The sequence below is a fragment of the Hippocampus bargibanti genome, linkage group LG09 (assembly GCF_051943395.1).
Source record: "Hippocampus bargibanti isolate YZ-2025 linkage group LG09, ASM5194339v1, whole genome shotgun sequence".
Lineage (NCBI taxonomy): Eukaryota > Metazoa > Chordata > Actinopteri > Syngnathiformes > Syngnathidae > Hippocampus > Hippocampus bargibanti.
In genome coordinates this window covers 7,593,581-7,715,476 of record NC_142742.1, presented here as the reverse complement: position 1 = coordinate 7,715,476, position 121,896 = coordinate 7,593,581, and the positions used below count along the sequence as shown (strand labels likewise).

The following is a 121,896-nucleotide window of genomic DNA, read 5'->3' as shown; positions in this document are numbered from 1 at the left end:
GTGGTCTTAAGGAAACTGCCCAATTGTTTCTTGGACTTTAGCTTTCTGACACATATTTCGTGTTTGTTGCAGGCTTTGACACATATCTCGTTTTTGTTATCTGTGATGAAATTCCCTGACCCAATTTTGACACCCATTCAAATTTTATTTACATTTTTAAAAGTGTTTGGTTGAAGCTTGAAATTGACCAAAATTGCAGCTTTTGCCAACACCACATACAGTTCCACATCGAGAATCAAAACGAAAATTTTAAAATGAACACATGACAACATTGTTTGAAAGTGGGCGAGCATGTGTCATAAGTGATTTAGTATTTCGGGCGCCATATGGAGGTCAAGTCTGTGTTTTTTTATATCGTTGCAGTCCTGCCAAATCATCTTGAAGGCACAAAGCAGCTGCAAGTTCCATAAATGCTCAAATGGGTAGCTGACGATTATCCGGTAGCCTTGACCTTTACCTGCTAACAATGCGCTGACTTGGGGTATGTTGACATGGCGATAACTTGAGTCAAAGTTGCAACCTTATTTATTTATTTATTTATTTATTTATTTATTTATTTATTTATTTATTTATTTGTGTTTGTTTCACTTGAATCACAAACACCATACTAAATTGCACGTGCAGTACCTGGGGGGAAATGAACATGCTATAATATAATATACCAGGCTAGCAATCGGTGACACGACATGCAAATGCACCCACAAAATCCAACTTCAACGGACATTTAGGGTGGCGGGAAAAAAAATCATTGGCGCCGCCCTACCCACTCTCGATGACTTGCACACTGCAAGAATCAAGACAAGGGTGCTGAAAAAAAAATCCTACTGGACCCTCCGCACCCTGCTCACCACCTTTTCCATATACTCCGCTCAGGCAGGCGCTACCGATCCATGCGCACCAAATCCAGGAGACATTTAAACAGCTTCTTAAATTTGCCTTTATTAGTGTTCTCCATACTTTTTTGTGATAATACCAGTGCAGCGTGTTCTACTGGAAACAAATTACTTGTGTGTTCGACATACTTGGCCAATAAAGATGATTCTGATTCTGATCCCTTGAACTTTTGTATCCGATTTGAATCAAGGCCTTGTGTGTTAAACCTGTTTCATAAAAATATGTTTTTAGATATGACTGGGCAGACAAGCAGTTGTTGCGTACATTCGTTTTGCATGGCTGTCCGCACTTGTTCTTTTTTTGGACCACAGTAAGGAACAAACATTCTCTTATTTGGGGGCTTTTTCTATGTAGCTATCTATCTATTTGCTGTATATTAGCTAGCTGGCTGGCTATCTAGCTATATATCTATTAGATAGCTAGCTACATAAGTATTTATTAGCTAGCTATTAGATAGCTAGCGAACTATTTGTTAGATAGCTATTAGCTAGCTAGTTAACTATTGATTAGCTAGGTATAAGATAGCTGGCTAACTATTTATTAGATACCTATTATAGATTAGCTAGCTAGCTTTCTATCTATTTTAAGTTATTCCGGGTTGAGTGATCACTGGCGCGTGTGGCTGCCGCTGCTCAACCACAAAAAAAACTTATCTTGTGACTGTAAAGTGACCACGAGAGTTTTGAAAGGTGCTTATAAATGAAATGTATTATTATTATCATGACCCTGACGGATGTTCAAAAATGCCACGGAGTAAAAAAAAGTGGCTCATTTGTTGTGACAGTGTGGCCAGCGCTTTTTGTCAAAAGTGAATGTAATGGAAAGGGTCAGGGTGTATTGTTTAGCCATGTGAATAGAAAGCCGTTTATCGCTTGTGGCCTGTGTACGACGCGTTAAACTGCCAGGAGTCATGTGGGAAACACTGTCTCGCCGTGACTCGTCGTTGGGGGAGAATCAATTTCAAAATAACAATAACGCCAGCGCGGAAATATTTTGAATAAATACATTTACTCAATAGTCTTCTTGCTTGCTGCGTTATCAGCGTTGGATCCATATTTGTTTTCCATAAAAGCAGACCCTGACCATTGGTGCCCATATTTGTCTGTCTTGACCATATCTGACTGAAGATATCCGACAGAGCCATTTTGGGGGCAGACGGCGGATGCAATTTGACACGGTTAGCTCATCCACCCCCGAGAGAAGAGGAATTCTCTGAAGTATTTTTATCTTTTTCTCCCATCAGCCAGTTCTGCATGAGCAAACATCAATACGGGACCCGTAATTGTTGCTTAAAAGAGTCATTAAGTGCCTACTTGCACATCACTTTGCTCTTGAGTTGGCAGCAGCGCTCGCATCCACTCGGTGCTCAGTCACAAGTGCAGCCTGGATTGACTTTCTTCGCTTTTGACGACTTTGAAATAAATCCTTGTGAGGCCGAAAATATAAAAAAATATTTTGCACCTTAGGATAAAGCATTGCTGTTTCTACTTCTGTGTGGAAATTGTCACTTTTTAAGCCTCATTAACTCATTCACTTCCATTCCCGAATTTATTTGGGAGTTGAAAAGCATGACGCGGAGCGCCATTCCCGAATTTGTTTGAGTTTTGTTTTTTTGTTGGGGGGAGGGATGCCAATAAAGTGCTGGTCACACCTCTGGCAATGTTTTTCCCTGCCACTAGGAGCCTTTTGTATAGCCACCCCCAATTTTAAAGCTCAGAAACTCCAGACCCATATAATTTAGGCATTTTGAACTATTTTTTTCTGATGAAAGAAGAGAGTAAGGTTTCTTACGCTGCATTGAATGATTATGTACCATATTTCCCGTTGTATAAGGCTCACCCAAAAGCCTTAATTTTCTTCAAAAGATGACCATGCGCCTTATATGCAGGTGCGCCTTATATATGAAGTAATATTACCCACAAAAGGCCTCACAACTACTGTCAGCAGCCACCAACTCCATTTACCTCATTAGAAGAAGTTGTGCGTGATCCCAGACTCTACTGTAGTGCCTTATAATATTGTTTTCCTTATACAGTAAAGTCTCGTTATATCGATATTCAAGGGAGTCCGAAAAAATATCGATATAACCGGGACTATCGATATATCCGACCCTGTTTGCATGTAATTTTCTCCGTGCGTGCATAGAAATAGTATCGATATAACCGGGACTATCGATATATCCGATATCGATATAACGAGACTTTACTGTATTTGGAAAACTTTTATATATTTCGATATTATTTTTGGATAGCTTTTTTTCCTTCATTGAAGGTATGCCTTATACTCCGCTGCGACTTAATATGGAAAAAGTTGGAGCATACACCATTCATTTGGGGTGCAGCTTATAGTCCAGCGCGCCTTTATACACCTGAAAATATGCGGTAGTCTTAAAACTCAATATTCTGTAAGTACTCGAATTTGAGTGAAAATGACAAACATTTTTGCATGTCTTCTGGCAATGAATGAGTTAAATGGAGAAAAATGTTCAGGTAGGATTTTTTTTTTCCCGGTTCATGGTTCACCGTCCATGTTCATCTGCACATGTTTTCTCATCCACCCTCTTGCTTGAATGGTTTTGTTTCGCTTTCAAGAAAGGCATCCGAGCTACTAGATTACCGTGAAACCTGGCAATTAAACAAACAAAGATGAAATTGGTCCATCGATGCTCTTTTATTTAATAACCATCGGAATTGCCTGACTTGCGTCTGTCTCCTATTAGCGAGAAAATTGCTGACTCCCTTTGCTCTGCCGGGTAATGCATCCATCAGCTGTGGGAACCAAGCACTTTGCATTTAGGCAAATTGGCAGCTAGTTCAGGCACAGGTGGTCAGTTTAGCATAAATATTGGACTGTGTGGTCTATTTTTCTGATGAATATACATTTGCACACGTCGTCTACCTTCGGGAAACAAAAATATGGAATTGTGTTTTGTCAGTTAGTGTTGTTTTTACAGGATGCAAGATTATTTTACAGCCTAATCTATTTCAAACACTATTTTTCATCAGCTTGATTTCTTTTCGTGAGATAACATTAACTCATTCACTGCCAGACGATGTGCAAAAATGTCCACTCCAGTACCAGGGTTTTTGTCACTTTCATTCAAATTGCAGGACCCATAGAATATTTAGTTTTAGGACTACATAAACACTCAATGCAGCATAAGAAACGTTGGACTTTCTTCTGACATCAAAAAAAATATTTAATTCCTAAATTATATGCATCTGGAGTTATATGAGCTTAAAATGAGGGTGGCTCTACAACATACAATACAATACATGCTTATTGATTTATGTAGCGCTTTAACAAGTTCTGAAGCTGTAACAAAGCGGTAACATGGACAAAAGTGGAATGGAAAAAAAAAACATTGCCAGAGTTCTGACCAGCGCTTTATCGGCACCCCCGCAAGAAAAACCAAAACCCGAACAAATTCAGAAATGACGCTCAATGTAATACTTATGAACTCCTGAATAAATTCAGTAATTGCAGCGAATGAGTTCATCACTCTTTGATGAAGCATCATGGGAAAAGGTCTTTTTAAAACCAGGCAATCCGTCTTATTTTTCAGATATCATTTTTTTTTTCCCCTGGTGCCTTTTGTCGACCATACAAAGATTAGCATCGCTTCATCCTGGACAAGAGCATGTTGGGTGAGATCAAAGGTCTGTCGGGGGGGGGGGGGGGGTGTTATTTGAAATTTATGACTCGGCTGAGACAAGTTCAAAGACGACCCCCAAAACATGAGCACCACTTGAGCAAATTAAACACAAAATGTACACAGTATGTACTTCAAACTCAATTGGCCCAAGATGGAACCAAGCCTAAATGCATAGTCCACATTTGTAAAGAAGGCCATTGAGGCAGCACAGTGCTGTGTTGACATCAATACGGCTGCGATCCTTTACTTACTTGCAAAGATAAATCTCGGGTCAATTGCATTTGTATCGAGTCTTACTAATTTTTTTAAAATTCATTTTTATAAAACTCCAGGTGCCACATTTTCAACCAAGAATCATCAGTTTTCATGTGCACTGATTTGCCAGCTCTGTGACATTCCTCTTTGCATTCCTGCACATCTTAATTGGTACTCCTCCCTGGCAATGGGCTCACTTTATCCTCGGCTGGCTTGGCTGTCAGATCGGGACAGTGGCCAGCGAAAGCAAATGGAACAATGCAATCCTAATCCCCGAATAATTTCTGCTCCTCTGATCTTGCTGGCTCAAGAATGTCATGTTTTCAAGGCCTCGGGGCTGACTAGGAATCACAAATGAATACATTCTCATGCACAGTGATCCGTGTTAATGTACTGTAAGAAACCGAAGAGGAACTAGCTGTCAATTTTATCTGCCCGAGAGAATAACTGTCCCAAAACAGCTGATCATGCTATAAATTTTGAAGTTTATACAAGGAGGTGAGAGGGTGGAGGGGGGAAAAAATAACAATGAACACCCAAGTTACAACCTTGCTTGCTCCTTTGAGAACCACACCAAAACTATGCACGACCCATAGCCAAATAAAATACATTTACGGCGGACGTTATTTTTATGCTCACAATCTATTCAAACCTCTGAATATGGAGGACACTGATTCGCTGTGGCGACTCTTAAAGGGAAAAGACGAATCTATCTCTTGTCAAACTTATTGGCTTGGATTGGCCTTTACTAGTCTCGCAGTGGATGAGTTAAAATTTCACAGCAGGATAGTCAAAAAGAAGTCCAAGATGGCGCTCAAATCTGTTGCGGCTTGGAATTGAAGCGGATTGACGTGGGACAGGAAACGTGCGACAATCTTTTTTCGTCAATGGATGCGACAGCTTCGTGTTTGCGTTCAACATTTAGCTTGTTGCAAACGTGCGCATTTCACAAAGATGTCTCTGATCCACTGCTGCAAAGGACGCTTTGATCCTCTCCTATTTCATCTAGAACTGCTTCATACAACAAAGAGGGTGCAGAAAAGTGCTTAAAATTGAATGATTGTCTGTCTTTTGTGTTGTGTCACATTGTTTGTTATTTAGTTTTTTTGTTGTTGTTTCATAGCTATTTCACCCCGATCCAAACAGGATGAGACGGTTCTGTGGCGGTCAATGCTCTCGACAGTCCGCTCTCCCCACACGTCGTACAGACGCTCCCCTATTTACGAAATTTTTGGAGTAACATGTCGTATTCTCTCCAGTTGTACATTATAGATATCTTTATACAGCATATATTTTATTAAATGTATATTTTTCAGTACAAACCAATACAGGTTACTTATACACGCCTTAAACATACATTCCATACAAAATATAGCACTAAAACAACTTACGAACAAATTCACCTTACGACTGACCGTATGGAATGTATCTCATTTGTAAATTGGGGAGTGTCTGCTCTCTCGAATTAGCACAAGCTCATATCACCCGCATACCTCTACCAATGCTACACTATACGTTGCAAAGTTGGTTGGCATGAGTAAAGCCATCGCACAGAGGAGGGGAATGACAAGAATTTCCTTTTTTTTTTTTTTTTTTTTTTTTTACTCAGTCAGGTCCAGTAACCCTTTGGCCTTACTCCATCAATGCCGCCTGATGCCTGATTAAAAGGAAAAAATAGGGAGAAAAATGAGACTTGCTTATCTACAGTATGAAAGGAAAATACCAAGAAGGATCACCATTTCTCTGATTTACAATATATGCTGTAAGTCTAGACATGACGTGTTTTTGTTCTTTTTTTTTTTTACCCTTTGTTTTCTTTTTCAGCTCCAAAGGCCCGAGTGCCATGCCTGAGGGGTCCTATTCTGTTTTCCACCAGGGCCCAATGGGGGAAGGTGAGCCCAAGGCAGCTTTATTTTATTTTTTATTTATTTATTTATTTACTTTCTTTCATGAGCCATACACACTTCATCTGATTATACGGTCTTACAGTATCGCCAAAGCTTTTAATATGTCACTCGTAGTATGTAGGAGAGCACACCAAAAATGGAGAAAGGCCACAAGTGGAACAATTAGACCAAAGTAATGGCTTGGCTAGGCATTGAGCAGTCCTCCTACAGTGTCTTGTTTGGCTCTTTGTGTGTCTGTGGAGCTCCGCCAACCTCCGCCAGACCGCTGTATGCTTCGAACACATCAAAGCAGAATGTGTCAAAGACGAAGACCGCAAAGATAGTTTGCCTGTCCTGCGGTGATGAGATTTTGGGGGGTGGGGGTAGTTGGGTAAAGTTGGGTAAAGCAGGTTAGAGAATGGTCGGAATCAAATGTCATATTTTTGTGTTGATTATCTTTTGTCACTAGCGCCACGACTTTGACACAGTGGCTCTTTGTATCTGTTATTCTGTTCTCCGCCCCCTAGTCCCCCCCCCCGACCCCCTTTCAATCTACCGTATTTTCTTCACTATACATCCAATCCTATATCTATATATATAGATATACAGTATACACACACACACACACACACACACACACACACACACACACACACACACACACACACACACACACACACACACACACACACAGTCGATACATTACAAGTGGCTAAAACAGCAAAACGGCTCCAAAAAGACCCCCCTTTCAAAAACAATTGGCTTGTGAAAGCAAGGTGCTGTCAGCAATGAACTAAGAAGCTCATTTAAACGTACGCATCAACCGACGGACAAGGGGGCTCGTAAAGACGGAGATTTCATTGAGTTTCTGTGGAGAACAGAAAAGAGAGCCTGTGATTAATGCACGCAATCCAGTGGAAGACATCTTTTGTTGGAAAGGGGGGGGGGGGGGGGGGGGATGCCGTAAAATGATTTACAATGAAATAAATGCTTTGGGGGAAGAGTTCAAGAGGCCGAGACAATACAGTGAAGTTGGAGCGGCAACCAAAGGTATGTCAGGTTTTAATCGAAGGTTATTGCGTCGTGGTGTAACGTGAAGAGCAATGAAGCGGTTGAAGAGTTCCTCTCCAGAACTTCTATATTTTTTAATAAATGTTGCTGCCATCATCTATCTACATGTCCACGTCCCAATACCGACTCGGTTGGAAAAGCTACAAAGAATGGCAATGACCCCCCCCCCCCCCCCACCCGTCCCCTGCCCATCCCCAGAAGCCATTTAAAGCGGTACATTCTGCAAACACAGCTACATTCCTGCCACGGGTTAAGTCGATGAGCGTCAGTCCTTATCTTTGAGAGCGCTGCTGCAGGTCCGCCGATCCCTGTCTGAGCATTAACTATCAAACTAACAGCTGAGATGTACATCAACTTTTTAACGCCATATGATATGGTAGGCAGGATATTCCACCGTGGTGTGCAAAGTCGCGCTGAGGTGGAAACTCGAGATAGCTGTCATCCAGCTGCTCTGGAAAAATCATCTATTGAAGCAACAAATTCTAAAATCAAAAAGGAAGGAGAATTCGGCATTTGAAGAATGAAAATACTTGCGCATAGCCTTCTTTTCTCGCTAAAACTCAAACAGATTTGCACGCACGTTGGTAGTGGGAGAAAAAAAAACCTCAATTCATCAACCTTTGACCCTGCAGAGCAACTGCATTTAGATGGCCACTGCAATGTTTACCTTAACCACACACGTCATATTCGGGTTTCGCTCTGTGTATTTATTGTGTCCAAAAATCCACATGAAGTATATCGCACCAATACGAACATCAAGCCACTCTTGCCTTTGTCCTTTTTGAGCCTGCATTTAAATCCCCCGTAACTGAAAGCGTTACGAGTCAAATATTTTATTTCATTTCTTCCTCTATTCTTTCTTCATTTTAATTTTATCTTATAAAAATGGATACACAGTTGTATTATTGAGTACATTACTAGTCCTTACATGTTTTGGATTATTCACCTAGTTTTGGTTTATTTTAAAATGGAACTAATGGATGTAGAAGTATGTATGGACCTGTGAAATCAAAATAAACTTTAAATTGAAAAACAAAATCCACATTTGATCAGAGGGGGAAAAACACCACAAATTGCCCGAATTCCTTGTTTCCTCTTTTATTCTTAAACATCCACTCAGCTATCAATGACAAGGAAGTTAAGTCACCCTAACTCTACTCCCAACTGGGTCAAAATAAATGTGAACAAGCTGCGGGTTCGTGTACAATATGACCACTGCACGGTCGAGACTTTGGAAGAAAAAAAAAAGAAGAAGAGCACGAAGGCTGATGAGATACATTTCTTCCACCCAAACATGATTACTCTCTTATGTATGTTATTTATGTGGCTATCTAGCTAGCTATCTCGCTGGCTATCAAGCTGGCTATCCATTTTCTATCTACTTGCTGTATATTAGCTATCTAGCTGGTTGTCTAGTTAGTTATCTATTATCTAGCTAGCTAGCTAACTATATATTAGCTAGCTAGCTAACCATTTATTAGCTATTATTCAGCTAGCTTTCCGTCTATTTGAGTTGAGTGAATGATGTCGCGTGTGGCTGCCGCTGCTGTGACTGTAGAGTGACCTTGAGAGTTTTGAAATGAGCTTATTAATGAAATGTTTTATTATTATTATTATTATTATTATTATTATTTGGTGAAAAACTGAACCGAGGAAAAAAAGGGAACCATTGACACATTTGCATTCTTCAGCCAGAGAGGAAACCCAGCGCCAAATGTACCGTATGAAGGTGTGCCTTATATTACATAAAATAAATATATACATATAAAATAAAATATAAGGCACACCTTCAACGAATGACATATTTCAAAAGACTTTCCATACATAGGGTGCACCACATGACTTGGTGATATATATATATATATACACACACACACACACACAATACAATGTGAGTGTATGTATATGATCCTACTGATTAAAGGAAGCGAAACAATTTATCACTACCCGACAACTTGACATGATTGTTCTGCTTTAACTGAGGTCAACGTACTGATAAAAGTTACGGGTCACTGACGTTACATTCCTCATTGACGTGCTCGGAGGTGTAATCAGTTTTACGGATGCCCAAGCCGCTGAATAAACCTCATCGCACATTTTACAACCCCACACGTGATTAACGACTTTATATAAAGTCAATGGATTTCTTCCTCCCCACTTAGCACAGCTGTCCCGCCACCAACCAATGCGGACTCTGGAGTGGCACGAACACGACAGCGGCGTGGTTGTAGATCGTCGAACTGGTGTTAACGTTTACAGTGGACTCTCGCCTCCATTAAGCCCAGATGTGGAAAGAAACGTGAGTGTTGACTCGATTGGGGGCCGACTGAGTGTGCGAATGCCTAAAGCGTTTCTTGTTGGGGGGGTGAGATATCAATGAGAAGGGGGATCATCACATGCCGATACACTGAGGTCACTTGGCACGGCCGGATCCTTTCAGAGTTTCGGCTGGCCACACGGGGGGTTTACAGGATTAAATGTGAGCCCCCTCGACAATTTTAATTGTGCTTGTAAGGCTGACTAATCCGCCTTTCCCAAAATTGTTTGCCTTTCGTCAAGACACCTGAATTGTATCGAGCAATGAATTAGCGGAAAAATACTAACTGATGGAATGTCTTTTCTCCATTTTGCCAATCTATGAATCTTTACCTAAAGGTTCTCACAAACGTCCGGCCGGCTATATTAACTAAGCGCAGTAAACGAAGCAAGACGACACAAAGTGAAGATTATTTTACTTGTAAAACACCAAAATTCCCCAAAAGGTTCTCAGTCCAACATTTTGACCTTGAGTGTTGGTGTGGAATGTCGTTTATGTGTGTGTGCTTGTACTCTGCTGTCGACTGCCATTTTTTTACTCCCCTTTGGGCTAATTATTAACATTAAAGTCTACTTGTGGGCCAAACGCTGGGTAGAATTACAACAAAATCTCAAACCTTTGATAGAGCGTAAACCACAAAATGCCACTTCCTATTTCCTCCCTCCGCTCTGCTTTAGTCAATGAATCTTGGGCCTTGTGTATTCCCGACATTTTGGCTCATGCTGTTTGATAATGGCTTGTGAAGAGCTCAGGGTCTTATACCCGGAACGCACGCTGTGCTTGCAGGCTTTGCACTCGTGGGGTAGCCATTCACAGTTGGGTGGGAAGGAGCCTTTTTTTTTCTGATGCGGGATTGAGATCAGGATCATAACATGCAATCTTTTATTGAGTCTGGGAGCATTGAAGAAGGAAATCCATTGGCAAGGAAGCGCTTCATTATATTGTCGAGTGAAAATTCCCTGTTTAACAGTAAACTCAGAAACTTAAACGAAGTGGGGAGCTAAGGAGTCAGCACGTCATCTACTTCTGCATTAGTCGAGCAGCTCCAGGCCTTGAGCACATAGGTCACATTGCTTTAAAGGACAACCGACGCCTCCGGACAAGTTGTGTCCATAATTTGTAAAATCACTTCAAATGACTTCTACTGAGCGTATTTTACAAGGATTCCACCGCATTTAGCTATACTTTACGTTTGAAGACTTGAAAACACATAAGTAACGCGATGGTGAATCGTTGTGTGTTGCACCAAGACTACTATTTGATACTAGCTGACACAAATTCCCAGCAGACAAATCAGCCCATTTCCAACGAAACTTGGGTGCCATATTTTGCATTTTCTTGGACACTACATTGCAGTCCTGACAGCTCAAATTGATACGCAAGTACTTCTTTAATCGATTGCAAACATTTATGCTTTCCTCTTCAGAACTATTTGAATCATATTCATAACTGGATGAGTAACAAGAAAGCATCTTCTCCGAATCTGAAGCCATTGTTTTGATTCTAGAGCAAGGCAAAGACGTCTTGGCGTGACGTCATGAACAAGGAGGCGGGACATTCTGAAACTTTCTGAGGTCATTTTGAAGTAGTTTTGGGACACTTTAAGTTGTATTGGTGTTTTTCATTTGACTAAAAATATCAGCCTGCGTGTTTTGGGTATTTTAGATGCTATAAAACGTTTTTCTGATGTCAGTTAGGAATCAAAAAAATTGTGTTGGTTGTCCTTTAAAGTAAATACCAGCTTGATAGGAAGTGGAAACATCCACATTCTTTTACATGTATTTGTTTATCCCGCAGGTGACAATCTGCTAATTCTAGTGATAATTCTTTACAAGCCCAGAAACAGATGGCTTGACGAAGAAAATTTTTTTTTTTGTGTGTCAGTATTCATAAAGCAGTTTGCAGTGTGATCCTGTCAGAGCAAGTGAACCCCCCAGTGTTTGGAAAAATGCTCAACACAGACGAAAATAACAGACATGCCATTCTCGGCAAAGAAAAAAAACTTGGAAGAAGTCGTTCTGCTCACCCACAGTTTGTCGATGACAGCTTTGTGCATTCCTGTCCCCTCAGGAGAAGTATTCACTTTCAGCATTTTGGAAAAGCCCCAATTTTGGAAGAAAACATTTGTACCAAGCGGGGTAGTCGTGGAAAGAGTTTTTGGTGCATAAAAAGTCAAAGTTGGGAAATAACTTCATTCTCACTTTTCAATTGTGATATTAACCTTTTAATGTGCCCTGAACACGATGAGCTGTCCCTCAAAGGCATAATATGTTAATTGTATTTATGTATTGTGAGTCATGTTTCTGTAATGTTCTTCATTCTTCATTATTTCTCGACTCGCATTATCGACGCTGATGCAGTTCCCCATCAGTCACTGAACAGTCTTTTATCATTGTGTCAATGGCCGGCCGTCGATTGCATCGCGAGGCCTCCAGTAGTGCTCCGTCTGAATCAATCCCGACTGAAAAAGTGTGGTGGGTTTTTACTACTAGTCGACTAGAGGGTACCATTAGCCAGGAAATAACTGACCGACATTTCTTAATGATGTCCATTTTTTCCTGTAAAGTCGGTCTCGACTAAATGGCTTTAACAGTAAATCCCCAACCAAATCAATTTCTTCTCCTCTTTCAGCCATTGTGGGTTGACAAAACTGCTATTAAATCAACACAATATATTTGCTGATGCATCTTGCTACAGATACAGTGTGCAAGCTGTGGCCAGTATGTTCTTGTCACTAGCGGCTTGTGATCTGAGCAGTTTTCGCACAGCTACTGTTGGCTAGTGACGAGCCAATCATAGTAAGCAAAAATTCTGACATTGACTAGCGCCTTCAAGAAGGCATTGGTAACCCTTTTGGGTTGCCACCTCGAAATCTGATTGGTTAGAGCAACAGTTTGATCTATACATTTGATGGTCCAGGGCCCACAGAACTGATTGTGAAGGTATCAGGTCAATATCTGATCCTGGTAACAAATAATGACAGAAATGTGATTGGTTAAATGCTTAAATACCAAAAAACATCTGGAAGCAGTGTAACAGGGGAAAAGTAATGAAAGGAAGCTGAAAGACAATTTGGAATTATTGAATATGAATTCAAGGACAAAATACAATTAACATCAGTCGATGAGTCAGATATTTTTAGGCCAGCAGAGAAGGCTTTGCAAGCCTTGACGGTCCACCACTGCTTTCCGTTATGCTCTAATTGGCAGATGGCAGATTATGATGCCTCCGTCTGAATTTGTATTGCAGTCCACATTTATATTTGTTCGCATGCAAGACCTGTTCAGAAGATGAGTCATATCCTCACGAGATTTAGCAACCTCTTGGGAGCATCCTCATTGCATCATTTTCAAAGGGCGTGTTGCAATCCATACCTGCAAATACTTGAGAGGACATCATGGCTGGAATGAACATTCATGACTCTAGTCGTGAGGTTTCGATTGTAACCATAAAGGTTAGCATTCAAGTTTGTTTGTTTTTTTTTCCCCTCACACATACCGCGTTGTCATTCCCCCTACCACCCACGTAATAAAAGAATGTTCGCCAGTGCTACTGCCTTAAGGAGATGTGAATCATTTCTGTCATTCCAGTGACTACGTCTTTTCAAAAAGTTAATTGCTAGGTTCTTCCCATTTCTGTAGTCTGTTCATCTCCGGAATCGCCGCTATGACATCAGAGCCTGTGAAGCATTTGGATTAGGACTTGTCTGACGGTAGAAACTTGCCTGAAGTTCTCATTACAAACAGTAGACTGATTACTCATCAAGCTGAGTCGTGAATAAATATCCCATCTGCTTTTGGCTTGGGATCAAACTGAAGGATTCACTACCTCATTTTTAAATCATCATCCACAACAAGACAAAACAATGATTTTTGTCGTTGAGTGTAACCATACACTGCTGCCGCAGAGGCCATTTCGATAGGAAGTAGCCTCAGAGGGCTTTTTTGGGGAATTATAGTAGTGCAAATATTTAACTGTCAAAAAATGGGTTTCAATATTGTGTCGCTTTTAGCAAAGATGAATCATACAATAAAGACGGTTTGTCAAATTAGTAACACAAACAGGAAAACAATAGAGCGCCAACAGCCAAAGAGTCCCAACTATGTAAAAGCCTTCAAGTGGTGTTTGCGCACAAATTGAAGTACAGAAATTGGTGGTTGTCAATCTAGCTCAGGTTCAACTTCAATTCAATGCCATACCTGGAATCGTACACATCCATTGTGACGGGAGTGACACGGTAATAGGTCTGGCCTTGTCAAGGTGTCTACACATCTCACCGAGATTAAAAACAATCGTTTACAGATGTTGACGAGAGTCAAGACTGCATCGGACCTCATCCTGACTCGCAAATAATCCTGTTTTTTTTCTGCATCACTTGAACCACTTTGCGTTGGGTTCTGTTGATCCAAACCTCTGTTGATGTGGAAACGTAGTGAGTGGATTCAGTCACAGAAAATTCATCTTGTGGTTGATCAAAGCTGTGCTATGGTGGAATCTCATTCAATTATGAAGAGAAGTGAACAACTCTATCATAGACACCTTTTGAAAATGGTCTTCAGCAGTCCAGTCTGGAATGACTGTTGTTGTTTTTTTGGGTGGGGGTGCTTAACAGTTCTTTTTGTACCATTCCTGCCCTTCGCTATTACTTGGCATACCCCACAGTATACTGCTGTTATTTTGAAAGAATATTTGGGTGAGAGGTGAGAAGGAAATAGTGCATTTTTTTTTTAGACCAGACTAGCCATGGGTTGATTACCAGTTATATGTTTTTACTTTAAAAAGCACCGGTTTTAATTACCTTTTAACTTATTCACTCCCATTCCCGAATTTATTCAGGAATTGAAAAGCATGACATGAGGGCCATTCCCGAATTTGTTCGGATTTTGTTTTTTTCTTGCTGGGGTGCTGATAAAACGCTGGTCAGACTTCTGGCAAAGTTTTTCCCTCCCAGGATGGGGCAACTGCCCTCATTTCAAGCTCAAATAACTCCTGACCCATACAACTTAGGAATTAACTCTTTTTTTCTGATAAAAGAAGAGAGTCTAAGGTTTCTTACGCTGCATTGAATGTTGATGTAGTCCTAAAACTCTGAGGGTTGTACAATTTGACATAAAATGACAAAAAGCCTGGCACTGGAGTGGACACATTTTTGCACATCGTCTGGCAGTGAATGAGTTAATACGGTCTGTCACCGGGTTATGAGCTCTTCCTTAATTTTTTTTAGGGGTGTTCGAAGTGCGGCATGACATCATTGGCTATTTGGAGCATTCAGTAAATGAGCCACCTTCAAATTTATTGAGAGGCCAGATGCCCCCAAGCCCACCCAGACTCCCTCTCTTTCAGCAAGGGAAGGGGTGAGCAGTTAAAGGAAGATGCAGAGAAAAAGATGGAGCGAGGTGATTGAGATAATCAACGCATCACACTGTCTTTTTGCTATATCAAATAGCTAGTTAGCCTAAATGAGACACTATGACTTACTAACAGGAATTTAAACAGCAACATTTATTTCTTCAAATTTAACAAAGCACACTGTTTTGAGTGGAGCAAATATTCTATTTTTTGTTTAAAAATCTGTTCAAGAATGTTTTTATTTTGACCTAAATATCATGAAAAGGAGAATTTTTAGAGCCTCAATTTCAACATATGACCCAAATATATTGAAAAGGTCATATATAGAGCTTTAATGTCAATATCTGACCCAAATGTCTTAAAGGGACATTTTTAGAGCTTCAATTTCAATATATATCTACCCACGGTTATGGTGCTATCAGAAAATCAACATGAGGCCAAACGTGGCACGACTCCTAAGACTGACTTGGCAAACAAAGCAGTTGGCGCATTCAGACTGGTGTGTAATCGCTCCCGGCCACACTCCCTTTTTTGCACCATCAACCCGATAGTTGTCACGAGTATAAACGGCGGTTATCCTCCCCACAAGTTAGCTCCCCTGTTTCTCCCACCTCATTGCTTTGGCTGACTTCTTGTGGATAGTGGAACGAGTAGACGAAGTAACGGGAGCACGCACAAGCCTCTTTTCAGCCCAGGATTGAGTCATGGAAAGTAAAAGAGGGTGCCAGATGTGCACTCATGTGACTAAACCGGAGGGCCATCATTCAGCTGTCAAACATCTTTTGACTTCTCTCATGTGAAATGTAGCTTGCTTCAATCCAAGAAGAACAAACACAAGGTTGTATTTTCAGTCGGGTCAAGTGGATATGCTGGCGAAAAGTAAATCCGACCACCTCTTCCACATTTTCTCTTGGGCTTGATGCTTTTTCAAACGTGGGCTGACTTTCCATGATATATGGCTAATGAATAGCATTTATGCTAGCATGTCAACACTGATGTACATGAGTGGATTTCAAACCGACAACGTGAGCTATCAGCACTAAATTATTCCCTCCACCTCCCCACTTGGCAATAGACTTGACCTGAACCATTTCGTTTTACAATTGTAGATTTATTCACTCCCGATTTATTGGGCCAAAGTCGAAATACATTGAGAAAGACTTCCATTCTCTTATGGAGCATAAAATTAGGTTGACCTCTTTTGGACCCTACAAATACCTCAAGAAATTGAGCTTTAAAGTGGCAACTGAGTACCACGGGATCCCAGACTTGATATATTTGGATGCTCTATGAAGGAAAACTCCTCTCCTGGCCAGCTAGGATCTGAAACAGAATATGTACATGATTACTTCAGGACTTCAATACAGGCTGAAAGTAGGTGTAATCAAGTGCAGTTAGTTATTGGAAATGTGGTCATCTGTTGCTCTCGGGTTTTCTTGACATAGAAACTCTATGTCAAAGGTTTGAATCTGTTACTAGAAGAATGAAAAGAGCCTAAGAAGTCTTAGCAGAGACAATACCTCGATCTTACAAGATGTGTTGTGTATTTGTGTCATCTTTACAGAATATCCTCGGTTACCCTCACCCCTATCCTCCGAAGAACATGAACAAACAAACGCAGCTTTTGAAGCAGCCTGTTACAACCAACTATGTGCAGATCCTTTGAATGGAGAAGGCGAACGTCCAGTGAGTCTCGTGTCCACCTTGTCTTCTGGATCATCCCGTGACAGTCACAGCCTTTTTGGGAGCACCGTGACCCTTCCATCCTCCTGCACACCGCCCATACCAAGCGAGGAGGATATCGACTTGGAACTGAGCCCGGCCGAAAGCACCGTAGAACAGACAAAGGACCCGAGTCCTGGCCTCGGATGGTCCAGCAGACGATGGAAGCCTCACTTCGTCAGCAACCAGTGGAATAACACCAATGCGTCCTCAAACAGACAGTGTACACCGATCCTTCACGTCCCCTCTTCGCCTGTTGTCGCTGCAACAATGGCGCCCAACCCGAAACTGACTCACGTGGATCGAGTTGTTATGGAGATCATTGAAACGGAACGAATGTATGTCAAAGATCTGCGCAGCATTGTGGAGGTGAGTGCGACATACCCTCTTTTTAAAAAGGTGTCTTCTGGAAGAATGTCGAGCTATGACTTCATGTCTACAGCCACTGAAAGCAAATAATGTCTGGGCAAATGAAAACGTTTGTGGATATTCATAGTCTACCTAGAATACATTTTTCAACAAATTTGTGAACAACCAGAATGTAGTTGTGACACGTGTAATTTAGTGACTTACAGATTTGAAGGTTGTGGGGCAATTTATGGCCTGGTCAACATGTCCATAAATCTAAGTGTTTATTTGAATTGGTGAGAGTGTTCTCATATTTGATGTTTAAACTTGGACCACAATGCAGTTCTTTCACGGCCCATACTTTGCTTTTGAAATAAGGACATCACAGAGTTGCGGTGTGGCCATCACAGAGACTTGCTGTATTGAAAAACGATTTAACCGCTCAACAATTCATTCATCCCTTTGCACTTTTTGGAGCGTGGAAACACCTACCCTAAAGGGAAACCTCTTTGGGCCTCCAAATCATGCATGTGGCATAGAAACAGGAGCTCTGAGCAGTCTGCTACTAATGGTAATGTGTTTAACATGCAAAGCATTTCTGAAACGAGCTCTCTTGTCAACCAACAAAAGCACCTTTCCTCACCTTGTCTCCCGCCGCGCCGACGTCTGAGTCTAACTCCTGACAAACAGGATTCAAATCATGACCTCCTAGTATTTCGTTTGACATGCCTGGTCTGGCCACAGCTGTACAGTCAGCCGTATGAAGGCCTTCCAGCCAACACAAACACCAGTCCAGAGATACAAGAGAGCCAGCGGGGCTTTCCACAGGCTACAATGTGAGAACATTATCTTGTTCAGATGTATCCGCTACCCTTTTTTTTTGTAATTACGGCGCACCCTTAACTCCTTCGCTGCCATTCCCGAATTTATTCGGGAATTGAAAAGTGATGTGTAGCGCCATTCCCAAATTTGTCCATGTTTTGGGTTTTCTTGCGGGGGTGCCGATAAAGAGCTGGTCAGACCTCTGGCAATGTTTTTTTTTTCCTTCCGCGAGGGAGCAGCATTTGCTTTTTGTCCCTGTTAGCGCTTTGTGACAGCTTCAGTGGTCGTTAAAGCGCTATATAAATCAATATTTATTGTACGTCTGTGTAAGCTCTAAGTCATACAGGAGTGGTCCATCGATGAAAAGGTCTCTACAGCAGTCATCTGTACTTCTGTGAAGGTTGGGGGGAGCAGAGGACTATTCCCTGAAGCTAAACTGATTACTTATTTTGTCCTGACTGATTATGGTCTATGACTCACACTAATTGCCCCATTCGCCCTGGTATCACCTTTTAAGCATGACTAAGCCTACGTGGTAACGATCTAAGAAATCTGTTGTAAGCACGATCCAAATTGAACCTCTCATCACCATTGTACAGCCACCCCCATTTCAAGCTCAGATAACTCCTGACCCATATAACTTCGGAATTATTTTTTTTTTTCCTAATGAAAAAATCAAGTCTAAGGTTTCTCACGCTGTATTGAATGTTTATGTAGTCTTAAAACTCAATATATTCTATGGGTCCTGCAATTTGAGTGAGAATGACAAAAACCCTGGCACTGGAGAGAACATATTTTTGTACATCGTCTGGGTGTGAATGAGTTAATCTGCGCAAGAATGCCACACATAAAAGGTTACTGTCATCCTAAAGTTATGAATTAAGAAGCAACAGATTTTTATTGTTATTTTTAAAAAGTATGTCCTTTTGAGTGAAGATGTCATTTCCAGTGAATCACATTCCTCCCATATTTTGTTATTGCACCGTCGCTCAAATGAGACAAACAAGTGAGAAACTTTCCCCCTGACATCATCAAAGCACCACTTTGATACGACAGCTAAAACCAGTGACGGCTGTTGAAACTCCGTCCATCCGGTCTTTTTAGATATTGTTCCATCACTCACTCTCTTGCTCGCATAACTCCCATTCTTAACCATCCATTCAGTGAAAGCGCAGAGAACAACTGTTTGACCCAGATGGTCTCACACTACCCCATACATCCCCAATACCTGGCAACCACGCACAAGACATGATACCCAACTTGATAAAAACAGGAATGCGAGTGCCCTACAACGGCGTCGCTCGCAAGCCAAAGTTGTAATCAAAAGTATTCCCGATTTCAACTTTGAGAACTGCAACGACTGAGCCTCCTCATCTCCCACACTTTACTAAAGGTCACATGTGTGGTGCTCTCATTGTGGAGGAATCCACACCCATCAAACTTGTGCAGTTCTTTCGGCTGTGAAATGGGAAGTGGACTCGATGTACCGTGTCTCTTTTTTGGGATGTCTTTGCAGACACACCATCAGTGTTAAGACAAATTGCTAGTATCCTCTTTTAGTTGGCCTTCACATGTGCATTTTGATTCATGTCCACGTTCCTTGCTATATCATTGTTTGATATATCTAAACCGAAATAAACAAATTAAATTGTAATTATAATAATTAACTCATTCACTGCCGTTCACGAATTTATTCGGGAATTAAAAATATGACGTAGTGCATCATTCCCGAATTAGTTCGGGTTTTGTTTTTTCTTGTTTGGGTGCCAATAAAGTGCTGGCCATGGCCTCTGGCAATAATTTTTTTCCCTTCTACAAGGGGGCAGGATTTCAATGTTTTTCATGTTAGCGCTTTGTTCCAGCTTCAGCTGTTGTTAAAGTGCTATAGAAACCAATATTTATATATTGTATTGTATTTTGGACAGATGCCCTTATTTCAAGCTCATATAACTCCATACCCATGTATCTTAGTAATTAACCCTGGCACTGGAGTGAACACATTTTTGCACATCATCTGGCAGTGAATGAGTTAATGATTGGATCAATGAAAATGGACTAATATCTGCTGCCCAGTGATGTCGTCTGCCATCTTGCCTAACTGATAGGCGAGATTAAATTTGCCACAACCGTCAAATACAAGTATAAGGATTATACAGTACTGTACAATCTTGTCAAATTACAACTAAATCAACGTTATTTGTGCCGTGACCCCCCCTCCTGCCCTCCCTACCCCCGTCTCCATTATTGTGTTCCAGGACTATTTGGCTCACATTATCGATACAAGCAACCTTCCCATACGTCCAGAGCAAGTGTGTTCGCTTTTTGGAAATATTGAGGACATTTATGAATTCAACAGGTATGTTCTCCCTTCTGTAATCATACCAACTAGCATTTATGCTAACTCTGATTTTACTCAGAACTCAATCAATGTCACAATTTAGAGAAAAAGATACATGTACTTAAAGGACTACCGACACCTCCGGACAAGTTGTGTCCATAATTTGTAAAATCACTTCCAATGACTTCTACTGAGCGTATTTTACAAAGATTCCACCGCAAATAGCTATATTTTACATTTTAAGACTTGCGCTGAATATTCCGGAAGTCTTGTTTTTGAGTTGGTGACGAGTCCTCACGTCACTGAAGGAACGCCCCTGACAGAGAACGGACACACTGTAGCAGTCGTTTTATCATGTCAATGCATTTTGCGGTACTTTGTTTGGACTGAAAACTTCGTGTTGATCCGTGTTGATGGCGAAATTAGAAGGAAAACGGATAAATAACGCGATGGTGAATCCTTGTGTGTTGTGAAAAAAATGTTGAGCCAATTTCCACACGGAGCTTTGTCACCATCTTCTGCCTGTTTTGGGTGCGCCATCCCCCCCCCTCCCCCATTTGTCTCAAAATGACATGGAATGAATTATTTAATCGATTGCCAAAATGTATGCTTTCCTCTTCAGAACTATTTGAATCATATTCATAACTGGACGAATAAAAATGCCTTGAATTAGATTGCTGATATTTCACCCGGGCACCAAAAACACTCCTGTCAGCAGGTGGCCATTGCTGAGCCTACTTCATGCCAAAACACACATTGGCATTCCTCAAATAGTAACCCGCATCTTTTGTAATTCCTCAGAAGCTTGAACAGTGGAACATTTTAAAAGCCATATAAACTAGCCGAGAATGAATTTTGTTTGGTATGTGCTTCCTGTTTTCCTTTCGAAAAAGAAATTCCACATGTGGGAGGAAACCTGTACAGGTAGCACCTAAAAAAACCCACACAGGCACACATAGAGAACATACAAACTACATAAAGGAAAAACGGAGCCGCAGTCGACCACCTAAGGCCACAATCTATCAAACATGTACGGCTTAACAAATAAAAATTTCTGGTCAAACGGCATTGCTAAAAATGAATCATGTTTCTATAATTGTATAAAAAGACACTGAGCCAAATGTGTATTTTTAACGCTAAAATACAATGAATATTCTTAACCATTAATTTTTAAATGAGTACTTTGCCAAAGAAAATAGAGTTAAACACATTCCTAGCTTGCGATTTAAATGTTCCTTACCACAGTGGAATTGTATTAACTCTTCTTCAGTACACCGCGTGTAAATTTCAGCTGGTATGCTCTGCTCAAAAATCACTTCAGATGTGTGGAGGCTCTATTGACGCAGTCATGATGTGTGGTCGAATGAATTTGCTAAGCTCTGAATAGCTTTTGTAGGCTATGGATTCATATAATGGGAAGAAAGGTGTTGGGATACAGCTTTTATGAACTTTGAAATCTTTTCAACCTGGCTTGAGGCTCCACTGCAATAAGGCAACTGTATTTTACCGTGACGCACTGCCCACTAGTGGCAAGAAAGGGCATAGCAGGATATTTTCTTTTATTCTCTCTTCCAATAATAATAATAATAATACATTTCATTTATAAGCGCCTTTCAAAACACTCAAGGTCACTTTATAGTCACAGGATAAGTTTTTCTGTGGGTGAGCAGCGGCAGCCACATGCGCCAGCTTTCACTCAACCCGGAAGTAACTCAATTGTTGTGTACTTTGGATGTGATAATATAAAAATAATATATATAATAACAACTCCAAATTGTCTTTCAGCTTCCTTTCATTACTTTTCCACTGTTGCACTGCTTCCAGACATGTGTTTTCATATTTAAGCATTTAACCAAACCACATTTCAGTCATCATTTGTTACCAGGGTCAGAAATCTACCTGGACGCCTTCATAATCAGTTCTGTGGGCCCTGTCACGTCAGTATCAATTTGCTATTTATTTGCTATTTACTATCTATTGGCTATCTAGCTGGCCAGCGAGTTATCAAGCTGGCAAGCTAGTTATCTAGCTAGCTAGCTACTAGCGAGTTAGCTAGCTTTCTATCTATAAAGTTGCTGCCGCTGCTCACCCACAGAAAAACGTATATTGTGACTGTAAAGTGACATTGAGTTTTGAAAGTTTCTTAGAAATGAAATGTATTATTATTATTATTATTATTATTATTATTATTGGATTTGATTTGCCTTTATTAGTCTCACAGTGGTTAAATTTACATTTCACAACAGCAAAGTGATGAAAGGAATGAAAGTAGAAAAAGAAAATACATGAGCATTATTATTATTATTATTATTATTATTATTATTATTATTATTATTATTATCAAATAGATATACAGCTTATCAGCTAGCTAATAGATAGCTAATAGCTAGCTAGTCAGACAGCCATATTGCTAAAAGATCGCCAGCCAGCCTGTACTTAAGCAATAGGCACTTGTGTCTAAATTCCTTTTCAAAAATACATTTATTTTCTCGCGCTCGTCATTTTGTGGTCAACTGTGTGTCTTTCAGTGAGCTGTTGCAGGCGTTGGACATGTGTGACAGCGACCCCGTGGCCATTGCCCAATGCTTTGTAGATAAGGTGAGTGGTCTCATCCTCCTCACAAGGTTTTTCAGGAAACACTTTGATCCACGTATCAATGGATTCTTTCTTTTTGATCCCTCAGAGGGAATATTTTGAGATCTACACCCAATATTGTACCAACTATCCAAAGTAAGAGTTGCAAAATAATAACTTGGAGATAGGATCATCTTGGAGTTCTGACAACCTTTTTTTTTAACAATCCTCTAGTTCAGTCGCAGCATTAACTGACTGCATGAGGAGTAAGACCTTGGCTAAGTTCTTCAAGGATCGCCAGGCTGCTCTGAAGCGTTCGCTTCCTTTGGGTTCGTTCCTTCTCAAGCCAGTGCAGAGGATCCTAAAATATCACCTTCTGCTTCAGGTGAAAAACTGTCTTCTGTGGTTGTTCTCCTCCTTTGAAATACTGTGCCGCATTGGCCTTCATCCTTTTTTTTGTCAATCAAAGGAAATTGCTAAGCACTTTGGGCCAGATGAGGCGGGCTACGAGGTGGTCCAGGAGGCGATAGACACCATGACAGGAGTAGCCTGGTACATCAACGACATGAAGAGGAAACACGAACACGCCGTCAGAGTGCAGGTTTGCCTATGATTACAACGCACAAACACAGTAACGTGAGACGACTGTTTTTGCAGTTGAGGTTTTTTTTCTCATACGCAGGAGATCCAATCCCTTTTGATCAACTGGAAGGGTCCTGACTTGACCACTTATGGCGAGCTGGTTCTGGAGGGCACCTTTCACGTCTTGCGGGCAAAGAACAGTCGTACACTCTTCCTGTTTGAAAAGATGCTGCTCATTACCAAAAGAAGAGGAGAGCACTATGTCTACAAGACACATATCTCAGTATGTTTTTTTTTTTTCATTTATATAACTCCCATTAATTTCTAACTAATGTCCTTTCTTCTGGTATAATCATACAGCTGTGATAATTTTTTTTTTATTCTTTTTTTTTAGTGTTCCACCTTGATGCTACTTGACAGTGCGAAGGACCCTCTACTTTTCAGTGTTATCCACTTCAAGCATCCAAAGCAGCCCCATACAGTGCGGGTAAGCATGGACTGTCTCATTTGAGGTCTTGAATGATCAGGGTGCCCAGAAACATCCAATGGGCGAGACAGAGTGCAGCCCCCAAACTAATAAAAATGGACGGTTTTCAGAAACAAAAAAAAAACAAAACAAAAAAAAAACAATTACAATAAAAGTGCCTTTTCAAATAAAGTTTTTTTTTGTATCAGACCACCAAATACTGTATTTTACGGTGTATAAGTTGGACCGGAGTATAAGGCACACCCCCAATGAATGGTATATTTTCAAACTTTTTCCAGACATAAGGCGCACCTTCAATGAATGCCAAACGTTTTCCAAATATAATATATCAATACAGGTAGCATCCGATTTACGACAGAGTTTCGTTCCGACTAAACGGTTGTAAGTCAAAATGGTCGTAAGTCGTAATACATTCAAAATGTGCAATAGAGACTTGTAGGCTAAATGACTGGCAACCCCCCCCCCCTGTGGTGCCATCACACGGCCAATTGCTAAGTGAGATGCTGGCTGGCCAAAATTGTCATACGCGTTGCCGGCCTGCTAGCGCGTTGTGGTACCAGGCGTAGAATTAAAATTGTAAAAAATAGGATCTGGAGGTTGTGGTCGTAAGTACGGGTGGTCGTAAGTCAAGCCGGTCGTAAATCGGATGTTACCTGTATATATAAGTTTTCAAATTACAAGGCACGCCGCATCATAAGGTGCTACTGTAGAGGCTGGGGTTACGCACTACTTCTTCTACAAGGGGAAATTGAGTCGGTGGCTGCGAGACCTGTTGTGGCTCAATATTACTTCACATATAAGGTGCGCCTGCGTATAAGGCGCATGTTCATCTGTTGAAGAAAATCAAGGTTTTTGGGTGCGCCTTATAATCCGGAAAATATAGTAACTATTATGTGTCTCAGTACAAAACCTTCACTTTGCAAAATTGTGCACCTTATATATATGGAAAGATTTTGTACCCCATTCATTGGGTGTGTGCCTTATACTCCGGTGCACCTTATATATGGAAAAAGTTTGAAAATACACAATTCACTGGGGGTGCGCCTTATACTCCAGTGCGCCTTATACACCAGAAAATACGGTACTTTTAAGACTGATCACTGTAATACACCATTTAGGCTAATGGGTTGAATTGTCTTTTGTTATGCCGGGCCTTCACGCGTCATCTGTATCTTTAATAACACGGACAATGGCCTTTTGTTGTAGGCCAAATCTGTAGAAGAGAAGCGTGTCTGGGCCCATCACATCAAGAGGCTGATTCTCGAGAACCACAACGCCATTGTTCCACCAAAGGTTCACAACAATAAGCATTCACTGTATAACTTCATCTCTTTATGACCGCATTGTAACAAAACATTGTCATCCTCTTATATTTTAGGCAAAAGAAGCTATCGTGGATAATTCTAATGGTGAGTATGATCAAAGTAGGTTTTGGATGAACCCTTTTGGGTGCAGCGGATATTACAGTGGACATCTTAACTTGTTATCAGGTTGTTGAATCTATGAAAGGGTGAATTTATATTCTACGTCTATTTGTCTTTTAAACCAATCAAAACAAAGAAGAAATAAAAAAGTGACCATCGTACTCCTATGTAGGTCACGGGAAGTACCACTCTAGTCCAGAAAGTGTGAAGAGAGCTGATTCCTACCAACCGGATGACTTTTATGTTGCAGGATGGAATGGGAGGAGGAGATCAGGTAAGATTTCACACACCTTTTTTGCCCATCACCATGAATGAATAATTGGTTTTCAATTTTGAAGTTAAAAATAAAGACTGTTATTGTGGTTTACATGAGACAATTTGATATTTTGATTTGGACATCAGCTAGCATCATAGCACTTGACATGCTTGATTTGCTTTCGCGGGCCAAATAAAATGATGTGGATCTTAGTTTTACTTCCTGGTGCTTTCTACTATCGTTGTGACTGCTTTATTTTCTGTAAATGATAGTTTCGTATAAACAGTTCAGGTATGCTGTCATGTCTTTTTTTTTCATTCATTGCCCTACCCTTCTCTTTTAGAACCCGCGAAACAAATCATCAAAAGTACGAAAGGTCAGTACATTGATGACATCATATTTGTCAAATGTATTAGTAATTTTGCTACGTAGATGCAAGTTTTGTCTACTGTCTGAGAAAGCCGTTTGATAATTTTGGTTCACCTTTTCAAATGGCTGCTAACGAGAACAAAAGATACACTCACTGGCCTCCTTCTTAACTCATTCACTGCCAGATGATGTGCAAAAATATGTCCACTCCAGTGCCAGGGTTTTTGTCATTTTCACTCAAATTGCAAGACCCACAGAATACTGTGTTTTAGGACTACATAAACATTCGATACAGCGTTAAAAACATTTGACTTTCTTCTTTCATAAGAAAAAAAGAGTTAATTCCGAAGTTATATGGGTCTGGAGTTATCTGAGCTTGAAATGGGGGTGGCTGTACCTTCCTTCCGTCAACCTTCTTGTCCACCTCTGCCAGTGGCGGGCTGTGGATTTCATCGCTAGGCCTTCAGTAGTGCTCCATTTGAATCAATCCAAACTGAAAAAAAGTGTAGTGTGGTTTATTACAAGTCCACTAGAGGGTGCCATTAGCTAGGAAATAACTGACCGACCTTTCTAGTGACTAACCATTCATAGTTCGTGAAAACTCTGACGTTCTCAGCGCCTCAAGCAGACCTTGGGTTGCCAACTCGAAATCTGATTGGTTAGAGCAACAGTTTGTTCAACACATTAGATGCTCCGGGGCCCGCAGAACTGATTGTGAAGGCGTCCAGGTGGATTTCTGACCCTGGTAACAAATGATGGCTGAAATGTGATTGGTTCAATGCTTAAATACGAAAACAATCATCTGGAAGCAGCACAACAGGGGAAAAGTAATTAAAGGAAGCCGAACGACAATTTGGAATTATTTGATAAGAATTCATGGACAAAATATAATTAACATCTGTCCGTGATTCAGATGTTTTTAGGCCAGCAGAGAAGGCTTTGCAGGCTTTGACGGTCCGCCACTGGATAAAAGTCATTTTAAAATAAGAAATTTTATATCCAGGGGTCACAAAGAGCCACAGTAAGTGACAGAGTCTAGTGTTGCAGACCCCTGATCCGATATTAGCGTCAACATCATAAAGCCTTGATGGTTCGCCACTGGTCTCTGAGGGAATTGTTCATCACATAACAACCTTCGGAAATGACAATTATCTAATCGCAGTTGTGAGTCTAACCATTGCCCTGCTCGCTGTAATGATGCCCGGCTTATTTAATTAGCGCATGAAATATTGATCTTCGAAATATCAGGACACCATCATTTGTTAATGACTTTTTTTATGTTTTTTTTTCTCCACTCTCCTTACAGATGTGATAAAGGTAAGTTCTCGGAAATGAGCGTCACCGATAAAAACTTCTTTGCTACTGCTGCTTTGCAACCAAGACATATCTCATCAGTCGCCTAAATAGCTTTATGGTCCCATCGCGTTAAGTCATCACAAACCACATCTGTGCCCTCACACACAGCATGCAGAGAGTGAGAGCGCCCTGCCACAAGTGTACCCAAATATCAGAATCCAGACCTCCAGTCTAAGCGACCCCCTGAATGAGAGTCCCTCTTTGGAGAACGCTGCACAGCAGCTAAGTTCCACTCCGGCAAAAGCGCGCCCCTCGCCATGCGAATGCAGTCCGAAGCTGCCGATGACGGAAGAGGAAAAACGTAAAGATGAGGAAGGAGACGGTTACAAGGAGGATTTCCTGATGGGGGACGACCAGGTAGCGGATTTTGCCAGCTCGGTGTTGGCAGCCATCTCCTGCTGGCACTATCGAGCCCGGGCTTTGCTTTCTTCTCACTTCACAACGGTGAGGGTTTCCAGCCACCCACAGCTTCCCTGTTTCCTGCTATGTTTCGCTTGCTATCACGGTGGCCCTCGTCCCACTCTGTCCGCATCCCACTAACAGCTGCAATGAATGATTCAGTTTGTATTTGGGTTGTGGTGGGTTGAAGCGCTCCCATGCTGGTCGCTGCAAACCTCAGAGGTGATCAACTCGATGTTTGCACGCCTTTGTCTTTTCTGTTTTCCTCCCGTTTCCTGTCGAGCGTCAATGTCAGCATGCTGCGTTACTTAACTCATTCACTGCCATTGAAAATATGATATAATAATAATAATACATTTAATTTATAAGCGCCTTTCAAAACTCTCAAGGCCACTTTACAGTCACAGGAGAATTTTTTTCTGTGGGTGAGCAGCAGCACCCACACGCGCCGGCGTTCACTCAACCCAGAAGTAAATCAAATGGATAGAAAGCTAGCTATTGTATAGTGAATAAATAGCTAACAGATGCCCAGATAGCCGACAGCTAACAGCCAGCCAGATAGCCGACAGCTAATAGATAGCTAATAGCCAGATAGCCAATCATAGGAAAATTGTGCTAGCATACCGAGGACATGTTACCATGTATTGAATGTTTATGTAGTCTTAAAACTCAATATTCTGCGGATCCTGGAATTTTAGTGTAAATGACAAAAACCCTGGCACTGGAGTGGACACAGTTTTGCACATGTCTGGCAGTGAATGAATTAATGACTTGGAAATTAAATTTGTGTCTTCGTGTACACTGCAACCATCGGCTGAACGTGTATTGCTTGACTTCAAAGGAGACCGCGTCCTCCGTGATAAGCAATTGTAATCGCACAAAATTTGGTCACTCTTTAAGAGATATTTTCCCCTCTGAGTGGCCCCTAATTGCCTCCAGATTATTAGTTACCATAATGGATTCTCAAAATGTGTCGTTTCATTTGGAAAGCTTCATATTTTCCGAAGGCTATTGGACTCAGTTTCAAGTCTTGCTGACATCAAATGTTTCATCTCCTGAGGACCGGCTACATTTTAAAAATATTTCGATACGACTCTTTCAGGATGAAGAACTCTGTGATGTCGCTCAGCCGACCGACACGCCCAGAAAGGAGGCTCAAGAAGCCCACAGCCGGGAAGCAAAACCACAAGATCCTAACTCGGTGAAGAATTGCTCGCTCATTCTCCGCTCCGATAGACATTATAGTACATTGAGTTTAGCACAAGCACTACATTTCACTGAGACCTGGTTTTAAATCCTGTATTAGGACCTGCAATCAGCCCTGAGATTAGGTTTTGAGTCAGAAATGAGGCGGGGCTCTTACTCTACTGAGCAAAGTACACATCAGACTTGTCGTATTGCGTTCCGTTTTTATATATCTAAATGTTTTTGGTCATATTTCAGGTCCATTTAGAGGAGCTGTTTCCTTCAGACTCTGTCCCTCAAGCAAACATCATCCATCAACAGCCCACGTCATCAGTCTGCACCTCCCTTACGCAAGAGACCGTCACTGCGGAGTCCGCTGAGACCTCGAGAGAAACCGGTGAAGAAGAGGCAGGAGAGAGCGACTCGTCAGGTCTTCAAGCAGAGGAAACGAGTGTGCCAATGAGTAGTGAGCTCTCTGAGGAAGAAGAGGAAGAAATGGTTTCTGGGAGTCTGAGGATCTTACCGCGTTCCGTGTTAGATCAAGCAAATGTCATCGCCGAACGCTTTACCACCGGCCTGTCCCGACGCAGCAGCCTGGTCTCTGAAGATCTGGGCTCTCTTGCCTGCTCCTCACCATTTACCTCTAATGAAGTCTTCATAACCCCATCCACCTGCACGGACTCTGAAGAAAAGTGCCAAGACTCGCCGAAAGCGTTGCCTTCTGAGCGACAGGTCACCTCTGAGGCTGAGCCATCTGCATGTGAATCCCCCCTCGCTGAAGGGGAACGTCGGTCCACCCTCTCCAAACAAGATCTCCTCCTGATCCATAAGGTAAGGAGATACTATGAGAACGCAGAGCACCAAGACGCCAACTTCAGCATCAAGCGCAGGGAAAGTCTCTCCTACATCCCAGCCGGCCTTGTCAGGAATTTGAGTCGACAACTTAACAATATTCCAGATCAACACGCGGTCCCGGTCCACAGGAAAGTCCTCTCCCATCATAGGCCAACTTCTTGGTCTGTGTTTGACCTTCCGGGCTTGGACAAGAGTCCAAATGCGGACATTTGCCAAAAGGCTGAACCACAGAGATCAGAGGAAGTGAAAACGAGATCCCCTAGTGTCACGGATTCTTCTACCACAGATGAAGACTTTCGTCCGTCATCGGAAATGATCAAAGTCTGGCAAGACATGGAGTCGGAGGGGGACGTCCAGCAGACTGCAGGAGAGAAAAAGACCTTCTTTGAGTGTTTGGACTCCTCAAAACGTAAACTCAGAAAGCAGACATCTCTGATTCTAGAAGAGAGTGAAACAAGCTCCATATCTGAAACAGACTTCGCTCAAGACTCCAAGCGTCTTCATACCAACAGTCAAGGAAAGAGCTTGGTCCAGCTTCCCAAGCTCATTAGCTTCAGAAACAGTGTTGACGAGGACCAGATCTTACAGGACATGGGCAAGATGAAGAATAAGGTCTTCCAACTGGCACGCCAGTACAGCCAGCGTATCAAAAACAACCGGCCGATGGTCTGGCACAGGAACCGGGAGGCCTCTAGTCAACAAGGGTTCAAGAACATGCCTGCTGTCCTGGAGGAGAAGCTCAAGAAAAAGGGTATGTTTGATTTTTTTTTTTTGGGGGGGGGGGGTTCTTTTCTAAAAAATAAAAAAAACTCGTGAGGAAAGCCAGGTGTCAGAGATGTTCGGTCGGTCACTGTGGACAAAGGCTCAAACACAGGAAGATTGTGTTTTATGCCGGCCGGGGACACAGTAATTCATGACAGAAGCCCAAATTCTGCAGCCCTCTGCCAAGCTATTTATTGAGACTATATGCAAATTTAAGTGATACATTAGTAAAAAATAGTTTTCTTGATGAGAATACAACGCCCCTGGACATCCGAAGCACCAACAGCTGTAAGCAATAAAACATAGATATTTTAATTGGTTGTCTTTTCCATGACCTGATCAATTTGTAACCTGGCTAATGAGCTCTTCCTGTGAGGGAGTTTCAAGTCCTAAATTCTGTCCAAGGCCATATTTCCTAGATGAAGATGACAGCTTAACAGGCTGTGTTCAGATTGACCGCAGGCCATCCGCATCTTTACTGTGGGCCTATTGTGTACTCCAGTCACACATGTTCACTAAACACATAACATGAAACTTTTAAATATGATAACTTCTATTCTGTCTAATCTCTACCACCAGGATATTGGAGTTCCTCATGAGATATTAATGGTACCTTCAAGGATGTTAATATTTAGTGCCTTGGGAAGTCTTTTGTATCAGTCTCCTGACTGATTCCGTTGTGAAAGCTCTCCATACACCATGTTCTGAAAGATGCAAGTCCAAAGCTTGCAAGAAAATCAAGTTATCTACTCTGTAGTTTATGGCAGCCGACTCAACTCTTGTGTTCCTCCACCATGTTTGCAGGTAAACCCAACCTTAGACTGCCCTTGACCACTTGTGAACCGACGGTCCTGCATGAGGTGTATCCGCCAAGTCCGCTCCAGACTCCGAGTTCCGCAGCCAGCTCGCTCAGCACCCTGACCGACCCGCAAAGCCCTCAGTTGGAGAATTTCCACTGGCCTGATGTCCAAGAGCTGCGCTCCAAATACAACCCAATTACACCTGACACGGACTCCTCAAAAGACGCTTTGGAATGTTCTCCGGTCAAGTGCAACTGCTGCTCTTGCGCCGACTCTCATCAAGACCCGACGCAGTGTTCAGCGACAAAACCCGAGACCTGGTACAAGGAGAGAGCGGAACAAGACTGGCCTGGGCCCCGGTCCGAGATGATGTGTAGATGGGGCTCTCTGGAGTACATACTGCCACTCCAAGAAATGCAGAGCCTGCAGGAGCCCGTGCGCCCCTTCTGTCCGAGCAGTCCGGCGTCTCTGACCAACGCGCGATGCGGCGTCCTTGCAGAAGGAGACGAGCAAGCAGTGGACAGCTCACCATATCCCGGCAAGTCAACCGCTCCGAGTTCAGCCAAATCGTCGGAAAGTCATCTGGTGAAGAGCTTACGAGACAAGTTCCAAAGCTTAAGCACCAGCTCATCAACATGTTAACTGCTAATATTTATCTGTTCGAACAGTAAATTAGCACGCCCTGTCTGCAGTGCGGTCCACATCGGATTCACCCAGTAATGGTTTGTCAAGGGATGTTCTTAGTGGAGGTCAAGGGCAAGGTCTTAAAAGAAAAAAACAAACTGTGCGGCAATATTTGTACATTCGGGACTTAAATCTTGTAATTGACCTCTCTTTAGGATCATTGATGATAGGCTTCCGTTTAATTCTCACTCACTGTTGGTGGTTTAATACGATTAAATCAAAACAAGTTGGCTGTGGGAAGAAGATATTACCTCAACTAAAATGACCGTGCACCAAAGAGTTTCGTTCGTTGGTCATAAATGTAAAAAAAAGTCCTGTTGTGACAACAAGTCTTTTGACTAATTGCAGCTGTTTTCATGCATCACTGGAGCTTTATTATTTTCCTCAATTTTTTATTTTTTATTCAGTAATATTTATGAAGCTACATTTGGGGGCCGAATGGAGGCATGTAAATAGCTACTGTATAAACTCCTTTTGAAAGCTTGCTAATCCAGAAAGACTACTTGAAGTTTGCCATATTTGAAATGAAAAGAGAGATGCTGCGTGTCCACTGATGTTATGGACTGTAGCGCGTACAGTATTTACATGATGTATGTAGTCCACATCTGTCTGAGGCGTCTTCATTTGAGAAGACAACATTTGACGTGAATAAACATGATGTAATGGTCTCAAATCCACCATGCATTGCTGTATGAATGCATCCTATGCAAAATGGAGGAATACTTTAGCCTGAATGAGATAACTACTTGTCTGACTGTTTCAAATGCTCATTTACTGCTTACATTTCGCAATCACATTTTTATATACAGTAAAGTCTCGTTATATCGGTTATATCGATAGTACCGCTTATTACGATACTATTTCTATGCACGCAAGGAGAAAATTACATGCGCGCAGGGTCGGATATATCGATAGTCCCGGTTATATCGATATTTTTCGGACTCCCGAGAAAATCGATATAACGAGACTTTACTGTATTTCTATATATTATATATTTCTCTCTATATATTTATATATTATATTTCCCTGTAGACCACGCTCGTATTTTATTTTGGAGTCTGTCATGTCAGCTCTCATTGGATGACTATGGGCTGAGAACCGCTTAGAACCGGTTACAACTGTTACAAACCAGTTCCAAATGGTTCAAACCGGTTGGAAAGTGACATACATTAAGCCAATACTAGCGCTGGTGTCAAAGTTTTATAAACGCAATGAAAAGGAACCGATTTGAACTGAATTAAACTGGTTCCAACCGGTTAATTTTTGTGCCGTTATTAAAACTTTATTGTTGACGCTGACGGTAGTATTGGCCTAATGAATGTATGTCACATTCAACCAATTCTAGCGCCAGCGTCAACAATAGTTGGATAGGTCAGAACCGGTTCAAACCGGTTCCAGGTCAAACTGGTTCCAGATCAAACCTGTTTGAACTGGTCGGAACCAGCTAAAACCGGTCGAAACCGGTTGCCATCTATAAACCGGAACCAATTTCAGTCAGTTAAAACTGGTTAGCGATCAGAACCGGTTTGCACGAGTTCAAACTTGTTTGGACCGGTCTGAACCGGCTCCAGACAGTTTGTATTTTTTAGTTTTTGTATTTTTGGGAACTGGGTTTGAACTGGTTCTGACCAATTCAAGCTCGTTTGAACCAGTTCTGACTGGTTTGAACCAGTTCAACCGTTCCAGTTCAAACAAGTTTGAACTTGTCTGAACTGGTTCCAGTTCAAACCGGTTTCACATGGTTCAAACCGATTAAAACCGGCTCAAAGGTCAAATTGGTCATTGGCCCTCTTTAAAAAATTGCATCAAAAGCTTCAGTTGATTGAAAATATGAATTTAATTTCAGCCTGCAGATTTTTTTTATGGCTCGGGCATCTGATTAGGATGCCCCCTGGACGCCTCCCTGGCGAGTTGTTCCGGGCATGCCCTACTGACAGGAGACCCAGGGAGAACCCAGGACACGCCGGAGAGACAATGTCTCCTAGCTGGCCTAGGAACGCCTCGGGATCCACCAGGACGAGCTAGAAGTGGCTGGAGAGAGGGAAGTCTGGATTTCCCGACTGAAGCTGCTGCCCCCACAACCCGACCCCGGATAAGCGGCAGAAGATGGATGGAGGGTTTTTAATTGTTGTACAGAATCATCTACAAGTTTCAGATATACTGAAAGGCGCATTTGTGGAGAGGTTATTCTGAGCGAGCAGGGCCAAGTGCCTGCAGCTGCATTTAAGTTGATGAATAAAGTGCTGTTAAAAAAAAAAGTCACTGCAATGTTTGGATTCATTCAAAGTTTCAAAGGTTGAACTTGCCCACAAAGACTTGGTGAGTCGCTCATTTTTCCTTGGGGGGAGGGTGGGTGACTGCCGGCTGGTCCTGGTCTATGTAGACATGGTGACTGAGTACGTATGGTGCACACTTTCATTGTGTAAGACTGTAAGTGGAGATGTAGCTCACTGGTAGAGCGCATGCTTTACATCTATGAAGTCCTGGGTTCGATCCCCGTCATCTTCACATCATGTTTACCCCGACCATGCATTTTAAACTACTATCAGGCGTTTTTCACCCGAAAAGAAATAGCTCATTCCGACCGGTTTCAACCAGTCCTAGTTTAAACCAAACTGGAACTGGTTTGAACCGGTGTCAGTTCAAACTGGTTTGACTTAACCGGTTTGAACTGGTTAGAAGCCGTTCTGGTTGGAACCAGTTTGAACCGGCTGAAACCGGTTTGAACTGGAAAAAGTTTCAACTGGTTTCAGCCAGTTCCGACCGGTTTCAAAAACTGGTCGGAACTGGCAGAAACTGGTCGTAACTGGTTTAAACCGGTTTGAACTGTCTGGAACCGGATCAAACCAAATTCAAACCAGTTTCAGACAGTTCCGACCGGTTTTAACCGGTTCAAACTGGTTCAAACTGGTTCACACCGGTTTAAACCAGTTCCAACCGATTTCAACCGGTTCAAACTGGTTCAAACCTGTTCTGGTTTGAACCGGTTCAAACCAGTTCCGACTGGTTTCAACCCGTTCAAACTGGCTGGAACCGGTTCAAATGGGTTCAAACCGGTTTTGGCTGGTTCAAACCGGTTTCAGCCAGTTCAAACCGGTTTCAGCCAGTTCCGGCCGGTTTAAACCAGTTCAGACCGGTTTCAACCGGTTCAAACTGGTCGGAACTGCCAGAAACCGGTCGTAACTGGTTTAAACCGGTCAGATCTGTCTGGAACCGGTTCAAACCAGTTCAAACCGCTTTCAAACCAGTTTCAAACCGGTTCAAACCTGTTCTGTTTGAACCGGTTCAAACCAGTTCTGCCCGGTTGGAACCGGTTCCAGTTTCAAAACTGGTTCAAACCGGCTCAAACTGGTTTGAAACCGGTTCCGGTTTGAACCAGTTCAAACTGGTTTACTTGCAACCGGTTTGAACTGGTCAAAAGCGGTTTGAACTTGGAAAAAGTTTCAACCGTTTCAGACAGTTCCGACCGGTTTTAACCGGTTCAAACTGGTTCACACCGGTTTAAACCAGTTCCAACCGGTTTCAACTGGTTCAAACCTGTTCTGGTTTGAACAAGTTTGAACCGGTGTCAACCAGTTCTCAACCGGTTCAAACTGGCTGGAACAAGTTTGAGCCGGTTCAAACCAGTTCCAGCCGGTTGAAACTGGCCTAAACCAGTTCAGCCGGTTCAAATTGGCTGGAACCGGTTCAAACAGGTTCAAACCGGTTTTGGCCGGTTCAAACCGATTTCAGCCAGTTCCGGCCGGTTTAAACCAGTTCAGACCGGTTTCAACCGGTTCAAACCAGTTTGCACCAGTTTGAACCGGTTCACGTTCAACTGGTTTTAACCGGTTGAAACCGGTCAGAACTGGTTGAAACCGGTCTGAACTGGCCTAAACCGGTTTGAACCGGTTGAAACCGGTCTCAACCGGTTCAAACTGGCTGGAACAGGTTTGAGCCGGTTCAAACTGGTGGGAACCGGTTTGAACCGGTTTCAAATGGTTGGAACCGGTTTCAACTGGTTTGAACTGGCCGAAACCGGTTCAAATCAGTTTAAACCGGTTCAAACCTGTTGAAACAGGTTCCGGTTCAGAGCGGTTTGAAAACTGGCTGAAACGGGTATGAACTGAAACCGGTTCAAACCAGTTCCAGTTCGGTTTAAACTAGAACTGGTTGAAACTGGTCGGAATCAGCTATTTCTTCTCAGGCGGAAAACTGATAGTGGTTTAAAATGCACTGTCATTTTTTGGGGGGTAAACATGATGTGGAGATGACGGGGATTGAACCCAAGACTCCATACGTACAAAGCATGCACTCTACCAGTGAGCTACATCTCCACTTACTTAGTCTTACACAATGAAAGTGTGCACCATACATACTGAGTCACCATGTCTACATTGACCAGGACCAGCCGGCAGTCACACACAATGACAATGAGCGACTCACCAAGTCTTTGTGGGCAAGTTCAACCTTTGAAACAGCAGAATGAATCCAAACATTGCAGTGACTTTTTTTTTCAACAGCACTTTATTCTTCAACTTAAATGCAGCTGCAGGCACTTAGCCCTGCTCGCTCAGAATAACCTCTCCACAAATGCGCCTTTCAGTATTTTCAATCGACTGAAGCTTTTGATGCAAAATATGTTTTTTAAAAAGTAAGAGGGCCAATCTTAAATTGGCTCTAACCATTTAACTTATCACATTGCAAAAATAACTACCGGTACTTAAAACTTGTTTCCTGGAATTTTAGCAAAACATTTGCTAAACATTTCTATGCACCATTTCAATTCATCCATTTAAAAACATCCACCCCACCTACTTAAAACAAAATGCAAACAGAGAAAGTGACTTATTTGATGCTCTTAATTTGAACATAAATAATAAGTGTAGACACTTGACCCTCATCTCCCCCTCAAAAAAAATCCAACACTCTTGTCCAAAGTTCGATTTGTGCATGATAATCCTTCCAGATGGCACGAAAACAGTCGTCGCCGACACAAAATAAAAGTGGTCACTGGGTCTGTGGAGCACGACTGTCTGTGGTGGGACCCGCTTCCATCGTATCAGATTAGAACGGGATCAGTTCGTGGGCCTTTGAGCTTGCTGCTCACTGGGTGGCTTTGGTCTTCTTGCTTTTGCTCTTCTTGTCTTTCTTTTTCAGCCCGTCGATATGCGCCCGCAGGAGGTTGGAGTACGCCTGCAAGAGGTTGCGCCCGTTATTGTAACAACAACAATAATAATAACAATAAAAAATAAAAATCCATTTCATTTACAAGCACTGTTCAAAACTCTCAAGGTCACTTTACAGTCACAGGATCCGTATTTCTATGGGTGAGCAGCGGCAGCCATACACGCCAGCGTTCACTCAACCTGGATGCAACTCAGATAGAAAGTTAGCCAGCCAATCAATGCTCAGCAGATACCTAGCTAGATAGCCAGCTAGCTAGATAGTGACTAGATTGCTAGATATCCAGCCAGAGAGCTAATAGATAGCAAATGATGATAATAATAATAATACATTTCATTTATAAGCACCTTTCAAAACTCTCAAAGTCACTTTACAGTCACAGAATCAGTTTTTCTATGGGTGAGCAGTGGCAGCCACATACGGAAGTAACTCAAATAGAAAGGTAGCTAGCAAGCCAATTGATGGTCAACAGATACATAGATACCAGCTAGATAGTGAATAGATCGCTAGCTAGATAGCTAGCCAGCCAGATAGCTAATAGATAGCAAATAGCTAGCAAATGATAATGATGATAATAATAATAATAATAATAGTAATAATAATACATTTCATGTAGAAGCACCTTTCGAAACTCTCAAGGTCACTTTACAGTCACATGTTCAGTTTTTCTGTGGGTGAGCAGCGGCAGCCACCCGCGCTAGCGTTCACTCAACCCGAAAGTAACTCAAATAGATAGAAAGCTAGCTAGATAATTGATAGTCAATAGATACCTAGCTAGATGGTCAATAGATACCTAGCTAGCCCGCCAGCTAGATAGCCAGCTAGCTAGATGGATAGCCAGCCAGATAACTAATAGATAGCAATTAGTGAGCAAATGATAATGATAATAATAAGTTTTTTCCGTACATCACATTGTTCAACATTGAGGACTTCCTTTAATAGTATATAAAATAATAATAAGTATACAAAATAAATATAAACATATATATTCTGCTTCCAGAATGTGGAAACGAAAGCTCCTTTCAAATCGTGGTACAAGTGAAATAGGATTTAGAGATGTTTATGTTTTTAGTTTACACACAATTGCTCTTTTTGTTCATTCTTTACAATCTGTAAATTCCCAGCATCCCTACATCCACTGCTATAATATTACTGCGTTTCGTCATCATTAAAGATGAGATTAATGATAAAAGAAATCAAATTCACAAAACGTACCATCTGAAACTTGATTACTTCTTTGGTGCTCACCTGTACGACAAAAACGGAGATAACATAGTCAAGCGGGAGGACCAAACCCCAATAAGGTACAGTGATACCTCAGCCTACGAACGCTTTAGCTCACGAATTTTTCGCCTTACGAACATTAAATTCGCGAGCTAGTTTTCGGCGGACTAACCAAACCACACGGCGCTAAGTTGGCTGGCGGACTAGTTTTCGGTCGAACAGTGCCACGGTGGCCGCCGGATCGGTTTTTGTCACCCTCTTTCTTTGAGTGCAGACATGGTTTGTTATCGATGATACTTTTGCTATTATGGGACAGAAAAAGACCCCACCACAAGGTAGTTAGTGTTAAGCCGCAGAGGACACAAAAGAAAATTACGGTCGAGCAGAAGAGATCATCAGAAAACACGAACAAGGTGTGCGTTTTTGTGACTTAGCGTACCAGTACGCTAACTCGATCATTGCTACGTGTGGCTAAGGGTGTTTCCGTGTTGTCTAAGCAACGGTCTCAGGCAATAAAAGAGGTTGAAAAACTTCAGTTGATTTGGATTAACGAAAAGCAGCTAGCAGGGGACAGTGTGTGAGGGTATTATCGCCGAGAAAGCGCGGCAACTTCACTCGGATATCATCAAGAGGCAACTACATCAACGACCATCACAAAGGTAAATAAAACGACTTTATTATACAGTACAGTATATTTCTTTAATAACAATACAATGGCACATTTATTATACATGAAAGAAGGTATATTTTGAGTAGTTTTCAGGCTTATTTAATAGAAAAGTATGTTTTATAGGGACCTGGGAACGAATTATTCTCATTTTAATGATTTCTTATGGGAAATAAATGTTTGGAAGATTAACTTTTCTCCTCCCACACACTTTCTGGGAACCAATTAAGTTTGTACGCTGAGGTATCACTGTATTCAAATTCAACAGTAGGCTCACCACTGTGCTTATTTTTTTCTTGCCGTCAGAAGCTCTGAGAAGACATTTATTGTCTGCAGGCTCAAAGGACTCAGAGTGGCCTTTCCTGGGCACCGGCTTGGTTCTCCCGTCATCTGGAGGACAAAATACAGAGAGCCAATGACCACAAAGAGCTTTATGGGGCTTCACATCGAGACTGCCTGTTTGTTCAGATTCAGTAATCTGTTATGCCACTGGAAAAATATAAACACAGAAAACTATAGTCTTCCAAGTAGAAATTAACTGTTGATCCATTTCAACATTTAAAGGACAACCGACGTCTCCGGACAAGTTGTGTCCATAATTTGGAAAATCACTTGAAATGACTTCGACTGAGCGCATTTTACAAAGATTCCACCGCATATAGTTATATTTTGTTTTAAGACTCGCGCTGTTATTTTCGAGTTGATGACGATGCCTGACGTGACGTCACGTCACGTCTGAAACGCCCGTGACAGAGAAAGCGACACACAATGCATTTTGGGTTCTTTGTTTGGTCTGAAAACATCGTGTTGATCCGTGTGGATGACGAAATTAAAGGAAAACATAAATAACACGTTGGTGAATCGTTGTGTTTGCACCAAGACTACTATTTGATACTAGTTGACAAACATCCAGCAGACAAATCAGCCCATTTCCAACGGAGCTTGTGCGCCATCATGTGCATTTTCTGGGCGCTACATTGGAGTCCAGATGACTCGAATTGACACAGAAGAACTTCTTTAATCGATTACAAACATTTATGCTTTCCTCTTCAGAACTATTTGAATCATATTCATAACTGGATGAGTAGAAAAAAAGCATATTCTCCGAATCTGAACTCTCTGAAGCCATTGTTTTGATTCTGGAGCAAGGCAAGACGTCCTGGTGTCACGTCACGAACTGGGGGCGGGATTTTCTGAAAATCCCCAATTCGCAACTCATTTTGTTGCAGTTTTAGCACACTTTAAGTCATTTTTATTGGTGTTTTGCATTTGACTAAAAATAGCAGCCTGCGTGTTTCGGGTATTTTGGATGCTATAAAACGTTTTTCTAATGTCAGTTAGGAAACAAAAAATGGTGTCGGTTGTCCTTTAAAGTATTTCCAGTAGTCATTTCTTTCTTCCAATCACGCTTGGCATGAAACATGCATTAAGTACTGTTAATAGTATGATATTGGACTGCAAGCAGCAGGCAAACTTACACTTTTTCAAAGTGATGACAACGCTACCGGAGGATCTGCACTTCTGGAACAAACGCGTGAGTTCTGTAAGGAACTACAAGAAACAACAAATCAGCTTAAAATGATTAACAATACATACACAAATGTAAACTAAGTTCAAAGACGTTTCCACGTGTCAAAATCACGAGACAGAAACTGACCTAAGTAATTAGCAGTCAATTTCCTATAATCTGGCAATGTCGAGATGGTGCGATTTTCCCATGTTTACACGTGGTGGCTGATAAAAAAACTTAAATATTGAATCTCACTTATTTTGTTGTTTTGTTGATTGTTGTATTCAAAGTCAGCTTTTTTTGTCAAATATGCTAATATGCATGATATATTGGTACTAAAATACCGTGTATGAATGAAGAGATTACACAAACATTTCCTTTTTTCATAGCTTCCCTGGAGCATATTCCGAAGATAGTTTTCCGGCATTGCCGTGACTTTAAAATGATGTTAATCGATTAAAAATGTTTTTTTTTTGCAAAACTTAAATCGCATTTCACTTCATGTCACTGCTCACTTGTCTAGTCTACTGACTGCCGCTTGCCGAATGAGATTTCTCCTAATTGTGTCGAGTGTACGCGGTTGCCGAATGCAAAAAAAGAACAAGTACAAGTAAAAATTAATCGTCGCTGCTTACCGAATCGTTTTCAAGTAGCACCATGTTTGCAACGCTAACGAGACGTCAGGTTAGCGCACTGGTCGATAGCTAAGAGCGAGATAGATGCACACGTACTACTTGAGGTACTTTCTTCCTCTCCTTGCTTGTCTACTTCCGCCATCATAGCATTCGTGTACCACAGCGACAACTCGTGGTGCGGAGTATAATTGCTTGGAAGCAGCGTAACGGGAAAAGTAATGCAAAGAAGCTGAAAGACAATTTGGAATTATTAAGAATTCATGGACAAAATATAATTAACATCAGTCCACGATTCAGATATTTTTAGGCCAGCAGAGAAGGATTTGCAGGCCTTGACGGTCCGCCACTGCTGTATCGTAATATCAACAGTCTCATTAAATTCCTTGAAGAACCATTTGGTATGGTAGTTTAGCATGGTAGTCTCTTTTTGTTTTACCTTTTTCTTGTATGAAGGTACGAATAAACTTTTTTTTTCAGTCAAAGTTTCCAGGCCTGGAATAAACTTTTTCTGAAAATTGGGTTTACCTAATGTAGGGAAAGAGATGACCATTTCATGGTCATCAAATGGTGAGTATAGTTTCTGCTTTTATGAATGTTGCTGTGCCGATGACCATTTTGTGATTGGGAGCCTTTTACTGAGCGAGTTGCTTGTTTTGTATTCACAAAGGGACATAAGTCTCCTTGTGCTGGTCCCAAGCCCGGATAAATACGGAGGGTTGTGCCAGTAAGGGCATCCGACGTAAAAGCTTGGCCAAAACAAACATGCGGATCAAACCTCTGAAGATGGAGGACACTGATTCGCTGTGGCGACCCCTTGAGGGGAAAAGCCGAAAGGATAAGAATATAAAATTAAATTAGCATACGAGTTAAGTCTCACGATTTGGTCGAGAGACTCGCGATTTGGACCACAATACTCACTTTATGCAGCAACTATCGACACAATACAGACAGTTCATTTGTAAGGTGAAACAAAAGAAAATGTAACAACAACAACAAAATTTTCCAGCTACTCCCCTCAGGCAGGCGCACCAAAACCAGAAGACATTTAAACGGCTTCTTCCCCCAAGCCATTAACTCTTTAAACAGAACTGTATAATAATAATACATTTCATTAAAAAGCGCCTTTCAAAACTCAACGACACTTTACACTATTTTATTTTTGTGTGGGTGAACAGTGCCAGCCATTCGCGCTAGCATTCACTCTATCCAGAAGTAACACAGCAGCAAAGTTATGGATGGAAGAGGAAAGGAAAGAAAAGTAGAAAAACAAAGAAAGGCAGCCTCTTTGCAATTTTTTGATGATGATACTTGTGCAGCGTGTTCTACCGGAAACTAATTCCTTGTGTGTTCTACATACTTGGCAAAAAAAGATGATTCTTATGATTCTGATTCTGACATTTTTATACTAATTGAACGTTTAAATAAAAAAATGAAAGCATTTTTGTGTTTTATTGACTTCTAATTTACACTTTTGTAACGCTCGCATTATTTTAAAACGCACCACAGAGTTTCCCAAGTCCTAAATTCTGTGCCAGGCCAGATCTCCTCGATGAAGCTGACAGTTTAACTTGCTGTGTCTGTTGACCTGATTGACCCCAGGTTGTATGTGCTTCAATTGTGTATTGAGTCACAAGTGTTGACTAAGTATATAACAGCATGAAACTTTTAAATATGATCACTTCTTATTCTGTCTACTCTAATCTCTATCACTTTTCAAGAAAAAACGGGCATCATTAAGAAAGGTCGGTCAGTTATTTCCTGGGCAATAGCACCCTCTAGTGGACTTGTTGTAAATCACACCACACTGTTTTCAGTCTAGATTGATTGAGACGTACAGTAGCTCTACTGAAGGCCTAGCGATGAAATCCACGGCCCTCCACTGCGATACAGTAAAATATATCTACATATAAAGAGCGTTTATCCTTTCTTCTTCTCGTGGTGACAGTCCACAGTCTCTGTGGTGGCCGAGGTCAGCGAAGTTCACCGCAAACTCAGAGTGCCAGTCCCTGTTGAACACCGCCTGGAGCTGAGCCTGCACTGCCTTTTTACTCCATAGAGAGTGAGGTGCATGCTGGGAAATGACGAGACCCACACCGGCAGTGGTCAGGAAATAGTCACCATCCCAGTTGGATGTGCCTGCGTAAAATTGATCCTATTAATAATTGATCACATAAGTCTGAATGTCAAAGAGCAGTTCCTCACCAACGTAGGCTGCTTTGTCGGTCACCATGTATTTGTTGTGGTTGACTCGACTAAAGGGAATGTTTGTCTGGTTTCCATCAGGCAGAATGTAGAACTTCTAAACAGCAGAAACAAATAATGAAATTAAGGATCTGAACCCAGCGTTGGTTTACAGTAACAACAACAAAATCTGGATATGATGTTATTTAAATAGACAAGAAAAAATGAATTTATTCCTCACTATTTGAATACTGATGTTTTCCTTGACACTGTCTAAGGAGGCGAGTGACTGAAGGAAGGGGAGCATTCCTGGAAAGGAGTTGGGCCAGCAGCTGATTAGCATTCGGATCTTAACCCGCCTCTCGAATGCCGCTTCCCTGATGGCGTTGTCAATATCGGGCCAGTACCTGGAAGAGCAGCGCAGTGTGGAAATAAACCAATAGGTTAATGTATGGCTGAATCTCAATAAATTCTAGCCTATATTTTAGACATCACATTATTGTAGCATATAACTTCAAATGTGATGTTTGCTATCAACAAATTAGATGAGAGATTCGCTCCATAACACATGCAACAAGAAAATCACAAGGGCAAATTTAAATTACTATCTAGATTAGGTAGCTAGCTAGCTCGCTAGGTAGCTCGCTCGTTCGATAGATAGCTTGTGCGATAGATAGCTCGTTCAATAGATAGCTCAATAGATAGCTCGACAGACAGATAGCTCGATAGATAGCTATAGCTTGATAGTGAATAGCTCGATGGATAGCTCGATAGATAGCATAATAGCAATAGCTTGATAGTGAATAGCTCAATGGATAGCTTGATGGATAGCTCGATAGAGAGATAGCTCGATAGGTAGCTCGATAGATAGCACAATAGCAATAGCTTGATAGCGATAGCTCGATAGCAATAGCTCGATAGCAATAGCTTGATAGATAGCTAGCTCGATAGATAGATAGCTTGATAGATAGATAGCGCAATAGATAGCTCGATAGATAACTAACTTGATAGAGAGCTCGATAGATAGCATGATAGCAATAGCTTGATAGTGAATAGCTCAATGGATAGCTCGATGGATAGCTCGATAGAGAGATAGCTCGATAGACAGATAGCTCGATAGGTAGCATAATAGCAATAGCTTGATAGCGATAGCTCAATAGCAATAGCTCGATAGCTTGATAGATAGCTAGCTCGATAGATAGATAGCTCAATAAATAGATAGCTCGATAGATAGATAGCGCAATAGATAGCTCGATAGATAACTAACTTGATAGAGAGCTCGATAGATAGCATGATAGCAATAGCTTGATAGTGAATAGCTCGATAGAGAGATAGCTCGATAGGTAGCTCGATAGATAGCACAATAGCAATAGCTTGATAGCGATAGCTCGATAGCTTGATAGATGGCTAGCTCGATATATAGATAGCTCAATAAATAGATAGCTCGATAGATAGATAGCGCAATAGATAGCTCGATTGATAACTAACTTGATATAGAGCTCAATAGATAGCACAATAACAATAGCTCGATAGTGATAGCAATAGCTCGATAGAAAGCCATAGCTCGATAGAATCCCCCAACCCCCCACAGCCCACCTAATATTTGTATTTATTTATATTTGATGTTGGTCACCTTTTTGGGTGATGAAAACGTATACTGGGGGAATAATCCATGACAGCGACGTCAATAAAGTGTTGAGCTTCTGAGATGATAGAAACAATAGCCTCGAGGTCCTGAGTCCGCGATTTTGGGCAGAATGATGGTGGAGAACTCTTGATACAAAATAACATAATTCATCAACACATTTTTTTACACAAAGCTACATTGAGATCTTCATGGAAAAACAAAAAAAGTGAGACAGAAACTGACTGCAATGTAGAGTCTGCTGGTAATGTTATCCATTTTCACCAACAGGGGGTGCTCTTTATTGATATCAGCGTCAAAGCTGGTAGGCCAAGACACCGGCACCAAACTGTTGGACTCTCCCATCACCCAGTAAGACAGGAAAATCTTATTGAGGTCTTTTGCAAGACTGGAGCAGTTGTAGATGACCACGCCCAGTTCCTTCACCTGCGCAACCAACACGTGTGGTTAAACAACTTGTACTTCTGCCTTTTTTTCACACGCAAAAACTCGTTTTTCGTGATTAATGGGGACCTGGATCATCCACCATTGATAAAAATTAGCGGAGTTATATAATGATAACCCACGTGATGAGACAGAGTGGGTGCAAGCTACAGCCATGTACAAAACAACGTTTTCTCATCCCCGAAAAAAAAAAATCTGTGATGCACTGAAATCGCGATAAGTGAAGCGCGAAGTAGCAAGTGATCACTGTACCTGCGTCAGAGCCCTCCAGTCCATGTTGGCGCTACCGATAAATACATGCCGTCTGTCCACTATCCAAAACTTGCTGTGCATCACACCACCCGTCAGGCGTCCAAAATTGACCTCGCGGACGTCAACTCCTGGAAAAGAAGGATATAGGGACGACGTTGAGAAACTGATAGAGAATAGACAGAATGGAAGTTATGTTTAAAAGTTTCCTGCAGTTATATGCTTAGTTGGTTGAACATGTGGGACTAGAATACACAATGGAAGCACAGAAAATCTGGGGTCAATCTGAGGTGAACAGACACACCCGGTTAAACTGTCATCTTCATGTCGAGGATCTGGTCTTGGACTAATTTAGGACTTGGTCAACTACTTCACAGGAAGAGCTCATTAGCCAGGATACAAATCTATTGGTTCATGGAAAGGACAACCCATTAAAATGTCCATGTGCTGTTGTTTTATAGTTGTTGGTGCTTGGGACATCCAGGGGTGTGGCATTGAAATCAAGAAGACTATGTTTTACTAATGTATCACTTCAATTTGCATATACTTTCAATAAATAGCTCAGCAGAGGGCTTCAGAAGTTGGGTGTCGGTCATAAATGGTTGCGTCCCAGGCCGGTTAAAGGACAACCGACACCATTTTTTTTTATTTCCTAACTGACATCAGAAAAACATTTTAGATCAGGGGTGTCAAAGTCATTTTTTGCCGCGGGCCACATTGTAGTTATGGTTTCCTCTCGAGGGCCGTTATGAATTTGGGGAACCCATTAGAATGTTTAAATCCCTTCAAATATTACATATAGAGCACACAGCAAATTAATGAATAACTCGTTTTCAAATCTGAAGTCAAGAATAATGACTTTTATTGTGGTTGACATCCAAAAATATGACATTTTGGCTCAAATTTTAGCAATCATCATGGAATTTAACAAGTTTGATTTGCTTTCGCGGGCCGAAAAAAAATGATGTGGCGGGCCGGATTTGGCCCGCGGGCCTTGACTTTGACACCTGTGTTTTAGAGCATCGAAAATACCAAAAACACGCAGGCTGATATTTTTAGTCAAATGCAAAACACCAATAAAAATGACTTAAAGTGTCCCCAAAACTGCCACAAATGAGCTAAAAACTGGGGAATTCATAAAGTCCCGCCCCCTTGTTCATGACGTCACATCGATACTCCTTCACAAACTGCATTGCTCCAGAATCAAAACAATGGCTTCAGAGACTTCAGATTCAGAGAAGACACTTTCTTATTACTCATCCAGTTATGAATATGATTCAAATAGTTCTGAAGAGGAAAGCATACATGTTTGCAATCGATTAAAGAAGTCCTTCCGTATCAATTTGAGCCGTCTGCAAACGATGAAACCGGTGAAGAGCTGGACTCCGATGTAGCGCCCGGAAAATGCACAAGATGGCGCACAAGCTGCGTGTCGTCCAGTATATAAAGCCAGTTATCAGAGCCGTAAAGCCGCCTGTGACTGGTTAAAAGCCGTGGTAGAAGATCAGAGGGGTGGGTTTTACGCACACACACAAAGAAGACCGCCACACAAACATGAGATGTTGAGATGAGAGAGAAAGCTCCGACAGCGCTCCAGAGTAAAAAAAAAATGACACGGTGGAAAGTGGATGTTTGTCCCATCGGTTTGCTCCACTAATATGGTGATTGCTCTCTTTCACCAGGTGACCTCACAGTTAGCATGCAGTGTGACTAAATGAGTAAACATGCATCAAACTTCCGCTATCCAAGCGCCGAATCGCTAACTCTGGTTAGCTTCCTCGTTCGCCTGTGCTTCGTTGGTTATGGGCTGATTTGTCCGCTGGGAATTTGTGTAAACTTACACCTTCTTTATACGTGTTACCGCAATTGGCTGCGACACACGATTTACCATCGCGTTATGTAGTTTTCCTTTTAATTTCGCCATCAACATGGTGTTTTCAGACGAAAAAAAGGACCTAAAATGAGTTGTGTGCCGCTTTCTCGGTCAGGGGTGTTCCGAATGTGACGTCACGTCAGGCATCGTCATCAACTCGAAAACAAGACTTCCTGAATATTCAGTCTTAAAACGTAAAATATAGCTATATGCGGTGGAATCTATGTAAAATGCGCTCAGTAGAAGTGATTTGAAGTGATTTTACAAATTATGGACGCAACTTGTCCAGAGGTGTTGGTTGTCCTTTAAAGACAATATTCCTGTGTTCGAGCCTTTGTTCACAGTGTCCGAACAAACAACTCTGACAGAAACTAGACACGGTGTGTGCTCAAAATCATCGTGCACTACCTTTCTCAGCTAAGATCTTTAAGTTGGTGGAATTTGAGTTGACCGAAGGAAGGCTGGTCACCACTCGGACTGAGATGTTCCTAGAAGGAAGCGATTGAAGTTCCTCAAGGATTTCCCGTCCCTGTTGTTGCCAAAGTCAAGTGTTAGTTTATCAACTAAACAAAAATCTTACCTCATGAGAGATTCGACGTACGGGTTTATCAGAGGAAGAGGTGATGTTGCTGTCGTTCCCAGTTAATGTCCAGTAAAAAGAAACCACTTCGAGCTCTTTCGTTGTGATGGAAAGAAGCTCCTTCCAAACTTTCTCCAAAGGGATCCCAAATGTTCCATTGTCTTTGTATTGAACATGTTGAGGAATACTCTCCACGACAAACATACTGAAAACATTCAGTGCATGCAGGCGCATTGGTTTAAAATGGTTAAATTGCAAAGTGGTGGGAATTTTTTCTCTCAATATTTTTCTCAAATTCATCTCCCCTGCCCATATATTCACATTAACTCATTCACTGCCAGGCGATGTGCTAAAATGTGTCCACCCCAGCACCAGAGTTTTTGTCATTGTCACTTTGAATTCCAGGACACACTAAATATTGAGTTTTAGGACTACATAAACATTCAATACAGTGTCGGAAACCTTAGCCTCTCTTCTTTCATCAGAAAAAAATGAATTCCTATACTACAGTAAAGTCTCGTTATATCGATATCGGATATATCGATAGTCCCGGTTATATCGATACTATTTCTATGCACGCACGGAGAAAATTACATGCAAACAGGGTCGGATATATCGATAGTCCCGGTTATATCGATATTTTTTCGGACTCCCTTGAATATCGATATAACGAGACTTTACTGTATATGGATCTGGAGTTATATATGCTTAAATGAGGGTGTCTGTCCAAAATGCAATGCAAGACATACATATTGGTTTCTATAGCGCTTTAACAACAGCTGACGTTGTAACAAAGCGCTAACATCGAAAAAAAGGGAAATGTGCCCCCTTGTGGAAAAGAAAATTCATTGCCAGAGGCAATTCGGGAATGGCGCTCTGTCATATTTTAAATTCCTGAATACATTCGTGAATGGCAGTGAATGAGTTAATTTGGTATTTCTCTGACGTGCCGTCTATCATGAATTTCCAGTTCATTCACCCCAATTATCCGTTTTTCTCCCCGAAAGACTTTTTAACCCCTCTCGGAGGTACCGTATTTTCCGGTGTATAAGGCGCATCCAAAAGCCTACATTTGCTTGAAAAGATGACCCTGAGTCTTATACGGAGGTGCGCCTTATATGTGAAGTAATATTGAGCCACAACAGGTTTCGCAACAACCTGTAGAAGAAGTAGTGCGTAACTCCAGCCCCTACTGTAGCGCCTTTAATGTGGTGTGCCTTATATTTTATATATTTATACATTTTATTTGGAAAATATTGTATTCCTTCATAGGTGTGCCTTATAATCCAGTGCGCCTGATATATGGAACAAGTTTGAAAATACACCATTGATAGGGGCCTTTTCCTCGGGTGGGCCTTCTACAACGGAAAATATGGTGTCTTCTTTTCTGCTTATACAATTTAAATTTATAACCAGATGGAAAAAGAAAGAATGTCCTTTCACACAAATAGGAATACCATATTTTCCATTGCATAAGGCGCACCCAAAAGCCTTGATTTTCTTCAAAAGATGGCCCTGCGCCTTATACACAGGTGCGCCTTATATGTGAAGTAATATTGAGACACAACAGGTCTCGTAAATACTGTCAGCAGCCACCGACTCCATTTCCCCCTTTAGAAGAAGTAGTGTGTACCTCTACTGTAGTGCCTTATAACGTGGTGTGCCTTATATTTGGAAAACTTGGTATATTTCTAAATAATATTTCAAAAACGTTTTTCATTCATAGAAAGTTTGCCTTATATATGGAAACAGTTTGAAAATACACCATTCATTGGGGGTGCACCTTATACTCCGGTGCGCCTTATAAACCGGAAAATACGGTATATTAAAACTGTTTCAGTGACAACTAGACAACCTTTATTTGGATTGTTACCTGCACTGGTCGATGGAAACATTATGATTTGCGGAGCCCTGTGAACTTTCCAGCACAGTAACAGCAAACAGGACCCCCAAGATGATCATTGTGGCCAAAACCCCAATTGAAGCCACGCAACGGGTTGACTCCTGATGTGATATAAAACGAGTTAAATCGTACAAGTCAATACATGATCGAAGAATTGATCACAACATACCTTTTTGTGTTGTTTGTCATGAAATTTACACATGGTGGAGATTCTCAAGACGTAGAATGTCGATTGCAGGTTTTCTTGTTAAAAATAAAATAAAAATGAAACTCTCATAACAACTAACGTGCCTCACTTGAAATAATTTTGCACTTCCCCCTCTTTAGTTTTACCGTACGCAGATCACTTCCCCTTTTTTTGGTCCCTTTCACTTCACTGTTTAGACCGAGCTTGAAATAAAAACAACTACAAACAGTGTTTGAAATAACATCTGCCCGGAGGCCCGGGACGTACAACTTTTATGTCGGGCGTACAACTTTCAAAACGTTTCGGCCCGGGTGGCCGACAACTTCTTCAAGAAAAAAAAATTTTTTTTCAAACTCAAACGTTTGTTTTATTCAATAAAGCAAAAGCTACGAGATAACCGTTACAAGCCACGTGGACTCCTCTTTCTTAGCGTATTCTGCCTGCAGTAATTGCATTACGATGCAGCACAGTGCACCCTAGTGGTGGAAACAGTTAAAACCACTCAAAAAGTTGTGGAGTAGCCATTTTTAAATATAACAGTGGAGAGGTGTGATCACATCCACATCCATCCTCTTTCTTTTGACTTGTTCAGGCACAATCTGTAAGTACATTTACACCATTATACATTTTACTGTTTGTTGTGCAAGTTATTTATAAGCCTACATCAGTATTTCATCAGTTAAGCATTTCACATGCTTACCATAGAATTGTTGAATGAGCTAGAGAATAGGCCTGTTACATTCGTGTAATTTTATATGTATAATTGGATGATGTACAACATTCGTATTGTTTTTCTGTTTGTATGCAGTTTTAGAAGAAATATTTCGATAACGATACTAGTGCAGCGTGTTCTACCGGAAACAAATTCCTTGTGTGTCCTACATACTTGGCAATAAAGATGATTCTGATTCTGATAAAACTAATAAACGGTGGATTCTCATCTTCTTGTTTTTTTTATTGGAAGATTGTTAAACTCGCTGTCCACACCAACATATGGTTAGGGCAGAAGAAAGCGCCTTTCAAAACTTTCAAGTGCACTTTACAGTCACGGTATAGTCTGAATCACGAAACAGGCTTCTGATTGGCTGCCAAATGAGCCAAATTTGACATGCTTACCATAGAATTGTTGAATGAGCGAGAGAATAGGCCTGTTACATTCAATTGATACTTCGCAATATATATATATATATATATATATATATATATATATATATATATATATATATATATAGAGAGAGAGAGAGAGAGAGAGAGAGAGAGAGAGAGAGAGAGAGAGAGAGAGAGAGAGAGAGAGAGAGAGAGAGAGAGAGAGAGAGAGAGAGAGAGAGAGAGAGAGAGAGAGAGAGAGAGAGAGAGAGAGAGAGAGAGAGAGAGAGAGAGAGAGAGAGAGAGAGAGAGAGAGAGAGAGAGCGAGCGATTAGTGTTGCGTTTCAAGTTGTGAAAAATGGGGAAGGCAACTTCATGGCCGGGCAGGCAACTTTATGGCTGGGTAGACAACTTTTCAGAGTTGTCTGCTCTGGTGTCCGCTAACTTTTTGTCATGAGTTTCAGACACTGCTCCAAATGATCCATGTTATCCAATACAATTTATTAGAAAAAGACCCTCATAATCACATGACACAACGGTCAAAGACAAATAAGACAGCATGTGATTCTTTATCCAAAAAACCGCAATGGAACAGACTGACATACTCGTTTTCATTTCAGTTTTGTAAATTTAAAAAGGACTTTGACGGGATTGCCGTCTTCAATCCCGTCAAAGCAGATTAGCAGCAAAACAACACACATTCACTTGTAAACATCTTGCACTCGGGCTGCGAGAAGCATACTAAACACAGCTTTGTGGCACTTGCAATCGCGCTCAAAATGGATTGGGGGAAGAGAAAGAACATCAACCTGCTCATCTACCACGGTTACTTTCATCCTTGCTGTCTCACAGGCTAAAAACCGGGCCCAAGGGATCACTTTGCGTCATTTGATGCAAAAGTCCCCAAAATATTCAGAGTTAAGTAATGGAGGACTTACAATGCGTACTTTGACAATAATAACATACGCAGAAAAAAAATGGATCTTGTGATACAGTAGAAGTTAGATGTTATCGTTAGCATCTTGGCTAACGGTTCGCTGCTGCTTGCAGACAGCAGCGCATTTAATCGGATACATTTGAAGGTTTTATTTGGTGACCTTCCTTTTTTTGTCAGTTGGGAAGGGATAACTGATCCGATTGCATCGTCCACTTAGCTCCCTGAAATCGTGTTATCTGGGGGACAAAATGTAAATGTCCGACAAAATATAAATATTGTTGCATAAATCCGCTCAATATATCTAAACATGAAAGAATATTTATTTTGAGGAAAAAAAATAGCTATGTTTAAAACTAATCTTATTTTTAACAATGGACACCACAATAATTTTCCCCTGAGATGATTCCTCCAGTTTTGCTTTCATTAAATGCCATTAATTCATTTAGATTCATCTTTAAAAAAACGTCACTTGAAATGGTGAAATTACTGGCAAATAACGCACGCAATCAAGTCGTTTTGAGGGTATTTGATAAGGAAGCCATTTTAGGAAATCCTCAACTTTGGCTATGACTATGTCGGATATTTTGGTGGCATTTCAAGATGTCATGCTCCAAATTCAGTAGTCTTACTTCGACTTTCCATCCCCGTTCAATCCCACCTGCGTTCGTGACGTTTGAGCCGAGGGGCTCCCGACGTTAAACCAAGCGCCCCTCTCGCAGATCATCTGGCGTCACGGCGGCCCTCCGCACGCTCTCGCCGGGCCTCTGACCGCCGCCTCGTTTGGAAACCGAGTGGACCGTACGCCAGTCTCGTGAGGGTGCAGTTCTGGATGCGTGACCCGCGAGTGAGGAGGTGACCTCATGGTCAGAGGAACGAGCGTCCGGCTGCCAATTGGGTCCCATGACAGTATTGATGACTGGAAAGAAAAATGATCATTTATCAAGTGAATTACAAATGTCCCCATTGTGGGACGATTAAAGGCTTTCTGGTTCTGATTCTGAATTACCATGGCGGGTATTCAGATTTGACTTACTCTCAACTTGTCTTTGGACTCTCCTTAATTCTTTCAAAATTGATGTAATATCCTGAAACACATGCACACAAAAATTCAACCTTAGTTTGAAAACAAATTTTAAAAAACAATTAAGTCATTCAGTGCCATTCACAAATGTATTCGGGAATTGAAAATATGACGTAGAGCGCTATATTCCTGAATTTGTTCGGGTTTAGGTTTTTCTTGCTAGGGTTCCGATAAAGCGCTGGCCAGACCTCTGGCAATGTTTTTTCCTTTCCATAAGGGGGCAGCATTTCCATTTTTTCCATGTTAGTACTTTGTTCCAGCTTCAGCTGTTGTTAAAGTGCTGTGTAAACCAATATTGCATTGTATTTTGGACAGCCGCCCTCATTTCAAGCTCATATAACTTCCCCCAAGCCGTTAACTCTTTGAACAGTAGCCCAAATGGAATTGTATAGTGCCTCTGCATTTTTTTTGCTGATGATTCTAGTGCAGCGTGTTCGACCGGAAACAAATTCCTTGTGTGTTCTACATACTTGGCAATAAAGATGATTCTGATTCTGATATAACTGCAGACTCAAATCATGTAGGAATTAACTCATTTTTTCTGATGAAAGATGAGAGGCTAAGGTTTCTAATACTGCATTGAATGTTTATGTAGTCCTAAAACACAATCTAATAATAATAATCATCATCATCATTCATTTATAAGCACCTATCAAAACTCTCAAGGACACTTTACAGTCACAGGATATTTATTTCTGCGGGTGAGCAGCGGCAGCCACACACGCTACCGTTCACTCAACCCGGAAGTAACATAAAGTAAAAAAAAAACAAAACAAAAAAAAAAAATCATCCATGGCGGTATTCGCTGTACCTGGCACCAAGCTTCAATGATCCGTGTGTGTTGTACTCCACAACGTTAAAAACCAGTCATTGAACAAGGTGTGTATTATTACGGTCATATTCTGTGGGTACTGGAATTTGAATGACAATGACAAAAACCGTGGACTGGACTGGACAAATTTTTGCACATGTCTGGCAGTCAATGAGTTAAAAAGGGAAAAAAAAGTTATCTCATACCTTGTTGGATGCTTTGACAACAAGTCCATCAGTGTCCGTATTAATTTCAGCCTCTATTTGTTCCCAAACATCCATCCGATCATAAAACAGCAACCTAGACACGGGAAAGCAACACAATTATCGGACAAATAATTGTAGTTTGTCTGCATCGAAAATGAACATCTTTGTTCGGAAAAAAAAAACCCAGGATGGATTGTAAAACCAGACATGAATGACACTTTGTGTGAGAGTCGGGGTGAACAATTATTGTACTTTTTTTTTAACTCATTCACTGCCATTCACCAATTTATTCGGGAATTCAAAAGATGACGTAGGGCGCCATTCCCGAATTTGTTTGGGTTTTGTTGTTTCATGCTTGGGTGCCTATAAAGCACTGGTCATACTTCTGGCAATGTTTTTCCCTTCCACGAGGGGGCCGCATTCGCCTTTTTGTCAATGTTAGCGCTTTGTTACAGCATCAGCTGTTGTTAAAGCCCTATATAAATCAATATTGCATTGTAATTGGTACAGCCGCCCCCATTTCAAGCTCAGATACACCCTTCTGCAAATTAATTGCACCACCCTGTGATCTAAACTGTCTGCTAGTTTAAATCATTGTAAAGCTTGTGAAAAGTTCAGAACAATGTTTGCCACGATCAGGGTGGAGTCTGTCTGATATACTAGATCAACCACATTCCCGAATTACTTGTTTGCTAGGCCTCTGATTGGATAATTAGTGGATTACCATGTCCTAATCCCCTTTCCGTCGGGTATAAAAAGAAGGGGTTTCTGTCTCATAAATCAGTTCTTCTTCAACGAGATGGATACAACACTGTGGATTTCTTTGCACACAATGATATTATTGTGATGGATTGGCCTGGCAATTCAGCGCACTTGAACCCGATTGAGAATTTATGGTCAATAATCAAGATTTGTCTGCGTGAGAAAGATTGCACAACAAAATAGACCTAATTTCTGCTATAATTAAGTACGACCTGGTACAGGGACGCTTCCATCATCAACAACTGTCAAAATCTGGTCGGTTCCATGCCAAAACGCATCGTTGAGGTGATAAAGAACAAGGGAGGACACACTTCTTACTAAAATGTACATTTGAATCATTTGAGTTGTCAATCAATTTTATGCCAAAATAACAGGGCGGTGCAATTAATTTGCACAAGGGTGTAACTCCGGACCTATATAACTTTAGCATTAACTTTTTTTGTGGTGAAAGACAATGTAATATTTCTTGCGCCGAATTGAATGTTAATGTAGTCCTAAAACCTATATATTCTGTGGATTCTGGAATTCAAGTGACAATGATAAAAACCCTGGCACTGATGTGGACACATTTTTGCACGTCTGGCAGTGAATGAGTTAATCCCATGCATGAAAGCACCAGCACGACACTATCTTCATCATCGAAATATTAACATTTGTGGTGTGATTGCCAAAGATCATAATCCGACAGTCAACACAAGTCCAATCAATTCAGTTCTTCCGACGTTTCGAAATTGTGAGCTGTGGTCTCGTGAGATCTTACTTGATCTTCTCAGAAAGCTGCTCTGTGTTCTGTCTGATGGCCATGATGACCTGCAACACGGGGTTCAGCATGGGGTCCTCCACAGTGACCTACGCAAACAAGAAAGGTACTTCATGACGATTTCCGACGGTTCACCTCAGGATGTTTTTGGTGAGGCCTTGGGGTGGAGGGAGCAGGGGGGTTTGTATCAGACCTCCTCTCTGCTGTGAGGTTGCAAAGTGGAGTTCAGATCCCGGTCACTTGAGGGAAGGGATGGTTCTGCTGTTGAAGAAGAACTTGGCGGGACTCTCTGATAGTTCAAGCCCATCTCTGGTATACGCTGAACAAGCTGAAAAATAAGTGTGGGTGAGACTGATCCAATTAGGAGGTTGGTAGATAATAGACAGAATAGAAGTTATGTTTAAAAGTTTTAGTTGGCGGAACACAAGGCCCACAATGGAAGCACAGAAAATCTGGGGTCAATCTGAGGTGAACAGACACAGCCTGTTAAACTGTAATCGTCAGGTAGGAGATCTGGCCATGGGCTAATTTAGAACTTGGTAAACTCCTTCACAGGAAGAGCTCATTAACCAGGTTACAAGTCTATCGGTTCATAGAAAGGACAACCGATTAAAATGTCTATGTTCTGTTGTTTTATGAATGTTGGGCTTGGGACGTCCAGGGGAGTGGTATTCAAAACAAGAAGATTGTGTTTTACTAATGTATCACTTAAATTTGCATATACTCTCAATAAATAGCATGGCAGTGGGCTGCAGAAGTTTGGCGTCGGTCATCAATGGCTGCGTAAAAGACAATCTTGCTGTGTTCGAGCCTTTGCTCACGGTGTCCGAACAAACATTTCTGACAGGGGTACACAGGGGCGGAGCTACACGGTGGCCACCCCTTGTCACCTCATAGAAAATCTTGATACCTATGCTAGTTCTGCCATTTTCACATAAAGAGTGAATTATTTCAAAACTTTGATACTCTGCCAAAAGTTTTTGTCTTTATCTTCTTTACATTAATTTTACTTCTTGATCATACCATCCACAGTCACGGTTCTAAAGCGACCACCCTGAAATTGTTTGTTTACCTTTTCATGAGCCGTCACCGCAGAAACAGGTACGCTTCTCTCCGCCGTCAAATTCGGTGGGCCACCTTCTCCCGCAACATCATGAATCTCTCGGGCTAAGTAGGCAAGATCTTTGGCAAGATCTTGACTCAAGCTATTAAAAACAGAGACCGAAGACTTGATGATGTGAATGCTGCAGCTTTTGCCATGAAACAAAATGCTATTCCCTACCGTGCAATCTCGGCACTGTGGGTGGACCAGTTGCTCAGGCTCTCACTATCTTGGTTCTCCTCAGAATCCTTGTTGGAGGAGTTGGGGCGCAACGGGAGGATCGGGCGGGACCGAGCGAGGCGATGCGGACTGTGAGAGGCTGAGGAAGGTTGGGAGCGTTTGTGTTTAGGGGTGATTTGATTGGAGTCGTACTCCTCATCTGACGTGGAGCTATAGCCGCAACCTTTCTGTCGTCTCCGGGAGCCTTTGGCAGGATGAATTGGTTTGGATTACCGGGAATTAGTAGGGACAAAGGGAGGAAGAGGAGTGAGAGATAGGGAGAGACAAAACGATTCCATCATAGTACACCAACAAGAAAATTTGAACACATTGGGTCCACTAACAGGGGCGGAGCCAAGTGATGGCCAACGGTGGCCGAAATATTTGATTCATGTAGTGAGCCGTAATCAGTTATTACAGTCAAACCTTGTTTTTTTTTTTTTACAGGATCCGTTCTAGGAACCTTTTCGAAAATCAGTTTGGTCGAATACATACGAAAAAAAATGTGTTCCTGCAATTTGTGCAAAAATTTGTCCACTCCGGTGCCAGGGTTTTTGTCATTTTCACTCAAATTCCAGAACCCACAGAATATTGCGTTTTAGGACAACATAACCATTCAATTAGGCGTAAGAAACCTGAGACTCTCTTCTTTCATCAGAAAAAAATAGTTAATTTCTAATTTAGGGTAGTTGAGGGCAGTTGTACAAAATACAATACATATTGATTTATATAGCACTTTAACAACAGCTGAAGATGTAACAAAGTGCTAACATGGACAAAAGGCAAAAGCTGCTCCCTCGTGGAAGGGAAAAAAACATTGCCAGAGGTCTGACGAGCGCTTCATCAGCACCCCCGCAAGAAAAAACACAACCCCAACAAATTCGGGAATGGCGCCCACATCACACTTATCAATTCACAAATAATTTCAGGAATGGCAGCGAATGAGTTAATGTCTGCTTTTTTTTGTCGTGATTGAACAACCCAAACACGCCTGCTCACAATGTAACGCTACACATGGACAATGTCAGTCACAATGAGACACGACACAAGGAAGTGATGTATAAGGAAGCAGAATGCAGTGATGCATTCTGCTGGACTGCATTCTGGAAGCAGAATGCAGTGATGCATTCCGGTGCGCTCAGTTTGGTCAAGAACCAATTTTCGGTTGTAGACTGAGGCATAAAAAGTCTGAAATTCTTGGTCGAAAACCAAATTGGTGGAGGACCGAGACGTTCGAAAATCAAGGTTTGACTGTACTTTCACAATTTAGCAAACAATCGACATGGCTGAGAAGTCATTATACATCATACCAGCTGTAGTCAGAGTCACAAATAGAATCGTACTGCCCAATACAAAAACAAGAAACCGGCAAAGGAAAAGGCATTAGCTAGCAAGTTAAGCTTAGGGAAATTTGTTCCCCCGTGTACTATGAGTCTTTTGGGAGAGGTTCTCGATGTATGGAAATTTCTCCAAAATGATAAACAATGACTTCTCAACTCTGTATGCATTTGTAGTTGTAGACATTTCAGGTTCCACCTCTTCCCACTGGAAAAAAACAAACCTCTGCGCCCACTTTTGTCCACTGGTGAGTAAAACGTGGTGTGGAAGTACTCATTTCTTATGAATCTCCGATTGATAAGAGAAATGAGCAAAATGTTGGTTTGACTTCCACAGCACAGCAGCTGAATGCATACATTAATGATACCGTTCACAATATCCCATCAGTATGTCAATGGCGCAATTGGTGGGTACTGTGGGGATGTAGATTTTATTATTGTTAGTATAAGTACTACTAAGTAAAGTATACCCGACCTAAAACTTTGGTTAAAAAGGGCCGTCCGAGTAGAGACATTATGAATCTAAGTTGAAACCCATAAAAAAGCCAAACCAATTCATCACTGGGTCAGATCTTCAAGTCCCGTGCCTGTTAAGTTCTGGTCTCTCAAACAATAGTGACATGTTATCATGAAAGGAACTGCTTTGTGGAAACACTTTAGGAGTCTTACTTTGCGTAGTTCTTTATGTTCAGACATTTTTTTGGTTAGGATCATCGAGGAAAAGGTTTCTTCAGCCGTCATCTGCACTTGTTTGAAGGTGTGGATGTTTCGCTCCTCATCTGAAGAGCTTCGTCAGCGAACTGAAGTTGTGATCGTAACCCTGGGCCTATATACTATATATCCCTAATGGACAGAGGTGGCTATGCCAGACCTCTGCTCTGATAGGTCTCTGTGATTAGGAGCGAAACGTCTGACGTTAAAAGAAGTACAGATGACGGCTGAAGAAACCTTTTCCTCGATGGACTACTCCTGTATGACTCAGTCTACAAAGACGTTTGGTTAGGATCACAAAATTGTCAATATAATCGTCAAATATGGTTTTAGAATTGAGTGTTACTCACTTGCTGTGCTGCTGGCATATTTGGCACTGCTGGAGCGTCCGCGGGTGATGGGTGTTCTTGCTTGGGACGTTTTCAGTGGTCTTTCGCCAGGTTTTGGTCCGAGAGTAGACGCCTTGTAACCAGCCATGCCGCCAGACTCTGGATTACGGTTTGGGAACGCTGTGTTCTTTCCCGCCCACTGCGGTGAGGTGGAGTTCTCAGTGTCACTGGCTGTGTGGAAGGAGCTTGTCCGCCGGCGAGGCATGGCCAGCATATCCCATCTGGAGAGTTTTTTACTTTCCTTAGCGGGGACATTAGCCGTCTCCCTGGAGAGACGGTCCGTCTCTGTGGTCTCGTTGTCAGAGGCTTCACCAAGGCGTGCTCGCCGGAGCATCGATGCCCGGGTGGGTCTCGGTGCTGAAAAGCTATTCATGCGGCTTAAATTTTGGGTCACCCTTGAATTCTTCACGTTGGAGCTTTGAATGTCATCACTCAAGTCCACAGAGCCAGATTTGCCAATACTACGACTTAGTCCGCTTGGTCTTCCGAGAGAATCGCTCTTTTCTAGCCGGTGATGGTTCATAACAGAAGACTGGTGGTTTGAATAGTGACTAGATAGACTTGGTGCAGAGGTCTCTCTTTGGAGACCACCCAGCGGAGGTTTATTCATCAGTGGGTTGCACCTGAGTTTACTGCTCTGCTGGCTGAGGGTACTGGAGGAATCCACATCAGACTCCCCAGAGACGCAATCTGGAATGGGTGATGGTGTTGTTTCGGACTGGCCTGCTTGGATCTTGGCCTCCAGAACAGCCAAGACGTCTTCAGTCTCTTTGAGGTAAGAACTGGTGTCCTGGCTGCTGGTTTGGTGGAATAAGTCAGGATTGGGGTCACCGAGAGAAGAGATGTTGGGGAGTCTGGTGCTGCTCGGCTGCTCCTTGGTGAAGCTCTCTTGTCTGACAAAGGAGGACGCTGATGTGTCCTTGGAATCAGAGCTCAGTGTGTCTTGGACCAGAATCGAAGCGGACATGGTGGGTCTGACTTTGCCTGATTCCTGGCTTCCTCTTCGCTTGGTCAAGGTCGCTGTTGAAAAAGTTTTGGGTGACCGTTTTTTCTCTGTTTTTTCAATAGAGTTTTCGGGGAGTTTTGAGGCTGCGTATTCGGTTTCTCGGGTGTCGTCGTCTTGATCATTTGATTGGACCTCATACTCATTCGTTGTCTTTTCCGTGGTTAACAGCGGCTTCCTCCGCGTTTCTACGACGGAACCATCGTCAGACTTGCTGGCATCACTCAGACTGTCGGGCTCCACGTCATCCTGCACTGACAATCTATGAATGCCATCCTGAGACTTGGTGGCAACCAAGCTGCTTTCTGCCACATCAAACGTTGAATGGAGATCGTGTTGGATTTGAATGTTGGGAACTGGAACATCACTCTTCTTCTCCCCCAGGGTAAATCGGGCTCTCGAGGTTTCGGAGCCAAAGTCATTATTTTGGCCAAGTTTGCCTGTGATTGTGGTCCTTGCTACAGTCAAACAGTTAACAAATATCAAACACGCATTGTGGAGCAGAAAATATTCATATTGATCAAGCTAACAAAGTATCATTTGAAACGGACATATGTTTTAATTCGATATCTTACCGCTTCCCCACAGCTCCTTCTGGGACGACCTATCATAGTGGCCAGACGAAGAGCCAGTCTCCACGTCTACCAAGCTCGCCCAGCAAGACATCCATTTTGGAGCCCCTTGCATCAACGCACCTGCTGTCTCAACCTGCGTAAGGTAAAACAAGTCATTGTTTTTGTCCCTTACTCAGATAAAGCACTGGTGATTTTGTTTTATTTCTAATCGGCGAACAAACTTTAAGATGAGGAACAACTGGAATTAGAGAAACACACAGTAAAAAGTCACAATAGGGATGATTGCAAAATAGAATGACATCTGGCACAAGATTTCATTTCAGGCTCATGGACAGACAGACAGACAGACAGACATTTTTTTTTGCAAATTTCCCCATTGTGGGACGATTAAAGGCTTTCTGATTCTTTCTGTTTTTTTTCAATGCTCAGTTTAGATTGATATCACCTATAATAGTCAAATTAAGTCAAGCGAAATGTATTTGTATAGCTTTGACTCACAGAAAAGTCTCAAAGGGCTTCACATACTCACAGTTAGATATTAACACCATCAAGGATTTCATCACCCCAAAGAAAATCTAAAAAAAAAGACATCTGGAGTACAATAAAACATTTTGATAAGGGGCTATTGACAGGCTTAGCTGGCTAGGAAGGTCTGATACTGTAAATAGCACACAATGAGGCAACCTACTACAAATACAGTATATACACTGTTAAATTTGTACACTTTAAACAGTCAATCCAAACTGAGAATGACAAGATTATCAAAATGTTCTTGATCCAGCTCTTCTTTTAGGCAGAAAATGGTGTGGGTGATCCTCATGTGTTGTCTGTTGGATTAATTTCCGATTCGATTTTACAGTTTGTTAGATTGAATCAAACAGCAAATGTGCTAAAGAATGTGAGGAGAGAGAATTGTAGGAAATCAAAAGGACGATTTTCCAAAAAAGGTTGAGGCCCAATTTACTGACCTGATTTTAAAAATTGGTCTTACCATAAATGATTGATTTTGGGGAGGAAAAAAAATCAAATCTGAGCAGGCAGGTTTACCTTCAGCCCACATGCTCCTTGCTGTGGAGCAGGGCTCACCTCCCCACTCTTACTCTGCCTATGCGGCTCCCCGCCCTCAATAATAAGAGGCCTAAATTTTGCTGCTGTATCTGCTTTGCTGTAATTAGTTCCTTCTGGATTCTCAACAACACCAAACACCTGGAACAAAGCATTTCAAGTCGGTAATCGGGCCTGGTCAATATCCAGGACTCCATTTCCTGGATGAGACCTCATTCCCGAAAGACATGAGACCACGGAGCAAACATGGTTTTATGGGTATTACTTTGCAAAGGAAATCCACAACAGTCGAGAAAACTCGCCTTGTCAATCATGTTGCGGGCCTCTTGAAGCTCCTTATCTGGGTCATCTGCTTCAATGGTGTAGGTTCCCGCTTCACTCAAAGTATCTTCTTCGATATTTCTAGGGCCGCCGTTGGTCATCTTGGCTTCCGCACTTTGACACACGAGAGGCATCTTCGGCACCTTGAGGGGAACCGGTTGGTAGATCGGAGAGGATGTCTTGGGTAGAAGTGAAGAATCAACCCTATCAGGGCTGGTGAGAGTCTGGTCAGGCTGTGAGACTTGTGATGTTTCAATTTCAGGTTTTGTCGCTGGACTAAATGTTTTTATGTCCTCGCTGGAAGAAGACATGTGCTTTGTGTGTTTGAGCCATTCCGCTTTGAATTCCTTTGCCAGTTTGGATCTTCGTCCAACACTGCTAAAGGGTCTTCCGGAAATGGTGGATGATGATGACCGTGATGAAAAACCAGTGCTAATTCGTTCCTCAGTTTTTTCCCGTCGTAGGGAACCGGGTCTCTGAGAACTGGTGGAAGCGGGTCCTTTGAGGGGAATAGTGTACCGTTGGGACGGGGGGGTGCTACAAGCTAAAGTCTGGACTTGCCTCTGACCAACTGGACTCGTACTTTTCCGGACCTTTTCAAAGTGGTTCCTGAAATTTGAAGGTTCCGATGGGGTGGTCTGAGAACGTTTCCTTCGTGGGTTATCATCGGAATGCTCGTCATAAAATTCGATGACAAATGCTCGATGAGGATCTGCCTTGGCAGTGACGGATTGAGATTGTGGTGGAGAGTGGGAGGATGGCTGCTCTGAGTCGGTGAAGCGCTGAGGGGGTGAGGCTCTCTGGGACCGAGGTGGACTCTTGGGGTAGACCTGTGGAGTTTGTGACTGGTGCAAAGTCTGCTCATTGATTGTGGGATCTTCTGAACCAACGTCATCGACATTTTTATAGTGGTTTCCTGAGGATGAAAGAACACAGATCACGTTTGTAGAAACCATGACTGTTACCGGCATTCATAAAGAACCAATTGACTTTGGTACGCACCCTTCGGAAGTGACGGATCACCAACGTCGCTGAAGATATTTTCACCCTGGGACCTACTCTTCATCATGTTCCCGGTGCTTTGAACCAGCCAGTCAGCAACCTTACTTTCGGCTGACATCTCCTCGGTGGGTGCGGTAGCAGCCTCAGCGGGAGGAGGCTTTCGCTGCTGACGAAAGGAGAACTTAGTGACGTGGTCCTTGATCTTCATTTTCCCTGGGGTGCATTCATCAAATTCGATCGTGAAGGAGGCGTGGCTTTGGACCACGGGAGGTGTGGGGGTGGACAGGACGTGGTCAGAGGGGTCTTGAGTGTCTTTTGTTGGAACCTCCTGAAGTTGCAATTCTGTTTTTTTGGAAAGCCGCTGCTGGAATTCTTTTCTGGGAATCTCGAAGTAGCTAGGCTCTTGGCGATAGGAGAATATGGACTTCCCCTGATTGTCAGACAAAGAACCGCTGAGAGGATATCTGGAAACTTCTGGAACAGATTCTAGTGACAAGAAGATGGTAGACAAAATAAATATCATGGGCAACATTTTCACAGCGCGCTTTGTTCAGTGAAAAGGTCGGTGCAGTTGCACAGTCTGCGACTGGATGGATGCATGGCTTGAGGAGCCCGCGATGAGAAGTAGTGTCAGCGCAGAGCGCCCATGCTTATGTGGAACTGTTGCGGCTTGGAATTGAAGCGGATGTATGTGGTTCGGGAGATGTGAGACAATCTGTTTGCATCAATGGATGCTACAGCTTCGTGTTTGCTTTCAACATTTAGCTTGTAGTCGACGTGCAAATTCCACCATGACATCCCTGATCCACTGGTGAAAAGGACCCTTTGATCCTCTCGTTGGTCACCTTGAACTGCTTCATGCAACAAAGAGGGTGCAGAAAGTGCTCAAGATTGAAGACTGTCTTTGTGTTATGTGTCGTGTCACATTATTTGTTGTTTTTGTTTTTGACTTCAAGATGGCCCCGCGAGAGTGGCTGCCGTTATAGCAGTATTTTGTTTTTCCTGCTTTGAAATGTAAATTTCTCCACTGTGAGCCAAATAAAGGCTCATTGAATCAAATCTAAAGGTAATGTTGTAGCTCTCAGATATCACTCAACCCATGCACCAATCCAGCTATAACACTCGTTCAAGGTCCCACGAAAGTTGGAATTTTCAAATTTGGGCAAAAGGGACCTCAGTAATAGGTAGTCAATCAAACATAGGGCAATCATGGTCGGTTCACTGCACAAATGTTGGCCGTCAGGCATTTTTAGGATTGGGTTGTCAATATACATCACTACCAAAACAGAAATCTATGAATACTTCCAGTTCACAGTTGCTGAACGCAGCGCAACATCACTCATATAATCTCTCCGATTGCCGCACAAGATGAGGTTTACAAATCAAGCTAACCGACCGCCTCCAGCAGCTTAGATAGTCATAAAATCCATCACGAGGCAGACAGGCATTGCCCATTGGCTTGCTGTGGTCACAGCTGGTTCATATTCCAAAATTCAAGCCAGCTATTTTGGATAGCTAGCTGTATAGCTACCTAGATAGCGCTATCTAGGTCGATCGATCGATCGATCGATCGATAGATCGATAGATCGATAGATAGATAGATAGATAGATAGATAGATAGATAGATAGATAGATAGATAGATAGATAGATAGATAGATAGATAGATAGATAAAAGAAAAGTATTTCTAAATAAATTCTGATTCTTAGATGTCTCGCTATTCTGTATATCAAACTACAGTAAAGTCTCGTTATATCGATATTCAAGGGAGTCCGAAAAAATATCGATATAACCGGGACTATCGATATATCCGACCCTGTTTGCATGTAATTTTCTCCGTGCGTGCATAGAAATAGTATCAATGTAACCGGGACTATCGATATATCCGATATCGATATAACGAGACTTTACTGTAATGGAAACAACAAACGCAGTGAGACACATTTGCAAAATACATTTTCGGACCTGATGTCTGAAGGTCTGTGGGTTTTCCGCTTCCATTGTGGATTTTAGTGGCTGGATCCTCATCCTCACCCCACCAGGATGGTTGGCCATAAAGAGGAGTTGGCTTTGATATCGGTTTATCTGTAGTAGCTAAAAGACAAACGTAACATGTTAGCTTTGCTCACAAGTGGATTTTGCCTCCCCTTTTTTGTGTGTGTTTTGAATCATGTTACAATGAATGTGTGACAAGGTGATGGCAAAAAAAGGGGAATGGGGTCAACCATGTGACCCAAATGCTATAATCCTCTGGATACAAGAGTGGATGAAGCTCATACTAATCTTCAAGGGAGGAGAAGAATACAGCATTGTGAAAAACCGCGTTTGTGTCCAAAACTCCAAAATGTAGACTTGCTCTATTGCAAGTAAGAACACCCTTCCGGTCTGAACTGGATTGGACAATGATCCACTTTTACTTTTCCAAAGTCATTTTTTTGTCCAAGATGCAGTCAAACACTATGTCAAGTAGTGCGGCAAACTAATTGCTGCTTTAATGAACCACACCCCTGTAAAATGTGCACGGACTCGCCCTTATAGGACTAGAAAAAAACTTTACATCTTGAGCAGCAGGATTGGAAAAGACGCAGAAAACATAATTTCCGAGCTCTCTTTGAAGTTAAGACAGAGTCATGCCAGATATTTTCACGTGATTAACACGCAAAACAAAAATATCAAAGTGCTGCAAACCGGGGAGATGTTGAGTCATCAAGCAGTTGCTTATATGTAATTTTATGTCAATGAGACTGGCTGGAGAAAAATGTCAGGTGTGATGTGTGATAGAAGTGTTTCAGCTAGGATGAAAGGAAAAGTGTATAAAACAGTGGTCAGACCAGCCATGATGTTTGGACTGGAGACAGTGCCACTGAAGAAAAGACAGGTAGCAGAGCTGGAGGTAGCATGTGAACAGCCTGATGGTATTTCTGAATAATTCTTGAACTATTTCCCTGTGGTGGAAAATAGGATTGGTTGAGATTCCTGCAGCTCACAAAAGCTTAGATATCATGAGAACAACTTGAAGGGGAGACCTAACTCCGACACTAGTGATGACATGGCAACGAGGACTAAACAGCGCTTTAACTCATTCACGAATTCATTCTGGAATTGAAAATATGACATAGAGCACCATTCACGAATTTGTTCTGTTTTTTTTTTTTCATGCTTGGATGCCGATAAAGCGCTGGCCGTGGCAATGTTTTTTTTTTCCATGTTAGCGCTTTGTTCCAGCTTCAGCTGTTGTTAAAGCGCTATATAAACCAATATGTATGTATTGCATTGTATTTTGGACAGCTGCCCTCATTTCAAGCTCATATAATTCCAGAGCCATATAATTTAGGCATTAACTCTTTTTTTTCTGATGAAAGGACAGAGTCTAAGATTTCTAACACTGTATTGAATGTTTATGTAGTCCTAAAATTCAATATTCTATGGGTCCTGGAATTCAAGTGACAATGACAAAAACCCTGGCACTGGAGTGGGCACATTTTTGCACATCGTCTGGAAGTGAATGAGTTAAGAACCTTTATGGGCGTGCATCCAAAAGGCTTTCTTGTCAGCTGCCTCCGATAAGAACTTTGCCCTTCACCTTTTTTACCCCTCCTGCAACTTACAATTAAGTCAAGTCGTACGGACACTTCAAGTCTATTTCTTGACTGGCAATATAAACTTGGAACTTTTGGCTCAAAAAAAGGTTTTCAGAATGAGAACGCCTTTAATAGTCCTACAATGGGGAAATGTGCATATTATGATTGATTGTCCAAGAGAAAACCAAAAAAAACTGCCATTTGAGTCAGGAAGAGCTAGCCCCGCATGCTCACGTTCTTTAAAATCAATTTATGCTAAAAACTGTTCCCGTTGCTCAAGCTGAACAGTTGTTCCCAAAGTATCCGCCTGCATTGAGAGATTATGTTATGTAAGACTTGCATTGTAAGGACTCATTAATACCTGTAAGCGAAAGCGCTTTACGTTCACCCTTCTGAGGTATCTTGGCATTGGAAACAGTCTCTTTGCTCTTCTCCGGGCTCTGAACCAGCTGCTTGTCCTTCACGCGGGCCGCGAGGGCTTTGAGACCGAGCTGCAACTGGCTGGTGTACTTTTCATGCTGTGCGGCGTGAGAAGGGAAACAGGATATGAAGTGCAAGATACATCTGGATCCACAGTCCTCTGTTTAAGAAACTCGTCCCTCCCCGTACACAAAAACGACGATCTACTTAGGGTTATTCATTTTCAAAAGTTAAGCCGTGTGGTTGCATTGATGTTTCACATATCAAAGGAAAATTTTCTGCCGAGAATGCTTACTTTAAGAGCCTCCTCTGGAACCTTGTGTTGACTCTTCTCCAGGATATATACATGAGCATGTTCAAACCGGTTAAAGAACAACATATAAGGCTGATCAAACATTCGTTCATAAATAAATAAATAAATACATAAATAAATAAACAGATTAATAAATGAATCATTTCATTAACTAATTGACTATAAAGAAATACAGAATTAAATTGAATCAATAATTAAAACTAAAAAATACAGATAAAAATAAATAAATAAATAAACACAGATTAATAAATTAAACAGTTAATTAACTACGAATAAATGAATAAATAAATTGATTAAATAAATAAATAAATGGTATAATAAAAAAATAAAAAGATTGAAAACAAACTTTAAATAAATAAATGAACAAACAAATAAACAAATTCATAGATAAATAAACAAATTAATAAATTAATCAGTTACTTAACTAATTAACTACAAATAAATAATTAAATAAATACATACATACACAGAAATGGAATAAATAACTACAAATAAAAAATACAAATAATGTTTAAATAAATAAATACCTAAATGAACAAACAAATAAATAGATAGATGAATAAACACATGAATAACATAATCTGTTAATTAACTAATGAACAATGAATAAATACAGTTAAAAAAGAATAAATAACTACAAATAATAAATAAAAAAACACATTTTAAATAAATAAATGAACTAACAAATAAACAGATAGACAAATCAACATATTAATAAATTAATCAGCTAATCAACTAATTAACTATAAATAAATAAAATAAATAAATAAATAAATACATGTAGCGGATTTTGTGGCATTTGGTGTTTTTTGGTGTACAACGTAATGGGGCAGGTAAAAAAAGAAATGTTTGAAAAGAGTGTGTGACGCCAAATGCCAGGCACGGTGTATTCCGTTGTAACGACAAACATTTCGAAATGTCACAGTCTTCCCAAGATCTTTCTGACATGTTTATAAAAACTCAATTCCACCTCCTGCAAAATTTCCGTTGAGCGGGTGGGGTCAAAGGTCACAGGTTCACACTTGACAATAATCTGAAACGGCTGACTGGAAAAACCGCAGAGGATTAATTAACATGCCGATGAACTGGAGAATTGGTAGCGCCTCATTCCAGAATAGGAAGAAGTCTTAGGCCAGAGCGTCGTTTTCCATGATTTGAAAACTCATCTAGTGACATCAGTTTGAAGACATTTTTTGAAAAAGGATATCATAACCAAATCGAATGACATCCGAAAGCTTGAGGGTGATGTACGTCTGGTCCGGAATTCTGAGGTCATTTACGAACGTCTGGAAGAAAGACAAAGATGTCAACCCCTTTGATCAAAATCGGATATGATTCTACTATTTGCTCCCAGATAAAAGATACCAGGAGGTGCTTTTGCAATTGGCTGTTTTCCCATTGAACGCTAATCCGCTGGTAGACTAAAACTCTGATGAGATTATGTTCTTATGCAAGGCCAGTGACGACTATAAAAGTGAAACCACATTCAGGTGTCGTGTAATCACATCGCAAAAACCGTGATGATTTTATCGTCTGCAAAAAAGTACTCATTGACGATCAAATATGAGATGATAAAAGTAATCAGGCGGTCTATGGTCTGTATTGTCAGTGAGGAAAATTGCTGAAGTCAAATTGAATTACTGTGACGGGTCCTCACACCGCTGTGCTCTGATTACTTTGTCACGGCCCAAAGACGCACTCTTGAAAAACAATGAGCTACCTCTCTGACCACTCAACTCTGACTCCGTTGCGGATAATGAGGCAGCAGAAAGGATACGCACAGCAGACCAGGGACAACGTTTAGAAAGGAAATGCATTTGATTACAGTTGCTGTTAGCTGTCATTTGGTGATTAAGGACTGGCACCAGACCGGAGCTGACGTTCACTCACCCCGTTCAAGCTACCCAGGTCCTTCACCATGTGCTCATCTGTGTTTGGGTCGTAGTTGATCACAGCATGCTGTTTGTCAACGCTTCGAGACTGCAAAGGACAGACATTTTCGATCACTGCGATTCCCAAATTTATTCTGGAATTGAAAAGCATGACATGGAGTGTCATTCCCGGATTTGTTTTTTGTTGCGGTGGAGTGCCGATGAAGCACTGGTCTTGTTTTTTCCTTCCATGATTATTTGTATTTTGTACAGCTGCCCCCATTTCAAACTCAGATAACTCCAGACCCATATGATTTGGGAAGTAATTCTGTTTTTCTGATGAAAGAAGAGAGTATAGGTTTTCTTAGTCTGCATTGAATGTTAATGAAGTCCTAAAACCCAATATTCTGTGGGTCCTGGAATTCGAGTGACGATGACAAAAACCCTGGCACTAGAGTGGACACCTTTTTGCACGTCTGATAGTGAATTAGTTAAAAAACAAAGGGGACAAAAAAAAAAACACAATTGACCAGTGGATTTTATCGCTAGGCCTTCAGTAGTGCTACGTCTGAATCAATCCAGACTGAAAATAGTATGTTATGGTTTACTACAAATCCACTCAGAGGGCACCATTAGCCAGGAAATCACTGACCGACTTTTCTTAATGATGTCCAACTTTTCCTGAAAAGTCAGTCTTGAAAATGGTTTTAACAGTAAATCTCCAACCAAAGCAATTTCTTCTCTTCCTTCAGCCATTGTGGGTTGACAAAACTGCTATTAAATCAACACAACAATATATTTGCTAATGCAGCTCGCTACCCATACAGCGTGGCCTCTGTCTGGCCAGTATGCTCTTGGCACTAGTGGCTTGTGATCAGAGCAGTTTTCGCAAACTGTGATTGGCTCGTGACTAGCCAATCATAGTTTGCAAATACTCTAGCTTTAATCAGCGCCTTCAAGAAGGCGTTGGTCCCACTTTTGAGTTGCCAACTCGAAATCAGGCTTTTCAGGCCTTGACGGTCCGCTACAGCATTCGACGCAGGTTTCACAGTTATGTTAGCAACCGCGACATTTCAAAGTCAGTCAAAGTCAAAGTCAGCTATATTGTCAAACATGTTAAAATGCATGACATACAGCACAGATGAAATTACTGTCCTCTCGGACCCAGCGTGAAAGGCATTTATAATGACTTAAAGGACAACCGACGTCACTTTTTTGTTTTTTAACTGACACCAGGAAAACGTTTTATAGCATCTAAAATACCCAAAACATGCAGTATGATATTTTTAGTGAAATGCAAAACACCAATAAAAATGACTTAAAGTGTCCAAAGTCTGCAAAAAATTGAGCTGCGAATTGGGCATTTTCAGAAAGTCCCGCCTCCATTTCGTGACGTCACGCCAAGACGTCTTGCATTGCTTCTGAATCAAAACAATGGCTTCAGATTCAGAGAATATGCTTTCTTGTTACACATTCAGTTATAAATATGATTCAAATAGTCCTGATGAGCAAAGCATACATGTTTGCAATCGATTAAAGAATCTATTTGGGCCATTTTGAGGCAACATTAGGGGACAATCTCTCACAAAAATAAGAGGCACAAAATGGCGACCAGCTCTGGTGAAGAATGAATCAGCCCGTTTCCACAGGCTGATATATTCCTTCCATGGAGTTTGCCTCCCTCTGCTAGCGGCTTTTGGGTGTAAGACATGGTTTTCAAAAAAAAACAGTCCAGCAAAATACATTGACGTGATGGAAAGACGCTACAATGCGTCTTTTTTACGGTGAGGAGGCGGTCCTTTTCTGACGTCACGTACGGACTCGTCACCAACTCAAAAACAAGACTTCCTGAATGTTCAGCACGAGTCTTAAAAAGTAAAATATAGCTATATGCTGTGGAAACTTATTAAAATACGCCCAGTAGATGTCATTTGAAACCATTTTACAAATTATGGACACAGCTTGTCCGGAGACATCGGTTGTCCTTCAACAAACATAATAAACACGAAAACGCCAATTTGCCGGGAGAGTGAGGGGAGCCGCTGCGTGTTCACGCGCCGCCATCTTGGAAAAAAAAACACAAATAAATAACATTTATAAATCAGATAAAAAGGAAACGGGGATGAATGACTGAATTCCTATGACTTTATGCCGCTGATGGGACAAATTGGTGTGTGTGTATGCTACCGGCGTCAAAGACGATTGCCACAAGATAAGAACACTGCAGTGTCACTGGTTGGTTGCCATATTTGTTTTCCAACTTTGTGGCTCACTTTGTGAATAAAATAGCTCCCCGACTTGATTACGTTAACCGTGTTACAACAATGATACATTGCTCACTAACAGCCTGTGACTGAAGACAAATGTCTTTGCTCTGCTTTAGCAGAGAGAATGTGACGACTGCAGCAACTAGGCCACTGAACTCTAAATTAAAGACAAAGAGGGGGGGAAGATATGTGTTCTAATTGCTAGTCTGACTCCAGGAATTGGATCGTTACCAGACTCCAGCTGTCCTCGGTCATTCCAAATATGCGAGTCGGAAGGCACAGCGTTATTTGATACTAGTTTCATGCCAAACTTAATTTTCTGTGTGTCATAGAATATAGTGAGCGATGGAAAATATTCCAAAAATTAAAGTGTTAAATAGTTTGGGTGGTTTTGTGCCGACTTAAGCAGCACTTAACAAAAATAATATAAACAACCATATCACTTTTACTTGCGGAATATTATTCATTCATTCATTCATTCATTCATTCATTCATTCGTGTTTGAAAAGGGAGTAAAAGAAGCAATTTTTTAAAAACAGTAAAACCCTTCACTAAATTGCCATGGTGTTTTGAGGTTTAATATAGACTGTGCTTCCAACAGACTTCTTTGGTCGTTACCACATAGGCTGAGTCATGCTGATGTGGTGATACCAGTGCTAATGGGGCAATCAGAGCCAGCTATAGAACATTAAAGGTAATCAGACAGGACAAAAGAAGTGATCAGATTAGCTTCAGGGAGCAGTCTATTGCTCCTCCAACCTTAAAGCAGGGACCTATCAGAGCAGAGCTCGGGCAAAGCCACCTATGTCCATTAGGGATACATTTAGGTCCCCGAGTTACCAGCAAAACTTTAGTTCGCTGATGAAGCTTTTTGGATGACGAGTGGATTGGTCAAACGTTCCAGAGAATAACACACAGTCGGCTAATGGCAGATTGGTCGCGTCCCAATCGCAATGCATGATGGGAGCCTGTGCCTGGTGTGCTTGACATATTCACTCATTCACTCCAGTGCCAGGGTTTTTGTCATTGTCACTCGAATTGCAGGATCCACAGAATATTGGGTTTTAGGACTACATAAACATTCAATGCAGTGTTAAAAACCATAGACTCTCCTCTTTCATCAGATAAAAAGAGTTAATTACTAAATTATTTGGGTCTGGAGTTATATGAGCTCGAAATTAGGGCGGCTGTCCAAAATACAATGCATTACAGATATCTTCTTTTCCTTTCGGCTTTTCCCTTCAGGGGTCACCACAGCGAATCAGTGTGCTCCATCAAGCCCGGTTTTGTGCATGCCCTTCTCTCACACCAGCGACCTTCATGTCCTCTTTGACAACATCAATAAACCTCCTCTTTGGTCTTCCTCTCGGTCTCCTGCCTGGCAGTTCAAGGCTCAGCATCCTTCTCCCGATGCATTACAGATATATAGATTTATATAGCGTTTTAACAACAGCTAAAGCTGAAACAAAGCGCTCACATGGAAAAAAGGGGTATGAATGGCCAGCGCTATATCGGCACGCACAAAATAAAAAACAAAACCCGAACAAATTCGGGAATGCCGCTCTATGTCATATTTTCAATTCCAGAATAAATTTGTGAATGGCAGTGAATGAGTTAATGAAACCGGTCACACATCAAGAAGTGCCGTTGTAATAATCTTTGAATACATTAATAAAGGGAAGCGGTCAGGGTTCAAGTAACACCACACTGCTGTTTGCTGTGTCAACTTTGGACCTTTTATGCGGCGGCATCACCTAGGTGAGCCATGGCTCCCAAAACACACAGAAATCACACACCTGCAGCATGAGTTCGCAGTCGTCCCGACCAACAAATATCATCTCCCGTGGCAACCGGTGTCGCGTGCCTGAGCTGCTGACGAGAAACCATGATGTCACGCTCATCCTGGTGCTGCGAGTCAGGATCTTTTTGGCATCCTGGAACGCCAAAAACGCTAGTTAGAAATTGCAATAAGACAAAACAAACGTGGAAGAAGGTGATGTGGTCAGTGAAGCCAAAATTGAACTTTTTGTTTGTTTATTGGAAAGAAACATTCCACAATACTCCATGGTAGTTAGCTAAATAGCTAGTTAGCTAGATAGCTTATAGATAGATAGCTAGATAGCTAATAGATAGTGAGCTAAATAGCTAATAAATAGCTAGCTAGATAGCTAGGTAGGTAAATAGCTAGCCAGATAGCTATTGAGCTAATAGCTAGCCAGATAGCTAATAGCTAGCGAGCTATCTATCTAGCTCTCTGTTTGCAATCTAGCCGACTACCTATCTATCTAGCTAGCTATTAGCCATCAATTAGCTAGCAAGCTTGCTTTCTATCTGTCTGAGTTACTTTCGGGTTGAGTGAATGCTGGCGCGTGTGGCTGCCGCTGCTCACCCACAGAAAAACTTATCCTGTGACTGTGAAGTGACCTTCAGAGTTTTGACAGGCGCTTACAAATGAAATGTATTATTATTATTATTATTACTATTACTATTACTATTACTATTACTATCACTATCACAATCACTATTACTATCGTTCTCATTATCGTTATTATTATTATTATTATTATATATCCACTCCAAGATGCTGAGGAAATAACTTGTGATTTCAAGGAACTTGAGAAATACTGTTGTTAAACTGTTTGCATTTTCACTATGAACGGGTTGATTCATGATAACCTCATAAAATTGCAATATTATTTGCTATTTTTGCTAGCTTCGGAGGTGTCCAACCTTAATGATATCCATCTATACATACATAATACATACATATATAATACAGCTATACATATCAATATGCCTTTCTTGATACTTGCATGATGTACAGTTTTTTATGAAACGGTTTTGCACATTTACAGCATACAGTTGACTTTTTTATTTGGCTATGCTTAGAATATCTTGTTTTTCTATCCTTTCATCCCCCCAACCCATCAAGATAGGTTAGGATAGTGTGCTACCTCTGGTCAGTATGCGCTTATCACTCGCGGCTAGTGACGAGCCAATCATGTGACTGGCCAATCATAGTCTGCGAAAGCTCTAACGTTTCCAGCACCTTTGAACAGGCCTTGGGTTGCCAATTCGAAATCTGATTGGTTAAAGAAACAGTTTCATCAACATTGATTTTTATGCTCCAGGGCCTGCAGAATTGATTGTGAAGGCGTCCAGGTAGATTTCTGAACCTGAAACAAATGATGGCTGAAATGTGATTGGTTAAATGCTTAACTTTGCAATAACTTTTGCAAGTTATTGTATTTCTTACAAATGGGAAAAAAGAACCTACTTATCCACTTATTTGTAGGTTTTTGTAACTTGGTATTTTCTCAAAGGTTAAATATGTGCCTTGGATCATTAAATATATGGAAACGTTGTCTAGGTTAAACCAGTTTATCCAAACAATTCCAGACCGGCAGTTACTACTGTAGCCCATGCAGGCCAAAAACGTATTTGAATTTAGCAGACTGGACTGGGAAATAATTGAGCAGGGGCTTGACAAGTGTGTCTGATAGGTGTCGATGAATACACCACAAGTGCAGACGATACAATAAAGTCGCATTTAACTTAATTCCACGCTTTTTGTCGTAAGAATGAAGGGCAATTGCTTGAACTTCGGCTAAAAAAGGAAACTTCTAATACTCCCGGGTGTGTTGCTTCCTGTTAGTGCTCCCTCGTGTTAAATTTCGACTGTATAATTTACCCTTAAACGTTAAACTCGATGTGTCCTTCGAAGTGAAGTCAGGCTTGATAGACTTGTTTTGGTTGCGACCGAAACTAACCTTTCGATCACGACATTCCCCGAACACTTCACGTACCTGTAAAGCTTTCTCCGTCTTACTCCTGAGCGAAGCCAGCGTTGCGCGTCTTCGGACAATTAAAGATCGACAACCAACATGTACACGGTCGGTGCCAGGTGACGGTACCCAGGTAGATTTTGCTCACACCCTCTTTTTTTCCCCGAAGGGGAATGACAACCGGGCGAAACTCTCCGACGCCGCTCCACCTCCCGAGACCATGACGTCATTTGACAAGTACCGTCAAATCATCACCAGGAGTGGAGGTCTCACTCTTATATGAATTCCAAATTTGAAACAAATGATGTCCGCAAAGGAAACAAATGCATCTTAAAAAAATGGTATTTTACGTTAACGTGGAATATATACATTGCCATTATTTTATTGTTCAGATAAGAGAATAGAGAAGCAACTGTTACAAAAAAGTCAAGATAGATACAGTCCATTATCCAAATCACCGTTCTGTTGCAATAAATGAGTAAATAATTGTTAATGTGTTACTGAATATCATTCCATGCCGTTTTTTTGTAAAAAAAAAAAAAAGAAAAAACAAAGTCGCCACTTTCACACGTGACTTTGATTTTTACCGCAGACGTGAGCATCTTTATATTATACACAATCTTTGTCCAGGACTTGTCGAGTTATAATAATAATAATAATACGTAATAATAATAATAATAATAATAATAATAATAATAATAATAATAATAATAATTATCATCATCATCATGCTGGGTAAATTATTTCCATTATACTTCATTTTGTATTTTGTTTTTCCTATATATTTAGGTATTAAAACACCAAATGATGTCGTGGAATGGGTATTTTATCGACTTATTATTTTGGACGCGTTTTCGATCAACGGATGGTGTGAAAAATTACGTTGACAAAAGTGGCCGGTTGGTGACATCATCGACTCAGTTTCAATTTTAGATTGCTCAAAATAGGTGAAGAAACACTTAAATCAATCACTTTATGAAACTGTAACTTCGTCACAGTCTTTGTCTGTGGGAACTATATCAATGAAGCAGTGAGAATCAAAATCATATACATCAAATGATTCCAGTTGGTTAAAAAAAACTTTTGGGGGTTGTTTTTCTTTTTTTTTTTTTCATGAAAAAAAAAACCTTCAGAATAAAAAAATGGCGAATGACTTAGAGGTTTTCTACATGGCTGTAGCTTGATATGTTCAGCACGATAATAATACTAATACTAATAATAATAATAATAATAATAATACATTTCACGTGCATTTTGTCAGCCCCGCCCTGCGCCCAGTATCTCATCACGTGAGTTATTATTATATAACGTGATTTAGCTGATTTTTGTTTATCGCAGGTGGTCCTGGTCCCCATTTATCGCAAACAACAAGGGATTAATAATAATAATAATAAATAATAATAATAATAATTTACATTTTCTTAATATTTTAACATTTCTTAGCTCCTTTCAAAACTCTCAAGGTCACTTTACATTCACAGGATGAAGTTTTTCTGTGGGTGAGCAGCGGCAGCCACACTGCGCCTGCATTCGCTCAACCCGGAATAACTCAAGTTAGCTAGCTAATAGATAACTAATAGCTAGCTAGCTTGTTAGATAGCGAATAGATAGCAAATAGATAGCTGTAAAAATTTACACGAGATAGATGTTATCAGATGTTATAAATACATAGTTAGATAAATTCATAAAAACTAAATGGATAACTATAGATCTGTTGGCTAGCTGGCTAGCCATCTATTGGCTGGCTAGCTATCTATTGGCTGTCTAGCTGCCTATCTATTAGCTATGTGGCTGGCTAGCTGGCTAATTGAGTCGGGAAACATATTAGCTATCTAGCTAGCTATATATTAGCTGGTTAACTAGCTAGCCATCTTTTTGCTATCTAACTAGCTGGCTGGTTACCTTGCTAGCTATCAATTTGCTAACTATTCGCTATCTATCAGCTACTAATTATGCTGCCCCGTGGCCCAAAATGGGTCCGGTTTCGATTACTGCATCATCAAGACGGCGCCGAACGAAGTCATCTCCTGTATTGATGATGTTTGCTTATCTTCTAATTTTGTGTGTTTTAGGGCACGCAGCTGCAGGCAGATGAGACCTGTCTGTCAGGTAGGCTTGTCGTGTTGGCAGCATACATCCTTTCTTGCCAAAGACAGACTGCGAGGCCTGGCTGTCAACATCTGCTCCGGAGACTGTACCATCTGGAGGAGGCTCTGAGGCAGAGCTTGGTTGAGCAGCTGCAGAGCCTCAGACAACGTCCTATAAGTGCGACGTGTAGAGAGAGAAAACATGGCCAACACACAGCCGAGAACCTTTGTTTACGCATTTGTCTCACTTAAATCAGCCACATGTTCTTCTGATGGCGGAGATCATCGAGCCCGACAGTGCATACCGTATTTTCTGGTGTATAAGGCGCACCTAAAAGCCTTTTTTTTTTCTTCAAAAGATGACCCTGCGCCTTATACGCAGGTGCGCCTCATATGTGAGCCAGAAGAGGTCCCTCAACTCCCATGAGCAGCCGACTGTTTTTGTTCCCCCACCCCCAGTCTGTGGTTAAAGCCACGTGATTGGTCAAGAACGCAGCGGTGAGGGGAGGTGGCTTAAACATTAAAGAGACAGGCAGACGACAGTGAGAGTTTCAACTTTGAGAGAGAAAGCACCTACGATGGTGAAAGAAGGTTATGTTCCTCATCAACTATTTAATACTGATCAAACCGTCCACTCCATTCCATGAAGCCATCAACGACCATCACAAAAGGTAAATAAAACGACTTTATTGGTCAGGACAGTTTATTTCTTTACTTATAATACCATAGCACATTTATTATACATAAAATAAGGTATATTTTTTAAGGCTTAGAAAATTAGAAAGTAGAAAACTATGTTTTATGGGGACCTGGGAACGAATTATTCTCATTTTAATGGTTTCCTATGGGAAATTAATTTTTGGGATACACACTTGGCCTTACACGCTCTATCTGGGAACTAATTAAGTTCGTAAGCCAGGGTATCACTGTATTAAAAAAAAAGGGAAATCAATGGATGAGAATCAAACATTGATACTATTCTTATTAAGAATAGCCTGTTATTAAATTCATCTGAATCATTGTTTCTGCTGTTTAAATTTATACGGTATAAACTACATTTATCTTGATGAAAACTCAGGGAAAATATATTTTGTACAGACCATTAGTAGTAGAAAAGAAACATTGCACATTGGATTGTTAAAACCTTTTATTCCATCAGGTTGAAAGAAACAATTTAAAAACAGTGTACAAAGTTTATATTATTTGTTTACTAAAGCTGGTGTCCTCAGTCTTGCGGATATGGTCGGGCAGGTACAAAAAATTGCAATAAAATAAAAAAAAATCAAACAAATTTCCCTATTTTTCAAAAGGTGACAGCAAGAGGGGTGTGTGCATAGGAAGAAGCAACAATCATTTAACAAAAAAAAAGCTTTTGGAAGTGAAAATAAAAACCGTTTACATTCAAGAAGGCATAATGCACTTTTGAAAAAAAATGATTATCTGTCATCTTAACTATAATGAAAACCTCTAATCGTACTTTAAATACACGTGTTGGATCTCATAGATCGCAGATTAGCATCAGAAACATTTTTTTTTAAATTCTTCCACAACACTCGAATATCATATCATAAACTAATTTAGTCTTTTCCAACCACTAATACAAAATCCAGATACAATCATTGTGGGGCAGCAAGGTGCATTTCATTGGCACATGAAAACTTAATATTTAAAGGACAACCGACACCATTTTTTTGTTTCCTAACTAACATCAGAAAAACGTTTTATAGCATCTAAAATACCCAAAACACGCAGGCTGATATTTTTAGTCAAATGCAAAACCAATAAAAATGAGTTAAAGTGTCCCAAAAACTACTTCAAAATGACCTCGCAGGTGCCGAGTTTCAGAAGGTCCCGCCCCCTTGTTCGTGACATCACGCCAAGACGTCTTGCCTTGCTCTAGAATCAAAACAATGGCTTCAGATTCAAAGAAGATACTTTCTTGTTACTTATCCAGTTATTAATATGATTCAGATAGTTCTGAAGTGGAAAGCATAAATGTTTGCAATCGATTAAAGGAGTCCTCCCATATCAATTCAAGCAGTCAGGACTCCAATGTAGCGTCCCAGAAAATGCACGAGATGGCGCCCAAGCTCCGTTGGAAATTGGCTGATTTGTCTGCTGGGAATTTGTGTCAAATAGTATCAAATAGTAGTCTTGGTGCAACTCACGATTCACCATCGCGTTATTTATCTGTTTTCCTTCTAATTTCGCCATCAACACTTTGTTTTCAGACCAAACAAAGTACCCAAAATGCATTGTGTGTCACTTTCACGGTCAGGGGCGTTCCTGACGTGACGTCACGTCAGGAATCGTCACCAACTCGAAAACAAGACTACCTGAATATTCAGCGCGAGTCTTAAAACGTAAAATATAGCTATATGCGGTGGAATACTACTAAAATACGCTCAGTAGAAGTAATTTGAAGTGATTGTACAAATTATGGACACAACTTGTCCAGGGCGTCGGTTGTCCTTTAAATGCTGGTCTTATAAATAAGAAGTAGAGTGACCGGACATAAATTCCCACATGAGGCAAACAAAATCTTACTCTTGATGTGTTTTTTTCCCCCCCTGAAGCTCACTTTGTGTTAGGACAGAAATGTATCGTGTTTGTGACCTCACTGAGGCTGCAGAGGATTTACTGGATGAGAAACACCCAATACTCTACTAAGAGGAAAAACTCTACAGGAGGGAAGAAGGGTTTCCGGGCTCAGCAAAGGCTCGACTGATCCGGATCTTTGGGAAACCCGGATGTTTTCACTGTGCAGCATCAAGATTTTAAAGAAAGAAAGAAAATCAGAATATGATGATTTCATTTTAGTCCAAGACGACACACATCTGTGTGCAAATACTTCGGACTAGCTGGCTAAGAAGTGGACGTTAACTCACTCATTGCCAAAAATGGTGTCACATCTTTTTGATTCCAAACATTAAGTGTCAAAGATATAGTTTAATGTCTGATGTTTTTTTTATTTATCCACCCCTCCCCCCACCACCATTAACAACATTACAGTACATGAAGCGGTAGGTATGACAATGATGCTGTTCAATTGAGAATTTCAAGTTGGGATGAATGGTAATGAGGCATAACCGCCAAGACGTCGCAACCAGGACCATTTTGGATTTGAGATCAGTCAACCTGTCAACCTGCGAAACACTGCGACCTTACGAACGGCTCCATTTTTTCTTACTTACTGAAAAAAAAAAAAACAACATGCGTGTGCGGTGTTTGAAATAACGTCTGCCCGGCGTACAACTTTCTAAACGTCTCAGCCCGGGTGGCCGACAACTTCTTCAAAAAAAAAAAAAAAAAAAAAATATATATATATATATATATATATATATATATATATATATATATATATATATTTCCAAATCAAACATTTTTTTTATTCAATAAAGCAAAAAGCCACACGCAAACTGGATGGATGCATGGCTTGTGGAGCCCGCAATAAGAAGAAAGGAGCGTCAGCGCAGAGCGCCGATGTGCATGTGGAACTGTTGCGGCTTGGAATTGAAGCGGATTTATGTGGGACAGGAGATGTGAGACAATGTCTTTTCATCAATGGATGCTACAGCTGCATGTTTGCTTTCAACATTTAGCTTGTAGTCGACGTGCACATTCCACCATGATGTCCCTGATCTACTGGTGGAAAGACACTTTGATCCTCTCTTTCATCTAGAACTGCTTCATGTAAAAAAGAGGGTACAGAAAGAGCTTAAGATGAATGACTGTGTTTTTGTTGTGTCATATTATTTGTTATTTATTTGTATTTTTTTTGTTCCTTAGACTTCAAGACGGCGCCGCGAAAGTGGCTGCCTTTCCAGCAGCTCATGTATTTTGTTTTTCTATTTTCATTCCTTTCATCACTTTGCTGCTGTGAAATGTAAATTTCTCCACTGCGAGACTAATAAAGGCAAATCCAAATCCAAACCGCTACAAGCCACGTGGACTCCTCTTTCTAAGCGCCTTTCAAAACGTTCAAGTACACTTTAGAGTCACGGTATAGTCCGAAGCACGAAACAGGCTTCTGATTGGCTTACTTGCAAATTTACTTGAGAGTTTTGAAAGGTGCTTAGAAAGAGGAGTCCGCGTGGCTTGTAGCAGACAACGCAACGCAAATATTGCATTGTGCACCATGACGACAAACGACAACTAGAGCAAAATCTTCAGCAAGGCATATTTACCATAAATTAAGCAGGGGAGCATTTGTGGTAGGTACTTCCTTTATTTAAAAAAATCCTTTATACTTTATATATATTGCAACAATGTTTTTTTTTTGCGATTAGTCGTCTTATTGTGTTTCAAGTTGTGAAAAATGGGCCAGGCAACTTCATGGCCGGGCAGGCAACTTGTCAGAGTTGTCTGCCTCAGTGTCCGCGTACTTTTTGTCATGAGTTTCAGACACTGGCATGTGTAACATTTAATTGCGCAATTTTATTAACAAAATTTGACATGTAAACATGAATACTTTTAACAAGTTACAATATATTTTTAGCAATAATAAAGCACTGCTTGTTCTTTGTTGTAGACTCTACAACGGCAAAAAAAAGGCAAAATGCTCTACAATGTAGAGCATTTTGCCTTTTTTTTGCTTTGGACTAATTGAATTTGTCCTTGCAAAAAAAAAAAAAAAGAATTTGAATTTGTGATTTACGATGTATAATGTTTAGACAAAAATGGTAATGATATTACGGCGAAAAAAAAAACACGGTAAAATGTTTAATGGATTTCAAAATAAAATTCCACTTGACCAGAACTTGTCTTCTCAGAACTTTTGTTTCTTCGAGACTTTTCGCACTTTTTTTTCTCGGTCGTCGACTTCGCTTTTTACAAGTAGCGATTTTAGTTATAATTAACATTATTGCTAATATTTAATGACAAAAACAGAATCGAAAATATCTCCAAATTATATTTAACAATATTTGCGTTTCCCATACAAACTTTCTTGTATGCCGTACACATCTAAAAATGTGTACAAATCATACAGAATACAGCAAAATACGGCCGGTTGACAGGTATGTTTATGACTGTATATGAGGCCGGAAGACAAAATGGCGGTCGGAAGTCAAAATGGCAGTCAGAAGTCAAAATAGTAGTCGGAAGACAAAATGGCGGCCGTCACCAACACAGGTTGGGGCATTTTAAACAGGTGATGTGCTGTGTATTGTTAGTATGTATTCTGGTCGTTAGCAGAAGGGCGTCAATGTTATAAATGTGACAACGTACAACTGACTGAGAGGTATTGCTTGAGGATATGACATGTACGATAGCCACTGAACAATCTAAGCTAGCCGCAGTTTTCGATTAGCAGCCCTGACAATGCTTGTATATGGCCAAATCCATAATTTATTGAAAAACTGAAAGTTATCCCGAGTCATTGTAGCTAGTTTAGATGTCCGAAGAATCACAAAAATTAAAAATATCATGAATGTCACTATTCTATTTCATGTTTTGTTTCATCCATCAAAAGCCAGTTTGATGTTTTTTGGGGGGAATTTCTTCAATACTTTTTTGCAAGCTCTTCTGTCCATTACTAAATAATGGAAAACGATACTCAATTTGTTTTCCTCATGACAGAATGGTTAACTGTTTCTTTCTTTTACTTGGTAGATATTGAAAAATAAGAACCAAATTAATTAAAATGTCTGGTTACTCTCTGTGTTTTTGGTTGTCTTGTAAAAGCAATGGGCAGTGAATGAGTTAACACTATCCAAAATGTTGCCATTTGTTTTCTTTGCATATCATTTTTAATCTATCAGACTCAATGAGTGTGTTTACAACAAGGGATGTATGCAAGACATATGAACTTTATTTCAAACGTGCACTTTTGAAGCTCCCCCCAACATGTCAATTTTGAGTTCCAGAGGAGGTAAGCAATGAGCACACCAGATTACCAAAAGAACTTTGGTCCACCATAATTGTAATCTTGACTTGAAATGGTTGATTTCGCTTTCCATCGGGTTCTAAAAATATAACAGCCCTTCTTGAAACTTTAGGCAATGGTCCAATGTTTTGGACAAAGGTGCTTATGTGTGGATGCCCGATGGCTAAACAACCAGGAAATGAAGACTAGTGTTAAATTTTAAACTGGGGGTGGCGCAGGTGGGCGATTTGGGTGGGCTGGTGATGGCGGTGGGAGGGGTTGAGAGAGCTTTGTTTCTTCATGAACTTGGTCCTTCCTTGAGAACATAAATTGAGGGGGGGGGGGGTAACGCAGCAAGGAAGGTAAGGAACAATTGACAGGCCCCAGTCTTTTTGGAGGATGCAGTCGGCTTGAAGGGAGAAGGGACTGTGAGGGGGGTCGGGGGGTAGGTGAATGAGGAAAGTGCAAGTGTCGGTCAAGCCACCCCACTCGCGGAGTAGGAGAACTGAGGGAAGTGGGGTCTCCGCTCACTGTCGAAAGACTCCATGTTCTCGTCTGGGGTGCAGAAAAAAACATGTTATATGGGGGGAGTAGGGGTGACAAAACATGAAGGGAAATAACACCATATAATGCCCCCACACTTTGAGGTTGATGACCAACCCCCCCCCCCCCCCACACACACACACACACACACACACACAAAAAAAAAGAGGGGCTTGGGTAGTTATAACAGAATGTGTGCGGATGTATTGTTATCGCAATTGGTAACCTGTTACCTGCATGTGCTAAGAGCTGCTATCTAGAGGCTAAATTAGCAACAGTAAATTAGTATAGGAGTACAGTAAAGTCTCGTTATATCGATATCGGATATATCGATAGTCCCGGTTATATCGATACTATTTCTATGCATGCACGGAGAAAATTACATGCAAACAGGGTCGGATATATCGATAATCCCTGTTATATCGATATTTTTTCGGACTCCCTTGAATATCGATATAACGAGACTTTACTGTAATTGATATACATGTACTGTGCAAAATAGTTTTATTAAAAAAAACTGTACATCGTGGAAGTATCAAAAAAAGGCATATTGCTAATTGTAGCTGTATTGCATCAACATAAGGTGGCTGTGCTATTTACAGTAATTTACAAAAAGTTAATTCCTAAATTATATAAATCTGAAGTTATATAAACTTGAAATAAGGGTGGCTGTCCAAAATAAAATTCAATACATTAGCTGTTTTTAACTCATTCACTGCCAGACATGTGCAAAAATGTGTCCACTCCGGTGCTTTTGTCATTGTCACTTGTATTCCAGGACCCACAGAATATTGAGTTTTAGAACTACATAAACATTCAATGCAGCGTAAGAAACCTGAGAGACACTTCTTTCATCAGAAAAAAAGAGTTAATTCCTAAATTATATGGGTCTGGAGTTATGAGTTTGAAAAGAGGGCGGCTGTCCAAACTACAAAGCAATATATACATATTGGGTCTATAGCACTTTAACAAAGCGCTAACATGGAAAAAGAGAAATGATGTTCCCTGGTGGAAGGGGAAAGAAACACTGCCAGAGGCTATAGCCAGCGCTTTATCGGCACCTAAACAAGAAAAAAACAAAACCCGGGAATGGCCTCTCCATCATATTTTCAATTACCGTATACATTTGTGATTGGCAGTGAATGAGTTCAATGTGAAAATAATTTGTAGAAATTAATTGCTGTTATATGTAAAGAACATCTGCCTTACATTTTTAACACACCAAATTTGGCCCCTTTTGCCTGAAGTTAGGACACTCCTAAACTACAGAAAAACTTATACAGTGACTGTAAAGTGACCTTGAGAGTTTTGAAAGGAGTTTATAAATGCCATGTATTATTATTATTATTATTATTATTATTATTATTATTGTCTTTAGGACCAACCTAAACCCAGGAGACAATAATTGGGTGACGCTTTGCAGGCTCTCCAATAGAGGGCAGACTTGTCTCAGGAGAGAGGCTTTATAAAGTCACAAAAGTGTCTTTATTAATGAGGGACTTAATGAATGAGATGAAATCTGTCATGGCATAATTCTGGAACAATTAATTAATACATTAATAATAAAACAAAATAAAAATCGGACTGTTTCAGAAAAGGAGTATGTGTGGAACATCGATGTGGATTAAAACAAGGAGACTGAATGAACTTAACACAACTACCTAGCTATCTATCCAGTTAGCTATTAGCCATCTATTAGTTATCTATTAGCAATCTATTAGCTAGCTAGCTTTCTATCGATTTGAGTTACTTCCGGGTTGAGTAAAGGCCTAGCTAGCTATCTGTTTGCTGTCTATTAGCTAGTTAGCTTTCTATCTGAGTTACATCCGGGTTGAGTGAAGGCCAAGCTACCTATCTGTTAGCTATCTATTCGCTAGCTAGCTTTCTATCTATTTGAGTTACGTCCGGGTTGAGTGAAGGCCAAGCTACCTATCTGTTAGCTATCTATTAGCTAGCTAGCTTTCTATCTATGTGAGTTACATGCAGGTTGAGTGAATGCTGGCGCATGTGGCTGCCGCTGCTCAACCAGAGAAAAACTTAACCCGTGACCGTAAAGCGTCCTTGAGAGATTTGAAAGGTGCTTATAAATGAAATTTATTATTACTATTACTATATAATGAGAATGACATTGAAATATTTGGCATTACCTTGTCCAGGTGGCGTAATGGTGATGGTTTGCGCGGTGAACTCCTCATCAAAATAGCGCGTGTCCGTCTCTGAGGTAACTTGGGGCTTGAACGGGGGGACCAACTGTTTTGGATAAAAGGGCGAGAGTAGAAATTTCAGAGGGAGGAAAAAAGTTCCAATTAAATTCACGGTTTTCATCTTTTTATTCAGCGTATGTGAAACTCACCTTTTTCTCATAAACATCTTGCCATTCGATGCCGGCAAAGAATTTGTGCTGCATGATTTCCTTGGCATCGTGAGGACCACCGCCTAGCCTGGATGGATAAAGGAATAAATCCATTTAAAATTAAGTATGATTCAAAAACTGGCATTTCTTTTCATTTTTAATCTTTTATTGCTTTTAAATTAGCAATTTTTCAAGACTCGATGATGACAATCGTTAAAGAGTACAGTGATACCTCGGCTTCCGAACTCTTTAGCTCACGAACTTTTCGCCTTACTAAATTCGTGACAATAGCCATTAACTCTCTCAACAGTAACCCAAATCTAACTACAGTAAAGTCTCGTTATATCGATATTCTCGGGAGTCGGAAAAAATATCGATATAACCGGACTATCGATATATCCGATCCTGCGGCATGTAAATTTTCTCCCTGCGTTCATAGAAATAGTATCGTAATAAGCAGTACTATCGATATAACCGATATCGATATAACAAGACTTTACTGTATATAGTGCCTCTTTGCAATTTTGCACAACCTGTGGAACAGCATCCCATAATAATAATCATTGTAGCGCTATCTCTGTCCTTATTTAAACCATTGTTACTGACTTATATAATACCCAGAACCAGACAATTTGAGGCGCTCAAGGACATCTACATAATTGTACACTTGTTTTACTACAAATACGGCGACTGATCACTTTAAAATGGTACACTGATTTTCTGGACCAACTATACAACTGTTCTACCACTGGTATCTTTAGCTCTGCTTTATAATTCCCGCAGTTCTTCCTGAGAGGTACCACTTACGTTCCATACTTATTTGTCATGTTTTTTATGATGATACTAAGGCAGTGAGTTTTACCGTAGAGTCTACGGTAAAACGGAATTTAAATACGAATTTCTCTACGGCGTAGACAAATTCCTAGTGTGTTCTACACACTTGGCCAGTAAAGTTGATTCTGATTCTGATGTAGAGCTATAACACTGGAAAATCGAACAGCGGGCTCTTCCGAAATAATAACTAGGAAAGTCAAAAAAATGTCATTGCTGTGGAGATACTTCACCTCTGCATGGGCTCCTTCTTAAGGAGTCCAGAAAGCAGCGAGCGCGCCTCTAAGCCGAGTGTCCGTGGGAAGCGGATGTCTTGCAAGAGGATGAGCTCAAACAGCTTCTCGTGGTCCTGGTTGTAAAAAGGCAGCCTGCCACACATCATCTCGTACATCACCACGCCGAGACCCCACCAGTCCACAGCACGGCCATAGTCGTTGTCCTCCAGTACCTTGTTAGATTGACCACAAACTTGGGCATCAAACAGCTGGTCCAATACACATGTTCCCCTACTTAAGAACATTCCAGTTACGAACGGTACATATGAACATTTTTGCGGGTATGTCGAAAAATATTTGGACTGAGATGCTGTAAGTTATATTTTGTGTTGGCCGCCTTTTTCCGGCTGAGCTCGTGCGCGTAAAGCACAGTACGCAGCCAATCGCACACGACACATTGGGAGTTTTCAAGGGCGGGATGTTCACAAAACAGACACCAAATCCAGCAGACATTTAAACAGCTTCTTCCCCCAAGCCATTAACTCTTTGAACTCTTTCAACAGTAGCCAAAATGGAACTGTATCGTGCCACTTAGCAGTTTTTTTTGACAACGATACTAGTGCAGCGTGTTCTACCGGAAACAAATTCCTTGTGTGTTCTACATACTTGGCAATAAAGATGATTCTGATTCTGATTCTGACCAAGGGCGACCAATCACAGCCCGGCTACGCTAAAGTGTTGCCAAAGAGTTCAGGTCCCGATCCGCTGAGCTCACTTACGATTGGCTATGTAGAATACGTGGGCGGTGGGAGGAAATCTCTCTTCCCAGTTGACGCTCCAGGAGGACGCGATCCATAACAAAAAGAAATGACTGATAGCACGTCATTCAGTAATGACATGCCAGCAGCTTCAGTAATGGCTTACTGAAGACCCCAGAATCTATGTCATCGTACTACAGTAGGTGTGAATTTATTTTACGATTGTTAGATCGTCTGTGTTTTATACTATACGTGGAATCTTTGTAAAATATGCTCCATAGAAGTCATTTGAAGCGATTTTACAAATTATGGACACAACTTGTCCGGAGGTGTCGGTTGTCCTTTGAAAATACTTATATAAGCCTTAAAGGACAACCAACGCCCCTTTTTTGTTTTTTAACTGATACCAGAAAAATGTTTTATACTATCTAAAATACCCAAAACACACAGTATGATATTTTTAGTCAAATGCAAAACACCAATAAAAATGACTTAAAAAAGTGACCAAAATCTGCAAAAAATTGAGCTGCGAATTGGGCATTTTCAGAAAGTCCCGCCCCCAGTTTGTGACATCACGCCAAGACGTCTTGCATTGCTAGTGAATCAAAACAATGGCTTCAGATTCGGAGAATATGCTTTCTTGTTACACATCCAGTTATGAATATGATTCAAATAGTTCTGAAGAGGAAAGCATACATGTTTGCAATCGATTAAATAATTTATTTGTGCCATTTTGAGGCAACATTGGGGGAAAATCTCTCACCCCAAAAAAAGAGGCACAAAATGGCGACCTCCTGTGGCCACCTCCGTTTCCACAGGCTGATAAATTCCTTATATGGCGCTTGGACGCCCTCTTCTGGCCTCCTGGCGGCTTTTGGGTGCAACACGAGGTCCCCAGACCAAACAGGTACAGCAAAATACATTGACGTGATGGAAGGACCGCTAATATGCGTCTTTTTACGGTGAAGGGCGGTCCTTTAGTGACGTCACGTACCGACTCGTCACCAACTCAAAAACAAGACTTCCTGAATATTCAGTGTGAGTCTTAAAACGTGAAATATAGCTATATGCGGTGGAATCTTTGTAAAATACGCTCAGTAGACATCATTTGAAGCCATTTTACAAATTATGGACACAACTTGTCCGGAGACGTTGGTTGTCCTTTAAACATACATTCCATACAAAATATAGCACTGAAGCAACTTACGAACAAATTCACCTGACGCACGACTGTTTGGAATGTATCTTGTTCATAAATTGGGGAGCGTCTGTATATGTTTATGATTTTAGTTTATAGTGGAATGGTTGGTACATCCAACTGGGAAATCAAATGTCGCCCATCTCAAGTCGCCAAATAACGTAAACAAAATATTTGAGTTTAACTGGTGTCCTCAAATCATGTGGGTGATGAGTGCAAAAATCCAAGAGCAACTGTTGCTTATTAATGTGCTACCAAAATCACCTGCTCTCCCTACTGACCTGTGGTTTGGAGGCAGGCCGGGGCCGACCGCGACTCACATCTCATATTAGGAGCGAGGATAGTGTTTCCTCAGTAGCTCTGCATATTTAATCACCCTCGGGCCTTTTCGCAAATACACGTCAACAAGCTGTTTGGGTGTGCGGCCCGCTCAAATGAAAGAAGTAAAAAAATAGGCAACAAACATAGATCGCGTCGCTGTACACGAACAAATATGCAAATCATTGGTGAAAAGTTAGTACAAGATGGCGCCCGAGTAGGCAGCGTTTTCTTTTGTCACTTTGTGTTGTTGTGCATCATGTGGAATGGACAGGGATTGTTTTTCAGCATTTTTGTCCACGGCATTCATACATTTAACTGGATGGATGCATGGCTTGAGGAGCTGTCGTGGTTTGGAATTGAAGCGGATTTACGTGGGACAGGAGATGTCTTTTCATCAATGGATGCTACAGCTTCGTGTTTGCTTTCAACATTTAGCTTGTAGCAGACGTGCACATTTCACTATGACGTCCCTGATCCATTGGTGAAAAGGACGCTTTGATCCTCACATTTTTCATCTCGAACTGCTTCATACAACAAAAAGGGTGCAGAAAGTGCTTAAGGTTGAATGACTGTCTTTGGTGTTGTCATATTATTTTGTTATTGTTTTTTTTGTTGGTTGCTATTATGACTTCAAGATGGCGCCGCGAGAGTGGCTGCCTTTACAGCTGCTTCTGTATTTTGTTTTTCTACTTCTTCCTTTCCTCTTCCTTTCATAACTTTTCTTCTGCGAAATGTAAATTTCTCCACTGCGAGACTAACTCCCTCCCTAAAAAAAGGCATTTATTGTGTCTCATAGGAGACAATCAATGAAACTGACTCTAACCGGTCACTGAAGAATACAACCTGTTGAATGAATAATGTACCACAGAGCATAGCTGTTGCAAGGTCCTTTGGGACTTGTACTGGATTCCACCTCCTCACGCGGATGTTGAAGGTGAAATAAAGACAATGAGAACTGCGTGTTCTCTTAAAACTCAAGGAGAACGATGGTGGGTGAATTCACACCCAAGAATAGTAACTTCAGTTCAAGGATGTGGGTGGCTTTATAGAATTAGATATGGACACAACAGCGAGCATGCCGGGAGTGTCCTGGAAAACAGATGATGGCATGTGCCCCTAAAAGGAACACGACTGCCGCGTGTGCGCACACATGTGTCTGCGAGCACAGCGGAGGATGACCGGGTGAGCTGGGAGGAGTAACGTGAAGCCCAAGTGGGGTTTGGATTACGAGGCCGTCTCTATTTCCAGCTTTGCTGTCGTGTGATTCATACCGTGCGACAGCTGGGCCCGCAGCTGCCCCATATATGTAGAAGAGTGCCACAGCTGTGAAGCTGCCAGGAGCACAGGAGTCAAGCTCATCTCTCATATACGTAACCAGGACTGCCTGCTTGGGCCCCTGACTTGAGCACTCTTACGCTACCAATGAGGAGTAGAGGGGGAAGAGAAGAGCGGAGATACAAGAAAAACAAAACATTTCTGAGTGTCCACATATTATTGACCAAAGGAGGGGGACGCCAGTCATATTTAAGTGCTCAGTTTTAGAACTTGGGACCAGCCAAGACTTCAACGCACTCACCTTGCAAGTGCCCTTTTATCCCAGATATCAAATTGCTGCAAGAAGGAAACTATGACCTCTGGTGTCCTTATGAGGGAAAAGAATATAATATACTATAAATGAAAAAGAAGATATACTGTGTGTGTATATATATATATATATATATATATATATATATATATATATATATATATATATATATATACACACACACACACACACACACACACACATATATACACAGATATGTGTATACATAATTACACACACACACACACATATATAAAATGTAAATAAATAAATACATATTAATAAAAATAATGTACATATATATATACATATATATATACATATATATACACATACATACATACACACACATATAAAATGTAAATAAATACATATTAATAAAAATAATGTACATATATATACATATATATATATATATATATATATATACACACATATATATATATACATATATATATATATATATATATACACATACATACATACATACACACACACACACACACACACACACACACACATATCGGTTATCTCGATAGTACTGCTTATTACGATACTATTTCTATGAACTCAAGGAGAAAATTACATGCTCGCAGGATCGGATATATCGATAGTCCGGTTATAGCGATATTTTTTCCGACTCCCGAGAATATCGATATCACGAGACTTTACTGTATATATAAATATATAATTTTATATATATTTTTAACTTAGATATTTTGACAGGTTTTAAGTAGGGCTAAAAAAATATGTTAAAACATCTACGCAAAGCCCATTTAATCAATTACCGTTCGATCCATTCTGGCTTTCAACCTCTAAATACTTTGAATAATTAATGAATTTGTCCCTAAAGTTCTTTCAGGTTACCCCCCGCCCCGATCTGAATGCAATATTCCCAGACGTTTCAACATTCCTGTGCAGCTCACACAACAAGGTCATTGTTTACTGCAGAACAACCTGTAACACTGCCCGGGCTGCACTCTACAGAGACGCTAGGCAGCAACCCGGTTGCCGTGGAAACAGCCCCTGATGTCTCCTTGCTCTCGGTTGGAACTGTCATACGCTGGGCAGTGGAGATGAGTGCGGACTTGGCCAAGTTTGTGGAAGGGGAGTATGTGTTTTGGTCAATACGGTTGAAGGTGCTTTCATTCTGAAAGTGCTTAGGGTTGAATGACTGTGCTGTCATATTGGATTGGATTTACATGTATTAGTCTCTGTGTGCAGAAATTTACATTTCGCAGCGGCAAAGTTATGAAAGGAAGAGGAAAGGAAAGAAAGACGTAGAAAAACAAAATACAGGAGCTGCTGGAAAGGCAGCTACTCTCGCTGTTCTGTTCTTTTGACTTCAAGATGGCGCCGCGAGAGTGGCTGCCTTTCTAGCAGCTCCATTTTGATGTCAAAAGAACAAAAATAAAAACGAAATAAAAATTAATATGACAATACAAATATGTGTTACTTTGTTTTGTTCTTCTGACTTCAAGATGGCGCCGCGAGATTGGCTGCCTTTACAGCAGCTCCAGTATTTTGTTTTTCTATTTCTTTCTTTCCTTTCCTCTTCCTTTCACCACTTTGCTGCTTGTGAAATGTAAATTACTCCACTGCAAGACTAACAAAGGCTCATCGAATCTCATCCGATCCAATTTATATAGCAAGAAAAAAGTTAGCGCACTGACTCTGGTTCCTCCCAGGTCAGTATATGCCTCCCCTGATGCTGTGCAACAGCTGTAGTCTTATTCCAGGGGCAGAAGCTCATATTTCCTGAGGGGCCAATGACACCCTGCTTTTCCACTGCCAGCCCCCCCCACGGCAACAAAATTCCAAATGAGAGCTAAAAACAACGATAAGGCAACTGCGTCAACACACACATGCTTCTCCCAGAGAAATGTTTTAGACCACCAGCCAAATGCGCGTGTCCCCCCGCCCACATAAATGCTACCCCACGCTGCTCACAATGCGTTATCTAGTTACACGGGCCTCACTGGTCATACCTGCACGCAACAGGGAATAGCCACACCCTCCATATACAGCAAATATTGAGAATGGGTTGCACACTCATTAAAGGGGAGACTTCTGCTGGAGATTAGAAAAGAACAGCTGTCCTTTCTTCCACATGCTTCTTAACAACTGATGTCCAGCGACACGCTGCCAATTTGTTTCGGGTCTACTCAGGTTGCACGTGACGGGATGGCACACGCTTACTTCGAAATGACACCATTTACGCCTTTTCGTTATTAGAGATATTTGTGTCGTGTAACCTGGACATACTGATTCTTTTGCACGGAGCGCTTCTTTCTATTCAAAGTATTTGTGGTAAATATATGATATTTGTCTGTTCCAAAAAAGCTGCATTCGGTTACCTCAGGTGCAAGGTACTCTGGTGTTCCACAGAAAGTCTTCATGGTGGCGCCATCTTTGATCCCCTCCTTACAAAGGCCAAAATCGGTGATCTTGATGTGTCCATCTTTATCCAGCATTAGATTTTCCAACTGCGGGGAATATGACCCGAAAAAAGGCATATGCTTCTTAAACTGTATGAAAATAGCAAACCAGATGTATTTTCTCTATATTGATACCCATCGGTGCGATGACGAAAACCCCATCATATTACCGTATTTTCCGGTGTATAAGGCGCACCCAAAAGCCTTGATGATTTTCTTCAAAAGATGACCCAGCGCCTTATACACCGGTCCACCTTATATGTGAAGTAATATTGAACCTCGACATCTCTCGCAGCTACTGTCAGGAGCCACCAACTCCATTTCCCCCTGTAGAACACAGTGCGTAACCCCAGCCTCTACTGTACCGCCTTATAATGTGGCGTGCCTTATATTTTGAAAACTTTTGTCTGTTTATATATTATATTTGGAAAACCTTTTTCCTTATAATAAGTCCAGTGCAAATGGAAAAAGTTTGAAAATACTTCTTTTCTGCTTTCACAAATTAAATTTAGGATTTATAACCAGATGGGAAAAAGACAGAATTCCTATTCACATAAATAGGAATAGCTTATTTTCAGGTGTATAAGGCGCACCCAAAAGCCTTGATTTTCTTCAAAAGATGACACTGCGCCTTATATGTGAAGTAATATTGAGCCTTGACATGTCTCTCAACACGTCAGCAGCCACGACTCCATTTCCCCCTGTAGAAGTAGTGCGTGGTCCACGCCTTACAACGTTATATATGGAAAACCTTTTTAAACACGTCATTCATTGAAGATGCACCTTATATATGGAATATATTTGAAAATATACCATTCATTGGAGGTGTGCCTTATACTCGGGTGCACCTTATACACCTGTACATTTTACATATGGATACAGCTTGAAAATACACCATTCATTAGGGGTGCGCCTTATACTCCGGGGCACCTTATAACCTGGAAAATACGGTACACATTTCATTGACTCCTGATTTGACAAACATAACGAACATTGTGGTTTTGAAGCCAGTTTTATGATATCCACGCCACTCTTGATGAATGCCAACGTGTGGTAAACTAATGGACATTTTCCGCTCGTGAAATAAGACAACACGGCCTTTCAGTATCCCCACGTGCTCGCGCCTTCCCTTTTTTACTTCATTTAAGTCAGGTCGCTGTGGCTCACACGTGTGCCGTAGCGTCGGGGTGAGTCAGCACATCTTCCAATCCTGCTAACATTGGCATTTTCAGTCGCAGCTTGGCAGACTGAGATAGCGCCTCATAAACCCAAGGGAAACAGTCAGGGAATTGGGGGTGAGAGTGCTATGCTGACCGGGCTTGCTTTATCAGCTACAAGATGCTTGCTGTGAATCACTCAGAGCTCAACATAAACATTTCCCAGAGCAAACTGTCATTGGTTCCTTCCTGAACTGGACAAGTATCAACGCACCCTACCTTTAGATCGCGGTAAACCACGTTTCTTTCGGCATGCAAGTAGTCAAGCGCAGACACAATCTCTGCGCCGTAGAAGCGAGCACGCTCTTCGGAGAAGAGACGATCCCTTGAAAGGTGGAAGAAAAGCTGGGGGGGCAAAAAGATTGACAGCAAGGAGACAGAATTTTGTGTTATTCCAGGGAGGAAATAACAACAATTTACCTATGAGTTCTTATCAACTACAAAAATAGTCCGAAATAGTTTACCTCACCACCATTGGCATATTCCATGACAAAACAAAGGCGGTCGTGTGTTTGGAAAGAGTATTTCAGTCCCTGCAGATGAAAAAAATAAGTAATTATTTGTTTCAATCATTATATTACAGTTGTAAAATGTAATAGGCTGGTTTGCAGTACAGACGCTCCCCAATTTCCGAACATTCAAGTTACGAAAAACGGTACATACGAACATTTTTGCGGGTATGTCGAAAAATGTACAGATATGTTGTGTGTTAGATTTTGTATTACACACATTTTTCCGGCTAAACTCGCGATTGGCTGCGTACTGTGCTTCACGCACACAGAGTCTTCAAGGGCTGGATATTTACGTGATGGACAACAAGGCTGACCAATCAGCGCCCGGCTCTACAGAAGTGTTACCGACGAGTTCAGGCCCCAATCCGCCAAGCTCACTTGTGATTGGCTGTGTAGATTATTGTGGGCGGGGAGGAAATCCCTCTTCCCAGTTGACACACCAGGAGGACGGGATGAATAACAAAAAGTAATGGCTGCTGGCACGTAATTCACTAATTACAGTGATACCTCGTCTTACGAATGCTTTAGCTAACAAATTTTTCACTTTACGAACATTAAATTTGTGAGAATATAATCTTGGCATACAAACTAGTTTTCGGGAAACACACGGAGGGCCACAATGGCTGGCGACTAGTTTTCGGCGGAAGAACACCAAACCACACGGCCGAACAGCACCACCGTGGCTGCCAGACTACTTTTCCACATGCACTTTCTTTGAATGCACTCAGTACAGATGTGGTTTTTAATGGAGTGGATACTTTTGCTCTTTTGGGACCGAAAAACACCCCAGCACGGGCTAGTGTTAAGCCGAAGAGGACACAAAAGAAAATTACGGTCAAGCAGAAAAAGGAGATCATCGAAAAACACGAACAAGGTGTGCGTTTGTGTGACATAGCATCCCAGTACCAGTATGCTAAGTCGACCATTGCTACTTGTGGCTAATGATGTTTCTGTGTTGTCTAAGCAACCGTCCGTCTCAGGCAATAAGAGAGGTTGAAAAACTTCTGTTGATTTGGATTAACAAGAAGAAGCTAGTCGGGGACAATGTGTGAGGGTATTATCGCCGAGAAAGCACAGCAATTTCACTCGGATATCATCAAGAGGCAACTATATCAACAACCATCACAAAGGTAAATAAAACAACTTTATTATGCAGTACAGTTTATTTCTTTAATTACAATAGAATAGCACATTTATCATACGTAAGGTATATTTTGTGTAGTTTTAAGGCTTATTTAGTAGATAATTCTCTTTTATGGGGACCTGGAAATGGATTATTCTCATTTTTAATAGTTTTCAATGGGAAATTAATGTTTGGAAGACACTTTTCGCCTTAAACACACTTGCTGGGAACCAATTAAGTTCATGAGTTGAGGTATGACTGTACTTAGAACCGAAGAATATATGTTGTCATACTGCAGTAGGTGTGAATTTATTTTACGACTGTTAGAGCGTCTGCGTTTTATACTTCACCGTTCAGAGTTTGACTTAAACATACATTCCATACAAAATATACACTGAAGCTACTTACGAACAAATTCACCTTACGAACCACCGTTCGGAATGTATCTAATTCGTAAGGTGGGGAGCGTTTGTACACTGTGTTTTAAAATGGAGCCATTGGACTTTATGTTCTACTATGCAAAGTCATTGTACTAGTAGTGGTAGTAGGTTAAGTACTTTGTGAGCTCAAAATATAAAGACTGTCATCAAAGGCTTATTAGCGTTACTGGTGGATTTGTAGGATGGAAGCACTTCCAAACATTCATCATTTTACCAAATCAATGAAGCAAGAGTAAATACTCAATGAGCCTCTTCATGAAACTAAAATAAATTGAGTTGAGATATATAAAAGGGGTTCCCTTACTGTCAAAAAGGGGTGTTTTGAATTCTGGAGGACTCTGTTTTCTGTGAGTGTGTGCGCCACTTCATCCTGGAAAAAACAATCCACAAAAAGCATTTGACTCCCACAAAGGTTTGGTATCAAGTCATTGCTCCAGCGTCCTCCCCCTTTGGGTCTTTTCTCTGCTTTGCTATCTCGCTGGCAACCCACTCACCTTTGCAACGATCACCTCTTTTTTTAGGATCTTCATGGCATAGTAGCGACCGGTGGCCTTCTCCTTTACCAGGATAACTTTGCCAAAAGTGCCTTTTCCCAGGAGTTTGAGGTATTCAAAGTCGTGCATAGTCTAGAGAACCAGAGGATAGAAAGTGGCATCTGATTACAACCTAACTCATACTTACAACTAGACGGGACACACAAGCCCACTCCCAACAAAGTGGCATTTGATGCATGACTACAGCCACCTTTCAATTCCCATACCCATGGTTCAGCCCATATGTGGTTAACCTTTAACCCGTGCGCTAAAGAGAAAGTTAGAAATGGTTGCGTGACGGACATCCAATCCGGTGGCCTTGGGATGCCTGGTGGTGGATATGCTATATGGTGCTAAGTCAACCAGGGGCTGATGTTGGGAGACACAAGCGCTGAAGGGAGGTTTGATCGAGTCATGCGAGTGGAGGGCAAAGTGCAATAATGGAGAAGATCAATGGCAGAAGAACGAAGACACACATGAGGCCTGTTTCTGAAGAACCCAAATAACACCAATTATTTATGACAGGACTCCATCTTGCTCCAATCTATTTGTTTCTACTTTTGGATTGGATTGGATTAGCTTTTATTCGTCTCACAGTGGAGAAATGTACATTTCACAGCAGCAAAGTGATGAAAATATGAGGAAAGGAAGAAGTAGAAAGACGAATACAGGAGCTGCCGAAAAGGCAGCCACTCTTGTGATGCCATCTTGAAGTAAAAAACAAAACAAAATAAACAATGTGATGCAACACAAAAGCCAGACAGTCATTCAATCTTTAGCCCTTTCTGCACCCTCTTCGTTGCATGTAGCAGTTCTAGATGAAAGAGGAGAGGATCAAAGCATCCTTTTCACCTGTGGATCAGATACGTCATGGTGGAATGTGCACGTCTGCTACAAGCTAAATGTTGAAAGCAAACACGAAGTTGTAGCATCCATTGACGAATAGAGACTGTCTCACATCTCCTGTACCACGTAAATTCGCTTCAATTCCAAGCCGCGACAGTTCATGAATCATGCATGCATTTAGCCCCTTTAGGAGGCATCCTCTTAAATGTCATCAGCTTCCACATCTGTTTGCACGAGGAATTGCATTTTTGCACATTTAGTCTCGATGCGCACCTGCATGCGTCAACATAAAATAACGTACCACTTTTTGTCTGGGTTTGGTCAGGTAGACTTCCATATCCATGGGGTCTGGAGAGGAGTCCATCATCTCTTCTTCTTGCTTCTGCAGTCCTTCCGCCACTGCTTGGATGGCTTTTGTCCATTCTTCCCTAAAGGCAGCAGAAAGAAGGTATCAACCTATTTAGCAACTAAGCAAAGTCATTGCTAATTTTATCAAAAGGACTCCAATTTCAAGTGCAGGTTCTGCCAACTGGATCTTATTTGAGTGTAGAAATATTAAACAGGTAAACCAGACATCTGTGTAAGCTTCAGGGTGTAGTCCTCTTCACCCCCCACCCTTCGAGCAGGGACCTATCAAAGCAGAGGTCTGGGCCAGAGTTACCAGCACAACTTTAGTTCGCTGACGAAGCTCTCGGATGAGGAGCGAAACGTCCGACACCTTCAAAGAAGTAACCTTTTTGGCTGAAGAAACCTTTTCATCGATATATAAACCACAGTTTTTCCAGGGTTCATAATTGCGTGGCGGCTGCCTCGAGCTAATTTTGTGCCATCCTCAGCCAGACTGTTTGATATCGCTCAACACACTGTAAGGCCCCAGCTGCGCTGATTAGGCAATTTTTGTCCCTCTGCGACAGTCATGTATTTCAACTGCAGTAGCAGTGTTCGGCCACCACGAGGGCACTATATCAATAGTTGAGCACAGGAAGGACTTGAAACAACTACCAAAGAAAGTGATAAAAACGTGTTCTTACCCGCCCGCAAGTCGGCACTATTGGTTTCCTGATTTTTTTTTTAATACTGCCTTTATTTTTATTTTGTACCCAAGCATGTCGTGTTTATAAAATAAGTTTCCTTCATTCATTTTTATTTAGTTATTAATGTATTTATTTAATTGTGCATTTGTTTATTCCTTTATTGTTACATGTATTTTTATTAAGTTATTAATTTAATCATGTATTTGTTTATTGCTTTATTTTTATTTTTTTTTATTATTAATTTAATTAATTAATTTGTTTATTTAGTCCATTTGTCTTCTTATTGGTTTATTTAATTTGTTTGTTGATTTATTTAGTTATTTATGTATTATTTATTTAATTAATCATGTGTTTCTTTATTCCTTAATTATTTTATTCATTTTTATTTAATGATTAATGTATTTATTTAATTGTGCATTTATTTGTTTCTTTAAGTGTTTGTTGTTTGTCTGTTTATTTATTGCTATCTATTAGCTATCTGGCTGGCGAGCTAGCTATCTATTCACTATCTAGCTGGCTAGCTATCTAGCTGACTGGCTAGCTAGCAAGGTATCTGTTGGCTAACGATTGGCTAGCTAGCTAGCTTTGTATCTACAGTGAAACCTCGGTTTACGAACCCATTGGCTTATGAACTTTCCGGTTTACGAACGTTACATTTCTGAACATTTTACCTTGGCATACAAACTATTTTTTGGGATACACACGGAGCTGCCACCATGAGTGATGTGTCGTTCGCGAACGAGCCCGTTCTCCTAACAAGAAAATGGTGGCCACTGTCCTCCATTCCCCGCCCCCGGTCTTCGGTTAAAGCCACGTGATTGGTCAAGAACGCAGCAGCGGGGGATGGGGTTACAGACAGAGAGTGAGGCCGTTCTCCAAAAAACAAAATGGTGTCTTCGGTTAAAGCCACGTGATTGGTCAAGAATCCAGCAATGGGTGGGGGGTGGGGGGGGTTAAACATTAAAGAGACAGGCAGACAGAGAAGGAGAAAACACACACACGAAAGGGAGATGACAGAGCTTGAAACAAAAAAGGGTGAGAATAGTGATAAAATGGATAGAAAAAAGTTAAAATATCCCATCAATCAGGCTCCACAAACAATCCACACAAGTCATCTGTATACTTGATGCAAAAAGCTATCAACCCAGCCAAACAGATCACAATTGATGAACTAGATACAGTTATCACAGAAAAAGCACCAACAAGGGATCATTTCTCAAGATGGTGAAAGAAGCCTACATTCCTCATTAAGTGTTTAATGCTGAGGAAACAGGACACTCCATTCCATCAAGCCATTAACGACCATCACAAAGGTAAATAAAATGACTATTGTACAGTACAGTTTATTTCTTTAATCATAATACTATAGCACATTTATTATACATAAAATAAGGTGTATTTTGTGTAGTTTTCAGGCTTAGAAAAGTAGAAAGTAGAAAATTATGTTTTATGGGGACCTGGGACCGGATTATTCTGATTTTAATGGTTTCCTATGGGAAATTAATTTTTGGGATACACACTCTTCGCCTTGCACACTATGTATGGGAACCAATTAAGTTCGTAAGCCAAGGTTCCACTGTATTTGAGTTACTTCCGTCTGGGTTGATTTAACGCTGGCGCGTGTGCTTACCGCTGCTCACCCACAGAAAAACTTATCCTGTGACTGTAAAGTGACCTTGAAAGTTTTGAAGGGTGCTTATAAATGAAATGTATTATTATTATTCATCTCGCGGCAAAGGTTTTGAGCACTGCAGATACAGAAGGAAAAAAAAACAGTCACCCAAGGAGAAAGCAGAGTCCAGAGAAGAAAAATTAACGCAACAGGCAGTTTAAAAAGTAATAATTCCCGCTGTTGACAACATGTCGAAATCAATTTACCTTGCTCAGGCATACCGAGGAAGGGATGCGCTGTTATTTATGCCAAAAGCACTGCGGCCTATCACAGCAGGCCGCCACGCAGCCATTTACCAACTACAGGCTGCATGGATTAAAAAGACATGAGGTGACAGCAATTCACAAAGCAGTGGAAGATAAGGAGAAGTATATTAAAGATAGTAGTCACAAAAAAACATTCAACTGATGACGTTACAAAAACTGAAATATGATAGTTTCGCAAGATAATTGAAGATATTTTGCACTGCCATTCATTAATTTATTCAGGAAATGAAAATATGACGCAGAACGCCATTCCCGAATTTGCTTGTTTTTTTTCACGCTTGGATGCCGATAAAGCGCTGGTCAGACCTCAGGAAATTGTTCCCGCTCCACAAGGGGGCAGCATTTCTTTTTTCCCCCATGTTAGCTCTTTGTTCCAGCTTCAGCTGTTGTTGAAGCGCTATATAAACCATTATGTATGTATTGCATTGAATTTTGGACAGCCGCCCTCATTTCAAGCTCATATAACTCCAGACCCATTTAGGAATTAACACTTTTTTTCTGATGAAAGAAGAGAGACTAAGGTTTCTAACGCTGTATTGAATGTTTGAATGTCCTAAAACTCAATATTTTATGAGTCCTGGAAATCAAGTGACAATGACAAAAACCCTGGCACTGGAGTGGACGCATTTTTGCATATCTGGGAGTAAATGAGTTAACGCAGGATACTGAAGCGTGGACATGGACCAAGGAATGCTTGAAGTCGATTTAAAATTACAGTCAAACCTCAGTTTTCGACCATAGGCCGTTACAGAAACCTGTTCGAAAACCGATTTGGTGGAAAACCAAAACAGCACCATGATAATCAATGTAATCAATGTCTGCTTTTTTTAAAACCGTGATTAAACAATATAAACACGCCTGCTCACAATGGAACACTACACGAGGATAATGTGTCGGTACCAATGAGACGCGACACAAGGAAGTGACGTACAAGGAAGCAGGAGGGGAGTCAAGTGGTGCATTCAGGTGCACCGCGTTTGATCGAGAACCCATTTTCGGTTGTAAAGTGAGGCCTAAAAAACCTGACATTTTTGGTCGAGAACCGATATGTTCAAAACCCAAGGTTTGGCTGTAAGCTACTTATTCATCATTCTCCTCCGCAAATTTTGATAAACTAATTTAACATAATGTTCATATTCTGATTGGAAATCTAAACTAATCGTATGTTTCCTAGAAAAGAAATCCCGTCCGTTCAATTAAAAAAATCTATGCACATGACTGCGTGCGGTCAGTATGGTGCCTCAATTAGAGGCAGGAAAAATTTGTGTGAACATATTTGGATGCTTCCAAGTAAGCAACAGGTAAATTGTGTACATATACCCCACATGTACACAATTTGTCTTTTTCTTACTGTGTGAGCTGAAAACGCCATGTTTCTCACTTGCCTCTCCTCGGGGGTGTCAACATGGAAGGTGCGCTCGATGACAGTGGTCCACTGCAGGCATCGGATGATAAATGTATTGGGCTTCGGTCGTTCTGTCTTCATCAGCTGACATTCTGGCCATAAAATGAGGCAACGGTTGGAAAGGGGAGATGAAGACAAAGGCCGGTGTGTTGGGAAGCAAAAGAGAAGTGAAAGATCCACATTTATAGCAATTGATCTTTATCTGCATTAAAAAATACACTGTTGTCTAAGTTGGAAAGTATCATATTTTCTGGTGTATAAGGTGCATTCAAAAGCCCTCATTTTCTTCATAAGATGACCCTGTGCCTTATACGAGGGTGTGCCTTATATGTGCAGTAATATTGAGCCACAATAGGTCTCGCATCTACAAAAAAATAAAAAATAAAAATAAATAAAAATGAGCATGATTCAAAAATGGGCATTTCTTTTTTGTTTCTTTTTTCTTTTATTGCTTTTAAAGTGCAATTTTCCAAGACTCGGCGAAGACAACCGTTAAGAGTACAGTGATACCTCTGCTTACGAACACTTTAGCTCACAAACCTTTCGCCTCACGAACATTAAATTCGTGAGCATATAGGCTTGACTAACTAACTAATTTTCGGCGGACGAACCAAAACAAACAGCTCGACGGTGGCTGGCGGACTAATATTCGGCGGATGAACACCAAGCCACGCGGTCGAACATCGCCACGGTGGCTGGTGGACTAGTTTTCCACACCCACTTTCTCTGAGTGCAGACGTTATTTGTTATCAAGTGAAGTACTTTTGCTATTATGTGGCAGAAAAAGACCCCACCACAGGCCAGTCTTAAGACGAAAAGGACACAAAATAAAATTACGGTCGATCAGAAGAAGATCATCGAACGAGGTGTGCGTTTGTGTGACTTAGCGTCCCAGTACCAGTATGCCAAGTCGACCATTGCTATGTCTGGCTAAGGGTGTTTCTGTGTTACCTAAGCAACGGTCTCAGGAAATAGAAGAGGTTGAAAAAATTCTGTTGATTTGGATTAACGAAAAGCAGCTCGCAGGGGACAGTGTGAGTGAGGACAATATCACAGAGAAGCACAGCAACATCACTCGGATATCATCAAGGGGCAACTACATCAACGATCATCACAAAGGTAAATAAAACGACTTCATTATACAGTACAGTTTATTTCTTTAATTACAATCCAATAGCACATTTATTATACATAAAATAAGGTATATTTGTGTTGTTATTTAGTAGAAAATTATGTTTTATGGGGACTTGGGCACGGATTATTCTAATTTGTAATGGTTTCTGATGGGAAATAAATATTCGGCAGACGAACGTTTCGCCCTACACACACTTTCTGGAAACCAATTAAGTTTGTGAGCTGAGGAATCACTGTAATGTCAGCAGCCACTAAATCCATTTACCCCAGTAGAAGTAGTGCGTTAACTTCAGCCTCTACTGTAAGGCCTCATAATGTGGTGTGCCTAATATTTGGAAAACCTTTTTAATTCATTGAAGCTGCGCCTCATAGTCCGGGGCGCTTTATATATGGAAATAGTTTGAAAATACACCATTCATTGGGGGTGCGCCTTATACTCCGGTGCGCCTTATACGCCGGAAAATATGGTAATATATTTGGTCAGCACTGTGAAAGTGAAATTTTGAAATATGAGCAAATCTGTTGCACTCTATCTTATATCTTAATTTTGGTTCAAACTTGTGTTATTGGTTCCTTGCATGAACATGTCTTCTTTGCATCTTCTCCGGTACTGTGCGCATGTGTATACACGGCGAAAGCTTCCCAGGAAAAATTAATCTTTTAAAAAGTTGCTGTGTTCAATTCAGTCTTCCAGTGACTGAAGTCGGCAATTAGACAGCCCCACTGTTTGTTGAAATGTTTCCTCTCAGACGCTTTTGAGTTATTGTGGCTATTAGCCGCCTGACTTCTATAAATCTGCTCTGAGGCGCTGCCGCCATCAGCGCTCGCTTTGGTTTTTCTGAGACCAACGGCGCGGACACGTGGCGTGTCGCTGCCGACGAGGGCGCGGCAGCTGGATTGTGTTCCAACCCTCACAGAGCCATTTTGGGTCTCAGTGGTGGTCCACTCTTCTGTCCTCCATCCATCAGATTGAGGGTATTTTGTATCGTGTTCCAACACATGCTGACATTTTTCATTTGGCAGCAGATGTTAACGCAAAAGAGGATCAGAAGGAAATCTCTGCTCCCCGAATGCACATATTATTGGATTATTAAAAGATTGACATTTTACCAACGACACGATGACAATATTTTGCTGAATATAAATCAATATTTTTTCATACTTTGGCTGGTGCTGCAATTTAAACCCAGGCACAACTTGTCTAAATTACTGTAAAATCAGAGCGCAGCCTGGCAAAATGCTCATCTGGGTAGGTCTGGCCTAAAGGGATATACAGGTAACATCCGAGTTACGACCGGGTTCCATTCCGACAAAACGGTCGTAAGTCAAACGGTTGTAAGCCGAAATCCATTGAAAATGGCCGACGTGACGTTTACATGACTGGATAGTATACGATGTCTATCTGTTGTTTATAACCAACGTTTTCTATTGAATACTATTACCAAAATGTTTATAGTTCATTTTTAAATGTTATAACTTTTATTGTCATTTTTATCATTTTATATTTCGTATTATTGATTTTTATTCCTGAAGAACAGTACCTGTAATGTATACAAAACTGTTTACTGTACAGATCATTTATAAATTTTACACTTATCTTTTAGTGTCGTTTTAATCATTTTATATTTCATATTATCGATGTATATTTTATATTTAGAATTTATATAGCCAGTAAAAGAAAACACATACGTCAAGAGCTACCAGCACAATTGTAGTTCGCTGACAAAGCTTTTCGGATGAGGAGCGCAATGTCCGACACCTTCAAAGAAGTACAGATGACGACTGAAGAAATCTTTTTATTTAAGCAATTAATGATACTGGATTGCCTCTTTTTTATTTCTGCAGGTGGTCTAATAATAAGAAAATGTAAACACTGTGAAGACAAACACACAAGTCATATTTATACCGGAATACTATTGTGCATTTTTATATTTAAAGTTAATTCTGAATAAAATAACTCTCAAGCAAGAGGGACTGCTGCGGTAATTGAAAAATGTGTGAACATATTGTAACTGTTACAAGAGCGCAAATATGGAGAAAACAAACTGCCAGAAATTAGGGAAGGGGTTGGGTGCAGTGGTTTCCTTTGAAAGTAAATACTCACGTGCGACGGAGAAGTTATTTAAGGGACTTTCCAACTGGTCGAGATCTTGCGGACGCTCTTTATAGCCAATGAATGTACCGTCACTCTTCAGAAGAAAATACCTTGGCCGCCAGGTTTTGATGTATTCTCCTGTGATGAGAGAAAATGTCAACATTTGAGAAAAATAGGAAAAAATATTGTAGAAAAAAATCTGGACGACCCGATGTGTGACATTTTGTTGTTAACACTATAATGCCATATGTATCATATTTGATATGCGGGTTTCTGAGACCTCTATCTCACCAACATGATGATATTTTTCATTAAAAAAAACCTTTGTATGTGATCTGATACATATATTCTGCCCTCTGGAGCATGATCATGCCTCTACAGGCAGCTTAAGTTTTGTTTTGGTCATTTGGTCAACACGGTTGCTCCCAGTGCATCATGCTGTAGGGTTTTTCAGGAAAGTCATTGCCAATTTTTGGAAAGTTAAAAAGTGAGAATAACATCAGAATACTAATAGTCATTTTTAAAGATAAGTGTTTTCTTTATTGAAAGAATGCATTTTTATTCAGTAACTCATTCTTTATATTACATTTATATTGTGTAAAAATGTCTGTATCAAATTTGATACTCCGGTTTTAAAATAAGATTTCCCCCAGATTGTCATTTCACTTGTAATCTACATAATGCTTAATAAAATACAAACACACACTATTTTGATGACTTAATTCATTTATATCACCTTCAAACATATTTTGAGTATTTCCACAATAATTCATTATTTTTCTGGATCGCTTTATCCTCACTGGGGTCGCGGGGGTTGTTGAAGCCTATCACAGCTGTCTTTGGTCAGTAGGCGGGGGACACCCTGAACTGGTTGCCAGCCAATCCAAGGGCTGTCTCGAGATAGATTTGAGAAATTGCTGAGTCTGGGGGGAAATAGGGTAGGATGTGGGGACGTGCTGGAAAAAGTGGCTTTCTATATGACTTTGATGTCTGTCAAGTTGCGGAAAAAAAGTTGAGAAAAGTGTCCATTGGATCAAATGCGATACAAAAAAATATGAACAACATGATAGAGCAAAAAATAATAATAATTGTGGATTTTGATATAAATGTGAACTAACATCTCAGATCCCCAAAACTTGAATTTTCTGTCTAGTTTTTAATGGCTCAGGTCTGACAGGGTTAAAGAGCTGTATAAATCAATACATATTTATTGTATGTATTGTATTGTATTGTATTGTATTGTATTTTGTTTCATGTGTGTGCAAATGGGTAATTTGAAGCATGAAGGAATTGTGCTCATTCTTTTTTTTCTTCTATTATTCTTCTTGGTGCAACCCTTTCATCCAATGTGGTCATTACTATGCCGTCCTAGTGTTCCAAAATGACCACCTTGTCACCACCTTTCTTTTACTGTAGGTCAGCTGCGGCACAAATGGTTCTGAATACAAGTCAGGACCCTTTGCTCTGTTCCGTGTGTCTCCTTGACAGAAAAGTCACGTTGCCAACCCTTTAACATATTTGAAATGTCAAACTGCTTTGGACGACATTACGCACAACAGACAAAGAGAAGTTTAGTTGAGTTTGCAAGGGGGCGCTGTTCATGAAAATTATATTTTATAAGTACACTCCCCCACCCCCAACCCTCAGCTTTATTCAACCCGCGGCTTAGCCAATGCTGCATATTGACAGCATTGGCCCGAAAAGGTCGCGCTTTCGCTGTTCTGTTTTGACATTTCCCCCAATGCACTTGCTTGTTATAATCTATTCAATGTTAATAATTAATAATAATTAATAAAATGTAAATTTCTCCACTGCGAGACTAATAAAGGCAAACATATATACATATATCGTGATATATACTGTATATATATGTAAATAAATAAATGCATATCAATAAAAATGTTAATAATAAACACAAGAGACACAGACAGTCATTCAACCTTAAGCACTTTCTGCACCCTCATTGTTGTATGAAGCAGTTCTAGATGAGATTATCAAAGCCTTGTTTTCACCAGTGGATCAGGGATGTCATGGTGAAATGTGCACGTCTGCTAAAAGCTAAATGTTGAAAACAAACACAAAGCTGTAGGATTCATTGACGAAAAGAGATTGTCTCACATCTCCTATCCCACGAAAATCTGCTTCAATTCCAAACCGCGACAGTTACTGATATGCATCGGTGCACTGCGATGACGCTCCTTTCTAGTTAGTGTTGAAGCACCACATTGGTTCGAACAAACCGTGATGAACTGAGTCGAGGAGTTTAACTTTTAACATCTGCCTACGGGAGATTTTCTTTGTTTGACTCAGTTTTGGTGGTTTTGTAAACTGCAGCAATGCATTTGCCACAAAGCCGGTTAGAGTTGACGGCAACATCCGTAACTCCAAGTCATGCGTGTCCATCTCCAACAAAAATCAATTTATTCTGGTGATGCTTCAGGAAATGCTGCACCAGATGTTGTGCAGACGGGGTGTGGTAGGAGGGGGTGGGGACTAGCCTACGTACCATAGCAAGGCAACGGTAGATGGTGCAATGGGGACTTGAATATTTATAAAGGAAAAGAGTAATTCATTTTTAATTATGGAGACACATATTAGCCCCATGCAGAGTCGTAGCAAGCTGTCCTTAATTGCTCCTGTTTCCTCCGACACAGAAGTGGCGTGTGTGATGGGGCGGGAGTGGTGGTCGCATCGGGTATCTATCAATATAAGCTTCTGTTGCTCTTTCAGGGACATGTAAAACGTGATGAGGGATCTGTTTCATTTTAGTATTCATCTTTCCAAATAATTCAAAAGAAAAAAAACAAGAATTGTCTGACTAAATATCTTTTTTTTTTCAGAATTGCACTTATGACGTTAAAATAATGGACTTCTGTTTCCTGCATCACATTTCTTTGGACCACAGAATGACAAGAGCAAGAAACCCTAATGGGATAAAAGCCAAATAGATTTCCGGGATGAGACAGATGCTCAAGACACTTAAGTAAAGTACGGATATTCTGGCAGCGTTGACCGGATAAGAATGAAGCACTTTCTCTAAATGGACAGTCAAAACTTGTTGAGAAGGTGTTGGCCTGAAGACAAAACATCTGCCCAACTCCACGTCCAATACACTTCTGTCTTCAATCCCCAGCAGATGTCCCACATTTCTCACCACTACAAAATAGATTTTTTTCCCAGCCGTTTTTTTCCTGCAGAGTTTGTTTAATTCAGATCCTCCGTCATCTGTCAAAATTGAGAAAAGCATTTTTTTCCTGAAGCTAAGAAGTCATTGAGCAAAAAATGTTTTCACAGCGAAGCATCAACTGATCACAAGGTTATTAAATTGACGTGTCACGGTGGCGACGGAAAAACAGCTGACCTCTTAACATACCTGTCAAGTTGTTTCCGTTTCGGCGTAATTTGTACAAGTGAGCACTGATTTTTAAACGCGTACGGCATACATTGAAAATCCGTCCGTTTTCCAGTCCATGACGTTTTGATTTTGTCACAGTTACAGCACAAGACAAGGCACTGAATTGGTCTATAAGCTTTTGGTCGCGAACATCTCGCGTTACTATTTGCGTCTGCTTCTTCCAGTCACGTGACTGCACATTCACTTCTGCCGAATATTTTTGCTTCATTTTATGTATGGTATATAAAAGTAAGATTAGTCACCATTTTTAACGGCATATGGCATTATTTGTAAGATTGGCAACCGCCTCGGGTTGACAGGTATGCTTGTAATATGAGTCAGAATACATACAGTCGTCATTGAAGTATCGGATGTCCACCACACACACATAAATTGTCTTCCTTTGGTCAGGTCCCATCATCTGGGCTCCCAGCTGGTCTCTCACTCTGTGGTCAGTTTTGGCTGACCTATATCCCCAAGTTATAATCCATGCCAGTCCACACACAGAGGACAGTATGTGCACAATGCTGACGTGTCAGAATGTGACACCACCATTACAAAGGTAACATGGCGGATATAAACAACATCTTGAGCAAAGTTCTCATTCATATTCTTAAATTTAAAATAAAAGGATGTTTATGTTTTAGATGTACAGGGTGATTGTGGAAGATATAAAAGTTTAAAAGTGATTGTTCCTTGCGTAGGTCTCAGTCCGGACTCATTTGTGGCAATTTCACAGATTTTCTGCTTGAATTGAACCAAATCCAGCTCCAAGTCATCTTTTCGACATTAATTATGTTCTGCTTCTTTCTTTTATACTTTTTTGAACGATTGTGACTTTTGTCGCATTTTGATGATGTGTGTCGGTCAGCAAACAAACTGCGATCTTGTAATGGAAAGTTTGACTGCCACACTGCCCTCTGGTGGTGAGGTGTGCATCGCACAATAATATCGATTTTTTTGAAATTTGTCCATTTTATTGTTAATGTCACATTATTTATGTATTTATTTATGTACTTAATTTTATGTATGTATTTATTTACGTATGTATTTATGTATGTATTTATGTATTCATGTATGAATTCATGTATGTATTTATTGCGACGTAAAATATATGCTTTTGTAGAAAGGACTTTGAAGTTCTGTTCGATGCCCATTTCAAGGTAAGATCAGAGCATTGTCATCAAATGATGAATAATTGTACTTTATTTGAATGTTATTGTGCCAATGGCCATTTTATATTTGAGTTAGTTCCGGTTGAGTTGAACGCGGGCGCGTCTGGGTGTCGCAAAAAAAAAAAAAAAACTATCCTGTGACTGTAAAGCATCCTTGAGAGTTTTGAAAGGCGCTTATAAATGAAATGTTTTATTATTATTTATTATTATCTGACCATCATAATGGCATATCTGTTTTCTATACACTTATTAAAGTGGACCGTGAAAGGCTTGGAATTATTTTTTTTTTTGTTGTAACGTTGACATGATACAAAAATCAGATAAGCCATATGTTGGGCCATAAATTAAAATAAAAAATACATTGTGTTTCACAAATTCAACAACGTTGATGTACAGTTCCGTGTTCTATGTATGAGACAGACACTCATCGAGCATATCTGTTTGGAGAACTGGCGAGTCACACGGACACTTGCCATTCAACGAAATTTGACTACCTGCACGTCGGTTATGTAATGGTTACCTAAATGGCAAGATGGACAATGTGTCTAGTTGCCATGGGGAGGCCATATACAGAACATAAACATAAAGGAATTTAGCACTTGGGGTTTAAACCTTTTCTGAGCGCGTAGATGCTAACATGCAGTTCAGATGATGTTCACCTCAATGTTGGACTGGATGTTTTCGGGGTCAATTTCATAAAGAGTTGAAGCATTCCAATTTCTCCTTGTACTCTTTGTTTTGGGACATAATAGCCATGTGTTGGCTAGAATGATACAAGATAGTGTTAAAAGATTAATACATTCTGTTGGAGAGCCTTCAGTGGAAAACATGTTGCTATTTATTGTTTGTCTGAAAAACCAAAACACTGGGGACCGTTGTGGTTAGAATATAATCAAAATCAGCATTCTCTTTGTCCTCTAGAGCAGATTTTGTGAAAACTAATATTCATAATAACAGGGTCTGAAACTTATGACAAAAAGTCAGCGGACACCAGGGCAGACAACTCTGAAAAGTTGCCTGCCCCATTTTTCACAACTTGAAACAGAATAAGGCAACTAATCGCAAAAAAAAAAACATTGTTGTGAAGTATAAAGGATTTTTTAAATAAGGAAGTACCTACCACAAATGCTCCCTTGCTTAATTTATGGTAAATATCCCTTGGTACAGATTGGCTGCCGTGCCAAGTATGCAAATTACCAAACGAACGTTCGTTTGGCGAGTTGCATACTCGGCACGGCAGCCAATCAGAAGCCTGTTTCGTGCTTCGGACTATAACGTGACTGTAAAGTGTACAGTTACTTGAGAGTTTTGAAAGGCGCTTAGAAAGAAGAGTCCACGTGGCTTTTAGCAGACAACGCAACACAAACATTGCATTGTGCACAATGACGACAAACGACAACTGGAGCAAAATCTGCAGCGAGGGATATTCACCATAAATTAAGCACGGGAGCATTTGTGGTAGGTACTTCCTTATTTAAAAAAAAATCCTTTGTTTTTTTTTTCTTGAAGAAGTTGTCGGCCACCCGGGCCAAGAAGTTTTGAAAGTTGAACGCCCAACGTAAAAGTTGTACTGCCTCCGGGCAGACGTTATTTCAAACATTGATAATAATAAGAGATTTCATTTTTCTGAGTCCAAAGTGCACAACATTTCAACAAACTTCGGGTGTGAGGCAGAACAAGTGATATGAAAGCAACAATTTTGAAGTGGAAACGAGCCACGAGAGAAACATACTGCATGTATTTATTTGGTAGATTAATCCGATTTAATAGCTTGTTTTAATTTCCATTCTTCCGTTAAAAAACTAGAACGGTGCTTCAAACTGAAGGTGCAGAAAATTACTGTTTTCTGGTGTATATGGTGCACCGGAATATAAGGCACACCCCAAACAAATGATACATTTTCATACTTTATATATACAGTAAAGTCTCGTTATATCGATATTCAAGGGAGTCCGAAAAAATATCGATATAACCGGGACTATCGATATATCCGACCCTGTTTGCATGTAATTTTCTCTGTGCGTGCATAGAAATAGTATCGATATAACCGGGACTATCGATATATCCGATATCGATATAACGAGACTTTACTGTATATATATATGGCACACTGGACTATAAAGCGCACCTTCAATTAATGAATAAAAGTTTCCCAAATATAATTTATAAATACGTATATAAAAAGTTTTCAAAATATACGGCACACCACATTATGAGACGCTACAGTAGAGGATGGGGTTACGCACTACTTCTATGGGGACTGATGGAGTCTCTGGCTACTGACAGTAGTTGCGAGACCTGTTGTGGCTCACTCAATATGACTTCACATACAGTATAAGGTGCACCTGCATATAAGGCACAGGGTCATCCTTTGAAGAAAATTAAGGCTTTTGGGTGCGCCTTATACAACGGAACATACGGTAATAAAAAATGGATTGTAATTCAGTGACTGTGTTGGTGTGTAAAGGTCAGAAAAAAATGGGAAAAAGATTTATATCTGTTTCCAGAATCAATTCTAATATTTTATTGTGATTCAACACCAAGATAATCAGTCTGCTTTCATGGAGTACTACAGATAATATTTACAGTTGAGGATTTACAATTGTAAGGAATATAGATGATTTGAAATTAAACAATCAATGGGATTAACATACTGTGCGTCTTTTTTTGCGACCACAAAGGTGATCACATGACAGGAGTGGAAGTCGTCGTATCCGGTTGTCTGAGTTTATGTCTCTGCAATTCTGCAAAGCAACACCCCCCCTCCTCAACGCTTCCCCCTACAAGCAGTCTGCCTAAACAACAAAGATGACCCTTGAGAAATTCCTATTAACATGACTTCCCTTTCCACTCTTGCACGGCTTTCCACACACACACTGCATCTCTCGTTACCGGGCATGACAAAACGGGAGACTGTTGTTGGTTAAGCTTCTTAATTGTTACAAACACAGCGGTAATTATTTGGTGCAGTTTTGCGATTGCGGGACCGTGAAAACACACATGTTCACATTCACCATTAAACAGGATTAATTATGTTTTTATAAAGGTAAAGTGCTACATCAGTGCTTGGCCCAAAAACACTACACACATCCTCTCTAGAGTGCAGAACAAAGTAGGGACTGCTGACAATAGACGATAGATCCCATAAATAACATGAGAGCCGCCTTTCTGCTTTGAGTTCATCATCACAGCCTTCCAGTAAACCACCTCTTATTTGATGTTGTGTACTCCCCATACAGGAAACTAGCCAATAGACATTGCGACTACAACCCCGATGTGACAAGTCGTGGTGCGTAACTGCTGCGACACATTTACATTTTGAAGAAAAAAAAGGGGAGAGCCCGAGCATTGCCAGTAAAGCATTGCTCAATAAAACTGGCCGTATGCCAAGGAGAAGACAGCTCCGATGCCAAAAAGAAAAACGACTGAAGTAGAGGGGGGTGAGAAAGCTTCATCTTGTGCAAAGAACTGAGCAGAGTAGTGAGACAGATTACTGCATATGTTCCCCACATATGTACGACTGCAAGTGGAGTGTGTATTAGCTACGCGTACTCGCTATGTGTGTGTGTTTAGGGGAAAAAGCTGTCAGGGACTGATAGAGTGTCTTTACATGACAAGCAGCTGCTGAGGTCGGGGAATGCGCGCCGGGCAAAGTGGAAAATAATGAAGAGAGAACCATTGCCAAACAAACAGAATTTATCTTTATTTGCCAACTGCTGTACGGCAGCTCCAACCTGCCACTGACACACCCTCCATACCCCAAACCTGAACATCCCAAGGTAGAGAGGAAAAGAACAGGTTTGGCCAATGCTGCACACCAGGGCAAGATCTAAGTTTGTTTTGATTTATACAGATGCTCCCCTACTTACATATATTGAAGTTACGAACAACTGCACAGACAAACGTTTTTTTGTAGTAACATATGTAGTATTCTCTCCAGTCTCTCCATATCTTTATAGACCATATTTTTTTCCAGTACAAACCAATAGAGGTTACTGATACAAGCCTTAAAGGACACCACTTTTTTGTTTCCTAACTGACATCAGAAAAACCTTTTATAGCATCTAAAATACCAAAAACACGCAAGATGATATTTTTAGTCAAGTGCAAAACACCAATAAAAATGACTTAGTGTCCAAAAACTACTTCAAATTGAACCCGAAAGTGGCCAGTTTCAGAAGACGTCTTGCCTTGCTCGAGAATCAAAACAATGGCTTCAGATTCGGAGTAGATGCTTTCTTGTTACTCATCCAGTTATGAATATGATTCAAATAGTTCTGAAAAGGAAAGCATAAATGTTTGCAATCGATTAAAGAAGTCCTCCCGTATCAATTTGAGCCGTCAGGACTCCAACGTAGCGTCCCAGAAAATGCACAAGATGGCGCCCAAGCTCAGTTGGAAATGGGCTGATTTGTCTGCTGGAAGTTTGTGTCAGCGAATATCAAATAGTTGTAATGGTGCAACATACGATTACCATCACGTTATTTATGTGTTTTCCTTCTAATTTCACCATCAACAGGGATCAACACGAAGTTTTCAGACCAAACAAAGTACCACAAAATGCATTGCGTGACCTTTCTCTGTCGGGGGCGTTCCAGACGTGACGTCAGGAATCGTCATCAACTCAAAAAGAAGACTTCCGGAATATTCAGCGCGAGTCTTAAAACGTAAAATATAGCTATATTCGGTGGAATCTGTGTAAAATACGCTCAGTAGAAGTCATTTGAAGTGATTTCACAAATTATGGACACAACTTGTCCATAATTTTCGTCGGTTGTCCGTTAAACATACTTCTATAAATCTTATACATACATTCCGTACAAAATATAGCACTGAAGCAATTTACAAACAAATTCACCTAATGAACGACCGTTCGGAACGTATCTCGTTTGTAAATTGTGCAGTGTTTATATATGGAAAAAGTTAAAAAATAGACCATTCATGCGGGCTGTGGCTTATACTCCGGTGCGCCTTATACACCGGAAAATTCTGTATTTTATATGTTTTTACTTTTGCTCTGTTTTTTTTTTTACAAACAAAGCACTAGATGTTATTTTTTCATGCTTTGCAGATAACAACACAATGGATAAGAAGATAAATGGAGGGTGCTCAAGTCAACCACTATTGATATAAATCTTACACATACTTATATAAGCCTTCAACACACATTCCATGCAAAATATAGCACTTAAGAAATTTACGAACAAATTCACCTTACAAACAACCGTTCGGAACGTATCTTGTTCGTAAGTTGGGGAGCTTCCCAAATAGAACTTTATAGTGCCTCCGTTTTTCTTATGATACTAGTGCAGCGTGTTCTATCGGAGACAAATTCCTTGTGTGGTCTACATACTTGGCAATAAAGATGATTCTGATTCTATATAACATATCTTCTACAGATGTGAAAAAATCCAATGGCCAATCCGTCGATGGACTGCGAATTGAACACAATGAAAATTAGGACATAGGTAAAAACGTAAACATAATTCACAATATCATCGGGGTTCGTAAGAGCAAATCATTGCACACTGAATGCTGGACTTAAAACATTATTGGTAGATGGCAAGCACATGATAGGAATGCAGGATTCATTTTGGATTCAGGGGCCTTGACAGCAAGTAACTGTAAAGTATGACTGGATGAAGGGGGATTAATAAAGTAAAAATGTGAAGGGGTGGGGGTGGGGGAGAACAGAGAGTTTCTGAGGAGAATTCAGTGCACTGTCTCCACATGACCTCGAAAGGAATTTTGAGGACTCCATTGATGTTGAAAATTTCACAGATGTACAAGGTTTGCCCTAAATAAATCCCCTTCACTGTTTGGTGCACAACAGGCCGATTTTTTTATTGAAAAAGAATGAAAGATAGAAATGCAATACCCATGCTCGCCATCATCTGCATGTACCCCCCACCCCACCGACTAAGGAGTTGACAAGCCTTTTGAATACCTTTCAGTGACATTGTAGACCTTGGTGAGTGACATTTACTTTAAGTCCATTGACAGAAATTTTACAGACGCACAGTCTGTTAAATTTGGCTTTGAGGAAGGAACAGAAACATTATTTTTATAAACATAAATTTTATGACTGTTTGAGACATAAAATGATTTGTAGGTCTCTGAATACAGGTTTTAATGTAAAAATCAATCAAAATGATTTTTGTATCTATTTTTGCTCTCATTAAGTTAAGAACGAGTCCGATTCACTTTTGAGGTGATTTAAATGATTTTAGCACCTGTAAAAAAAAAATAAAATAAAAATTCTCTCATACGTGGTGAGATACAAACGACGACCGGGTGAATGCGCACTAACACAGTGAGAGGTACCACAGAGCGTCACACAAAATCCGTCTCTTGGTGCCTCCACCCAGAGGTCGGACTTCCTGAAGGGGGGTGGGGGAACTGCTGTCGGTCTTTGTCCATGCCTGGCCATTCATGGTTCGGGGATGAGAGGAAGGGAGCCAGCGCTAACTACATGAACAGAGTATGTGTGTGTTTGTGTGAGTGGTGAGAATCGGATGAGGTGATGGGAGGAGAGGGGGAGGAGGTGGAGGATTAGAGAATTTAAACTCCATAGCATTGGAGGAGGGGGTTGCTGCCTTTTGTTGTCCCTCTAATAACCCCCCTCCAAACCCTCTTGCGTCTCCTCATGTCATCCCCTCAGCCCTTTTCTGCCATGTTCTGCCTGTCGGCTGCAGCTGCAGCCTGCCGCCAAGTGCCCTGCATCTCAATGAGCCACTGGCAGGCCACTTCCAGAGGAGCCGAGGTCTTCCTGATGTAAGGGGGTCACTATTGAGCCTTCACAACTAGCAAGTCGAGAATGCAATGAGCTCGGAGTAACGAGTTGGGCCTCTCGGATCGCAAGGACACCTATTACTCACCCATTACTACCTCCACTGTATCCATATACAGGGTGACCCCTTAAAAATGGGCTCCAACTTTAATTCGGCCCCGTTTCTTAGTGTTTTGTCCGAATGAAATTAAACTTTGGTCATAACTAGTTTATTTATTATTCCAAACATCACATCAAAACACTAGGGTCTTTGGTATTTTTTTCTCAGTTCTACAACATCTGTTCTATATGGCCTCCATTATGCTCCGTGCATGTCTGGAGGTGCAGACGAAGTTGTCCACGGCGTTCTTACAGACTGAATTGGTAATGGCTCTCATCTCCTCCCTGATGGCTTTCTTAAGTTCCGTGATGGGTCTGGGTTTCCCTGCGTAGACTCTGTCCTTGAGATAGCCCCAAAGAAAAAAATATGGGGGGTTTAGGTCCGGGCTATGGGGTGCCCACTCAAAATCAATCTTGAGACTGAGCACTTTGGCCTACGAAGTTCTCTTTCAGCCAATCTTGGGACAGGTTTGAGGTGTGAGAACTTACCCTGTCTTGCTGGAACCAGAACTTGCTCATGAGCGACGGGTAGATGGAGCAATTCAGTCTGTGAGAATGTCATGTACATGTACAGTAGTTTGTGCTGCGCCTCAAGAAATGCACTGAGCTAAATGAAGGCCATCTAGAACATATGCCGTAGAACGGAGAAAACAAAGGTCAAAAACCCTAGTGTTTTGATGTGATGTTTTGAATATAATAAACTAGTTGTGACCAATGTTTCATTTCATTCTGAGAAAAACTAACAAACTAGAGTTGGGGCCTGTGTTTTTTGGGTCACCCTGTATGTCACCATGAAGTTCACATTCCAATCTTACCAGGCCACACTCCCCCCAGCCCCCTTTATAGTTAATACATGCTAAGTTCTGAAACCACTTTGTTGGTTCTTCCCGGTCGTATGCAGCTGGATGCAGTTTGGCAGTGGTATCAACAGGTTGCAAGGAAGGGCCACCCCTGTCTGGATGTGTCGCCTCTTTTTACACATCTTTCCCTCCATCACTGTGGTTGCTGCTGCTACCCCAACAGGATAAAAAAGGAAGGAAGCAGGGTGGCGGACGGGGGGGGGGGGGGGGGGGGTGAGAGGGAGGCTGCGCCTCTTTCTCACGCTCATAAGAAAGCCCTCGCTTCTTCTCCGTGGAGAGTGACACCTGCTGATTACCATATAGACTGTGGGTATAGTTCCCCCTGCGACACCAGAGTTGAGAGTTGTGCCCCCCTCCCTTCTCTGGGTAAACAAGCAGTCTATGGATAGAGTTTAACCAACCTGGTAACTGCATGCCAAACAGGAAAAGCAGTTTGGAGCAAATTAGTGCAGTGAACTCTGATGACCAGGGGGTAACAGCCGGCTGACCCCCCACCATGGCCGTCAATAGGCAAGACAGCAATTGTGCCCTTCATCTCACTGACATACAGTCAAACTTCGGTTTTCGAACGTCTCGATTCTCAAACAATTCCGTTTTGGACCAAAATTGCTTTTTCATGCCATGGTTTACAACCGAAAATCGGTTCTCGACCAAACTAAGCGCACCTGAATGCACCACTCAACTCCCTTCCATTTCCTTATACGTCACTTCCTTGTGTCGCGTCTCATTGTGACCGATGCATTATCATTGTGTAGAGTTCCATTGTGAGAAGGTGTGTTTGTATTGTTCAATTATGATAAGAAAGCAGACATTAATTACATTGATTATAATGGGAAATGTTTTGGTTTTCGACCAAGTCGGTTTACGAACAGGTTTCGGGACAGATAATGGTAAAAAAAAAAAAAAAAGTTTTTTAACAGTCTACCTGTGGGACCCCAACTATAACTAAAAAGTGACCAATTTCTGTAAAAAAAATATTTTTGGGGGGCAAATGGAGATGTTGCGGTTTATAATCTGATGTGTTTTGTAGTCCGGACATTACAGAGTTGTATAGATGAGGCAAAGCGGACTGTGCAAAGTAAATTAAGAACCGTTGGCTTGGATTGGATTGGATTGGATATGCCTTTATTAGTCTCACAGTGGAGAAATTTACATTTCACAGCAGCAAAGTGATGAAAGGAATGAAAGTAGAAAAACAAAATACATGAGCTGCTGGAAAGGCAGAGGTGCCGTGAGAGGTATGCAATGGAGATACCACCTTTTTCAGCCTCCTTATTCTTTCTATGATACACAACAGACAGCTGTGGCCCAGTCATTTACTTCTCTCCACTACATTTAGCAGGAAGACTGTTTCCTATTACAGAAAGCAGGAGGTCCATGCCGGCGGACAGAAGGTTTTGGCTTCCCGATGTGACACCCTCTGCTGCCGGACCCTGTCGACAGAGCAGGGGTCCAGACAGCACCAGATTTTGCCGGAATTTTTTGAGGGACTGCAAGTAAAATTTTCATCCACTTATGATTGTACGACTTGTGCACTTTTTACAATCAATACCGTATTGGCCTGAATATTAGATGGCCCCCTGTTTTTCAAGACTATACAAATTAATTTGTATACAGAAAATAATTACAGTACATGTGAAACAAATCATAATATATTTGAGAGAAAAATCATGTTGTTTTGTCACATTCAAATCTTAATGTCTGAACATTTAAATATGTAAACCAAAGCATTATGGGATTTTTAATTGAATGACTTATGGTTTTTGAAATGTAAATTAATACATCTATTGTGATAAAACAACAAAATTTGCAATAACCGCATTAACCATAAAAGTTAAGTCAAAGTGAAGTTCGCTGAAGTGGAGTTCAGCATTCGCTTCAATGATATCTGACCATCTAGCGTCTAGAATGGGACGCCAATTATAAGATGACCATGGCCTTTTCAGTCTTATTTCAATGCAAAAAACACCATCTTATACAGACGCTCTCCAACGTACGAACATTCGAGTTACAAATAATAGTACAGATGAATATTTTTGAGGGATGTCGAAAAATATTTGGACGGAGATGCTTAGATTTTAGATTTTGTATTACGCACCTTTTTCCGGCCAAGCTTGCTTACGATCGGCTGTGTAGAGTATGTGGGCGGGTAGGAAATTCCTCTTCCCAGTTAACGCTCCAGGAGGACGCAATGCAAAACAAAACATAATGGCTGCTGGAACGGAATTCAGTAATTACGTGCCAGCAGCTTCAGTAATGGCTTACTGAATGAAGACCCAAGGATATATGACGTCATACTATAGGAGGTGTGAATTTGTTTTATGACTGTTAGAGCATCTGTGTTTTATACTTCCCCGTTCAGTATTTGACTTAAATATACATTCCATTCTCCTCTTTGCAATTTTTTTTGCTGATGATACTAGTGCAGCGTGTTCGACCGGAAACAAATTCCTTGTGTGTTCTACATACTTGGCAATAAAGATGATTCTGATTCTGATTATTCTGATTCTGAAAATATAGCACTGGAGCAACTTCCGATCAATGTCACCTTACGAACGACTGCTCGGGCCGAATCTCGTTCATAAGGTGGGGAACGTCTGTACTGGCGTCAATATGGTACTATAGAATATATCGTGCAGGGTGAAATTGGACTGAAAACTTCCTCTCATAAAACATGAGCAGATATTTCATTTTACTTATGACATGGAGATCCCCCCTTCACCCAACACACTCTGTTTCATGCCATTTCCTGGACCACCTACGTGGTCTCACTTAGAAGGCCATACCGCTCACGAGTGTGTGTCCATGAGTTGCCGGACCGACAAAGATGGCAATCAGCTAATGAAGTC

At 40.9% G+C, this 121,896-nt stretch overlaps 5 protein-coding genes across 8 annotated transcripts in view; 1 reads left to right on the top strand and 4 right to left on the bottom strand.

Annotated features, from left to right (window-relative positions):
• Nucleotides 1-6,547: 6,547 nt before the first annotated feature.
• On the top strand, nt 6,548-33,067 carry LOC148893518 (pleckstrin homology domain-containing family G member 3). Of its 2 annotated transcripts, XM_089004750.1 has the most exons (19): nt 6,548-6,566; nt 6,629-6,696; nt 16,992-17,518; nt 20,575-20,675; nt 23,186-23,255; nt 23,341-23,387; nt 23,466-23,616; nt 23,701-23,832; nt 23,914-24,096; nt 24,208-24,300; nt 25,507-25,593; nt 25,679-25,709; nt 25,897-25,998; nt 26,324-26,356; nt 27,656-27,666; nt 27,814-28,149; nt 29,207-29,305; nt 29,548-30,895; nt 31,711-33,067. In XM_089004750.1, the coding sequence occupies exons 1-19, from the start codon at nt 6,562-6,564 to the stop codon at nt 32,346-32,348; spliced, it is 4,062 nt and encodes a 1,353-aa protein (XP_088860876.1). In that variant the 5' UTR covers nt 6,548-6,561; the 3' UTR covers nt 32,349-33,067. The 2 variants fall into 2 exon arrangements, with proteins under 2 accessions (XP_088860876.1, XP_088860875.1); XM_089004749.1 differs by lacking the exons at nt 6,548-6,566; nt 6,629-6,696; nt 16,992-17,518; nt 20,575-20,675; nt 23,186-23,255 and having other exon boundaries at nt 23,299-23,387; nt 27,814-28,136; nt 29,206-29,305.
• Nucleotides 33,068-36,883: 3,816 nt separating this feature from the next.
• Nucleotides 36,884-41,731, bottom strand: srp14 (signal recognition particle 14). Its single transcript, XM_089004459.1, has 5 exons — nt 41,593-41,731; nt 40,926-40,998; nt 39,725-39,837; nt 38,772-38,804; nt 36,884-37,565 (listed from the first exon to the last, which is right to left on the bottom strand). The coding sequence occupies exons 1-5, from the start codon at nt 41,614-41,616 to the stop codon at nt 37,476-37,478; spliced, it is 333 nt and encodes a 110-aa protein (XP_088860585.1). The 5' UTR covers nt 41,617-41,731; the 3' UTR covers nt 36,884-37,475.
• Nucleotides 41,732-42,619: 888 nt separating this feature from the next.
• pld4 (phospholipase D family member 4) lies at nt 42,620-51,417 on the bottom strand. Its single transcript, XM_089005152.1, has 10 exons — nt 50,637-51,417; nt 50,438-50,568; nt 48,586-48,769; nt 48,393-48,513; nt 46,115-46,242; nt 45,644-45,844; nt 45,407-45,546; nt 44,015-44,180; nt 43,795-43,891; nt 42,620-43,728 (listed from the first exon to the last, which is right to left on the bottom strand). The coding sequence occupies exons 1-10, from the start codon at nt 50,667-50,669 to the stop codon at nt 43,493-43,495; spliced, it is 1,437 nt and encodes a 478-aa protein (XP_088861278.1). The 5' UTR covers nt 50,670-51,417; the 3' UTR covers nt 42,620-43,492.
• An 803-nt stretch (nt 51,418-52,220) lies between these two features.
• On the bottom strand, nt 52,221-76,470 carry cep170ba (centrosomal protein 170Ba). 3 transcript variants are annotated; one of them, XM_089004596.1, is made up of 19 exons: nt 76,279-76,470; nt 74,269-74,406; nt 70,225-70,314; nt 69,542-69,620; nt 68,317-68,375; nt 67,963-68,119; nt 65,986-66,114; nt 64,022-64,507; nt 63,001-63,935; nt 62,681-62,839; nt 61,634-61,766; nt 60,017-61,516; nt 57,580-57,823; nt 57,370-57,502; nt 56,491-56,625; nt 56,298-56,386; nt 54,776-54,869; nt 53,711-53,762; nt 52,221-53,593 (listed from the first exon to the last, which is right to left on the bottom strand). In XM_089004596.1, exons 2-19 carry the CDS (start codon nt 74,371-74,373, stop codon nt 53,373-53,375), a joined length of 4,800 nt encoding a protein of 1,599 aa, XP_088860722.1. In that variant the 5' UTR covers nt 74,374-74,406; nt 76,279-76,470; the 3' UTR covers nt 52,221-53,372. The 3 variants fall into 3 exon arrangements, with proteins under 3 accessions (XP_088860722.1, XP_088860723.1, XP_088860724.1); XM_089004597.1 differs by having other exon boundaries at nt 57,580-57,718; XM_089004598.1 differs by lacking the exon at nt 62,681-62,839.
• A 7,664-nt stretch (nt 76,471-84,134) lies between these two features.
• Nucleotides 84,135-121,896, bottom strand: part of akt1 (AKT serine/threonine kinase 1) — a 48,097-nt gene continuing 10,335 nt past the window's right edge. Inside the window, exons 3-14 of the mRNA XM_089005211.1 lie at nt 106,739-106,867; nt 103,481-103,592; nt 99,425-99,551; nt 98,239-98,370; nt 98,049-98,114; nt 96,134-96,202; nt 95,889-96,014; nt 94,372-94,500; nt 88,171-88,385; nt 87,107-87,194; nt 86,901-87,003; nt 84,135-84,765 (exon numbers count right to left, since the gene is read on the bottom strand). Of these exons, the coding sequence (XP_088861337.1) occupies nt 84,686-84,765; nt 86,901-87,003; nt 87,107-87,194; nt 88,171-88,385; nt 94,372-94,500; nt 95,889-96,014; nt 96,134-96,202; nt 98,049-98,114; nt 98,239-98,370; nt 99,425-99,551; nt 103,481-103,592; nt 106,739-106,867 (1,376 nt within the window). The 3' untranslated portion in view covers nt 84,135-84,685. The remainder of the gene's footprint in view (nt 84,766-86,900; nt 87,004-87,106; nt 87,195-88,170; nt 88,386-94,371; nt 94,501-95,888; nt 96,015-96,133; nt 96,203-98,048; nt 98,115-98,238; nt 98,371-99,424; nt 99,552-103,480; nt 103,593-106,738; nt 106,868-121,896) is intronic.

What these genes read in the sequence shown, in the direction of transcription:
- pld4 (XM_089005152.1), bottom strand. Translation starts at nt 50,669, where the DNA reads ATGTGTAAATTTCATGACAAACAACACAAAAAG. An exon ending in GTTTCCATCGACCAGTGCAG is followed by an intron (nt 48,770 to 50,437) that starts GTAACAATCCAA and finishes GAATGTTTTCAG; the next exon opens with TATGTTTGTCGTGGAGAGTA. An exon ending in AAAGATCTTAGCTGAGAAAG is followed by an intron (nt 46,243 to 48,392) that starts GTAGTGCACGAT and finishes CTTCTTTTCCAG; the next exon opens with GAGTTGACGTCCGCGAGGTC.
- LOC148893518 (XM_089004750.1), top strand. An exon ending in AACACGCCGTCAGAGTGCAG is followed by an intron (nt 23,833 to 23,913) that starts GTTTGCCTATGA and finishes TCTCATACGCAG; the next exon opens with GAGATCCAATCCCTTTTGAT. An exon ending in GGAGAAGCTCAAGAAAAAGG is followed by an intron (nt 30,896 to 31,710) that starts GTATGTTTGATT and finishes CCATGTTTGCAG; the next exon opens with GTAAACCCAACCTTAGACTG.
- cep170ba (XM_089004596.1), bottom strand. Translation starts at nt 74,373, where the DNA reads ATGAGCGTGACATCATGGTTTCTCGTCAGCAGCTCAGGCACGCGACAC. An exon ending in CCCGCAACATGATTGACAAG is followed by an intron (nt 62,840 to 63,000) that starts GCGAGTTTTCTC and finishes GCTTTGTTCCAG; the next exon opens with GTGTTTGGTGTTGTTGAGAA. An exon ending in AGTCCAAAGACAAGTTGAGA is followed by an intron (nt 53,594 to 53,710) that starts GTAAGTCAAATC and finishes TTTTCTTTCCAG; the next exon opens with TCATCAATACTGTCATGGGA.
- srp14 (XM_089004459.1), bottom strand. Translation starts at nt 41,616, where the DNA reads ATGGTGCTACTTGAAAACGATTCG. An exon ending in TGTCATCACTTTGAAAAAGT is followed by an intron (nt 39,838 to 40,925) that starts GTAAGTTTGCCT and finishes TTTGTCCTCCAG; the next exon opens with ATGACGGGAGAACCAAGCCG. An exon ending in AAGTAATCAAGTTTCAGATG is followed by an intron (nt 37,566 to 38,771) that starts GTACGTTTTGTG and finishes AACCTCTTGCAG; the next exon opens with GCGTACTCCAACCTCCTGCG.